The 144,179-nt window shown below is 39.3% G+C and overlaps 4 protein-coding genes, 1 long non-coding RNA gene and 2 pseudogenes across 8 annotated transcripts; 3 read left to right on the top strand and 4 right to left on the bottom strand.

Moving 5' to 3' along the window:
* Nucleotides 1-30,728: 30,728 nt before the first annotated feature.
* On the bottom strand, nt 30,729-38,470 carry LOC148374419 (uncharacterized). The gene is made up of 11 exons (XM_088336193.1): nt 38,313-38,470; nt 37,477-37,532; nt 37,287-37,363; nt 37,130-37,224; nt 36,453-36,606; nt 35,378-35,421; nt 35,239-35,305; nt 34,756-35,154; nt 32,901-33,314; nt 32,662-32,717; nt 30,729-31,166 (listed from the first exon to the last, which is right to left on the bottom strand). The coding sequence occupies exons 1-11, from the start codon at nt 38,415-38,417 to the stop codon at nt 31,158-31,160; spliced, it is 1,476 nt and encodes a 491-aa protein (XP_088192319.1). The 5' UTR covers nt 38,418-38,470; the 3' UTR covers nt 30,729-31,157.
* Nucleotides 38,471-39,387: 917 nt separating this feature from the next.
* On the top strand, nt 39,388-66,728 carry LOC148374418 (arylsulfatase I-like). Of its 2 annotated transcripts, none has more exons than XM_088336174.1 (11): nt 39,388-39,590; nt 48,264-48,495; nt 48,584-48,723; nt 48,794-48,943; nt 49,017-49,091; nt 50,347-50,521; nt 53,598-53,834; nt 55,046-55,192; nt 60,639-60,774; nt 61,759-62,204; nt 65,849-66,728. In XM_088336174.1, the coding sequence occupies exons 2-11, from the start codon at nt 48,328-48,330 to the stop codon at nt 66,260-66,262; spliced, it is 2,088 nt and encodes a 695-aa protein (XP_088192300.1). In that variant the 5' UTR covers nt 39,388-39,590; nt 48,264-48,327; the 3' UTR covers nt 66,263-66,728. The 2 variants fall into 2 exon arrangements, with proteins under 2 accessions (XP_088192300.1, XP_088192290.1); XM_088336164.1 differs by having other exon boundaries at nt 39,393-39,590; nt 48,323-48,495; nt 65,849-66,726.
* Nucleotides 66,729-67,856: 1,128 nt separating this feature from the next.
* On the bottom strand, nt 67,857-107,050 carry epc1b (enhancer of polycomb 1b). Of its 3 annotated transcripts, XM_088336143.1 has the most exons (15): nt 106,756-107,050; nt 102,387-102,500; nt 79,036-79,195; nt 76,736-76,881; nt 76,444-76,650; nt 76,213-76,361; nt 75,381-75,516; nt 75,138-75,296; nt 74,943-75,032; nt 74,711-74,859; nt 71,418-71,782; nt 70,314-70,438; nt 70,102-70,240; nt 68,825-69,182; nt 67,857-68,754 (listed from the first exon to the last, which is right to left on the bottom strand). In XM_088336143.1, exons 1-15 carry the CDS (start codon nt 106,765-106,767, stop codon nt 68,679-68,681), a joined length of 2,385 nt encoding a protein of 794 aa, XP_088192269.1. In that variant the 5' UTR covers nt 106,768-107,050; the 3' UTR covers nt 67,857-68,678. The 3 variants fall into 3 exon arrangements, with proteins under 3 accessions (XP_088192269.1, XP_088192277.1, XP_088192260.1); XM_088336151.1 differs by lacking the exon at nt 102,387-102,500; XM_088336134.1 differs by lacking the exons at nt 102,387-102,500; nt 106,756-107,050 and adding an exon at nt 99,945-100,480.
* On the bottom strand, nt 103,471-103,608 carry LOC148374417 (U2 spliceosomal RNA; annotated as a pseudogene).
* Nucleotides 106,339-107,032, top strand: LOC148374416 (uncharacterized). The gene is made up of 2 exons (XR_015850506.1): nt 106,339-106,914; nt 107,003-107,032. It is a non-coding gene; the product is annotated as an uncharacterized LOC148374416 (long non-coding RNA).
* A 346-nt stretch (nt 107,051-107,396) lies between the features above and the next one.
* Nucleotides 107,397-107,561, top strand: LOC148374414 (U2 spliceosomal RNA; annotated as a pseudogene).
* Nucleotides 107,562-109,454: 1,893 nt separating this feature from the next.
* Nucleotides 109,455-142,993, bottom strand: LOC148374413 (integrin beta-1-like). The gene is made up of 15 exons (XM_088336122.1): nt 142,642-142,993; nt 127,518-127,592; nt 126,349-126,434; nt 120,232-120,454; nt 119,984-120,154; nt 119,084-119,478; nt 118,419-118,514; nt 117,926-118,015; nt 117,710-117,850; nt 117,219-117,421; nt 116,123-116,361; nt 115,021-115,243; nt 112,923-113,155; nt 112,134-112,300; nt 109,455-111,130 (listed from the first exon to the last, which is right to left on the bottom strand). Exons 1-15 carry the CDS (start codon nt 142,676-142,678, stop codon nt 111,065-111,067), a joined length of 2,445 nt encoding a protein of 814 aa, XP_088192248.1. The 5' UTR covers nt 142,679-142,993; the 3' UTR covers nt 109,455-111,064.
* Between the last annotated feature and the right edge of the window lie 1,186 nt (nt 142,994-144,179).

The raw sequence follows: 144,179 nt of genomic DNA, 5'->3' as shown, positions 1-144,179 counted from the left end.
TTGCGATTGTGTTTTGCTCATGGCATCTTCTTACAAGCACACGGCACGCCTGTTGGAATAATCAACATGTGTGCGCACTTGGCCTGCATACGTGTTGTGTAGCAAATGTAATCCCCTTTCCTGGCAGAAAATCCTCTTGTTTTGACGCATATCCAAAAGAGCGACTAGAGTCTCCGTTTTTTTCCCTTTATTCAATCAATTCAAGCATGCCTGTGCTGTGAATGCTCAAAGAGGTTTAGTTCTTTTAAATCTTCTTTTCCCTCCAACCGAAAACGCATTGAGATACGGAAAATCTGGAATCACAATTTGCAAAGGAAATAAGGTGTTAAGAGTTGTTTGCAACACAACCATTTTGGACACAAGTTTTAGATTAAACATTTGTTAAAATGAAGTCTAAAGTATTGGGATGCGAAGAGGGAGTTAAACTATGTCAAGTAGTTGGGATGCCGACATGAGAATTTCCTTTCATCCATCCATGATCTGCACTGCTTATTCTCAAAGGGGTTGCATGGGTTCTGAAGCCCATCCCAGCTATCTTTAGGCAGTGGGCAGGGGACACCCTGAACTGGTTGCCAGCCAACCGCAGGGCACACAGAGACAGACAACTCACTCGCTCGTTCACACCTAGGGACAATTTGGACCGGCCAATTAACCTGACATGCATGTTTTTGGAATGTGGGAGGAAACCGGAATGCTCAGAGGAAGCCCTTGCAAGCACTGGGAGAACATTCAAACTCCGCACAGGAAGGTTCGATCTCATGACTTCAGATTTGTACCGCCGACGCGCTGACTACTCAACCGCCGTGCTGCCTTACATGAGAAGTTATTAACACAAATTAGAATTAACAATGTCATCAAAAGATAAATAACGAAAAGGAGACTGAGAGAAGAGCATGACATTTCGAGACATATCAAGTCAAGTCATGTTTATTTGTGACGCCCTTAATCAAAAGGAGTCTCAAAGGGCTGCACAGACCACAGATCAGATTATTGCAAACCACAGACTATTGTTCCACAAGTTTTATTGTTTAGCATGTGGAGAAGTCTAACTTTGTTGCAATAGAAAGAAGCGTCCTCTCTCTTTGGGTGCTTTTGTGGGTCCAAAATGTATTCTTGATATGATGGCTTTAAGAAAAGCTGGAAATTCAAAAAGATTCGTGCATATGTCATGTAGGTTCGTTGAGCTGTTCTGAATTGAATTGTTTTATTGTATTTGATATCAATGTTGTGAAAACATTGTATGCTACAAGATTAAACATGGCATTCCTGTGTTAACTGTAATAAAGAGAAAGAAATCAAATTTCAGAACCAGCACAGACAGTTGACCTAAACGCGTGACATTTTACACCAAGCTTTATTAAGGAAGCGGAGAAGTCACGCGCCGGAAAACAGTCGCCAGCGATCCGGTGCTCGCTGGGAAGGATAAGCAGGAAGCCCACGAGATCGGAGCGTGGTCGGAGGACGGGAACGAGTCAAACAGCCGGAACGGGAGATTGGAGCGTGGTCGGAGGACGGAAACAAAGTCGGGCAGCTGGGACGGGAGATCGGAGCGTGGTCGGAGGAAGGAATTGAGTCAGGTAGCCGGAGACGATCAGAAAGCCAGGATCGGACGAGCAGGATACAGGACAGTATGGGACAGACGGGAGCCAGAGTCAAAAAGTGCTTGCCTTGCATGTGCGGGGGTTCGCTGATGGACTGACAAGGAGTGAATGAGAGTGTTGAGTTTAAATAGGAGGGGAACCAATCAGGGAACGAGCAGCAGCTGAAGCCAAACGAGCGGGCACAGGTAAGGGCAATGGGCAAATTATGACATCAAAGACTGTCAGAATAAATAGGCAAAAAAATAGTTATGATGTAGTGCTTAGAGACTGGTCTGAGTTATGATAATAGTGTAATGTTTTTAATTAAAAAAGAAAAGTGCATTGTAAAAATAGTGCAATGAGAAGAAGTCCAATAACATGTAGCAGCAACAACAAAAAAAAACAAGTCACAATGCATCTTTGTTGCAGTTTTCTACATTAACATTAAGCAGTGACAAAAAAAAACGTGTTGCCTTCTTCCTGGTTTCTGTGTTTTTTTCCATATTGATTACTTACAAATGTTTTAAATCATCAAACCAATTGACATGCCATGATCCAAAGAAATTCCAGAAAAAAATAGAAAAAAGGGTTGAAATCTTTCACAAAGCCATTTTCAAGGCTGTAGGGCTCCAGCAACCCACTGTCGGAACCTTTATCCACATATTAAAAAAACTGGGAGCACTGGCAAACTTTGCCAGGATTGGTTGACCAACAAAGATTACTACATCCAGGAGGGGATAAAAGAACCTCAAAAACATCACAGGAACTGCAGGCCTCACTGGCCTCAATTAGAACAGAGTTCACAACTCCACTATAAGAAAAACACTAGCCAAAAAAGGCATCCATAGTAGAGGTCCCAGGCAAAAACCACTGTTGTCACAAAAGAACACAGAGTCATCACACATTTGCCAAAAAGAAACTTAATTATCTTCACGAATTTTGGAGAAACGTTCCGTAGACTGATGAGTCAAAATTTAATTTTTGAAATGTGTGTAGCCCAATACATCTGGCTGAAATTGCACAGCATTTGACAAAAAGAACATAATGCCAACATGTGATGGTCTGGGGCTGCTTTGTTGCCTCAGGACCAGGACAACCTGCTATGGCGGATGGAATAATAAATTTTGGTGTTTACCAGAAGATCTTGAAGGAGAACATCAATGCGTGCCCTCAAACTCAAGCGCTCTTGGATCATTCAGTAGGACAACGATCCGAAACACACCAGCAAGTAGACGTCTTAATGGATCCCTCCCAAAAAAATGAAGGGTCTGGAGTGGCCAAGTCCCGATTTAAATCCAATTGAAAAGCTGTGGTGTGACCTTAAACAGGCAGTTTATGCTAGAAAACTCTCAATATGGCAGATTTGAAACAATTTTGCAAACGAGTGGGGCAAATCTTCCTCAACCTTGTGAAAGAATTATAACTAATTATTGTAAAAGTTTAATTTCGATTATCTCTGCCCAAGGTGGCCTAGCTATTATGTTCAGTGGCAATTAGCTTTTCACATGGCGCCAAATAGGTTTTATTTTTTGTGCCTTTATAAATGGAATCAACATTTCAAAACTGCATTTTGTATTTATTTTTGTTGTTTCTTTTTCACATAGAGCCAGATAGGCCTAGATTTTTTTCTGCCTTAATTAATAGAAATAATTTTTTTAAACTGTATTTTATAATGTGTTGGGTTAATGTGTTGAAATTGGTTTTGCTGACCTGAGAACTTTGTCGGTGGTGATAAATATGCAAAAAAATACAGATATCAGGAAGGGGGCAAATACTTTTTCATGGCACTGTACAAGTACAATTTAGACCACAACGTTATTGACGCACAGGCAGACACAGGCAGAGAAGGGGTGGGGTGACAATTCAGTTTCGCCAATCAGAACACATAACAAAATGCAAAATGGAAATCCGCCAAGTAGCGAAACAGTGAAAAGTAAATCGTGATACAAGAATGTTTGCTGTATTTTTTCTTGACCTGCTGGAGCTTTACTTTGCAGCTTATTTTACATGTCGTTCCATTTTCCGCGAGTTGAATATTTCCATAATAACAAAAACGCCAAAGAAGATTCAAGCAACAAAAGTACATTTTCACTCAAAGGGGTTGACATTAAACAAAAAGTCTGACGTTGAGATGAACGCTATCCGAGATGTTTTCCATATCATCGGCTGCAGCTTCCATTAAGAAGCCGAAAAACGATTGCGTTGTTTGGCGGCTATTCCGGCTCATTATTTCCTGCGATTGCAATTGCAACGCGGCAACAAGTGTCACCAGAAGGCTGCCAAAGGAAAAAGGAGTCGCGGTGCGCAGCTGTGCCACTTGAGCACAAAAGCGACACGACGGCAACAAAGGAGACGTCCTCTTCGCATTTTTTGTTTCTATGACTCACAGCAAAGCCTTTAAAGTCTCAACTGACTGTAGAGTGCTGCTGTGAGGATAACGGCAACAAAAGTCGACATAGCGAGGAGTTCTCCTCTGATCACACTTGAACGCGGTCTTAGTTCACGCCCAGTTTTCTCATGAAAACCATTTTGAAAAGTTAAAAATCCTGTCAAAGACCCTCAGATAGTTATATGAACACTAAAGTATGCACACACCTCCACCTCCACACCCTAAACTGGTTGCCAGCCTGTCGCAGGGCACACAGAGACAAGACAACTCACTCGCTCATTCACACCTAGGGGACAATTTGGTCCATACAATTAACCTGATATGCATGTTTTTGGGAATGTGGGAGGAAACCCACACAGGCACGGGGAGAACATGCAACGGGGAGAGGCTGCGGCAGCTGGACTTGAACCCTGAGCCTCTGCATCGTGGGGATGCGCTTTAACCACCCATCCGCTGTGCCGCCCATCATGTTAGTACTTTCTCGTTTAACTTTATTATTTTTGGACTTTTCTTGTTTAAAATCAGTGAGTTTTTCTATGATATTATAAAGATTGTTAATACAATTAGTATGTAATGTTTTACTGTGCTGAGAGTCAGCAGATGTAGAGTGAGGCACGAAACTCTCTTGCCTCATGGCAGAGGGTGATACTGAGACTAATGATTTTGATTTAGCACTTCACCCCTAAACAATACAATTAGTGATAGTATTAAGAAACAGTCATTTAAGCCATCCAGTAATTTCTTTTTTATTGCATAGACTTTTTCTAATAATAGAGGATCACATATCCACTGATGCTTTGATACAAAAAGGAGCAGTGCGTATACTTCATTTATAGGGTAAGGGAGACAATAAGCTATAAGACAAAGTAAATAAGACAAAAAGCTATCTATGGCGACTGCGCATGGATACATGCTTGCGGCTCGTAGCTCTCCAGCTAACCTTCTATTTATTGCTGTTCTCTTGTCTTTTTTGCTTTCACTTTTGGACACATGTGTGGCTAAAACCACTTACAGTAGGGACGAACTTATTCGGTTGGGTGAGCGTCTAAATTTCGACTTTTCGGGCACTTTTTATACCGCTCATGATATACCGAGCGAACTTCAAAGAGACCCGGCTTCGTTGTGGACATCCATCCCTCTTAATAAGCGGCGACGGCGGAGACGCCGTTCGGAAAGGAAACGCGGCTGCCGTGCAGGTAGATGTGTGAAGCGTGTGAAGTCTAAGCAGCAAGATGGACACGAGGATGGACGCGAGGATGTAACTAATTCCACCATTCATTCCTCGCCGGACAACCGAAGCTTTAAACTCAGCGCTCACGAACGGCCACAACGCCGGGAGCTTTTGAAGATCTCGACAAAGACTACAAAGAGTTCAGCTAAGTCAAATGATTCAGCAAAGCTAAAATTTGGTCTTTTGAATGTTAGATCCCTCGCCCCTAAAGCTTTACTTGTAGATAATATTATTCGTGATTATAAACTGAATTGTATGGGTCTTTGTGAAACGTGGTTACGCCCGGATGAGTACTTAGCGCTTAATTATGCTTCTCCCCCAGACTACCAGAGTAGTCATACAGCACGCACGCTGAAAAGGGGTGGTGGTGTTGCGCTAATCTCCGAAAAATCGCTTAAATTTAATCCACGGACCGCTAATAATTACAAAACGTTTGAGGCTCTTGTGACGCGGTCCCCTCAATTGTCAATTGATGTAATAACTATCTATCGTGCTCCTGGGCCATACACAACTTTCTTAGACGAATTCGCTGAACTTTTGTCTGAACTAGTAACCTATGCAGACAAAATTATAATTATGGGAGACTTTAATATTCATATGAATGACCCACACAGTTCACTCACTATTGCGTTTAGTTCTTTACTTGATGGATTTGGTTTTACTCAACTAGTTGATTTGCCAACCCATAAAAATGGGAACACGCTAGACTTGATTCTGACTCGAGGAGTTTTAACCTCAAACATTATGGTGCTACCGTGTACTACCGTTATCTCCGATCATTATTTAGTGACATTTGAGGTGCTAACTAAATGTAGTGTTAAAAAAGCTGAAGGATTTAGCGGACGCAATATAAGCACTGGCACAGTTTCTGAGCTCCTTGAACTCCTTCCTGAAGCAGTTGCGTCCTTTCCTAAATACACTGGCTCGATTGACTCACTCACGAATGAGTTCAATACCACCCTGACTAGTGTGATGGATACCATAGCGCCCTTAAAACTAAAATCACGTCCTAAAAGACGCACACCTTGGTTTACTGATGAAACTAGAACCCTTAAAAAAGAATGCAGGAAATGGGAGAGAAAATGGCGCGCTACCAAGCTTGAGGTTTTCCATCAAACCTGGTGTGATAGCTTGTTAAAGTATAAAGCGGCCCTTGCCTCTGCAAAATCGGCCTACCTTTCGAAGGTGATTGCGTCTCAAAAGAACAACCCCAAAGCCCTTTTTGACACTGTAGCATCGCTTACAAGGCAACAGACCACCGCTGATAGTTCGACACACTCTGCTCAGGACTTAATGGTCTTCTTCACTAAAAAGATTCAATGCATACAGGAAGAAATTGCTAAAGATACTATTAGTACCACTCATATTAAAGAACTGAAACTTACAGATGCACGACAGGGTGGCTGCCCAGGGAAAATGGCCGGTTTTAGTGAACTGTCACTTGATGATCTCAAACAAGTGGTGACTGCGGCCAAACCGACAACTTGCCAGTTCGACCCGCTCCCAGGTTCACTTATTAAAAGTCTTTTTAGCGTCATTGGGCCTTCAGTTCTAAATATTATAAATACATCACTCTCCTCAGGTGTAGTTCCAGCAGCTTTTAAGTCCGCCGTTATTAAACCCACACTAAAACGACCCAACCTTGATCCAGAAATCTTAAGTAATTACAGACCTGTGTCAAACCTACCTTTCCTCTCTAAAGTACTCGAAAGAGTAGTGGCACAGCAGCTGAATGCTTTCATATCTGAGAACAACCTTTTTGAATCGATGCAATCAGGATTCAGGGCTAACCACTCTACTGAGACAGCGCTGATCAAGGTAACAAATGATCTCCTAATGTCAATGGATTCTGGCGCTTCATCACTTTTGCTGCTGCTGGATCTTAGTGCTGCTTTTGACACAGTGCGCCACAATATCCTACTAGAACGGTTGGAAAAATGGATTGGTCTCTCAGGAACCGTCCTCTCGTGGTTCAGATCCTACCTCTCAGATAGGACGCACTGTGTGAAATATGGTGAAACGACATCTGAGCCCTTTAATGTTACCTGCGGTGTTCCGCAGGGTTCTGTGCTCGGCCCCCTACTTTTCAACATTTACATGCTTCCATTAGGTGATATTATCCGCAAGTACAATATCAGCTTCCACTGCTACGCAGACGACACTCAACTATATCTTCCGTTGGAGGAATCTTCCACACTAAACTGTGGAAATTTGGAGGCCTGTCTCACTGAGATAAAAGAGTGGATGTCACTCAATTTCTTGCGTCTTAACCCTGAAAAGACCGAAATGTTAGTCATTGGTCCTTCTAAATGCCGTGACTTCTTCTCAAAAACTGCTGTGAACCTTGACAAATGTCACATCACACAGAGTGACTCAGTTAAAAATTTAGGTGTCATATTTGACCCTGATCTATCATTTGAGATGCATGTAAAGCAAATTACTAGAACTGCCTTCTTCCATCTTCGCAACATTGCTAAAATCCGTTCAATACTGTCTCAGTCTGATGCGGAAACAATAATTCATGCATTTGTTACCTCCCGTCTCGACTACTGTAATGCACTACTTTCCGGTCTCCCGAAGTCCAGAATCAAGTCTCTTCAGCTAGTACAAAATGCCGCAGCGAGGCTTTTAACTAGGACAAAAAAGTACGATCACATAACACCGATTTTGGCTAACCTGCATTGGCTCCCAGTTAGCCAAAGATGTGACTTCAAAGTTCTCTTAGTACTGTACAAAATCATACATGGACTTGCTCCCTCTTATCTTTCAGATCTGATCTGCCGCTATGTCCCGGTCCGAAGCCTGCGATCTGAGAGTGCCGGTCTTCTGGTGATCCCGAGAGCAAAGAAGTCTTCTGCTGGTTCGAGAGCGTTCACCATCCGGGCACCGGTGCTGTGGAATGCTCTTCCCCCTGAGATCCGATCTGCAACCTCAGTGGAAATGTTTAAATCTAAACTTAAAACTCACCTCTACTCTATTGCATACGAATAACCTACTCCTCTTGTCGGTTGACAATAGTCTGTGTAATATAGTGTAACAATCTGTGAAGCCCTTTGAGACTCTTCGTGATTTAGGGCTATACAAAAATAAATGACTTGACTTGACTTGACTTGACAATAACACTTATATTTTATGCTACAGCGTATATAATGCCTTCTCGTTCTGACAATCAAACAGCGGTGGGCATGAGGGCCTTCTCTGCTGGCCTAAAAAATATCTGCGCTCGGCGGGGATGGCCGGCACCAACATATCAAACCACATCCGGCCCGGCGTGAGGGAATGGCCAATGTCAGCTCTCTTTCACCAAGAGTCCTCAAATAAAATTGGGAAATTTCACTTCCGAGAGGCGGCTCATGAAGTTGGTTCGTTGGCGAAAGACACATCACTATTTCAGACTGGAGTTGAAGGCCTAGGTGTAAAATTCACAACTATCCACTCTAATCAAATCATGAATAAGCTGTAGGTTCATCTATTTGTGAATCTGACTGTGCCTCACCTTACAAAACCTCTGTCACTGGCAGTGTTCCCTCTAAGCTGCGCGCGTGCGCACTGCTCACACATTCTCACAAGAAAATCTAGCCAGCGCACAAAAATGAGGGCTCAAAATTACTAATTAAGAAGCGACTCAAGTCAAAGTTACAGTGCATGAAGGTAAAAATACACGGGTTCCCCTGACGTTGTGTCCTAAATGCGGTATTTTGAAGTCGAGTCGAAGGAAAACGAAGTTGAGTAAAGTTAGTAGAGTTTGTCGGGGAACCGGCTTCTTCGGCTCAGCTCACTAAAAGGAACCGGCTCTTTCGGGTCCTAAAAGGCTCTTCCGGTTGTTTTTGCTTCTTTAATCCCAACATGACCAAATATTATGTAAAATTATGCACAAAATGACTTAAAGGAAGGGGGGAATAGAACAGAAAAGAAACAAATACCAAAATGAAAAAGTAGTTAAAAGCTGAGAAAAAAAGAAACAAAAGGAAGAGCAAATAGAAGGAAAAATGTAGAAAAAAGCCAGAAAAAAAGAAAATAAAGAAATTTAGGAAAAATGTAAATAGAGAACAAAAAGAAAGAAAGAAACAGCTCAGAAAAATATAAACACAATGAGATTTTTTTCAAAGCAATTTTTTAAAAAGTAAAAAAAAAAACACAGAAAAAAGAAGAAAAAGTTTGTGTTGCATTCAAATAATTTTCAATTATATCAAGTGAATCTTGTTGCCAACATTGTACTTCCACTAAAAAATGTGATTAAGTACAGTTCTGTAGCTTACAACCGACTAAATAAGCCCCCAAAAATGTTAATATTATGCGACAGAATATATCAGGAAAAAAAAAAGAAATGGATATCTTGTGAAAGAATTGTAAGAACAAACGACGTTTGTAGGCCGTACAACCTTTGCAATAGTACATGAGTCTATTCATTTAAAAGAGAAAAATAATTTTGCATTGCTGGAAACTCAGCAAATTGTAACTTGATGTCAAGTTTTGGACATGTTTGATAATTAATTATCTTGCCACACTTGGGATTATGGTTGCTCACTGTTGTTTCAAGCGCTGCTCACCGACTTTGTGTGAACGCTCAGACCCGTGGAATATTAGAGGGAACATTGGTCACTGGTATAAATATGTGTCCGGTTGATTTGAGCACCAGATTTCTCTTCTAGCAGTGCGTCCAAAGGGCAACGCATTCACACACGAGCATTTCTGAGTAAGCGATGAAGGAAACACACACGCACACAAAGGTCACACTATTCCTAGGTTTTGTTGCCTGAACGGAAATAGATTTGCTGGCTAAATGTCAACTATTATGTTGCTCTTAATCCTGTGCATTACAAAAAAAAAGGTCAATTCATGGTTCATTTTCCTTCTATGTGCTACAGGTTTTTCTTAAAGTGCAACATGATTGAGACTACCTGCAGTCAGGGAGGCAGGTGAGACTGTGCCTCACCTGTCATCCACAAAGGGTTCGCCCAAGCAAACTGCGTACACAGATTTACGAGAGTCCCACAGAATGCGCAAGTCCTCCTCTTCAAGGGATACTTCTATGAAAACTGCCAAAACCAAACCCTTTGCCGCCCCAGGGGCATCATGTTTCAAGGTTTTGGTTGAAACATTGCAACCTCATCCAGTATTGACGAGAAAAACATTGTGGACAAGAATACAGCTCTTGAATTGACCTTGATTATTTTCACCTATTTGTAAATATAATGTCAAGTCAAGTTATGTTTATTTGTATAGCCCTTTATCACAAAGTGTCTCAAAGGGCTGCACAGACCACAGATTATTGCAAACTACAGACTATTATTACACCATCCCTGATCTAAAACTTACATGAGGGCAAGAAAAAACTCAAAAACCTCAACATGAGGAAAATGAAGAAACCTAGAGAAGGGACTGCACGTAAGGTAATCACCCATCCAGGATGACCAGGACAAAATGGATGTTGTAACACACAAATATCGTCACCATGAAATATAGGTCCTTCATAAGCTATAGAATAGAAGTTTGTTTTAAGTCTAGATTTAAACAGTTCCACTAAGATTGCAGATTGAATTTCAGGGGGCAGAGCATTCCATAGCACCGGGGCCCAAATGGAGAACCCTCAGCTTTTTTATTTGACTCTTGGCTTTTGTTCTGAAATATTTCTATTTTTTTATACAGTTAAATTTTGAATTGTACCCATTCCAATAAGAGAAACATTTCTTGTGCCTAAAATCATAGAACTTTTTCATTCAATAAATAATTACAATTCAAACCTCAAAAGTATAAGAAGAAGAAAAAATAGAAATATTTTTTTTACAACTGTTTAAGAACAAAAACCAAGAGTGTCAAATAAAAAAGGCAGCATTGTAACAAAAATCTAAATGTAACAATGTCTGTAACAATATTTAGCTTCTATTAAGGACATTTGTACACTGATTGGCCCTATCTTCTGCCTGGCAGGCAAGATGCAGGATAAGGCAAGGCAGGGATTGGTGCTAAAACGTATCTGTCAGTCACATAAACTGTCATAAACTTAAGAGAGTGGCCGAGGGTGCCAAGTGAGAGACAGAAGGACTGTGTTAACTACATAGAGAAGCAGCGCTTTGAGGAGATTGGTGGAGAGGTGAAGTATCAATCCCAGGACAGTCGTATAAATCTGATCCAAGTATGTGCTTAGTATTGATAATATCTATATTTGGATCGATCTGCCTACCCTTTCTTTGGGAACAGCAAGAAGAGGCAAATCTCCAGACCTAAGAAAGCTGCAAACAAAAGCAACCAGTTGAATTTGAACATCAAAGTGAAGGATCATAAGAACCAGGGAAATTAAATTTAGGACTAGAGTAATGTGTTAAAATGTACACGATCCAGTTATGAGGATAGCTATGCGTGAGTCCGATTGCAGTGCATCTTAACGAGTGGAATTAAATGCAGGAATTACAATTTCTAAATGTGCTTGAATTGAAAAAGTGGGCAACACTTAGAAAAGGGGGATTCAATGTTAAGTTTTTGTTGTAAGTAGCACTTTTTCTGTTTTCAGGTGTCTAATATTAGTGACATGCAGTCAGGTGATGCAGTTGAGATTGTGCCTGACTTTACATCGTGGAAATGTGAAATATTTCATGGTTATTTTTATTCATGGTTTAAGTTTATTTAACTTTACTATTTTGGGGGTTTTCAAAATAAGAATTTCCGTATTGTACTATAAATATTAATAATACAGTTTGTATCTACTGATTACTGTGCTAAGCGTGAGCAGATACAGGGTGAGGCATGCAATTATCTTGCCTCATGGCAGAGGGCGATAGTGAGACCAAGGATTTCAATTTGAAGCACACTTCAGTGATAGTATTGGCAAGCTAATAGCTCATCAAACCATCCAGTATTTTTTTTACTTTTTACTTGGACTTTCTGTTTTTATTGGAGGATGACCTTTCTATGGATGCCTATTTTTTTAAAACGCAGCGCATAGACTTCATTTCTAAGTCAAGGCAGGCATGTCAAACATACAGCCTGCGGGCCAGATCCAGCCTGTTGGATGATTAAATCCTTCTCGCCATAAATGTGTGAGTATCTCAAAAAAGAAAAGTATCTTTAAGTCATCTGTATCAAAAGTTATGTATTTTCAAACAAATGCAAACTAAATGCTCTCTCTGGCCGCTAGAGGGCAGTGTTGAGTTTGAATAGCGCTGTGAATAGCGGGTGGTTGGGGGGCGCTATGACTTCACTGAGGACCCAAGGGGGCGCCAGCCTGCAAAAGTTTGAGAACCATTGGTTTAAAACCTGAGGTGGACGAAGTTTTAAAGAAAACAGAAATCTAATGTGACCTTTGGACGTGTTTAGATTTAGTCTCGCTTCAAAATAAAGCAACCGTGGACCAAAATTACAGTCTCGAATTTTAGTCGCGAGATTTTTTTTGTTGTTATTTAACTTTGAAAAAGCAATTTTTTTAAATTGGCAGGTGTTTTTAAGGACGTAAAGCGCTAGTCTAATGTGTAAAGCTGTACTGTTGGCAGGTATGTAAATGTGTTGTGTTTAGAAAAGATCCCTTGTCATCTATAATTATAATATTTAAGGTACGTTACGATTGTTGGCTTAATGATAAAGCATAATACTAAAAAGCGAAAATCTTTGAGTTGACATTCTTTTACTCATCCGGCTCGGCTGAGAACAGAAAGTCTGGATGGTGCCCCGAGCCAAACTTCTCTGAGTTAAGGTAAGCCAATAAAAAAAAAATTCTACGCTACAGTTTACATAGTGCTTTCTTGCTCTTGCAAACAAATTATGACTAAGGTGTATGTTCACTTATTTGTAAATCTGACTGTGTCTCACCAGACACCAACCTCACTGCAGTCCCTGGTTCTCATAATCAAAATACTTCCTTGCCTTGAATACTTCTGCGATCACCTGCTTACATTCATACATCAGCTGTCAGTGAAATGATTATTTGTACAAACTGGGTTTTAGCGCACAAAAAATGCGTGTATTCAAGGAATTTCAACTCCTTGCCCTGAAGAATTCTCGTGCCGGCGTGATGAAGGGGCCTATCGTGGAAGAAGAGCCGGAGCTAGCGAAGCGGCTAGCGGCGTTATAAGTCTTTGGTACCATCCGTAATCATGGTAAATGCGAACTCACGACCAAATAAGATCATCGAGTGCTGGTGGAAAACATCGAAGCGCACAGGGAGCGCAGTTGCTGTGTTTTGCGGGAACGTAGCTCACGTTTAGCATTCCGGACGCTAACGTGTAGCCACCCGGAGCTATTCCGGCTTCAACGCCGCTAAACAGAGACACGAAAGCCAGGGGGAATCGGAGAGGAGGCGGACTTGCTAACACGAGGTGGTGTATCCCTGGATTTTTACAAAGAAAAGTTTTCCATCTGCCGCAGGAATGGCGAAATTTTGGACTGGCGTGACGTCATCTACTCCGCTACAAGCACCCCTAGTGCATCATGTTAATCTGTTAATAAACAACGGGGTAGACTGCTGGAAGTGTGAATTTCCCTACGGGGATGAATAAAGTATCTATCTATCTATCTATCTATCTATCTATGTCAAATCACATTTATTTGTATAGTCCTTAATCACAAAATGTCTCAAAGGACTGCATAGGCCACAAATTCAACATCCCCTGATCTTGAACAAACATGCAGACAAGGAAAAACTCAAAACCTCAGCATGTAGGTTTTGAGATGTAGTTGGAAGACCATGCAACCAGTCATGCGCGCAACCCATTTGAAAGCGAATCGCAGCAGCGATCTAACTTAATAAATGGTCTTGGGGGACAAGCTGCATGACGGATGGGCGACTCCCACTGGCAGCATATTTTTTTGGGACAAGTCGATGGGACTGCGGTCATAAAGTGAAAAATAACATCTGCCCGCCAGGTGGGGAAAGCGTCTGGTGTGTCGTGGAGCGTGGAGTCAGGAAATAGGATTGTTATTCCCGCATCTGTTCCTTTTTCTTTTTTAAAACTTTCTTCCGTCACTTTGTTAGCGCTCACGCAAATTAGTAACACAAGTCACGCCATGACCTTTACGCTTAAGTTACAATAAATCTCTTAGCATAGAAAAGTCTTTCATTGTTTAGGTCCTTAGGAATGAAAATAGAGCCCTGTCTTGCACAAACCTACCAGGTCTCTCTGGGGCGACCCAGGTCGTGCTGGAGAGATGATGTTTTTGCACAAGCCTGGGGTTGCTTTGAGATCCTGTTGGATGAGCTGGAAAAAGTGACTAGGGAATGGGAGGTCTCCCTGCTAATGATGCTGCCTCTGCGACCCCACTCCAAATAAGTTGTGGGGATTTTGTGGAGCCAAACACTGAGAAGCAGGGAACAAGGCAAGGTGCTCACAAATTATGGTATTTAATCACAAAATAATGAACAAAGTAACACACAGATGCTCAAAAACAATAAAATTGTCTGAACCATAAGACAAAAGACAAACCTCCCAAACACGGATAATCTGGATAAAGGTGATGGTGATATTGATGGTGAAAAATGTTGAAAACGGATCATGAAACAACAACAGACTCTGTCCAAAATGTCCTCATGAAGGCTCAGACACAGGTGTGTGGCGATTGGACACACCTGTCCCAATTCCAAGCCTATAAGCCGCCCTCCTGGGGCGCACCAGACATCAACATAAGTGGATGATGCTAGATGAATGGGTGTAGCACAAACTATTTGCCAAAATGCACAAAGTAAATTCAAAAAAGAAAAATAAGTAAAATAATTGTCCTTCCGAGTAAAATGTTTGAGGTGTCCATAAAAACATTGTAAATTAAATTCTTTCTCTATTAAGTACAATATGTATTAACAATGCCTAACTGAGTTGAAGGAGCTCTTATGAGTTATTTTTCAACGCACCTATCTGCTTTTATCTGACTTTTAGAAAAGCTGTTCTAGGCATCTAGATTAGGTAGGAGGAATGGGGTTGGAGTAGTGCTGGAGAGGGAGGTCATGCTTATATTCTTTTGTTTCTATTTGTTAATGTACAATAAAAATGGTGCAAGTAAGAAGATAACTTCTTCAAGTAGAGTCCAAACACCAACCCAAACCCCAAGAAAGATGATGAGGTTTTTTTTCCGAACGTGCCTATTTGCTCATGCATCATAGAGGAGCTGACATAGGCTGCAATAAGGACACAAGCCTTTAGATGGCGGCCGTGAGTAAAAATGTTCCAAATTGCATAAAATAAGCATTTAAAATAAGCATAGTTACTGTATGTCATACATACGTTACTATATTTGTCACTGCTTTTGAACTAAATCATTAAGGATAAAAAAAACACTTAAAACAAAAGGATGCATTCAAAAATCACAAAGTTTCAGTTTAAAAAAAAAAACCTTTGTATTCATATATTTTCAATGCACGTAAAAAATTGAATTAACTAGTTTAAGACCAAAAGGCTACATTTTTGTTCTTAAAAAAACCTTGAAAATATAATATAATTTATGATATTTTAGGGGTTGGAATTTTAGCTTATTATAAGTAGGGTTCTTTTCTGTTGGATTCCTTTGTGTAACCTCATTCGCTTTTTCTTATCAGATCTTGACTATTGATTCTATTCACAACAAAGGGACAATACACATATATGCACCTTCACCAGGCACAATGGAGGAGAGACCAGCTTGCAGATTGGAACAAACTACTTCAATGAGAAGACATTGTCCACACTGACCTCGAAGATGCTTATACTTCATACTTGAGCCTTTCTGCTGACAAAAATACACTAGTCTCAGCCGAACACACGACAAAAGAGAAATGTAATCATTACCAGATTTAGGCTTGGGTATCTGTTTGTATAAACCACCAATTTAGGAAATATGAGGTCAAATTGAGATGACTGACGTTAGAATGCGAACATGAAATGGCTGCTGGAACCAAAATGGGCTAGAATAAAATACAGTGAAAGTCAGTATGGCTCCGGGGCCGGATCCAGACTTTCTTTTCTGACGAAGGCATACCCTCACATATTATAATCATGGATGACAGGCAGATTTTCCTAACACAACATTTTTTCACAAACAATGAGGAAAAATAATTTAATGTTTGAATGAATGTGTGAACTGGTATCTTTTAACAGTCCAGTAAATACAGTTTTACACTTGAACCGACTCACCACGCTATACAAACTCAATCTTGCCCCTTAGCGGTCTGAAAGCATTTGGTTTGCAATTATTAAAACTTGTTACTTTTGATAGAAATGATCGAGAGACTCACTTATTAAATCATCCAACAGGCCGGATCTGGCCTGCAGGTATATTTGACATGCCTGGTGTAATTTATTGAAATTGAAAAGTGTCAAATGCATGATTAAATTAAAAAGTGCTATCCTGATGGTGCACAATAGTTTAGAATGAGATACAAGTAGAGTTTATCAGTTCTAAGATAATGTTGGAGACTGGTTGGTGAGTTTGACTGACATTTTGGTTACTTGGTTTGTTCCTTATCTGAATCATGGGTTGGATTATTGATGAAATTTTTGGTTAACTGCTTAATTTCAAGTGTTGAAACATTGAAATATGTCACTGGCTACACTTAGACATGATTGTATAATTTCTTCATTAATAATAGATTAACTTATTCACTCGTAATTATTGTTGAAGGACAGTAGATGTCTTCTCTTGTCCTTTGCATGTTCATTAAACTTTTGGTCATAAGTAAGTTGGTAGAATCAGATGAACTGCTCCTCGAGAAGTTTTCAATTCGCAGAAAATTGTAGACCATTTTATGATGTAGAAAAGGGCTACTTTCTTGCAATTGTGTCCAAATTGCGCATGAATCAACCTTTTTTTTACATTTTCTGAAATTTTTCAAAACTGCTGTTGATGTTCTGGGTTGCTTTTCAAGAGCTCACCCCTGTGCCGCTGTGGTCTTTCTGTTGTTGGACTTGTTAACTTAAGGTACTCTTGCAGTTGTGAAAATATAGCTCAAGTGGACACACTTTTTAGTTTAGTAAAGTTTTCAATGTGTAACTTTAGTTGTCTTTTATTACGTTGTCAAAAGTGGCCTTGAGCGTCAATGTAACCTTTATCACCTTACTCCTTTGAGTGATATACACAATGAGAGAAAGGAAACATCAAGTTCTGCTCATGAGGCGATTTAATCAGCTTAAGAATGCCAGCACGGAAGAAAACTGTCATGGTTGCCATGGCGCCCACTTGGCCGCGCCTGTGCGTGTCATGGTTGCCATGGCGCTCAATTGGCTGCGCCTGTGTGTCACGGTTGCCATGGTGTCCGAACAGCCCCGCCCATGTGTGTAACGGTTGCCATGGTGCCCAATCGGCCCCGCCGATGTGGCGCAGCTGCGGCTCGTTGAGAGATTGACTTTCTGTGTATATAAAGCTCAGCGCTCTGTTGCTTCAGGGTCAGCCCCTCAACGGACTTCTGCCCCACAAGACGTGTGTTCCGTCCTGTTTTCCTGTCAACGAATTTCTGCCCCACAAGACGTGGGTTCTGTCCTGTTTTCCTGTCCGTGAAATCTGCAGTTCGGTATTGCTCCAGTTTATTTTTGTACTGTTTAATTTCGGGTTCCAGTTTTGTTTTCCGTCTATTCTTGTCCTGTTGGTTAGTTTCTCTACTTTTGGTTCCCTGTTTATTTTCGTTACCCTGATTTGTTATCGATTTTGTCAGTCTCTGGTGTCCTGTCCTTCCACGCCCGACCGGCTTCCTAACGTGCATGACTCCCATTTCCCAGAAAATTAAAAGCTTGTGTGAGAACGTCACACGATTGGGTCCTATATCTGTTCTGGTTCTGACAAAAACATTAACATTTTCTCTGTTGATAAAATACAATTGATTTCGTCCGGCCAAAGTTGAGTAGTTTAAGCAAAGTTTTCCCGAGGGGGATGAGGCTATATTTTGCTCTCCACTGTGCACTAAACAACCTGTAGAGACAAGGGAGCTATGTTAGAATGCTCTTTTTAGACTACAGCTCAGCGTTCAACTCTATTATACCAGAAATCCTTGCCAGCCCGGGAACTTTTTTATCAACCAACCCCAGCATCTGCCCGCACCCACACCACTAGCTTGTTGCAAGGCTGTGTACTGAGCCCACTCCTGTACTCCCTATACACGTAGAGTGCTACTGGAGCCCCACCCACCCAGAAAACATCATCGTCAAATTTGCTGATGACACAACGGTGGTGGGGGGATAACAGCTAAAAATGAGGAGGCCTACAGGGATGAGGTCCTGAACCTAGAGATGTGGTGTGTAACCAACAACTTAACACAGAACATCTCCAAGATGAAGGAACTCATCCTGGACTTCGGGAGAAACCGCTACCTCTGCCCCCTGTACATCAACGGTGATTGTGTGGAGCGAGTGCAATTATTCAAATTCCTGGTAGCTCATATCTCTGCGGACTTATCCTGGACAACCAACACGTCAGCCCTGGTCAAAAAGGCCCAGCAGCGCCTACACTTCCTGAGTCGGCTCAAAAAAGAACAACTGATCACAAGTTCTGCTGGTCACCTTCTACTGCCCCACCATAGAGAGCCTGCTGACCAGCGCTGTGTCAGTGTGGCACTCCAGCTTCACAGTTGCAGACAGGAAGAGTCTGCAGAGGGTGATAAAAACAGCACAAAAGATCATTGGCAACCCATACCAGCTCAGTAGCCTAGATGGTAGTGTGCCCGCTTTGAGACTGGGAGGTCGCTGGTTCGCGCCTCGGCCTAGACATACCTAATTGGTATAATGGCGGCGCCCTCTGTTGGCTGCGGCTGCATCGACTCGCTACAACGGGTCAGGTGTATCGACATTTCGTTCTGTGTACATTGTTACAAAGAATGACAATACAAAGGAAATTATTATTATTATTGCCTTTCTTGACTGACATTTACAATTCCAGATGTCTGAACAGAGCAAAAGACATCATAAAGGACATTACTCACCCCGGCTGCCATCTGTTCAACTTGCTCCCAGCTATAAAGCTCCATTCGAGCCAGAGCGAATAGTCTCAGGGACAACTTCTTCCCTAGAACTGTCGATATAACTTCACTCAGCACTGAACTGACATACTTTGCACCGGGTGTCCTTTGCACCTCTTTTTCATATAAGGTAACCCTTATTTGCACTGTAAATAACCAATAATCTGTAAATAACCAATTTTTATTATAGATCGCTGCTATTACTCCAATCACTGCAGTTTTAAACCCTAACACAGGATAAAAACCCTAATGGAAATACAAAAAATATTTTCTAAAATGAACATTTTTTTTTCTTTCTCACACAGAAATGAAAAGCTTGCATCCTAATTTTATTTCAGATTTTTATGTTCTAAAGCCTGTAGGAGTTGCCAATCCTCCGCGTGCATTCCTTCTTTGACACGGAATAAATGAAAACGTGTTATGTACCTAAATGTAAACATCAAGTCCTTAATATGAGCTAGGGCTCAGGGGTTCCGACTCAACTCATCACGGTGGCCAAATAGTGAAAAAAAAAGTTTTTTTCTTCTTGTACCCCTTCAATCAGAACCTTAAGTATGGCTTGACACCTTATTCCTGATCATAAATTAAATTGATTTGTGTAACTCTAAAGTATTTTGTCCCCATAGCATTTGAGTGACCTCTACAGGAGTCACTTATTTGACTGCTTTACTCCACTTTTAATTTTAAACATAGCCCTAACCTCGAAGCTAATGTGTGAAAACATAAATTGAACAGAAAACCAAATATAATTTAATCAGATTAGTTTAATAGAAAAACAGAACACTCCCGTTTTGATTTACTTGGTAAATTAGAGTTAAAAACGATTCTATGGCCCTCTCTCATATCCTTCAATATTTTTCTGTGAGCCCTTGAAAAAAGGTTTGGACACCTATTTCTTAATCCATATCTTGCACCTTAAACTTTATCTGACTTCAAAATCCTATCCCACTTTTTTACACTTGGAACCCTAACACTAATTATGGTTTTAAGCTCATTTTAGGATTCCAATTTGAGATTAAAAGCCAAGGTCAGTTTAGAGTATCAGAGCCAATCATCAGTAAAGTTTTACAAAGAATTTTTGGATGCTAAATTAGGGATTCAGGGTAGGGTTTCAAAAAAAGCCTTTACAGTCAAGTATCAAGCGACTCTTTTGAGCAAGGTTAGGGTTTAAAGTAACAGACTTATAATTACACAGACTTGTATTTCCAGTATTTTTGTTTCAATGGACTTTGCCGATACGATGATCTGATTGAATGGTTGTTTAATTCTTTATTTTTTTTAGATCAATAAATACAATTATGCAACAGTTACTCAGTACTTGAGTTCTTTATTCACCAAGTCCTTTTTTCCTTTTACTCAAGTTATTATATGAATGACAACTGATTACTTTTACTTGAGTCATACTATTGTAATTTAACAGTACTTTTACTTCAATACATTTTTAAACCAGTTCAGTGGTTAGGGTGATAGACTGAGGGGACGCTGGTTCAAGCCTCAGTCGAGTCACAGCATTAGGGGTTGAAATTGGGGGCTTTGGGCACACATCGATTGGGTTGGGGCTGGGAATCCCCTCCTCTGTATCAACCTACCAAAAAGAGTGATAGGGCAAGAATGTGAATGTGTTCTTGACTCTAGCCACCTCCCACTAGGGGCTGCGGTATATACATACGTACAATGTTTTTGGGCTACTCTACCCACTTTTAAAAGAAAACATGCCAAAGCAAAACACTTTAACCTTCTCGCACATTTTGAAACCATCAATACAAACAACAGCCACCTTTTAGGAGCAAGCTGCACATTTAGTTCACAGTTTTGTTGTTGAATGTTAAATTAGAAGCATGTCCAGGGTGCACAGATGCTACATAAGTAAACAATTAAGCTGCAGTAGGAAGATAAAGACGGGTTTATTTGTAGACGGCTTTGACCTTGTCAGCTCCTTTATGCTGAATTTTCCTTGGCGGTTCGCACGTCTCTTTTTAGAAAATCCCTCCCCTGATTGTGTGTGCTGAATATCAACTACACTTGACTTTCAACAATATTCCCATGATTGTTTTCCGACTCTATAAATATAGCGAGTTCAAAAATAAAATTGAGGCACCAAGCGGCGACTGACAACACCGTATTTGACATGCAATTAAAAAGTGGCACAAGCAGTAGCTTGTAAGAGAATCTTTGCAGCCGCCGCGATGGGGGATTTCATCAGCATGGAGATAAAAAGAAAAAACAAAAGGCATGTTCTTGACACGGGTCAGGGTGCGAGCTTGATTGGAATAGAAAAAGAAATATGTGGAAGCTCCGCTAGAAAAGAAGCTACCCGTGAAAGGTGAGGAGCCCTCAATTTGTGAATTGTTTTTTTCTCATGTATTAATTACATAACGTGTGCCCCGCACGCACCCTGAAAAAAATAAAAACAGGCTTCTTCATTAAATAGTTTTGCTCTGGTTGGCTGCTTCATTTGTGAGTGATTAAACTTTAGTGATTAGTTCTTTGATTAGGTGGCTATTAAGAAGTGTTAATAATTTTTAGCTCGGTCATTTACTATTTAATTGGTAGGTAGTTAGTTGGTTATTTAGTTGGATACTGGCCATTCTGTGTTTATTTAGTAGCCTATTTATTCATATGGTTGTAATTGACAGATATTAAAGCCCCAGATGTGTAACATTTGCCCACTAGATGGCACTGTGTTGTTGTTGGTGTGCGCGAGGGCCAGTGCCACAGAGCACAGCGTAGAGGCTGGATGCTGGGAAAACATGGCGGTGACCTAAGTATCGATTCCACTGTGTCAAAAAATGCAAATATCTCGACCGATGATTTTTTTTAATAAGAACTAACATTGGCATGACAGTTCATGTATTTTTGCCTAGTTTTTGAATCAATGTTTTTTTAACGGAATAAAATGTTTTTTTATACCACTAGGAGGCACTAAATATTTCCCGTTAACTAAATATGTAATTACATTCACCAATTTTATTGACGGAAAAAGCAAGTTGATTGCTTGGTAATGGCTGTCTTTGTTAGTGTGCCAAATCGTTTGTTGAATTAGTTCTGCATCTAAGAAAATGGATAGGATTTTTAGTTATTAAAATTGAGTACATTAGCTCTCGGTTGTTTTATTTAGTTAGCCACAATGTTGTTGTTTATCAGCTAATATAGTAATGGGCATCTTTTTTGCTAGCTGTTGTAAGCTAGCTAGGTAATGGCTAAGGGTTGAGGTTAGTTGGTTGTGCTGATGAGTTTGCTAAATAATCACCTCTTTATATGTTTACTTAAAGAGACATTGTGTATTATTGAGAAACTCATCATGGTTAAAAAACGTTATTCATGAGCAAAACATATTGATTTGAACAATAAGCAAAAATAAATGAACAATGGCATACACGTTCATTTTATTAAATACTTGACCTTGAGAAATTTGTATCCATGTGATGAGGCTTATTTAGAGAGAGCTGACATGGTTGTGTTCCTCGTGTGACCCCAAAATTTAAAAATCTTGTGAAAGGCTGGGAAAAAAGATTAGAAGAAAAATAGTGCCGTTTGGTCGGTTGAAATCTCAGAAGTTTGTATTTTTCTTTGTGTTTTGTTGCACTCGATTTCGGTTTCAAGACGCAATACAGTGGCATCTAATGGTCAAGTTTTACACAGTGTCTTTTTAACTAGCTGAATGACTTCTTTAATAGGGTATGTGGCTTGCTAATTATACAGCTTACTAACTGCTTTAGTTAGTTATCTGTCTAATTGACCAGTTGGTTGAAAGGGGAATGTACACTGTGCACGAGGGGTGGACGAAACATAGATACATTTTTAAGCTAGTAAAAAAATCTATTTGTATTGGATAACTACATTGCAAACTTTAAAACTATTCAAAAAGTAAATAGGGATATTATAATACAAGCGTTCTTAACTTTTACGGACAGAATTTCTAGGCGCAGCCTTGGTGGGGATGGAGTCCGCTTTGGGGGGCTCAGCATTGCATCACTGCTTTTTGCAGATGATGTGGTGCTGTTGGCTGGAGCGATTCGCAGCCGAGTCTTAAGCGGCCGGAATGAGCATCATCACCTCCAAGTCCGAGAACATGGTACTCAGCCGGAAAAGGGTGGCATGCTCCTTACGGGTTGGGGATGAGATCTTGCCCCAAGTGGAGGAGTTCAAGTATCTATTAAAGGAATATGGAAGTTTGAATTTGGGTTTGTCTGTTGGACTCTTTGTGTTTTGTGCCAAAGTTTCCTGGAGTAAATTTTGACGTGGGGCAGCTCTCAGGCAAAGGGAGGTGACGAGCTGTCTGGGGGCCGACGCGGAGGAGTCATCGCGCCTTTCTCCCGGGAACGGGAGACCAATGAGAGCGGGCCGCGTCGCAACCAGGCAGAGTCTACGCGCCATTCTTCCTGGACGGGAGACCAATGGGATCCAGCGATGGGGCGGAGGAGATGCTTTGCTGAGCAACTCGGAAGAGGAGAAGAGTCGGTGAGAACGCCTCAGCATTCCGTCGGAAGAGCTGGAGACAGTGGCTGGGGATAGGGACGTCTGGGCTTCCCTGTTTAGGTTGCTGCCCCCGCGACCCCACCGCGGATAAGCGGAAGTCAATGGATGGATGGATGGTTCGATGGATGGATGGATGGATATTACGACTGTTTCCAAACATAAGCCAAGAGTCAAAACACAAAAAGCAGCAATGTAAAGAAAATATAAATACTGTATATCAATGTCGACTAAACAACTAAAGTACCTTTTGTTGTATATATTTTGAAAATAAATCAGTAATGCAAAAAAAAGTATCAACTGTCTCTCATTTGCTCTGTTATCATAGTGAGAACAGATTTACAGGATTTTGTTCAGGAACAGTAACATTTTTGGTTGCAACTTCTTGTTCTTTTTTGTGTGTTTATGTCAATTGATGGTGCTGCCACAATAACAGGCCGTTTTCCCACAGAAATTACACCGGGCATTGCCTTTTTCTGTAGTGTAATAAAAGTCCATGCTACGCAGTGCTTCTTATTTGCCCGTGTCATTAGAGCTTCTGGCAGAGGTGGGTCCAGATTTGGCCCTTCTTGTGCCCGGCAGGCAGCTTACAGCAGCATGACAGGTAGGAAGAGGTTATAAAAGTGCGCCTGTCAGCCCACAAACAGGCATAAACTTAGAGCGTGGCTGAGAGCGCTGGGTGAGAGAAGGGCATAGAGAAGTGCTGCTCTGAGGAAAGTGGTGGGGGAGCGAAGTTTCGATGGGCTTTAAGTACTTGCTCGATATTGATAATATCAATATTTGGATCAAGATTAAAAGAAGGTATAAATTTGAGAAGCTCAGTCATCCGGGTGGGACTCTGTGTAGAGCCACTGCTCCTCCGCATTGAGAGGAGCCAGTTGAGGTGGCTCGGGCATCTGATGAGGATGCCTCCTGGACGCCTCTCTCGGGAGGTGTTCCGGGCATGCGCCACCGGCAGGAGGCCCCGGGGCGACCCAGGACACGCTGGAGAGACTATGTCACTCGGCTGGCTTGGGAACGCCTCGGGATCCAGTCGGATGAGCTGGAGGAGGTGGCTGAGGACGTCTGGGATTCCCTTTTAAGGCTGCTGCCCCCGCGACCCGACCTCGGATAAGCGGAAGATAATGGATGGATGGATTTGTGAAACCAGGAGACTGTTTAGGTTATTTTGCAGCCTTGGTGGAGGTCAGTGCTGCACAAAGCTAAATTACATCTGAGGTTAGGTCCATGTATTGTGTCCAGGAGGCTTCAAAGTGAAGGGCCCGTGCAGTCTCTGTGAGTCCCAAATCCCATTTTCTACTCAGGGGCACGCCGTTTGTACACCCCCGTGCCGGCGCTTGATAACATTTAGACAGAGCGTGGCAGGTGGCGAAGCGTGTCCCTTCGACAGGGACGCTCGGGCGCCATTTCAGTCTGACTCCTCAAAGAGCAGCTGGGGCTCAGCAGATAACACATTTTAGCACTTTTTTAGCACAATGAAAAAGTAGAGTGCCTCGTGATCCATTTAGGACAGGTAGCAGGTATTTGCTTTTGACTTGTTTTCTGTGTTCTTAGCGCTTTTTCCCCCGGCGCTTATGACTTTTCAGCGTTTTATTATTTTATTTTGTTCAAGAATTCAAGAGAGCACGCTCTTTTCACAAGTTTTTAAGTGTACTGATTGTGAGGATTGTTTTGGACCGTTTAGAAAAATGCAAATTTGGAATAGTTCATTTATCAAAAGTGATTGATATTTTATTTTTGCAACTCTGTGGTTTGAGTTATCCTAATTTAGATATTTTATCGTGTTTTCCACTTCATATCTGCACATTATTTTTTTTATCAGTTTTACCTCATCATGGTAATTTGATCATGCTGCTAATCAGCAAGTTATTACAAATGTGGTACATAATTATGTTGCAAATCTCTTTCTAAATAGTCATTGGTCATCCAAAGAAAGTAAAATTAAAATTATACACAGTGCTAAAACGGTCATACTTTTAGCATGTGGAATGACAAGATTTGTGTTTTTGCATTAAGAAAATATTTTTTCTGGGTTTTCTTCACCTTTTGACCATTCCTGACTTTTATTGTATTTGTATATGGGTCATTTCTGTCTGATTCCAATTTTCAATCAATGGGAAAGAACTTCTTGACGTAACCAAAACACATACGGTCATTGAAACCTTCATGCGGAAAGTATGGAGGATGGATTTGTTCACAAATAAAAATGATTTTTGGTGTGTAAAATGTGGTTATATTCCTAAATAATCTCACAATATAATAAGGTTAATATTGATTCTTTATTTCTAAATATATGTCACACGTGTAGCTGCTGTAAATGTTTTATAGGCGAAGAATATTTATAGAGGTTTGGTGATTCACCCGTTGGAAGGCCTAGGTGCGAAATGCACGGCCCGCCACTGATCCAATTATTTAATGCAAATAGATTTTAGGAAAAGGGATTAAAAATTCAAGACATTTTCTTACCTGCTTTCTTTCAATGATTATTTCTTTCACAACCATGCTTCCTGCAATGTTTCCCTCTGCATTTATGCAACTTTTCTACAAAGATTTTCTTTGTGGTTGAATACTTTGTGACGCTACTTTTGAATTTATGTTGGTTTTTAAATGTTTTGGATTCAGGAGCGCTCTATTTTTGTCCTTGTCAAATCCGACAATGGGCCGACTGCGCCACACATCTGCCATCTGCGTATGATTGCGACTTACGATTTCCCGCCTGTTTTGTGTAACCTTGACGTCTGCGCGGAAGCTTAGCTACAAAGCTCGCTGTTCTTTATTTTGTTCCATTGTGCCGCCACAATCCTTGCCAAATAGAGTGGAGAGTGCTGAGAGGCGAGCGGTTGATTAGCCGCTGAGACGGGCTCATCCGTAAAAGAAAGAAAATACAAACAGCATCCATATTGACTGCGGTCCCGGTCCAACTGTAAGTGAAATGTCTGCCGGACACTGATAAAAGCCAATAAAACACATTCGCAGTCCATAAATATTCTCAGCATGTGTTGGCCGGCCCGGGCAAAGCATGCTAATCTGCTACGGTGGCTACCTCTATGGCAGCTCTGCTGTTTATCTCATTGAAAACATCAAGTTGTGAGTCACTTTTTGCCAGGATAAATATATAAACACATCATGGGAAAATGTTAGGACTACTGCAAATAGTGTAACAAAAGCTGCGTCTAAAACTAAAAGTCACATTGTTTTTGTAAATGGGCAACGACTCATTTTTTACTTCCTCCTTGTGCCCCATGACTTTTGTCCAAAAATCAAGATTTACACATTTCTATGTTTCGCAAGGACGTAAATACATTTAAAAAGACATTACCAGATTTCAATAACTTTTGTCCACGTATTAATTTATTTTGACCAGCAGTCAGGCTCATATTGTAATTTTTACTCGAACTTCCTTTCTATGTTTCAGTACATTATTTTTGTCTTAGCTCCATTAACATTAAATACATCATCAGGTCAGAAACTACACTTCCCCCTACTCCTAGTGTCCAAATAGATTTGAGCAAATCTCATGTGATTTGCTGATTTTTTTGGTGTTCTACAATGTTTGAGTCATTTGTATATTGTAACAATGAGACAATAGTCAAAATAGTTTTCCATAGTTATTTAGGATCTAGTATCAGTATTGTCACAGGCCTTTACCTGTCAGTGGCGAGGTCCGGCTCATCTCTGAAGAGCAGGAAGATGCTTTACACAGGAAAACAAAAGTGACCAGTTGATGTAGGTGCTGTATCTTAGTCAGTTTAGGAGGCTTCTCCTGCTACTGGTAATCATGGAATCCGGTACTGCCTGTTTCAACCCCTATCAAAAAAACAGCCTGGAAAGGGATGGGTGCCTCCAGGCTGTGCCCAAGACACACCACAGGTAGTGGTGCCCCGATGACCCATTTGATTGAGAGATCCGTGAACCATGAGGGTAGTAATACTGAAGCATACACGCCATCCTTATGATTTCAAAGATCATATGGTCAGGGCGGCATTAGCTCAGGAGATAGAGCGCTCGTCTTGGGATCAAAAGGTTCGATTCCCGGCCCCTCTGTGTTATAAGTGTCCTCGGGCAAGACACTGAATCCCTAATGCCCCCAATAAGCAGGTAGGCGCCTTGACTCCCCATTGGTGGATGAGTGTGCTTGAATGTGTGAAGCAAATTGTAAAGCGCTTTGAAAAGCGCTATCTACGTAAATGCAGACCATTTACCATTACAACAGGCTCTATCATTGCGCGTGAAACACAATCAGATCAAAACATTTAAAAATGTGCTTGTTTAAAACCATGAGTGGCAAACATAGCAAAATGTAAATTTAATGCGATCGTTGGAGATGATTATTCACGCAAAAAGACTTAAAGCAACCGTAGACTAAAATACTAGTCTTGAGTCCAGATTTTGTTGTTGTTTAAAGTTAGACTAGATTTCTAAAAAGGCTGTAGGTGTTTTTAAGGGAAGAAAAGAGATAGTTTAAACTCATTGAGCTTGGGGCGGCATGCTTGAAAAAACTTTCTAACAGGGGCTGGACTAGTAAATCAATGGGATCAAAACTGTGCCTTAGCTGGAGGGCTGTGGGTCTTTTTGGAGGCTTACATTTAAATAATGATGATTCGGGAAGGTAAGATTTGATTTGATATAAAACAACTATTGGGGATTATTCTCAGTATTTTTCCCTAACTATTAGAAAATCTCTTTTAGGGTTTATTAACTGTGCATTTGTTTAAAAAAGCAAAACAACAATTAAATTCATTTCCAATACTTTTATTTAACGTGGGGGATCTCAGGCAGACTGGGAGGTGACAAAATAGCACACAGACTCATTTAAAGGACAGTGAGTAATTTTTATTGCCTCCTAGTGGTACAAAGAACATCATTCCGTTAAAAAAAACATTGATTTGAATAATGGGCAAAAACACATGAACTATTTGACCAATTTTAGTCTTTATAAATGTTCATAAATCGAAAAATTTGCATTTCTTTTACATATCTGAATCCATACCTCGTGGTCGCCGCCCTGTTTGTCTGGCATATTGCTGCTATGCTGTGCTCATTTGGCAATTGGTTCTGTTCACATTAGACAATACAGTGCTATACCTGTATAGTGGTCAAATATTATGCAATGAACCTTTAATGATTTAAAGGTTTTTTCTTTCTATTCATTTATAATTAGAATGTTAGCTGGCACTTTACTACTACGGAAGCCCGAATGACCATTTTAAAAAGGCAGCTTGTTCTGGTGGTGCTCTGAGGACTTAACGACCACTTAACACACAAAGCTGAAGTCGGCATCCTCAACTTTTTTCCAAATGTTTTCTCTAGCCGCTCATTTTAGCAACTTGGCTGCAGTCTATCGCCCACCACTATTGTTATTGTTAGCTTCTCCTACTTTGTTTTTTAGTGCAGCTCGCCCTCACAGCTGAACGTCCCCAAGCTCTGTGATTCAGGGTCGTGCGACCCTCTAAGACTTTTTGTGATTAAGGGCTATACAAACAAACATGACAGGATTTGATTTGAATATAGGAACTTCGCTGTTAGATTACATATCTGTTATCGAAAGAAGCCAATGCTTCTTTAAACTTCTAAGAATGTGCTATTTTGTTGAATTTTGTATTATTTGTATTGCCTTAAACAGCCATCCATGATTGATATTTTAAGGAAAATAACAACGGGATGGGTCGCCTCGATGTTTTGATTGACACCCGTGGTCTAATGCATAAAACAGTAGTGTTGGTGAGTATGCTGAGGTCATAAATTAAGAGTATCATCATCTTAATTGTAGTTTCCCAGTGTCTTCAAACGTGTCCTAAAAGTTTTGGCTCAATTTTTATTTGTTGTTAAAATTTTTAATCATCTTTATTAAATTTGCTTTGCCATGACAGCATGAATTTGACCTTTGATCGCTCTTAAGCTAAATATTCTGCGCCTTTTCCCCCCTCCTGTGTCGCGATCCCTCATCAATGTTACATTACTGCCCCCTGCCGGATGTTACTATCTTGTTAATAATTGAGACTTTGTTTATCCTGTACGTGGTTCTGGTGTTTATTTACTTCAGTCCACAATTTCTTCTTCCACATGTGAAAAAATATTTGTTCAAATTCCTTTGCTTTGAGTGCCTATATGCTTTATGTCCACCACACAAAAAGATCAAATCAAAGGTGTGGTGTCCTTCACTTTTATTGTTTCTTTTCTACCAAGTCGGAAAGAAAAACAAAGATAAACCTGATGTCCTTCTTCCATTATTACACGTAAAAGCGCTAGAGTGAGGCTTGGATCGATGAACCACTTGCACTTCACATTTACTTGGTTTCCGCTCAAGTTTTTTAAATGTCAGCCGCCGTTCAGTCCTCACTCGCAAAAAGAAACCTTTTCAGTTGTTGTCAGCTCTTAAAACAAACCATTTATGGTGCCTTTCCTGCACTCAAAGGAGGCGACCGATAATCACCCAATTCTCCACATCTGCGCAGGACTTAATGAACGCCTTGATCAATTTGAACACAAAAATTGTAAAGAAAAAAAGTCTAAAAATGTTTAAAAGATGGAATCCAAAAAGGACACGCGTCGACTATTTGTAAAATTTCAGTAATTACTTATGTTCATTGTTGATGTTGACTATGACTACTACATCCATTGCAGCCTTGTCACCCTGGAAGGGGAAATAACTCATGTGTGGCCCCTTCTCAAGTTTTTTTACTTCCCTGATACTAGGCGTTTTCAGTTTTTCCTTGCCCACATGCGGGTATGAGAACAGGGAATGTTGTATTTGTGGCCTGTAAAGCCCTTCAAGACTCTGTGAGTAAGGACTAAACAAATACATTTTCAATGGGAATGTGATTTTAGCAATTCTATCTTGTACCAGTAGATGCCCAGCCCTATTTCCTGAATCATGGAAAGAGACCAAACGCAGGGACAAAGAAGATATTTGGGAGCCTCAACTTCTCCAAATAAGATTGGTTCATTCAAACAGAAAGGTATTTTTTTTTTTTGCACCACTGTGCAGAAAATATGTAAATATTGATTTTAAAGCTTGAAAATGCCATTATTTATAACAATGAGTCATAAGAAACTAAACTATTATGTGATAATGATCGGCCCATCATTTTGTTAAAGGTGGGGTGCGTCATTTGCAAAAAACTTAAGCCTGAAATTATGAATTTAAGCCAGTAGGTGGTAGCAGAGTTTATTTCTTAGACACGCTCATATAAACTCTTTTTCATCTTGTTAGGGGGTTGTTCTGCCCCGAACAGGCCTGATAAAAGTGAGAGAAAAGCAGATAGGCGCAATGGAAACTAAAGCATAAGGGCTCTTTGAACTCAGTTGGGCATTGCTAACACATCCTTAAAATAAAAAATAACTTTCAACACTTCAATGACACCTCAAACTACCTACCTCACCTTTAAAGTGGAGGCTAACGGAATGCTTTTCTATCTTCAGGACACAAACATGGAAAAGGTGCTGGGTGAGGCTAACTGTACACGTGCAAAGAAAGGTTACGTGACAAGTTCAACATCATTTAAGATAGTTACGTTTCAAAAGAAGCTCGGGGAACGACAGCAGGTGACCATTAGGAGTTTTCAAAGTCCAACTTTGTCTTCACACAAACTGAAAAAAAAAGTACATTGAAACACAAAATCAAGATTGACCTTTGTATTTGATTTTTTCCCGTATAATTGAATAATTTATTCTGTTTTAAATAGCAGATACTTTCAAGAAATTTGCTGAGGAAGCCAGGGCCTTTTGTTATTTTCTTTATCATTATTGCGCATTTTTTTTGGCTCACTGTTTATCGTTTTGACTCTTATTTCGCACTGTGGTTTGTTATTTTTGATTATTATGTGCTATTTAACATAATTTCCAAAATTGGCCAATTAATGTATGTTGCGGTTCTTTGATTTCCACATCCATTAGGGATGATCTGTTTTTGTAACCTTGAAGGGCTCAGAGGAAGGGCTTTAAAACATGTTGGACTTTCTTATTGCAAGGGTTCTCTCCCTGTTCTTTTGCAAGTTTCAAATTTGTTGACGTCCTCTCTCCTTATTTTGAGTGTATACCAGAGCTTAATCTTAACACTTTCCAAGAATATAGTGCCTTTAATGAACTTTCTTTTTGTAAAACAGTTTTGTTTTTTGTTTTGTACAAATGCTTTTTCCATGTACAGTGGGACCTCGGTTATCGCGGTTAATGGGGACCAAAACCACCCGCGATAAGTGAAAATCCGCGAAGTAGCGGCGCACCTAAAAAAAATAATAATAATATATTATTTTATTCTATTATTATTATTATTTTTTAGACATACGAAGCTCTGAACCCGCGAACATGGAACCGCGAAGTAGCGACGCCCATTCAAAAATGCTTAAAAAAAAAATATATATATATATATATATATATATATATATATATATTTATTTATTTTTTTTTATTATTATTTTATTCTATTAATATTATTTTTTAGACCTGCGAAGCTCTGAACCCGCGAACGTGGAACCACAAAGTAGCAACACCCCTTCAAAAATGCTTAAAAATAAAAAAAATCATTTGTTTATTTATTATTTTTTTAAATTATTTTATTTTATTATTATTCTTTTTTAGACCTGAGAAGCTCTGAACCCGCGAACACGGAACCACGAAGTAGGACGCCCCTTCAAAAATGCTTAAATAATAAAAATAAAATTAATTATTTTATTTTATTTTTTTTTTAGGCCCGCAAAGCTCTGAAAACGCGAACGTCGAAGCGCGAAGTCCCACTGTATATCAATTTTTCTAAGGATAAAGTTGTCTTTTTAGAAGACCAAAGTTACCGGTAACTGAAAATGACCAAAAATCAGTGGCAAGTTGTATTTTTTTATTAATAATAAAGACTTACCTTCCTAAGGATGTCCAAAGAAAGCCCCTTTTCACCATTACTCATGGTGTTTGTTTTCAGAACCGGCAACATTTTGAAACAAATTTGAAAAGCGTTTGAAAAGGACGACTACTGTCCTAACATAAAGACTCGTCCAATGAGATCATGAGCTTGTTTCCGTGTCCTTCACGGCCACGAGGGCTACCTTTCATGTTAGCTAAAAATGTTGCATGGAAATGCAGTGTTGCATCGTACCGTGATGTTAGTGTCTTCATCAGCCGCCATTTTGCTCTTTACCACCTTCTTTTTTTCTGTAACAACAACAGGAAGTGATTCATTAGGCAAGGGATTCATCGAGATTTCTTAGGGCAGCCTGGACGGACAACATAAACATTTCATGTCGGGGCAGTGGACACGTATCACTGTTGTGTTTTATATGCAAAATGATTCTTCATGAATCAAACAATAGATGTTATTAAGTACTGAACTCCTACTTTTATTCTTGGCAGGTGCGTTGCTGCTGAGAAGAGTTTGATGATCTTCTTCTTCATCTCTTTTTGGCACTGTCTCAATTGTTTCCTCATTTGCTGCTCTCTTCTTTCTCCTTCCCCTCTTCCTTTTCTTCTTCTTGCTCAAAACTTTTGATTTGTCGTCAGCATCTTCTACCTCATTGTCTGCCTTCTTCTTTTCATTTGTATTGGTTCGAACAGGGGACAGGTTTTCTTCTGCCATCGTCATCTTCTTTTTTGTGATCACATCTGAAACTGGGCCATCCGCATCACGTTTGGAAGGTCTCGCCAGTGGAGTCGATTCTTCTTTACCAACATCGGGCTGCTGTTGTAGCATCTTTGCTCGCTTTTTCCGTTTACGCTGCTTGTGGCCAGAGAGGGAAGGGCTGATGGCGCTATCTTAACGAGACGAGAGGGAACAACAAAAGACACGGAAATTTGGTGACTACAAAAAATGTATAAACGCACGATATTTTTCTCCAGGTTTCACACAATTCTTTTACCATGTCAGGTCATTTCAAAGAATAATTACCATCAACGCAATTGTCTTTTTTGTCACAAAATTAGTCTATATCCGTTTGAAAGAAAAATGCCAACAATGATTGTAATTAAAGGTTCTGTACAGAATTAGGAACTTTTGTATTTGCTACCGCCATCTCCTGGTCTGTGTCATCATTGCAACCTCTGTCAGTTGGTTCATGATGAGCAGGGCATGTCCCTGACGCGCTCAAATAAACTCCATACATGCCGACATTTTGACATTGAGTATGAAACTCATCTTTTTTGGTTTTTCTTGGGTCTTTTGATTGGCGTTTGGACCTGACACGAAGAAGGCCTCTTATTACTTTCACCATTTTCATGCATCACTGACTATACTTGCCAGCACTACTGCTTTATGCGTTAGACTACTGCTTTTTGCCACTTCAGATTTTAAACAAGTGCCTGTTGTTGTCATTTTTGTAATATTCTGGAGGCAAATTGTGTTTCACACTTAAAAATAGACAAGAAATAGCAAGAAATCTACTGCTTTTAATGTCAAAAAGTATGCACTAACAAATACATACAAAGCTGAAAAGAAAACACAGGGACAAGCATGGCTTCACTCTCGAGCACTCATTTCCCCTACCTAATATGTTCTGCCCCAAACAGTTATGTTAAAAGTAAGATAATACCATATAGGCACAGTAGAAAATAAAACACAAGGGCTCTTTGAACTCAGTTGGGCATTGTTAACTTTTCAATGTTTTAAGGACAACTTAAACAATGCGATTTTCTCCATTCGGGCCCTTGTGTTGTGGAATACTCTGCCCCCTGAGATTCGATTTGCAACCTCAGTGGAACTGTTTAAATCTAGGCTTAAATCACACTTCTATTTCAAGCATATGAATAACCTTATATTTTATGTTGACAATATCTGTGTATTATTTAGTATTGCAACATCCATTGCAGCCTGGTCATACTGGAAGGGGGATTACCTCATGTGCGGTGCCTTCTCAAGGTTTCTTCATTTTCCTCATGTTTAGGTTTTTCCCTGCCCTCATGTAGGTTTTAGATTAGAGGATGATGTAATAATGGTCTGTGGTCTGCACAGCCCTTTGACACTCCTTGTGATTAAGGGCTATCCAAATATACATGACTTGACTTGCCCCCACCTATAAAACGGTAAATGGACTTTGGGTATTTTTAGCAAGAGAGGCACCAACTTGTTTTTAGTAATTCAGTCTTTATAAAGAAAACACACACACACAAACCATATAAACTAATTTTTTGTCATATCATGTTCTCATTTCAGTGTTACTCTGTTTACTCTTTACAATTTGTCAGCTTTTGATTTGCATACCTTCAACCTTCAGCTTCTTTCGTGGCTCCTCGTCGCCTCCTGTTGCTCCTTCACAGCACTGCAACTCCTTCTCCTCACCGTCCTTTTCCTGTTCTTTCTTCCGTTTCTTCCTCTTTTTCTCAACTGATGGAGCCACGCCTTCCTCCACCGCCTGCTGCTCCTTGTCCTCGTGTTCTTCCTTCTTCCCCTTCCCCCTGCCCTTCTTGCTTTTCTTCTTCTTTTCTGATAAATCAACCTGCTCCATCTCCTGATTCTCCTCAGGAGCTGCCTTGCTATTCTTCTTTTTCTTCTTGTTTGGAGTTGCTGCTTCCTCAGCGACGCAAACGTCCAATTTGCCAACATCGATGTTGAGAGTGATGGCCACATCCAAGTGCTCTCGCGCCTTTGCCGCCATCTTGCCTAAAAGAGGGCATAAGTTCAAAATAAAATGGTGTAAATGGTGCAACATTTTCATTATATGCCTATGACAAAATTGTTTACAACCATCATCGAGAGACACCATTGCCCCCATCGGATTGTCCTCCTGCTCCGCGACATCGCAGACCTGCATCTTTTGACACGAGTCAAGTCACCACAATGGCCTAAGATCTTTCAAAGTTGTGTTTGAGGCGTGTTTGCTTACCTTTGAAACCTCTTCATCATCCTGCTTAGTCATGATGTCGGCATCTAAAATGATTCCCGTGTAAATTAAAACAATCATGCCACGTTTTTTCCAAATGGAAGTACGAGAATAAGATAGCAGTCGATTCCAGGAAAGGTGATTGCACGAATTATGTTACTTCTAAGAAAAGTCACTGAATTTTCACCAAAAGAACATAAAGCAATGGCAGGTGGATTCAAAAAATATATACATCTTGCAATAAGCCATAACGTCGACGGAGAAGAAAGGTCTCAAAAGAATTAAGCTTTACTTTTTGGAATTTTTGGGTAGAAAATCTAATTTTTCACGATTTAAGGAACATATTTGGGGAATAAAATATTTGACTATTTGAAATTTAGGTCTTACATTGTAGAGGGCTTGAATAAATAATTATGCATGCATTCTCATTGGAGAACGGTTTATGTAGTCTTAAAGAATAAAGTTACTGTTTTGATTTTAAGAAAAAAACACAACATTGTGAGGCCAAAGTCATAATCTTACAGGTGAAAGTGAAAGATGGATATGACATATACCGAGGGTCAGGAAGCTTTTTTAAGGTGAGAGTTATTTTTTTTACCGATTGGCAGGGAGCGGTACCAGTTCGATATGCATTCCTAAAATGATAAGTTATGTTATTACAGTACTATGTTGTTACTGTGTTATTACCAGGTTGTGATCATTAGAAGTTGAGTCAAAATAGGCTCGGTATACCACTAAAATGTCATATTAGTGAGAAATTAAATTTCCTGGGACGTCACAATGACCCACCACTAGGAACCTATTTACGGAACTTGTCCTCGAGCTACTCAGGTGTTCTTAGGGCACCACGTTGGAGACCCCTGGCGTATACTGTTCTCTATATGCAATGACTTTTTTGTTTAAGAATAGCATTGTATTTTACAAACAAAATGGAATAAATATAAGTGCAAAAATGTTTCCAGAGTACATTTTAAAATGAGACACCGTCACAGCCACATGCGAGTCTCGACACCTAACTGACAAACTGGAGGACTTGGTGTGCTTTTTATTTTGCCTTGCTCCAATTGGCCAGTCATACCTGCAGGAAGCGGGAGCTCATTGGTGCTGATATTTTCTTGCTTCTCTATCAAGACAATTCCAATTTCTTCAACTTCTGCATCGTTGTCATTGTCAGAACAATCTTTGGTCCCTTCTGTCGGTGTGGACATGGCCTCCATGTCTACTCTCGTCTGCTGTAAAAACACATACACACAAAAACATTTAACCTTCAATGCTCATTGATAGCTTTCTGTTTAGACATAGCAGATGTGAAGAGCAGTGAAGCCTGAAAATCAAACTGGTTGGTGGCGCCTGCAGTGAGGTGACAACTGATGGCAATAATCTGTACAGACACAAAGGAGATCATCTGCAGTGGAAACAGGCGAGTCAGAATGTGAGTTTGACGGCAACACACACAAGCACACACAAGTCATTATTACGGCCAATGGAGTGCAGTTATGCGTGTGCAAGTGCAACCAATTGGAACATCAAACTTTAGGGCTCGACAGCTTCCGCTTGATGGAGTCAAATTTTTTGAGCATTTGTCGATGTTCAGCTTCCACTTTTGGAACTTTTTTACAATCCAATATAAAGTCACTTCGATTAGATATATATCCTTCCGAAATAGCAACAGCGATGTATAAAAAAAATAATGAAAATAATCTGTGAGACACTGATTTTTATTGCATTTAATTGTAACACTACTTTATTTGGTACCTCTTGTTGAATTTGTGGTTCTTCCTTAGGTTGAAGTGAGTGCCAGCCATTCTGGTCGTGTCTGTTGCTACATTCCACAACTTCTCCGCTAGAGGCTAAATCAAATGGAAACCTTTACAAATCAAAGCCCCCCAAAATTAAAAAAAGATATCCCTACCAGGTGGAGCGTGACCATCTGTATGGTTGTCTTCAAAGGAAATGTCATCAGCTCCTCTATTAGGTTCAGCGTTGATCCTGGAGCACAGACATGTTGGAATTGGAGCACTTTTCACACTTTATGAAGCAAAAGACTACAATCTTTGCTGTATATTACGGCAGCAGGCGATTGCGTTTGGCAGATTGCTTACTTCAGCCATCCTTTGTAGATGTCTTGTAGGTTCAAACTGGCCTCCGGCAACTCTACCTGTACAAAAACAGTTGTATATAATCGTACAGCTTTGCAAAATATAAATGAACAAGAGTGTGGTAAGGAGATGGGACAGATGCATGATTTGTACACCAAATAATGTGTAAAAACTCATATTATACTTTATGTTATGTCTTTTTTATTACTAAGCATATCAGAAAAACCTACTAAAGTTGGTGTATTGTGCATAGCTTAAAATAAAATCTAAAACAAAAAAACTGTGACGAAATGACTAAAAATCAGGGACAATTTAGTGGCTCCAAACATACTTTTTTTTCATGTCCAATATGGCTCTTTCGACATTTTGGGTCGCCAACCCATGCACTACACCATATTGCGATATCTTGAGGTCAAATAATACACAATGCTCAATAAGTGAGTATACTGTACTTAAAATATCACTTGAAATTGATTACTTGATCATGCTTCATTAAAATGAGTGGGCTTCCATTATGTTACATAAAGTATATATTTGAGGTAGTAACATCGACCTTGTCCTGGGAAAGTTTAGAATTGCTAGCATCAACTTGAAAAGGTTCAGTGAAAATTATCACACATCTGCTTTTGTACATCATGTTCTATTCTGTCCCATAAGACGGAATAAATAACTAAGGCCGGTTTTACACTCAAAACTCTCATCAATAAACATCTTTTTTGTTCTTGTTTTTCCCGACAGAGGGTCAGCCATTTAATAAAATGGGAACAAATGGCACGACCTCAAACGGATATTAAAAATGTCAAATACTTCCCCCCCATAATTGTGTGCAGTCTCAATACCTGGCAAACATGTTCTTCCAACGTTTGAGCAGCAACAAGCAAGCCTTTCATCTTTAAATGTTCAACTATGAGAAAAAGCAGCGAGGAATCCTCCTGGTCCGACATAACGAATGGATCATCAAAATGAAAATGACTGTGTCTGGTTCACTTTACATTTAAACACACTTCATTTCACTTCGCTACCATAAAGCATCATGGGAGTTGAAGTCTTATTTAAACAAGTGATCTATCAGCCAAAGGTAACCTTCGGATGGGTCAAAAAGGCTGCTCTGCCATATCTTATTCCAAATACATTAATATTAGCATTGTCTCGTAATAAAGACGATTAACAAAAAGATTAAACATTACATTGACATTAAGTACAGGAAATTTCAAATTGTTTTACGTATTTTTATTTTTAAACTACTCAATCATTGATCATAAACACTTAAAGTTGTGGCAAAATTCAATTTTGAATATATCAGTCATTCATTGTTTCTGTACAGTAACATGTTTTGGAAACAAGGGACATGATGTTTAGTTTTGGACACTTCACAGCATCTGAGGAAAAACTTCCTATAGAATGTATTTTTTAAACGTGTTTGACAATACTTTGGTCAAAGCGTGCTGTTTTAAAAGTACTGTGCAAAGACATTTGCTTTGGGTTAGACCGAAATTATCACGCATCATACATTATTCATCTATTTGCCAGATGTCCGGTTTCCTGTTTTCATGTGTGCATTTGCTTTTGTCGGGAACAAATTAATACAACACTCTAACATGGATTATAGGTAGTAGTTCATATTTGACAGAATAAAAGTGATATGTTTGGACAAAACGGCAGGAAGATAACATTACAAGCTCCACTCATCAATGTTTCTCCCTCGGTATCAGATGCGCAAAGCCGGTACACCGGAAGCAGTTTATTTGCGCTTTTTCAAAGTAAAAGTAAACACATTTTCGGTATGACTGTGTAACTACCACGAAGGTCTGCAGCTATAGCAACTTTTTGTTTTTGACAACTCGTGTCGTTATTAATACCGAAACGCTTGAAATGAAAGCTATTATCTGGCCGCTTTGGCATCCTCGCATGACTCAAATTTTGACGGACCAAGTTTGAATTCCTGTTAAAGAGCATTTGTAACTTAACTTTTTTTTTCCTTCCAGTGGGAGTGTGAAGAAAGTTTTCTGGAGGAAGGGAAATTTCTTGTCGAAAGTGAAGGATGTGTGGCTGCGTCCTCAGCATATTTTATCCAGAAAAAATCAGAATGAAGTGACTGAGATTGGACGCACACTGAGGTATTATTGTTTGATTAATAAATTGGCTGACTGATAATTGACCGATTGATTGGCTGATGGATGATTTTCATTGATAGTTGATTGATTGACAAATGGCTGCAACCCATTCCGTTGCTGCAGCAGGCTATATTAGGTTTTGTGTTGCCGTGTTTTATTTCATTAATACCCAGTTGTTAACAAAATCTTTATGAGTTTTTGGTTTGATTCACGACTGTGCTGAGTTTGCATGTTTTCACTTTTATTTTTGTGGTGAGGCGGTTTTCCTCTCACATTCCGCAACATGCATATTTGCTTCATGGAAAAATACTTTGTGTGCTGACTTCGTGCTGTGATTGTCTGCGAACAGCCTTTTTTTTCGGGTGAGATTGGTTGACAACAGTGTTGAGCGCGTTAGTGGGGAAAAAAAAGGAATTAGTTAATTGGTTAAGGAATTGGATTGCCCCCCAGATTACTGACACGCAAAAGTAATGTGTTAGTTTGACATTAACTATCTGTTTTTAATTTACTGCAGCCCATAGACTCACATTGAAGCCTTCCACCTAAAATGCTATAAAATAGCCACATAATAAAACAAATAGAAGGAAAAGGGTTTGCTAACCTGTGGAAGGATTGAAACCTTCATATTTCTTGGCACGCAGAATCTTGAGAGCTTGTAAAGGAGCACTTAGCCAAGACACTCCATATCCATTTTGCCCTTTGTCTTCAAACTACTCGAAGATTTCCTTCTTCGTTTCTGGTTAATGTTCAAGGTGTTTTTTGTTTTTCTCCGGGTATTGCAAAGAAAATTTTGCAAAAGAAAAAAAAACATTTTGCACATTTTTACCGTAATTTCTCTGCTCACGTTTGCCTCATTGATTTTGTTGTTCCTGTATAACCCACGCCCCGTCTCCATGTATCTGCTACTCATGACACCAATTATCCACATATAAACTGATCCCTTTAGAATTGTAAATATGGCTTAGATGCAGGGGCGATTTTTCTTTTTCACCAGGCAGTGGCTTGGGGCCCCCACCAGGTGGCGACATAGTCAAAATTTGCATTCCAGTTGATGGAGAAGTTGAGTGAAGAATTGCGTTTTGAGACGTTCATTAAGAAGAGAAACTATCCTTCTGGGAATGAAAAAAGAAAGAAGAAAAAATGAGAAGAGAAAGAAAGCAAGATGGTGGCAAACCAGTAGCAATATAGTAATGAACAGAGATCAATAGTAATTTTCCTCTGCTGTTGATAATGAATGATGTAGTGCAAATGGTTCTAGTTTGACTCACACTAGCAATAGCATGACCATACTTTATGTTGTTTTTTAACGTCAAAAGCTATTGCTATATTATTAAGTAGTCTACAATACATAGGCTATCTTTCTACCCTGGTCATATCCTCAAGAGCGGTGACCGACAGCAAGATAGACACATACAAAAATTAGGCAAATAAAAAGGGAAAAAGTAGCAAAAACATTTTTGGACCATGGCCAACCCAAATGCCCAAACACCCAAACAAGTTAGGCACCTCGGCACCTAAGTTGGTCATGCTTTCGTCCCTCCAGATGAAATGGGACACAAGAAAGCGGCCATGTCACTCTGGTCAGGGTGACACAACACACTCTTCTGTTCAACAGCAGGGCCCGACAGCTTTCTTTGGTTTACCCCTGCCGCATCATACGGGTGCCCTGCCCATCCCTTATAACTTGTCCAAACATCCCACTATCCTTTTACAACACCTCTCCACTCATTCCGATCACCAACAAGATCCCTAGCTTCCACTATATTTAGACCTCTTTCCTGCAGTGCACTCATAGCACCATACATCCACGTCAATCACAGCCTTCCTCTTGGTCTCCTTCCATCTACTTCTACTCTGTAGATCCTCTTCAACATTTGCTCCTCATCCATCCTCTCCATGTATCCAAGCCAACCAAGTACTGTTTTATCCAGACGCTTGCTCAATTCCACTACTTACTCCAGTTCTGTCTCTCACAATTTAATTTCTCAATCTATCCAATCTTTTCACTCCAAACGTACTACTCAAACAGTTCATCTCCAAAACATTTAATTTCCCTCTCAAATCTGCGTTCGGGCTCCAAGTCTCTGCACCATACAACACAGTCGGCACAACCAGACTCTCTTGACACCCATACTCATACTCTTGTTGTTCATCACTCTCCTCAGAGCACCCAAAACCCAGTCAACATAGGGAACCACTCACTTGTCTCACTCCCTAATCTTACACATGCTTTGCTGTTCACATAAAAACTCTTCAATGCTTCCAACAACTTTCCACCCACTCCATACATTACCATCACTTGCCACAACGCCTCTCTATCAACTCTGTCATACGCCTTTTCCAAGTCCATGAAAGCCAAATAAACATCCTTACCTTTTGCAAAATATTTCTCACACACCTGTCATACTGCAAACACCTGATCCACACATCATCTTCCTTTCCTGAAACCACTCTCCTCCTCCATCACCACCATTACAATAGTCATTTTAATTTTAAAAAGCCCATTAAGGGTAATACAAAATTACACAAAGTCTTGTGGTTTTATGATTGCCATTTAGAACCAATAATATAGTCGAACCAGAAAATGAAATTATTGTTTTTATGGAAAGGTGAAAGCTTTCATCAGCAAATTTGTGACAGTAAGGCCACTAGTCTGTATTTATTATTTTACAGCTGCAACTGCATTTCAAGCTATGCATATGTTCATAAATCGTCAACCTGTGCAGATTTTGTAGTATCAAATCGTTTGTGTAAACTTCATAAATGGCTTTGTCTACAATAAACTTTGAAGTGTCTTTTTCAAGAACTGTTACAAAATGTGGAAACATTAAACCCATGTATTGGATGAAACTAAAATAGACTATTTACCATTCATAGCCTATTATGGCCTATATACATTTCTTTTAGGATTATTCCTTAGGTTTTTTACCATAGTGCCTAAAGAAACCAAAAGCAATGATGTTCCATCTTTGCCAGCTGATGAGTTATGCAGCATCTACCTCGACTACACAGTCGAGACCTTCCTCCTGTGATGACCCCCCCATTATTTACGTCCACTGTACAGCCAAGACCTGATTAAGAGACAACATGTAGTTCATAGTTGAGACCTCCCTCCTGTGGAACAACAGACAGCCTTGCTCCTTCCAGTCCTGACCAGAGTGCACCAATCCCACAGACCGTTCACACAGCCGAATAAGCAAGCTGGTACAGAGCCCCTGTGTTTCTCTGGAAATGCTAAAAAGAGAAACCACCTCTGTCTGATAGATTTTGGAAAACCAGAGAAAAGGGGCTACTTGCATCCAAGACGGATGGCAGGGAAACAGCTGAGGCACTTAAAAATTGAGAGGATCGAGGCAATTCACATACAAGGGTCAGGAAGAAACTCAGTCTTCTCCTGAAGAAAACTTCAAGAGACAATTCTTTCTGCCCCTTGTTGACACCAGCCTCATTGATCGTGTTAACAAGCTGGAGAACGTTTATGACTTAACGATTTTATTGTCTCGAAATAGGATATTCATCAAGCAATACAAAATGGCACACTTCGGCAGATGTGTAGGACATTGGAGAGAAATATGAAGGACCTGGATGTTAACGATTTACATCTGGAGGTCAGCACTGCATACCATGCATTTCCAGATGACGTATCCTCCCCAAGATTACATCTACAAGCAAGACCTTTTAGATTTGTGTGGCAACCTGAGTATTGCCCCCCGCCTACTATTAACCCTACCCGTTACAGTAGCTTCAAAAGCTGATCAAAACATATATCCGGTCAACTATGTCCCAAGACCGACTTTTTGGTCTTGCACTCATCTCTATTGAGTACAGGGTGCGAAGGTCTTTGATTATTGAGGACATGGTCACCGCTTTTGCTCAAGCCAAGGCCCGAAGGGACAATTTGAACTGACCAATTGACCTGACATGCATGTTTTTGGAATGTGGGAGGAAACCAGGGTGACTGGAGAACATGCAAACTCCACACGGGGAGGCTGTGGTAGCTGGACTTGAACCCTGGACCGCCGCACCGCGGAACTGCGCGCTAACCACCCAGCCGCTGTGCCGCCCTCATCATAACTGTATTTAGTTGTATTTTGTAGGCAGTTATAAACACCCATATGACTTGTCAAATCCAGTGTTGGGTTGCTAGCAGACTGGGAAAGGTATGAACATTTAAAGTACAGAAGACATTGAAAATCATTGTCCGTTTTAAAAAAGTTGAGGAGTAACACAGTTGAGTTACAAAGTTTTATAAATAATGTGTAACAGTACTCATTACCCAGGAAAGTACTTGCGTTCCATGAACAAGTTCCTTGTGACGCGTTACTCCCATCACTGATGGCGGCCAGTCATTGGCTTTTCAAAATGTATCTTGTCATTGGTTGGCAACTGTTCTATTAGTCTGCTTGTGCCGTGCATATTTTCTATCCCATGAGATGAGAGAGAGGGGCTTCATACTGGGGATCTTAAAAATAAAAACTAATTTTTGGAACAAAGGAATAGGGGGATTAACTTGGTCCATTCCGAAGGATCTGTTTGCCCCTCCCAGCTCCGGTGTAGCGCCATCCTTGCGCTAATGCTTGAGGATGGCAACATAATGAAGACTAGTTGCTATGTGCATGCACACGCCCAACAAATAATTCGTAAATCTCCTGACATCACCCATTTTACCGATACCAGATGGAGAAAAGGCTTGGAACTTCTCAAACAACTGGACATGCCAAAGAACAGGAGTAGCCCAAATCTATTTGACAGGGTTCACCAGTGTACTGTATGGTTGCTGTCATGTTAAGAAGCATCTCGGTTTTTGTCTTTTTTTACTTTTTAGCTTTAAGAAATGTTTACAATACAGTGGAAATGTTTAAATCTAAGCTTAAAACACACGTAGGCGCCTTGCATGGCTGCATGGCCGCTATTGGTGTGCGAGTGTGTGTGTGTGAATGGGTAAGTGTGAAGCACATTGTAAAGCGCTTTGGGAGGTCTTCATTGCCTTGAAAAGCGCTATATAAATGCAGACCATTCACCATTTAAAATGTTCAGGGTCTGATTTAGGCTCAGAGTTGGACTCCAGGCTTTGAACTTTCAACACACTGCAATTATTGTAAACTGTAGGCTTTACAATATAAACATTCCATAACATACCTGTCTACCTCAGACAAATATTCTCCTTTTTAATAACTTTCATTATGCGATAATAAACCTTACAAATAAAACACGGCACCTATTTACTCACAGAAAGACTGGAGAATAAAAATAACTTCTGCAAACAGGTTTCTTTTGTTCACCAAATAAACAACACAAACAATTATTTCAGCATATTTCTTAGTTCTTTCCCCACTCGCAGTAAATGAACTGTTTCTCGTTACATGGAGCAGTGCAGGATTTTTTTAGACTTCTTTTTCATTAGAAATCTACAGTGATCGAGACAATCCGGATTACAGCCAAAAAGACAAGACCATTATTTTTGTATTTATTTTTTCCAGTCCAAAATTGTTATACGGCATACACAATTTGAAACGATTCCATAACGTAAAAAAATGCGGGGAAAATATATAAGTTCACAGGTATGCATAAAGACAAAAAGGTGAGGAAAGGAAAAAAAATGAAATGCATTTTCCTCCATGACAGTGACAATATACTGTATAACAGTATTGTAAAACAGTTGTGATCCGTTTAGAATACATACACATTATGGAAAAAATGGAAAAGTACATTAAAAATGAATAGGAAGAAATATAACTTCAAGCACTTTGGTCAAATGGATACTGTAACCCATATATGATGAAGTCACATTTGGCCCCTGAGATGATCTTGATTCATTATTGTATCATACACCAAGAATTGTTTTGTTATTTAAATAGTAGATATCTCCTTCAAGAAAAGGTTGTGTTTGGTTAGGAGATGTTTGCTATTATTTGTATTTCAAACCGATTTTTTTTTTCTAAAAAAAAAAAAAAAGATTTAAATTGAGTGAATAGAAAATTGCTGTTATTGTTTTTTTACTTTGAAGTCAATTCGTCCAACTTTTTTTAATTACAGTATAGCAGCTTCTGGCATTTCGGGTTTATGTTATATGGGTTTCTATTTCCAGGAAATGTTCATTTTTGCCTGTTTAATATTAAAAGGATACCTACTGGAGGCATAAAAACCATAACTTATCTGATCATATTGGAATATATTTCTTACATTTTCGGTCAGTTCAATTATGTTCATCAATCAATAAATCCGGCCCTCGACTTGCAGCTAATTTGTTTTCGGCCCTCCATCCATTTCACCTTGACACCCTTGATGTAACCCTTCCAAGAACAATTGAAATTAAAACAACACTGACAATTTTTAGAAAATGTAAACATATAACAATCTCACATTATTTTCACCCAAAATAAGAGTATAAGTGGTTTTCTGCTTCTCCCTGATATTCGATCTGCAAACTAAGTGGAACTGTTTTAAATCTAGGCTTAAAACACACTAATATTCTATAGCTTATGAATGACCTATATTTCATGTTAGCAATATCTATTTACTGTTTGTTACTGCAACATCCATTGCAGCCTGGTCATCCTGGAAGGGGGGATTACCTCATGGTTTCTTCATTTTCCTCATGTTGAGGTTTTTAAGTTTTTCCTTGCCCTCATATAAGTTTTTGATCATAATAGTCTGTGGTTTGCAATAATAAGTGGTCTGTGCAGCCCTTATAGACTCTTTGTGATTAAGGGCTATACAATTAGACATGACTTGACTTGACTTGACCAAGCAAGTGCTATCAACATGCAATTTTTCATCTTAAAAAAAACTAAGCACAACCTTTAGAGAATAAAGTATCGTGCAAACTCCTACTAACGTCAATCTTTCCTTAATAAACCCCCCTCGTTTTTTTGCGGGGGGGTTGCGTTCCTAAAAGTAAAAATATGTATTTATTTAATAAATACTTTATTATACATTGAAATCAAAGAACAAACCTAGTTTACAGGCTCAAGCATTTGTCTAACAAATAAAAACACTGTACTTTATGAACATTTCTTCTATAAATTACTTCAGTACTGTCATATTATCATTTCAAAAATACGCTTGCTGCATGTATTGCACTTCGGGGCAGAATTCATTTCAGGACACTTTCTTTTTACTTGACATGATACTCTGTAACCTTCATGTGGGCGTTATGGAAAATCCTTTTGCGCAGGGGTCACCAAACTACAGCAATGGATTTAATCCGACCAGAGAGAGAATGTGAGGAGCATAAAAAAAAACAAGATACTTCCAGTCAAACAATGACCTGCAGATTTTAACATGATAACCGGATGTCGCAAAACCATGCGCCACTTAACCTATTTTAGCTGTATATGCTGACTTGGTTGGTTGGTTGAATCCCTTAACGACTAGGTTCCTAAGGGAACCATTTCTTGTGGTGTGTCTTGGGCAAGTACAGCCCTGTGGCGCACATGCCCCTCCAGGCCAACATATGTTTCCAATTGGTCTTGGACCAGGGACCTTTCGCGTGTTAGGTGATTGTGCTGACCACTGCACGAAAGAAACATACAATTCATCAAACTGAGACTTTTGTGCAAACGCCCATTCAGATGTAATCTGATTTAAAATATAAGTATTTTTTGTACTCACCTGGATCTCTTAGCCTGTATCCCTTTGTTCGGTTCACGGTTCACCGATCTCTTAACCACAAGGGTCGTCGGGGCACCATTTTCTATAGTGTTGCTTGTGCAAGTACAGCCTGATGGTACCCATCCCTCTCCAAGCTGTTATTTTAGGTAGGGCTTTGCTCCCCTAAACAAAACACATAGTACTGGTTTCCATGTTTACCAGTAGCAGGAGAGGCCTCGTGATCTGGCTCAGATAGAGCACCTTCATCATCTGGTCAACGTGGTTTTTGAGTATAAAGCCTCATCCCACTGAACCGAACTTCCGCATTGACAGATTGCGATGTGTATTAATATTGATATTGGGGATTAAATCACTGGGGAAACCTATCATATCACACAATACGCATGGCATGACTGTGAACCCCCATAAAAAATTGTTTTCATTTAACTCATGGCCAACATTCAAACCGTCGGCTATATTTTTCTGTAAATACTTTTTTTTAAATAGATAATACATTTCATGAAGTAAAACACATTTTGTGCAGGTAAATTTAAACGTGAAAAAATGGATTGTCTTATTTATTTTCCTCGTTTATTGACAAGGTATTGTATTAAAGACTCTCTATCTGCATGGACAAACATTTTGAATACATTAATCAGCTATTTATTTTCTCTGTCACGTCCCCGTGGCAATATTTTTCAAACCATTGTGGCCCTCAACTCAAAAGGTTTGGAGTCGACAAGTCCAAATTTTTCAAAAATAAAAAAGCATCTTCTCCGGCTTTTGTTGTTTTTGTGGGTCTATACTGTTTTGTTGTCATGATGGCTTATAGAGAAAATGGAAATTGAAAAAGATTTGTGCGTATGTAATGTAGGTTCCTCAAGCTGTTTTACGTAGGTGCACAACGTTGTTGACGCACATGCAGACACTGGTAGAAAGGGGGTTGGCCAAATATTTAGCCAATCAGAATGCAGAACACAATGCACGGTGAAAATCCACAAAGTAGCAAAACCGCAATATAGAAAAGGGGATTACTGCTTCAACACCAGCTCAGTGTTTTCGATTTTATTTTTGTTTATTTAGGTCTGCCCCCGTTGGTCATTTGTCTTAACAATCGACGTGTGTAATTGTGGCCACTGCAGTAAAAATGTGGGCAATCACCTCCACATGGATGTTCCTGTTGTTTTGTGTTGGCCGTCTGCCCCGCGGATTCTGCGATCCTCGGCAGGAACGAAAGCATGACGATCACGTTGACCATGTATCCGCGGGCAACAGGAAGCAGCCGCACATCATCTTTATCCTCATCGATGATCAGGTGCGAGTTGAATCGCCGCTTCGGAACAGCCAGTCCTGTCTGCTGATTATGATGAAAATGTTGACGATGAAGACTTTTCTGTTGCCAGGGCTTCAACGACATCGGCTATCACAACCCAAGCATCAAGACTCCCACACTGGACAAGTTAGCGTCAGAAGGCGTTAAGCTGGAGAACTACTACGTGCAGCCCATCTGCACACCCTCGCGTAGCCAGCTGCTCACCGGCAGGTACTCCTGCACCGCCCTCGGACGTTCTACCCATGCGGCTGTCCCTCGAAGGTGGCTTTGTTCCACGCAGGTACCAGATCCACACGGGGCTCCAGCACTCTATCATCAGGCCCAGCCAACCCAGCTGCCTCCCCACCAACATGGACACGCTCCCTCAGAGACTGCGCCAGGCCGGCTACGCCACGCACATGGTTGGGAAGTGGCATCTGGGATTCTACACGTGAGTGACCACATCCCTACTCCGCGTAATTCAATCGGCACCCGCCATGGCTTATCCGGCTTCTCACACCTAGAAAGGCGTGCCTGCCCACCAGGAAAGGCTTTGACTCCTTTTTCGGCTCCTTAACCGGAAGCGTAGACTACTACAGGTAACCACCACTTGCTTGTAGGATTTCCTGTATTTCAGCCCAAGTGGCGACCAGTGTTCGGCACGTTACTAAAAAATTAAGTAGTTACACTTAACAGTCAAATCATTGAAAAAGTAACTTGCCAGATTAGACACCCAAAAATAGTGCATTACTCTACAAGTAATTAGTTACAAATTACTGTATTAACTCGTGTTTTAGCCGACCCCCCCAAACTGCTTTAATACGGCACTGTGTATAGCCATACAATTGTAGACCAAAATGTGTACACCAACCTGTGGAAGCAGTGAAGCCTTCATATTTCTTGTGCATTCTTCGGAGCTTGCAATACAGAAAGTTGAGTCATTCCATATCGATTTGGTCTTTTGTTATCAAACCACCTGAAGATTTCCTTTTCCATTTCTGGGTACTGTCCAAGACTTTTTTGTTTTTCTCCAGGCACAGTCAAAGTAAGTCAACTTTATAATTATTTATGCAGCATAAACAGAAAATTGAAATCAGGTTACTCTCAACCCAAAGTGTCTAAAAGATAAAAAAAACAAAAAAAACACTATGCTAGGACACACTAAACTATGACACACAAGTAGGCAGTACGACACACACATAAATCATAAAGGGTGTTGCAAAATAGTTTTACAAACAAAAAGACCATTTAGCACACTTTTTCTGTAAAATCTGTTCTTACAATTGCCCCACTGATTTTGCTGTTCCTGTATAGGCCATGTCCCTTCCCCGTGTGCTGCCTACCATTCGCTACACACAACCAAATATCCGCTTGTAAACTGACCCAGGGATTTCAGTGATTTGTTTTATAGGTGTAAATACGGCCTTGATGTGGGAATATGCAGTAGGGAAAATATCAGTATCTGTATCATTATCTTGTATTTTATCCTGTATTCAGTTGTATTTTGTAGGTACATATAAACACGCCCACCTTTCATGTATCTTGTATTCAGCATTGTGTTTCTGGCGAATTGAGAGATATACAGTACCTAATGAGCAAAGGAGAAACCATCAAAAAACAGAAGACAATGTAATTCTTTTAGAAAAAAACCTAGTAACTCACAATGTTGTACACCAATTGAGTTACAAAATGTTATCAATAACGTGTTGCGGTACTCGTTAACGAGCAAAGTCATTTGGTTTTCGGAACACATTTCTTAGTCACACATTACAGTACTCGTAACTGAGAATCGTTACTGAGTTCCTTTGTAACACGTTACTCCGGACACTGGTGGTGACATTGGCGCATTTGCAGTTACGGCTCATGCGACGGGCCCGGCTTGTGTGGTTACGACCTGCACGACAACGAGAGCGTGGCCTGGGGTCACGAAGGCAAATACTCCACTACGCTCTTCACGCAGCGAGCTCGCAAGATACTCCAGAGTCACAATCCCGCTCAAAAACCCATCTTCCTGCTACTTTCCTTGCAGGTAGGTCAAAAAGAAAGCGAAAACCAAGCAAGTGAAGTCACATTCAGTTTTGTATAGCAAAAGTCTCATGGTTGATCAATCAAATTCTGTTAACATGTCGACAAATTCTTTATAACAGAAAAGATGGTGCCTTGAATAGAAAAACATATATTGTGTAGTTTAAAAATGGTACTTTGGTATGTAAATATATAGTGCATCCGGAAAGTATTCACAGCGCTTCACTTTTTCCACGTTTTGTTATGTTACAGCCTCATTCCAAATTGTATTAATTTAATCTCTTATCTCAAAATTCTACACAAACTACTCCATTATGACAATGTGAAAAAATTTGTTTTTTACTTTTTTATTTATTTAATAAAAATAGAAAACTAAGAAATCACATTTACATAAGTATTCACAGCCTTTGCCATGAAGCTCAAAATTTAGCTCAGGTGCATCTTTTTTCCACTGATCATCCTTGAGATCTTTCTACAGTTAATTGGAGTCCACCTGCAGTAAATTTAGTTGATTGGACATGATTTGGAAAGGCACACACCTGTCTATATAAGGTCCCACAATTGAGTGTGCATGTCAGAGCACAAACACCAAGCATGAAGTCAAAAGAACTGTCTAAAGACCTGCGAGACAGGATTGTCTTGAGGCACAAATCTGGGGAAGGATACAGAAAAATGTATGCTCCTTTGGAGGTCCCAATGAGCACAGTGGCCTCCATTATTTGTACATAGAAGACATTTGGAACCACCAGGACTCTTCCTAGAGCTGGCTGGCCTTCTAAACTGAGCGATCGGGGAAGAAGGGCCTTGGTCAGGGAGGTGACCAAGAACCCGATGGTCACTCTGTCAGAGGTCCAGCGTTCCTCTGTGGAGAGAGGAGAGCCTTCCAGAAGGACAACCATCTCTGCAGCAATCCACCAATCAGGCCTGTATGGTAGAGTGGCCAGACGAAAGCCACGCCTAAGTAAAAGTAACATGGAAGCCCATCTGGAATTTGCCAAAAAGCACCTGAATGACTCTCAGACCACGAGAAACAAAATTCTCTGGTCTGATGAGACAAAGATTGAACTCTTTGGTGTGAATGCCAGGTGCCATGTTTGGAGGAAACCAGTCACCGCTCATCACCAATACCATCCCTACAGTGAAGCATGGTGGTGGCAGCATCATGCTGTTGGGATGTTTTTCAGCAGCAGGAACTGGCAGACTAGTCAGGATAGAAGGAAAAATGAATGCAGCAATATATAGAGATATCCTGGATGAAAACCTGCTCCAAAACGCTCTTGACCTCAGGCTGGGGCGAAGGTTCATTTTTCAGCAGGACATCGACCCAAAGCACACAGCCAAGATCTCAAAAGATTGGCTTCAGAACCACTCCGTGTATGTCGTGGAGTGGCTCAGCCAGAGTCCAGACTTGAATCCGATCGAACATCTCTGGAGGGATCTGAAAATGGCTGCGCACAAACGTCTCCCATCCAACCTGATTGAGCTTGAGACTTATTGCAAAGAAGAATGGGCAAAACTGCCTAAAGATAGGTGTGCTAAACTTGTGGGATCATATTCAAAAAGACTTGAGGCTGTATTTGCTGCCAAAAGGTGGATCAACAAAGTATTAAGCAAAGGCTGTGAATACTTATGTAAATGTGATTTCTTAGTTTTCTATTTTTAATAAATTCAAAAAAAGTAAAAAAAATACTTTTTCACATTGTCATAATGGAGTATTTTGTGTAGAATTTTGAGATAAGAGATTAAATAAAAACAATTTGGAATGAGGCTGTAACATAACAAAATGTGGAAAAAGTGAAGCGCTGTGAATACCGTACTTTCCGGATGCACTGTATATGTGTGTATATATATATATGTGTGTGTGTGTGTGTGTGTGTGTGTGTGTGTGTGTGTGTGTGTGTGTGTGTGTGTGTGTGTGTGTGTGTGTGTGTGTGTATGGGACAGTGTGTATTATGTAACCATTATATGTTACATTATGGTGTAGTACAACTGAAAACAAGTGCTACGAGGAAAAATACAAACTACAGAGACTCAAACGAACCAAAACGCACCATTTTACTTTAAAACAATTTTGTGCAGCCTTTTTTCTAGTTTTTGGGGTACCTGTAGCAGCAAGAATGTGGACAAAAATGTCAGCTTTGTATAGGTGAGGCTCATGTTATGTAAACAAAATGTTTATCACTATAGAGTATTTTTAAAAATGCATGTTTATTTGATCATCTATTTTTGCTCGTTTTAAATCTGCATTTTTTTAAAAATTAAGCATTTTTTACCGCAAGGGTGTGCTAAACAATACACACTGTCCCATTAAAAAAAAGAAAAAACATCTGAACACCTGCTTCCTTCCGACTGAAAAGGCGCAACCTTCCAAAGATAACGTCTTCGAAGTTAACTTAATAGGAACAATAGTTTGCATTGTTTGGGTTAGGGTAACAAAAACCTGTTGCCTGCTCCAAAGGGTCGTAGCATATTTATCAAATCCTCTCATTATCTTTGATAAATATAACTTTACCTTATTTCGTGGAAAAAATAAACAATATCATCTAAATGTTTACCTCCTTTCAATACACTTAAAATGTCACCTTTTTGACCAGAATAATCTTTTACCACATTAATCACTCAATTTTGTCAGGCAGTCTCAGATATGTCTTGTTCCTTGCCACTGTGCCTTGAAAGCCAGCATCTCTGAGTCACCTCTACCCTGTAGATTTTGACACTGGTGTTTTGCGGCGATATTTGACCAAGCTGCTGCGCTAACATCATTGCACCAGGGTTTTCTAATCATCCATTAGCCTTCTAACACAATCGGCAAACGCAATGTTCTATTAGAAGTTAGACAGGAGTGCTGGTTGCTGGAAACGGGCTTCTATACACCAATGTAGATATTGCATTAAGAAAACAGACATTTGTATCGACAATAGTCATTTACCACGTTAACGATGCAGGTGTATTTCTGATGAGTAGAATATTATCTTCATTGAAAAATGAGTGCTTTTTCTTCAAAAATAAGGACATTTCTAAGCGACCCCGAACTTTTGAATAGCAGAGTAACTCTTTCCCCCCATTTTTATTGTTTGCAGGCAGTGCACACACCACTCCAGCCACCTAAGTCGTACATTTACCCGTATAGAGGAATGGCCGACGTGGCTCGAAGGAAGTTCGCCGCCATGGTGTCGACGGTGGACGAGGCCGTTCGTAACGTCACGTACGCGCTGCGCAAATCTGGCTTGTACCGCAACAGCGTCATTGTCTACTCGACTGATAACGGGGCACAGCCCTTCACCGGTGGCAGCAACTGGCCTCTCCGGGGGCGGAAGGTACTGAAAAAAACTCACCTCAACAAACTGTCTTTTTTCACTCCCAATTTCCCTGAACGTAAGTCTTGCTAAACAACACTAGTTGAAACTATCCCTTTAAGAATGAGCACCCCTGATTGTTTATGGCAATGACAAAATTTAATTGAAATTCATTTGTATGCGATGCCATGTTGATGAACAATTGTACGTCTTCTGTGAATCAGTGAATTCATGACACACCAATAATTTTTCTGTTTCTTTTTCTTTATTATGCCAGTTTATGGCGAATTAGGAAATATGCATTTTCTATGAAAAATACGAAAACTGGAAAAAAAATACAATTATCATGTTTTTATTGACAATTTCATTGATCTCTGGTTATTAATGGTAATTAGTGCCATCTGATGGACTCTCGCAGTAACAGCAGGTTTGATGTGTGATTTCCTAATATTATAAGAACCACTTTTGACTTAATAATAATAATAATAATAATTTCCTTTGTATTGTCATTCTTTGTAACAATGTACACAGAACGAAATGTCGATACACCTGACCCGTTGTAGCGAGCCGATGCAGCCGCAGCCAACAGAGGGCGCCGCCATTTTACCAATGTTATAAGTCTTAGGTATGACTCGGCCGAGGCGCGAACCAGCGACCTCCCAGTCTCAAAGCGGGCGCCCTACCATCTAGGCTACTGAGCTGGTAAATAGCGCTTTTTAAATGCTACTGCGGAAAAAGTTTGAAAATTATTTTCATCCATTCTGAAACAGGATTTTTTTAAAAACAGCCATTTTAAAACCATATTTCAGAAAAATACACCTACAAACTATTTTTTTCTAATGATATAAGGGTTACAATGGGGGACTTACATCATCATCATCTTAGGGGGGGTCACAAATGGCTCGTGAGCTGCAAATTTAGGACCCCTGCTTTAGATTGCTTTTGATTACGAGTCTGAAAAAACAAAAAAACCCATCTGAAAATCAGAAGGAGAATTTGAGTCACCATAGTATGTATTCCTGCTTGTGTTTTGTAGCCCTTGTTTCCGATTGCACTTAGCAATACAGTGACATCTTGGGGTCTATCATTACACATTCTCCCTTTAAAATTGCAAACTTTTAATCATTTTAGTGTGTTAAAAATGACATTCCTGCCTTTTTTTACTTGGAAAAAGATTTTCGCCTCCATATGAAGTTCTTGTGGTTGAGGTGAGGTGCTGTGCTTATTTTTAGGGCACTTATTGGGAAGGCGGAGTCCGCGGCGTTGCGTTCGTGCACAGTCCGTTGCTGCGGCGTCGGAGACGCGTTTCCAATGCTCTCATTCACATCACCGACTGGTTTCCCACCCTGATTGGACTCGCTGGAGGAAACGTCAGCCAGGTCGGCAAAACTACTTTGACAGCATGTTCGTTAGACCGTTTATTGTGCCGTGAAACCTTGTCTAGTGTGCCACATAACATTTCGCGATTTCATTTTTGCAAAAAAATAAATAAAAAATTCAGTATACAGTGGTACCTCTTCATGCGAGTATTAAAGGACACAGTAATCACAGGGCGGTTTTACTACTCTGCGGATTTTTATCGTGCATTGTGTTCTCCATTCTGACTGGCTAAACAGTTGCCCCGGCACCTTTTCTGCTTGTCTGCCTGCGCGTATATGGCGTTGCGGTCTGAGATGTAGTCGGATGTAAAGCAGCTTGAGGAACATACATTATGTCAGTGTCTGAAATAATGTCTGCCCGGACGCCCGGGGCGTGCATCTTTTACGTCGGGTGCACAACTTACCAAACGTCTCCGCCCGGGTGGCCGACAACTTTTTCAAGGGAAAAAAAGAAAACCTAACCGATTTTTCTTTCAAATCAAACGTTTGCTTTGTTCCAATTTCGAAATCTTCGTTCGGGTTGGAAATCTCGGAATTTCGTTTCGTTTAGCAATTTGCATACTCGGCAGCCGATCAGAAGACTGCACCGAATAACTTTGTGCTTCCAGGTGTTATAAGGTCGCGTATTTGAATATCATTTTCCAAAGTAGATGCAAAGAGAACACAGGAAAAATTGATAAGTGGTTAGGAATCAAGCCAAAACCTCAGCCCCAGAAGAAAGATTCGAAAGAAGCTAACAAAATTGATGACGCTACAAAACGTAAACGTACGTCAAAAGCATCGTGGAAAGAGGAGTTCCCATGGCTTGTAGCAGACGACGCAACGCAAACATTGCATGAATGAAGATGAGTAAATACACGTACATACTGATGTCAGATGGAAAACAGCGATGTCATAAATGTTATAAGTAGATTTATAATAAACTTAATTTTAAAGTGTTGGTCTGTTATATCATCTGATTATCGATCCTTAATACTTTGCAACAATGTTGTTGTTTTTTGCGATGAGTCGTCTTATTGTGTTTCAAGTTGGGAAAAAATGGGGCAGGCAACTTTATAGCCGGGCAGTTAACTTTTCAGAGTTGTCTGCCCTGGTGTCCAATAACTTTTTCGCATGAGTTTCAGACACTGATAATGTATGTGCAAATCTTTTTAATTTTCCATTGATTAAAAGCCACTGTGTCAACGAAATGCTCTAGACCCACAAAAGCACCAAAAGGCAGAGAAAGATGCTTTCTATCGGAAACAAACTTGAACTTCGACCCACTAGTCTTTCTATAGACATGAGAATTTCCTTTTCTGTGTACATCAGCATGAAGGTCTCCAAAAGTTCCTGAGACAGTGAGCTTCTTAGCATGATTTTTACACATTTTAAAGCAGAAAAGCTCCACTCTCATGCAACCAGTAACTTAAAAACAGAAGAAAAAAATAAAAAATAAGGCCAAAAATAGAGAAAAAAAGAAGAAACTGTAATAAAGGAAGAAAAAATAAGTAAAAGGTTATAAGAATCAAAAGAAATGAAGGTAAATGAGAGGGAAAAAAGGAAACAAATAAGTAAAAGAGGAAAAATGCTTGGAAAAAAAAGCTTGGGCCCATTCAAAGGTTTGTCATTCTCCTCATGCTGAGGTTTTTGACTTTGTCCTTGCCCTTATGTAGGTTTAAAATCAGGGGATGCTCTAATAGTAGACTGTAGTCTGTACAGCCCTTTGCGACCTTTGTATACATTTTTTGACTTGTTTTGACTCTAGAGCCAAGTCAAGTCATTTTTATTTGTATAGCCCTAAATCTCGTAGAGTCTCAAAGGGCTTCACAGATTATTACACTATATTACACAGACTATTTTTCAGAATATTATTATACATTCCCTGCGCCGACAAGAAGAGTAAGTTATTCATATGCTATAGAGTAGAAGTGAGTTTTAAGCTTAGATTTAAAATTTTCCACTGAGGTTGCAGATCAGATCTCAGGGGGAAGAGCATTCCACAGCACCGGTGCCCGGATGGAGCCTTTGGCGCTAATATTGGCGCTTTTTAAAAATGTTTGATATGAAAAGATATATGGTTTTCTATAGGAAAAGGGACACATTTTTAACGTTTTCCAAAGAATATAAATAGGTACATTAAGTGTTTCCTTTCATATGAGGCTTTTATTTTTGCTGCAGCTCCAGAATTTATTTATCTACCGCTAATTGCTCCCCTTATTAATGATCGCAAATCCTCCTTATTAAGTGACAAAAAACCTTAAAAAACGCTATGCAGCACCTATTTACTCACAGCAAGACAGACTGTTTAAAATACCGTGACAATATTGGCAATTTATGCTGACGTTGTCGTCAGCTAATAGTGACCGAGGCGATCTGGATTTGAGCTGACATGGGGAAGACTTGATTGGTCTTTTTAAAAGAATTTTCTTTTTATTCCCGTTCAAAAATTGTTATACGGCGTACACGCGAAACATGTATAAGTTGACAGCATGGGCGTAACCAGCCTGTTTGAGGGGTGCTCAAGCACTCCCAAATTCAACCCAAGCATCCCCAAAAAGAGCATTTAAAAAGCACTATTTTCCCTAATAAATGACATAACAGGATAAGCCTAAATATGATGTCTACCACTAGTAAATTACCATCCATCCATCCATTATCTGCACTGCTTATTGGACCGGCCAATTAACCTTTTGGGATGTGGGAGGAAACCGGAGTGCCCGGATGAAAGCCACGCTAACACGGGGAGAACAAACTGCACACAGGAAGCTTTGATCTCATGACCTTAGAACTGTGCTGCACACACGCTTACCACTGCGCCGCCGTGCTGCCCAAGTAAATTACCATTAACATTATATATAATATTGCTGTCAACATGTTTTGATGTTTAATGAGAGTTGGAGTTTGGTGTTTTTTGTCAATAAACAGGTGCTGACAGTTGTCGCTCTCAAAGAAGCCGTACATGTTCTCTGGGTATTTTTCTACACTGAGGAGCAATCAAAACCCCTGTTTTAAATTACATGCTACACCCGTAGCAGCAAGATGACGGACATTCATGTCGGCTCCCTATAGGTGAGGCTCATGTTATGTAAAATAGATGCTAATTCATTTACCTTTATGGATTCATGTATTTATGCTTATAAATGAATTAATTATATAAGAATGAGAATAAGAATAAGAATAATAGCAACAATGTCCACTCATGTAGTGTACTCAAATATACTAACCAAGACTAAATGTTCAACTTTTTACCATTAAAAGTCTCATTTAAGAAACAAAACAAAAATAAATGAAACAATTGCTCCTGAAAGCTTTCTGGAATTGTAAAAACGTTTGTAAGTTAAAGTGCTCTCGGCGAGGAGCACTAACTTTTGATTGTGGGGGTGTGCAAGTCATGCCGAAGCGTTTGCAAGTTTTCCCTGGCCATAAAACTGAAAAGCACATTTGACATTAAACGGAGATTAACGTGCTCTTCGGTTGTCAGCGACGCACAAAATGTAGACTTCACGGATGCTTTTTGGAAGACTTCAAACATAAATCTTCAGCTTTTATAGGCGCATCCCGCAGACCAAAGTTGGCTTGCACCTCACAAAAACCTTCTATAAAGTCAGGCAGTGCTCGCTGGCTGCAAAAAGAAAACTTGTGTTTGTAAAAAATTGGGCTACCTAAAGTATATGTGCCGTATTTTCTGGACATAAAATACCAAATTGGCCCAAAATTTTGAAAGTGCATCTTTTAATCCAGTGCGCCTTTATATATTATACAAATTGGATGAATTGGAAATTCACTCTTATAATTGAATGATACCACATACTGTATCTGTTCTGCCGTTGAGAAACATGTATAGTGGTCTTCGAGTGCCCTCTTGTGGTTAACACGTTGTTTGTTGCTTAACTAAAAGAAGAGGGTCATAGTTGCGGCCATTTTTCGAATAAACAGCCACTAAAGAAGAGAAGTCTGGTTATTTGGTACATTGTTCAACAGCTTTTTAGCTGAGGACAGCACAGTAACCATTTATGAATGAATTATTCAGTTTTAATGGTGAACCCAGATGTCATGCTATTTTTGTACTATGAAATAAATTATCTTAATCTAAATATATGTATTCGTTTTTTATGCAACCCTAGTGCTTACTTTAGTTTTAATTTCAGGCACCTTATAGTCCAATGCGCTTTATTTATAAAAAATATATCACAAAAGAGGGCTGCACGGCAGCTGAGTGGCCCGTCCGCAGCATAATTTTGTGCAGAGTTTGCATGTTCTCCCGGTGCTTGCGTGGGTTTCCTCCTACATTCCAAAAACAAACATGTCAGGTCGATTGACTGGTCCAAATTGTCCCTAGGCATGAGTGGTCGTGCCTTGTCTGTGTGCCCTAAGACTGGCAGGACCGGTGTGTCCCCTGCCCACTGCCCGAAGACAGCTGGGATGGGCTCCAGCACCCCTGTGATCCTACTGAGGATAAACGGTGAAAATAATGGATGGATGGATATCACAAAAGACTATTTTGTGGGTCTGCATCTTATAATCCAGTGCGGACAATACGTTACTAAAAAAAAAAGGGAACACAAGGCCTTGCACTAAAATATTTACATGTTTACATAGGTCTGCTGGAAGTGACGATACATTTTGTGTATTTGGATGGCTCCTTTGTAGACTTTTACTTGACTAAGGAATTAATAACCTTTTTATCTTCCGCAATCAATGCTGTTTTATAGTTCAAGGGTTTATCAGTTAGAAAAACTTCTAACGTGGGGGGGTCAGCAACAAACAGCAGTGGTGCCGCATTCCGCTCTTTGATGCTCCAATAGGTTCCCTGACGCTTTTTCAAAAAGGTTTGTTGAAAAATTCTATTGTTTCTGTTGGAGGTAAAACATGACACAAACATTCTTATCATTGTCCAATCAATAGACTTTGAACCATGATATACAGTATGTCTTGGCTTCCTTACAAGGCTTACGTAAAGCTTTTAATTTTTGGCATCGCCAACCAAATGTTATTGTTTTCTTTTGTTCCAATATGGCTCTTTTGAAATGTTGGGTTGCCAACCTCTGTTCTATGTAAACAACATTGCTTAGAAAGACATTTTTAAAATTTGTACTTTTTATGATTACATTTTTATTATTTATATATTGTGTGATATTTGCAGTGCAACATCTATATTTAACAACTGTAAATATATTCACTCCGCCCGTCTTTAGTATGGCCCTGTGTTCCTGACTGACAAGCAAACTTCCCTTCATGACGAAAAATTGCTAAATTATCTCAATGTAAAAGGGAGAGAAATTGGTAATCAGTTCGAGATCCTGCGGTCTATGGAATATTTTGCAACATATTTGCATAGTTTTGGAGAGTAACACTACTCGATCTGCACATAACGGAAAAAAGAAATCTGTTTGGGAATACCTTTAAGAAAAAAAAACGTATTTAATGCATCCTTTTTTATACTGCGTGCGTTTTCCTTGCACAGAGCCAAGGCCTGGACGGATTTAATGTGTGGGCCGCCATTAGCGAAGGCAAAGCGTCTCCTCGCCAGGAAATCCTGCACAACATCGACCCCCTGCACAAAGCTCCTGCGCCAGCCCGCACCCGGGACAAAGCCGCTGGTACGAAAAACAACGATTTTGGTCGAAAGATGGAAACAGATTAAAGGTTCCTTAAAAAAGGCTCCAAGTTTATTCTTATGAAGTTTGGATTTTTCCACAAGACTAAATTTGAAACTTAACTTGAATACATAAGTACCATTCATGTAACAGGAAAAAGATGGATAACCCAAATAAACCCTACCAAATACTTAATCTGGCGTAGTATACTACGGAACATTTAATTTTGAATTATGAAATACCCATTTTTGATGAATAGAACAAAAAAATAAATGAAAATACTTGCGATCGCCATCTCCTAGCTTGTATCATCATTGCAGCCTCTGTCAGCTTCCACATGATGCACGTGCAAGTACGTACATTTCTTACACGTGCTCAAATAAATTCTTTTTTTGTTTTTGGTGGGAATTGTACAGGGGTTTTCACTTGACCTGAAGTAGGCCACTTCTTACTTTCACCATTTTCACGCTACACTCACAAATAGAAACAAACACACAAACAAAGACAGGCATGAGCTTGAAGTCATTCAGCTTGAAGACGGAACCATGATAAGATTCTTTTTTCCCCGTAAGCCGTTTTGTTCTCTTTTGATTTTTCCTAATATGCAGTCAACTTCATCTATAAGGTATTTGACTCTGAACTTATTGTAAGATTAAATAAAACAAAATACGCCAACAATTTGAACATTTTACATTTAAATATGATTGTATTTTTTCCCCTTCACCAATGTATAATCTGCCCATTGCCCAGCCCTTCCCTTCCTGGTTTCAAGAGCCTATGCTCCATTTCTCCTACCTGATGTCTTCTACCCAAACAGTTTTGATAAAAGTAAGATAAGAGTGAAAAATAAGGCATAGATGCTCTTTGAACTGAGCTGGGCATTGTTAATACCGAATAGAGAAAATATTTCACCTTCGACTTTTTAAGGACACCTCAAGCGATGCACCCCACTTTTAAAGTCTTATGATTTTTGTTTCTATTGGACAGGAAAGCCACTCTTAAAAGGCTTCAAGAAGCCCAACAAAAAGAAGATGCAGAAAAAGAATCTTCTGAGGCAGCGACCCAAACAAAAATCTGCTTTTAAGTTGTCAAAGTCCAAAGCAAGGAAGCATGTGTACTCTGAGCTTAAAGGTCGCTCCATCACTCGCCAGCCTAAAGACGAGGCTTCTGAGTCCAAGTCCAGGAGGACGGCTTCTCCAGAGTACAACCTGTCTTGGACCAAGAGCAAGGGGCATTTACGTCTTAAGGCCAAACGTTCTACGTTCCTTTACCCGTCTCTCACTCGGCCGACTGAAAATGCGACCTTGCCCAACATCGCCAACGAGCTCCTGGAATCACCCGTGTGGGACATGTCGGTCCAGGCGGCCATTAGGGTCGGAGACTGGAAACTGCTCACTGGAGACCCTGGACATGGCGAGTGGGTCCCTCCGCAGGTATGTGCTACTTAATATTCTTTTAAAGTATTTTGGGTGGATAAAATGTGGTCTTAAACTCCCCCGGAGAAAAAACACTTGGGCACACAAAGAACAGTCAAGGAAAAAGGAAGAATACAAACTACCGAGACTCAAAGCAGAGGTAAGATAAGGCCTTAAAAGTCCAGCCCGCGGGTATTAAAGCCCAACCAATTAACTTCATTCGCGGGCCAAGCCTGAAGCGAACACGAAATCTTACATTTTGTTTAGGAGAACTCGGGAGGAGGAGAGGGGATTTATGAAAACCTATTAAGGCCTGTCTGTAAATAAATCCAAGTTAAACAAGTCTGTATAAAGCTGAACATCTTTTGTCTGTGTTTGCAGCGGTTACATTAGCCAATTCTCCTACAATGACGCATTTTTTAAGATTTGACAGGGAATTTAAGGACGTCCGTCATTTCGATGGGTTGAATATTGGGCCCTAAACCAGAGCAGTGGTACGTTTTCAAGAATATAGCATAGCACTTTAAAAGAGAAAAAGAGAGAGAGAGGCAGAAACAAAGAACAATGATGGGTGGATAATAGACACAGATAGGAAGGAGTTATTTGAAAGTATTCTCACTTTGTTTTATTATACATTTTAATAAACATTTATTTTTAAACGTCAGCGAGAGAGAAGTCCGCCCCGACCTAAACGTAATGATTGACATTTAGGGCCCGACGCAAAATAAAATTTGGATCGGGCCTTAAGATGTTACCTCTGACTCAACATGACCATTCAAACTTTTTCTGGGTCATTTGTCCTCAGTAGGGTCATGAGGGTGCTGGAGCCCATCCCAGCAATCTTGGGGCAGGAGACACCCCTAACTGGTTGCCAGACAGTTGCAGGGGACACAGAGACGGACAACTCACACGCTTATTCACACCTATAGGGACAATTTGGACCGGCCAATTAACCTGACATTCATGTTTTTGGAATGTGGGAGGAAACCGGAGTGCCCTGCGAAAACCCAAGCAGGCACAGGGAGAACATCCAAACTCCACACAGGGAGGCTGCAGTTTCTGAAATTGAATCCTGTACCTGCGCTCTGACGCAAAATGCCTAATCGGCAGCATTTTTCTTCTTATTTGCCCACGTCTTCACATGGTTCTTGTTTTTAGGTGTACCCTTATCAGGAAGATTGTGGACAATCATTTCAGCTCCCTCTAGGTGAGCTGCGTGTCATGTCAAATAAAAATTTATTGACAAACACTTTAAAAGAAGACACAGCAAAATTATTGGCCAATAGTGACAATGATGTAAACAGTGCATAGTAGTCAACAAATTGATCGGTGGATGGATCCATCAACCACTAGGGTCGTAGGGGCACCATTTCCTGTGGTCTTGGGCAAGTATAGCCTGGTGGTGCCCATCCCTCTCTAGTCCAATAAATGTTTCAACCTGCTCTCAGTGAAGAATAATAGTCACAAATTAGTACCCAATGTATTCTTAGCAGGTGTCCAATATTAAACGGAAACAAGCTAAATAAACTTCTCACCATCCAAAGTGTAGGCCAGGGTTCTACAAAATGGTGCCCGTTAACTCAACAACTACGATGTCATCATACTTTGACAGAAAGTTTAAACATCTGGAGATGTACAAATTAAGTTGATTGTTCTGCTTATTTTCCTGGAAGCAATCATTTGAATGAGGTATTAAAACTCAAACGTAAGATCTTAAGTCCAAGCCTGAGTCTGGCCCGATATTCAGGTCAGGTTTAAAATGTTAATCATTGGGTTAGACTCATTGGGCACTCCGGTCCTGGAGGGCCGCACGTCCTGCCAGATTTTGAAGTTTGCTCTTCTTTAACTCAGGTGATACAAATTATAACCTCGTTAGCAAGCTAGCAAGTGCTCGTTAACGATACTGGTGATTGGAAACACCCGTATTGGATCAGAGAAACCTCAAAAATCATGCAGAACATGCGGCCCTCCAGGACCGGAGTGCCCAGGTCTGGGTTAGAGTCAAGCGGGCTTCTCTTTCGCTGCTTTTTTTTTCTCCTTATTGTCTTTGTTCTAGTCTCTCAGCCTCTCTTCCTCTCAAAGTGTGACGCTCCAATTTAAAGTGCGTTCTGGTGCTGTGGTTTTTGGCCCAATTTTTATCTCTTCAAAAAGGACGGATTCAATGATGGAAAATTGGCAGTCAGCGTAACCCTGAGATGTCAAAATCAGTTTGGCTCTCGGGCCTGATCCAGACCGTCTGTTCTGGGGCGGATCTGTAAAAGGGTGTCAACGCCACAGTTTTACCTTTGTTTTTCAGTATTATGCTTTTTTTAATCCGCCTATAGAAGTAACCTTCTCTACTTATAATGACAAGAAATGTTTTCTAAACACATTCATTCACAATCAATGGGGAAACAAGATTTTCATGTTAGGCATTGAATGTGTTAACTGGTTTAGTTGAACAGTTTTATACCTGACCTAACTCCACGTTATACAAACCGATACACTACTATCGGCTGGAAAATGCATTTGGTTAGTACTTGTTCAGATAATCACAACTAATTATACAAATGACCTACAGACTCGCTTTTTTTTTTACATTTAAAATTTATAACTGGGCCGATATATTCATCAAAAAGGTTGTACAGTGGAACCTCGGTTCACGACCATAATCCATTCCAGAACCCTGTTCGAAAACCGATTTGTTCGATCACCGAAAATCGTTTTTCCCATTAAAAGTAATGTATAATCGTTTTAATCCGTTCAAATACCCTGTGAATGCTTACCATGAACGTAAACATGAAGCTAACCTAGGCTAATCATACGTTAGCGTAATCTTCCGTACAATAGATTACGCCAACATGAAGGTGTACAACTAAAACATCATTTAGCACCCGGGTCTCCACAAAAAGTGGTGAGCGGTTAAAGGATAAAGAAAAGAATTATGAATAGGATTTCTTACCTTTGTGAAGGTCTGCAGAAGCCATGCTCTATTCCCTCGAAAGAAGGGAAACTCGCACAGCTTCTTCAATTTTGCTATTATTGCTTTCTTAAATGCAATAGTTGTACGCACTACCCTGCTTTTTTCACCTGTAGCAACTTTGCACCGACCTTCTTCGGAGGCATATTTAGGGGCTAAAACACCCCGTTCACCGATATCTAAAGCGAAAGCAAAAAGAAGTCCGCGCGCACGTCATAACAGTTCTTCACGAGGGGTGGGGGCAATCTACACCCATACGCCGCTCAGCATCGCACCCTAGCGTACCGGCGTTCGAACTTCGATTTTTTTGAACGAAAAGCGAAGCAAGAATTTTTTTCGAAATTTTTGGTCAAGAACCGATTTGTTCGAAAACCGAGGTTCCACTGTATATATTTGGACTGACAACAGTAGAGTTGACATGATTGGTCTACCTTCTGCAGACACAAAAATATATTTATAGTCTTGGATATTGTTACAAAAGACATACTTTAATTTATCATAAATGACTTCTCCTCCTCTCGACTCCTCAGGAAATCTGCTTTTAGTTCAACAAACCAAGTTAGGCTCAGACTGGGTCAGGCTTCAATATCCACAAGCCTAGGCCAGGTCGGGCAGGCGGATTTTAGGACTGATCTTACCTCTCACATAAAAAAAATATTGACTTCTGCTTTAATATATTATGGTTTACCCATTTATGTGGCAGGTCTTGCCAACGTTGACGGGTCGCTGGTGGAACCTGGAGCGGCCGTTCCCTTCGCTCCGCAGCCAAAATGGCGGTGAGGCCGCCAAAAACATTTGGTTGTTTAACATCAGCGCCGACCCGTATGAGCGCAGAGACCTTTCTCATCAGCGCCCCGAGGTGGTCAGCCGCCTGTTGGCCCGCCTCGCCCACTACAACCACACGGCTGTGCCCGTCCACTTCCCACCAGACGACCCCCGCGCCCATCCAGACCGGCACGGCGGTGCTTGGGTGCCTTGGATCGACCAGGACCCAGATCAGGGACCAAGTAAAACACATTACCAGAAGGCTCAGCAGAAGAAGAACAAATGCAGACTATGCAAACTCAAGGCCTTCTTCCATAAACTCAACACCGGAATCATGTCCAGTCGCATATGAGCAGTGTTACTGAAAGAGAGGAATCAGTTACAACTTACTTTTTTAAAGAGATAAGAAGTAACTTTTAGATCATTGACAGCCACAAGTAGCACATTACTGTGAATGCAACAACTGTATCTAGTCACATATTATAGTGGATACATTAAAGTGGACCCCCTAAAACTGCTTTCAAACAGCCACGTAAAAGAAAATGTTTACACCAACATCTCTAAGCAGTGAGCACTTAATATTTCTCGTCTTGTGCAATATTGAGTTTTCAAACCAACACACCAGAGACCTTTTATCCATTTTGTTATTTGTATTCAGACCCAAGAATTACTACTTTTCTGGATAATGTTCAGGACGATTTTCCCCAGGAATCATGGTGGATTAAATAAAATTATTTAACAAATTAAGTAATTCAATACAGCTCACATGTGCATATATACGGTTGGGAGAATATCAGAAGGGGGGAAAATAACGCGAGCCATGAGGTGAACTAAATGCCAGTTTTTAAATTCGATTTTATAATAGAAAAATACAAATTCAACTTTTTACTTGGAAAATGTTTCATATCGATTCGTTATTTGAGGGTACTTTATTGCGTCACAAACGTTAAAGCATTACAATAAAATAAAACCCTCTTAAGTACCAGTCATTACACCCACTTTGAGTCTTAAAAAGTTACTGTATTCAAGTCCTTATTTTTCCGACTTTGACAAAAGGACCACTAGCGACGCCAGGTGGAAGAGTAACGTCAATGCAACCTATGACCAGATCATTCTTTTTAAACCTTAACCATAAATGTTAATGTAGTGATGTACAGGATGGCACAAGTCTTCCATTTAAAAATAAATCACTTTTATTTGTATCACCCTAAATCACAGTCTCCAAGGGCTGCACAAGCCTAATTTACAGATGGAAACACTCCCTGAGCTTAAAACCTCCTCGGGGCAAGCTAAATTGTTAATTAGAATAAAAATAAAATGAAACCGCATGAGGAATAATAAGCCTCGACTGCACAAGTTATCTTGCTACTAGGAAAAACAGGCTGCAATCGATGGTGATACTAGTTACTGGAATAGTTGCATTTTTTTTTATTAAAACAGGACAATGCTGGTGAACAGAATCACACAAAGGAAACATTCGCATATTTTAAAATTTTCATCACGGGATATTTGCCACTTATATGTTTAAGGCACTGACAATTTGAGGATCGCTGCAACTCACAAATTGGCTCAATGTCACAATAATGATTAACAGCCCGCAAGTGATGGATGTAATGCTTTACAAAAAAACATTAACCTGTAAAAACTTCAGGGAAATAATCTACATACAATTCAGTATTTATAGCACTCAAAATTAGAACTGAAGGTTTAGCTTGAATTATAACCTGTTGTTGAAAGAAAATCATTTAATAGTTGCCCCTTATCTGTTAAAAAATAAAAAAAAAATAAGCAGGAATCTCAGCTGACATTGTGTAAACAACTTTTGCAAGAAGAAATTATATTACAGTAAATCAAAAGCGCTAATTTTAAGTAGATGGCCAAGCCATGGTCTATTGTGAATACCATTCAGGAAACAGGACAAAATAATACAAGAGCAAGAGGCGTGATAATGCCCTGGATGTTTATTTCATTGACACTGTTTTGACTATTTCCATCCATCCACCTTGCCGCACAATGGAGCCTCGCTGTCATACGTGCACACAAGGAGAAAAAAAAGTTTTTGAAAAACAGCCGCGTTTGGTACCAAACTCTTCACAGAAGAGAATACCAGCACATCAATGACCACTACGTCTTATCAGTTAATAGTTGATTTTCATCTGGAAGTGGAATGATCGGTCTTTTTCTGACCACATGCCGGCACAAGGAACAAACTTAATGAGGTTTCTTTTTTCAAAGTCAAATTATAAATCAAGAAAAGTAAAAAAAAAAATGTAGTTTAGAAAAGATGTGAAATGGCGGGAGGGGTTTAGATTAAGAATGAGCGGTCGTAATTGAGGATTGGACGTAAACGCGGTACAATAAATAGATGAGGTGGGTGGGCAGCATTTGGGGTGCATTGAGACTGGTCACAGCAGCGGCGTTTGTCCTTTCTGTCTTAATCCCACCCCCCAAACCTGTCGAGTGCAAAACATCACAAATGAACAGTTGTGTATTCAAGTCATGTTATGTTATGTACAAGAGGGGCAGGTAGGTGGGGTCTACAAATATTCAGTACTGTACATTTAATAATTGCCATATTAACAATTTACAACAATCTCTTATTAACAGTAACAAATATGGTGGAGCTTTGTGTGTGTAAATATACGAATGATTGCCCCGCAGAGGGGCGGCCGCACAGTCAAGTCCAGTCAGTCCGCTCACGTTCAAGCCTTACGGACGATGCATAGCACCTTAAAACAAACGCCATTTGGGGTCCCGCATACAACAGGCTACGTCACTTCCATTGCCATTGTGTTCTCGGACAAACTGCTGAGTGGAGCTGCTTTGTCTTGCTCGTGGTTCTCCCTGTGCAATGCAAAAACTTCAGTAATAGTCGGGTGCATCTCTTTCTTGAAAACCAATTTGTTTTTCTTACCTGGGTACGATGTCTAGCGGTGAAGCTGCAGAGACCGTGGGGACCTTGGACTTCTGACAGTTGGCGGCAGCATGCGCTAGCTTTAAGGCAGACGCCGACATGGCGCTGCTTAGCGTTCGTGGGGCGTGAACCCGTTTGCCGGTGGGCACAGCCAAGCGGAGGCTGTTGCCGAGCGGGACCTGAGTGGCGTTAGTGGTTGCTATGTGGTGGGTAGTGCCATTGTTGCTATTGCAAGCGGGTGCGGCGCTTGTGGCACTGCCAGGGTGCATGGAGGCGGCGCTGGACAAGGTGGCAGGCGGGGCTGGTGCAGCCAGAGAGGGAGACGCTGTGCTGGAGAGGTGCAAGCCCTTGTATATTCCTAAAAAAAAAAAAAACAGCACAAATCATGACATCTTTGCTATTGATAACTAAAGAAACTTTTGTTGTTTGCTTTCACACCAACAAAAGTGAGGTGCATGGCTTGAGGTGTCATCATTAGGCTAAAATGTTGATAATAGCCAACTGTAATCAAACAGCTTTTATGCTTTATTTTCTACTATGCCCATCTTTTTTAGCAAGGCTGTTTGGTGCAGAAAACATTAGTTAGGAAAATTGGCAATGGGTGTTAAAGAGTAATGTCATTCTTCCTGCAAGTTTTTGTTGTTTCTATTTTTTGTGTGTCATGAAATTGGTGAAAGTAAACAGGCCTTTATGTATACTCCAAATGCCAACCCAACCTCCAAGAAAGATGGAAAAAAAGTTTAAGCAAGCCAGTCTAATTAATGCGCGCACTTACACTTTCATCATGAAAAAGCTGGTAAGAGGCTGTAATGATGACAGTCTAGGAGATGTATTTATAACTAAAATATCCCCAACAGAAAACAAAAATATATTTTTACATTATGGAACCAACATTGACTAAACATTATCCTTGGAGTAAATATGGTGCCAAAAACAAAGCTGGAACGCATTTATATCAGAAGCGTAACACATTCATGCTCGGTTGGGCAACTTCAAATAGTTAAGAGCAAAAAATAGAACTGAAGGAAAAATGGTGAGCCTAATTGTTGTTGGCATTTTAAGCAAGTAGGAAGAGGAAAACAAATCAACACGCATGTTCTGCAGTCTGTTTTTACTTTCAAATTTTATATGTTAATTTTGGCTGATGTGGCCGTGTAGCAGTAATGTTCGTCATCATCTAGATTTGGGCTCATTTAGTACTAAAAGGCATAAACTATTTACCTAATTTACAAGTGTGTTATTTGTTTTAAGACACTGGGTTGACTGAAAAGACATACCTGAGGGGGAAAGGATACCATTAACACTGCCACCTAGGTTAAGCTCGTCCTTTGTTTTCAGAGCCAGGATTTGCTCAGTGGTGACAAGGGCCGAGGCAGCAAACTGAGCGCTGGCTTGGTCCATTGTGTTGGCAGACATCTTGCAGGGGTGAGAAGACAACATTTTTAATACGGTAGCAAGAATCAGGTAAATTTGTCAAAACAGTGATTACCTGCGTCGTAGTTGTGCTGTGGGCAGTTGTGGCTCTGTTGGCTTGAAGTTGCTGCTGCTCCAGCTGCTCCTTCTGCAACTGTGCCAACTGGTCTTGGTGATGCTGGAACTGCTCAGGTGTCAGAACTGGCACACAAAAACATAGCTTTTTAAAAACAAAAAATAAAAACAACCACCAACTTGTGAGAGCATTAGACGCAATTTGACAAAAGTGTGCACGAAGCGTCGGAAACACAAGGAAGATGGAGCGAATGCAAAATTCATAATCACCATTATAATGTTTCTATGAGATCAGCGGTCTTCAGACACTATCACCGGTATCTACATTGTGAGCTAATGACATTTGCGTACATTTCTAAACACTTTTACAACACAATCCGTGCACACCTTTTAAATCAACAACGGAATGAAGGAATACAAATCTGATTTTCTGCAAAACTAGGTTAAAAAAAAAAGGGAAAAGATACAAAAATGTTCATAAATAATCCAAATAAATACAATAACTTAATCTGTCCAAAAAGGTGAAACACTATTCAATTGTAATTTTTGGCCAAAGGTGGTTCTTCTTCTCAAAGCCACACCCCCGCCACATCTTTCGCGACAAGTTTGGGTGTGTAAGCCAGATGATTACTTTAGTGGAGTACTCTACAGTAACATTTTGTTTAGAGTGCTGGGCATACTTTATTTCAAACTAAGCAAAACTCAATCCAATTCTGGTGTTAATTATGAGTAATCTATATCAAAATACTAAATTGTAATTTTAAAATGTCAGGCTGGGTTTCCAAAATTATAAAACTAGACGATGAGAATTAAAATAAGAACTACATTTCTGCAACATCGATTAAGATTTTTAAGTAGGTGTTGCTCAACTTTATTAACAGCATTAATCAAACCCGATATGATTTCAAGACAATTGTTTTAGGTAAACAAAAAGAAAAGTCAGCTTATGACGTTGATGAAGAAATTACTTTTTAGCAGTTTGATTAACTCTGAACAACTTTAAAACATTAGTTTAACCCATCTGTTGGTTCCAGATAAAAACCAATGTGTTGAGTTAGTGGTTTGTCCCAAAACATTTTCTCTATGTTGATGTATGGGAACTTACCAACGTGGGGCTGGGGTGACGGTCCAAGCCGTAAACCTCTATGGGCGGACGGCCCGATATTGGTGAGAGGCCGCTTGATCAAGCGACTCAGCCTACGGAATATTGGGTGGGCATTGTCCAACTGATGCAGCGGTAGCGTCCGAGGTTTAAAGTGGCGCCACCGGCACGCCTTTATGCTTAAAAGAATCTGACTGAGGTCCGAGGGTGGCGAAGAGGAACTTTTGTCTGAGGTATTGCATGGTGAGGTACTGGCACACTTGATGGTGTCCGATAAGCCCGATCGAGGCCGTGCGCAATCCAGCGTCTTCGGATCCAGTTCGTGGAAAACATTGGCGTAGTCTGAATGTGCTCGGTCCAGTAAGACCCTGAAGGGCAAAAGCGGGGTGGGGATAAATGAGATTTTATTGACTGATTGCAGACTTAGCATTTATAAACGGCACTTTAAATGGCAATGGTTGCCTAAAATTTGCTTTACAAATATTTAATTTGAATGGAATAGTCACCACATCAGGAAAAATCTGAATAAGACACACTTTGCTTTATTGAGTAGTACAATGAAGGCTCAACTGACGACCCAAGTTACATTAAATTACATTAGAAATATTAAAAAATACTCACTTAAAAAAAAATGTGTATTTTGCATTTTTGAAGTGTGTAAGGACAACACAAAAACCTAAAACGTACCCTAACCTTTATGTAGATCATTGTAACTTGGCCATTTTTATGTATCTCACATGCGTTGAAAATTTCATACTCCCTCATGTCAAGCGGTTTTGTCAGGACATACATCCATCCATTTACTAAACCACTTATCCTCAATAGGATTGCGGAGAGTGCTGGAACTAGGGCTGCAACTAAGAATTAATTTCAAAATCGATCGATTATTTTTACTAATTATCGAATCGGATTTCTAATTTACCCCCTATTCATTCAAATATTGAGGTTTTGTACAGGTAAACGATACAAAATATTCTATGATATAAAACAATAAAAATCACAAGTGTTTTGTCTATTAACTTGACAATAAAAAAATGCATATAAATGTATGCTATACACCTGCAAATATGCAAGATAATCTTATCCCACAGACCATATTAAGTCCACAAAAAATGTAAACAAACCCACAAATTTGTTTTGGGGGGTTAAATTTTGGAATATGATAAACATTGCCGATATGAAAATGATATATGCTCAAGAAGTTGCCCCTTGGGTAGAGTAAAACATATCATTCATCCTTCCATCATCTGCACCGCGTATCTTTAGTAGGGTCGCATGGAGGCTGGAGCCCATCCCAGCTATCTTTGGGCAGTGGGCAGGGGACACTGGTTGCCAGCCAGTCGCAGGGGCACACAGGGACAGACAACTCACTCGCTCATTCACACCTGGGGACAACTTGGACCGGGATGCCGAGAAATGCATCCCTGCCGAGATTTGCATCCCCTAGCTACTATAAGATAGATACTTTATTCATCCCCGAAGGGAAATTCAAAAGTTATTTGTATACGGTAATGCACACCGTATACAAATCACTTTTGAGCAGGTAACATGCTTATTTTGCCCTTTTCTATTCAAATCGCTCGTATTGAAACTGTTATGCACTCTACCATAAAACTTATTTCAGCATAATAAGCTTTACGGTAGAGTGCATAACAGTTCTCAAAAGTGATTTATATACGGTTTGCATTACCTTTCGATTACATTAACAACAAATACAAAGACGGAATGGTTTAAGTTGTATTTCATTCCCAACAAATGCAAGACGAAGTGGTTTTTGTTATATGTTCGCAATTACATTCCCGAAAAGTGATATAAAAGTGAGATAAAACGAGGTAAAAGTGCTTATGGTAGCTAGGGAATGCAAATCTCGGCAGGGATGCATTTCTCGGCATAACACCGGCCAATTAACCTGACTTGCACGTTTTTGGAATGTGGAAGGAAACTGGAGTGCCCGGAGAAAACCCACACAAGCACAGAGAGAACATGCAAACTCTACACAGGGAGGCTTGATCAAATGGCCTGAGAACTAAGCCGCACACGCGCTAACCACTGCGCTGCCATGCTTCCCTGTTAAACATGTCATTATTACTATTTTTGTTTTTTTACTTTATTTTATACTTATTTTCTGATTGTTTTTCTCTGTATTTCTGTCTGTTCCCTTGAAAATTGTTAACTTTGTTTCATGATGAATTGGTCAAACACTACAAAGTTGAAACGTTCGTGTCAATTTTGTTTATAAATTATGCAATTTTCAAAATGTAGGATATAAAAAATGTAACATTAGCTTTTTTATAAAAACTGTCTTGGCACCCACTGCTGGACCAAAGCGGTACTGCAATTCTCAGTGTCACAATAAAATAGTGTGCACTCTTAAATTGCAGTGATAGAACGTTCTTGGTGGCTCATAAATCACGTAATACAACGAATCAATGATCTATTTGCCAACTCTTTTAATAGTCGATTTTGTTGATTCGTTGTTGCAGCATTCGCTGGAACCCATCCCAGCTATTTTAAGGCAGTGGGCAGAGGACACCCTGAATTGGTGGCCAGTCAGTCGGAAAGCACACAGAGACATACAACTAACTTGCGCATTCACGCCCCGGGACAATTTGGACCGGCCAATTAACCTGACATGCATATTTTCGAAATGTGGCCGGAAACCGTAGTGCCCGGAGGCCACCTGCGCATGCACGGAGAGAACATGCAAACTCCTTGACCTGTGGACCATGGGGCTGCGCTCATAATACATAAGTGAAAGCACAGATCAAATTTCAAATTAAAATGAAAGGCTAATAACAGCAGCACATATCCAAAAAATATGGTAATCTCAATAGGTCAGCCACATTATTGGGATTATTTTGCATCTGGCTCATACATGATCGAACCATCAAGTGAAACGCGACAAATCTCATAACTTATCAAGAGCATAGATCCCCGCAGTGTTGAAGAATCAATTTCCGACTTAGCAGCACAATGCACGTCGAAATTATCTATTTGATTTCTGCCATTGTTATTCTTAGAGTCAAGCAAAATTTCTAGATATGTTGCTCACCAGGAACTTGCTATGGAAAAAATATTTTTGTAAATTATAATATATAATTTACACATTTTTCAATTGGTATATATTTTTATACAACGACAGCCTTCAACTTAAAGCAAAGAAAGAAAAAAAGTTAAAGTGGGGGAATACATTTTGGGATTCTTCCACTAAAATGTGGTTTCGTGTAGGTATAGTTGGAACAATTTGTTTCCCCTCAGTTATGAATATTAGCTGCTCCACCCTCAACCAGCATTACCTGCCCCCTCGTCCCAGGCGACGCCTAGCCAGGCCTTGGCATTGTCGTGGGACAGTCAATGAGGTCAGACTGTATCGATACCGAGAGTGTGCAAGGCCACCCTCTGAGCTCGGGCACCACGGCCATGCTCCAACACGATCTTGGCGAGCCTGGAAAAGGGGGATATCAGTGCACATCAACACACAAGTCTCATAAAACATTCAAAAATGGCGACAATAAGTGTGACCCTTACAGCGTAATACTGGCAGCCAGCCTTCCTTCGAAAAGCGTAGGCGCCATCGGGGTCATTTTCCTCCTCGGCTTCTGAAGAGCCTGAGTGCAGCTGTGGACACCAGTTTAAAGATCTAAATGACTTCTGCTTTTTTTTTGCTGTGATTTCTACACAGCCTCTAGGTGGCAGGAAAGATCACCATTGGCAAACTAGTACCTGAGGATCTTCATCTGAGCTTGGGAAGTCGTACTGGTTAAGGTCCTTAACATTGAAGATTGCCGGACCGTGGTGATGCGCGGCTCCAGCTGAAAGCGGAAGAGCTTTCTGTTTCTTTTCATATTTCCTCTTCTGCCGAGGGACTTCTGTCTTTTCAGCCTTGAGAGTAGATGGTAAGATACAGGTTCAACTTGTGACTACAAACGCGGCCTTCAATTAGAATTTTATTGACCATGTCCTCACCTTGGATTTGTAATCTTTGTGGTCCATGTGGTATTGGTTGGTGAGTGGCACTAGTGGGATTATCTGAGGCCTCACCAATGCGCGCTCTGCCATGACTTCAGCCAACACCTCACCACCATAGTCTGACATAACGTTCCTAGAGAGTGAGATGGAAAGAAAAGAAATAAGCAAGAAAATAATGTGTTCATATGCATTACACTAAGGATGTAAACATACATTTCAAAATGCTGCTACTTTTTAAGACGCTTTACACACAATTTCATCATTTCAATATTGTGAGACACTTCTAAACATATTTAGGTTTCCAGTGCTTAAATGGACAGCGTGTAATATTTAGTGCTTCCTAGTGGTACAAAGAAATCTTTCATTCAGTAAAAAGAATGATTTGAATAATAGATGAACTATCATACAATTTTAATTTTTCATCAATATTCATAGGTCAAGAAATTAGTATTGCCATGTTGGTCTGGGATCTCGTTGCTACAGTGTGTTCATTTGACAGTTTATTATTGGCATTAGAAAATACAGTGCCATTTGGTGGTAAAATATTACAGTGTACCTTTTGTATTGATCAAATTCATATTTTTATAAAACTCTTACAAAGTGAAAAGTTTAAATAAGTTTTAAAATGTATGGTTGGCTCAAATGGCACTTTAAAATGTTTTATAAACACTTTTTTTGTATGTGGAACACCAATGGAAAATTGTCAAATTCGGACCATAGAAAGAAACGATCAAGTTGTGATTGGGAGACATTGACCAACTCTAGTGAATTGAAAGTGATTAGTTACAGTAGCAGTACTTGGATTCCTGAATGGCTTTTGATTACTTACCGCTTCTCGAAGATCTCCAGCGTGAGATGAAGAAGCTCTCTTTTGCTCTTTTCCCTCCTTTTGATCATTTCTAAAATAGTGACAGCCCGGCTCAGATCCCTGCGAAGTTTCAGCATCTTCTCATAGGAGGCCTCATCATTTTTGCGGTTCTGTTGGAAATACACATTTAGGATTCATTGATGTATTGTCAAAAAGGAAAAAAAAGTTATGAGCAGGAACACCCAAACCCACCTTTCTGGTTTGCATCTTCTCTGTGCGCCTCCGGAAAGCCACATACGGGTCGCTGGTGCTGGAGCCATCACGCTTCTCCTGCTTGATGATATTTATGAGCGAATATGCCTTGCTGTTTTTCCTCTTGCGACTCCAGTAGTCAAAAACTTCTTTGATGAGCTCGTCATCCTCCTTGAGCAGCAACTTGGCCTCGGGAAGACTCACCAGCTTTAGGGCAAACAAAGTGTTTTTCCCCCTTAGCCACTTCAGCATCGGTATGAGTACAAAAGCAAAAGTGTTTCAAATTACCAACCTGCTGCCCGCTGCCTTTCTCTAGCCGGTCAATCATTTCCTCAAACTGCAACAGGCTAATTTCCATCTTCTTTTTCAACTTGGAAACAAAGGCATCATCGTCCGAGTCCAGGTCGTAGTCTGGCTGCTCCGTGTCAAGGCTGAAAGCTTTAAAAGGAGAACAGCAATTGAAAATCAACAAGTACAGCAGTTTCATATTCCTCCTGAAATTCTTAATATTGAAGTGTCCTTCTGTTGATCTTTTTGACAGCAACTTTATGACAGAATGAAGATGGTAAGTATTCACCGTGGCCACAATTATAGTACGCAAGAAGGTTTTTAATGAAGCCTCAGACATTTGTTTATTTTGGGGCAGACCAGATGCACTTTAATTCCAGGTAATGAGACTGGCTATTTTGTCCTTTGTTTTGAGACTAATGGGATGCGGTTCAAATGCATGAAAAAAGAGCCATTTAGCAAAAATAGTAATAGGTCGGCAGTTTTGGCCTCCAGGTCAGCTCTACGGCAATTTTCGACCCAGATACGACATCTCTCCGGGTCTCTCGGAAAGCGAAAAAAGCCAAGTCCGACTGCGCACTTTTACGCGTACAGTTCGGGACCGCGCAAAAATTCGGCATGTTTCAAGCTAACTCGTTAGCGTTTAGCTCCTCAGTGGCTTTGCTTTGCCATTGCATTTTTGCTTGCATTAGTTTGGTCTAGATCAGGGGATGGTGTCATAAGAGACGGCTCAGCTAAAAAGTCTCTGTAGTGCGAAGTGGAAGGAGAAGAGGACGACGAGGTGAGCGGAGAAGATGAGGTAAAATTTTGGACTATTTGATAAAGTTTCAGGAGCGAGCAGAGAGAGTGGGAAAGGTGAGATGGCACAACATTCATTTGGACAGGTAACTTAAAATTAGTTTTACCTGGTTATATCAGTATCAGAAATTATTTTCCCCCCATTTTATTAACACTCCACTTATTGAAACATAAATATTTTGCTTGCTTGTTGTACATGATTCAATTGTTTGTTTGTTTGTACATGATTCAGATTGAATCGTTTCTTGTACATGATTCAATTGTTTGTTTGTTTGTACATGATTCAAATTGAATCGTTTCTCCGGCGCCGTCACGAATGGCAGCCACTCCAGCAGCTCCCGTGTTATTTTCGATTGTTCTCAGTTATTTTCGATTGTTCTCAGCTTAGGGATGCTGCTGGAAAAGTGAATTTCCCTTCGGGGATGAATAAAGTATCTATCTATCTATCTATCTATCTAATATTAATTTGAAAAAATACTTGCAAATGTGCTGTCAGAAAAATGTATTTGATAACATGATGCTTCCATTAAGCCAAACTAAAAGAATGAAAATGCATGCATACGTTGACACCAGAACGTGTAGGGTTCTATTACTCTTGCTTGCTAGTCAGTTCCAAAGTCAATATTTGCATTCATAAAACCTGCATATGTTTCAAGGGGAGCTGCAGTTGTTTTGTGTTTGAATTGCGCACAGTGGCCAAAGTTAGTTACATACGAGTAAATAGTATGAGTGGAGGACGATGGCATGCCATCATATGACAAGTGAGGAGGCACATATGCAATTTTAGGCAGTTTAAAAGCCCTTTGAACCCATTTCAGTTGATACAAACAAGCTGTAAGCCTTTTTTACTTTTACTCTTGCAGCAAGTATTGAAAATGACAGGACAAGTTCAGATTTTTTTTATCAACAATATTGGTAACTATGAGTTGCCACATTGAAAAAGTAGCAAATACACAAGGCATCTTCACAGATAAATTTCCTTTGCAGCAACAGACACAGCTGTGCTGTCATTTTACACAAACGCTATAAATGTCGTCTACAACAGAATTAGTAGCAAAAAAACAATTCGGAAAGGTGAGACAATGCTCGTAAAATACAGTATACAGCTAAACGTTTATTTGCCTAATGATGCCTTCATGTCAAAAACACACATCTTCATAAGAAAAAATTGCATTAAAGAATGTTTACGGTAAAAAAAAATGCAGAAATGCAAAAGTATTTTTAATTCTAAATGGATACAAATAATTTCTTACATGACAGTAACGATAGGCAATGTAATTGCACTGTGAAAAAACATGTTTACACAACATGGTTATGATGTATTTTATTGAAATACAAAGTGAAAGGATGAGTTGTGACTTTGGGTCATAAGTAGGTCATTTTCCAATTTCATTTTGACCTATTGCAGTACAAATGTACAATGAAATAATATGTAGCTGTGTAAACCGTGCCGTCTCTACATGTATGATTAATCAGTCCCCTTTCACACCAGCTTACACTACTTACGCTGTAAGTGAATGAGCTGCTTTGGCATCTTGTAATCTCCGGGGTATAATGACTCATAGTAGGTAATGTTGCTCTCTGCCTCTGGGACAGGGATGACCATATTATCCCTCTTTTCGCCATAGACCTGCTGTGCCGAGATGGCCCGTTGGAGGTGGTGTTCCTAAATACAGAAAAGTAGGCTTGTGTTAACATCAAAACACATCTCCACTACGCTAAGCCTGCAAGAGCAACGGACAGCCTGCTTTTTTTTCCGAGAACACAACAGTCTCCAAAAGTGGGCAGGATCATATTTACTTTAGTTTAGATTCTATAACATTCAAATCAAATGAATACAAACAGGAGCCCTGTGGAACAGATCTTGATCGAGAATTTTCCTATTCGCTTTACATTAAACAAAGAGATATATTTATTCAATAATCGCCATTTAAGAGGGAAATACAGGGGAGTGCTGAGGCGAGCACTAACCCACGAGGGAAAGGAGGCATGTCGATTACACTTTTATTCTGCATGATTCCTTCAAGTTTCTGCTGATTTTTATCCTCCTCAAAATGTTAAAAAAAACATACAAAAACAATCCAAAAAAGCCAAAAATGTATGACTTCACTGGGGAATAATATCGCCGTTTGCCAACGCACCGCAATTGCTGAATACAAAACTTGCCTTGACTTCTTGCACCCTAATAAAACGATTCAAACATCCAATAAAAAAATGAAGGAACTCGGCCGAGCATTTTGAAAGCAAAAATCACAAGACATGGCTACCTAGGAGCTGCAGCGGAACTTTATGAGATGGTTCGAGAGGGCAATTCCTTAGAACCCTTCAGTGCCCAAAAAGTAAAATGGAAAACACTGTATCAAAGTCGTAGAATGACTTGTCAGTTAGGCTTCGTTACATCAAGTACATTCCACAGAATCCAAGCGTGTAAAATACACAGACAATAATGCCGACAGATAAATAGAAATCCGCCTTAAACAGATCTGCTTTTTTGGACGTTGCTTTTTGTAATCCCTTCGTTTCGCCACACTTATTCTGTTTACAAATAATCAGACTATTCCCAATATGGTAGTTAGCGCTCCCCATTCGATTGACACGTTTTCCATGATGACGGTTTGTTAATGCTAGTTTTATTCATGCAAAGCGCAAAATTACATTTAACTTCCTCGTGTCTCACTTTTACGTTCACCTTATACTTTTTTATTGCCTTTTGAAATCAAATTGAAGACCAAGTCGACAAAAGATACCCCACAACTGAAACAAAAACAATATCTGACACAAAACATCATGCCTTGTACTCATTACAAGGCAAGGCTTTTAGCCACGACCATTTATTAACTTTGCACTTTCCCATTGTCCAAAGTAAATGTTTCCCTCCAAAGTTGCTAAGTGTACTATGGGTAGTTCTAAATGATGCGTCTGCTCTGAAAAGCCCGACTGAAACCACATCACCGTTTTAATAGCACTGGTTATTGTGGTCACGCGATGTTGCCAAACAAATATAAATCTGATTGATGTATTAACATTTTTTGGGGGATATAAGACATTTTAATGCCAATCAAGGCCTTATTTCTAGGATAATGAACCCAATGCCTTTTAAGACGTTTGAGAAATCTTCGGGAACCCGGGTTACAGTGGGGCCAGTTTTTAACTTAACAAAAACAGAACTTGTAACTGAAATGTTGGTGATTTAGGGTGGAGAAACATTTGATTTTTAGTTGCACCACTATCGGAGAGGAATAAATCCGAACAGATTCATTAACATCCTGATTACTTACTGATTACTAAGTACTTATGTAAAGTTGACAAGCAATATGTCGTGGTCAGGGGTGCAGCTAACATTTATATAAAAGTGGAGTGTCTTTTGAGGTGCCTTAGGGGTATATGGTGTAGTTATTTGAGTGATGGTGTGTTTGGCCAACCCAAATTTTTACAGTTTGGGGTTTAACGGCGCTGGCAAATAAAGGTGAGGCAAAGTTTGCAAGCAGCACGCTATGCCACACTAACTGAGGCGAAGAGAAAGCAAAAGTGAGGCTGCAGTTCCAGCCACTGCTACAGCTAGTCTAACAACTCACAAGCCACTCCTAATCACCTGGCAGGTAGGGCTGAACGATTAACCGAAATCTAATCGACATTGCGATGTGATGTAGTGCAATCTTGCGACGCTTCGTTTTATTCCCAAAGATTTATACACACAACTATAACAAAGCTCCCCAGAAAAGGGCGTTGTTTACTTACGTTTAACTCCTTAACAATCCTGTAAAATTCACATAAAATCTCAATCCAAGCAGTACACGAAGTAAATTGATTGCTGTTCATAAACCGTTAGGTGAATCTGGACGGATTTGGTCTCCTTTGAAAGGAAACACTCTCAAGTTTTGTCCCCAACTGAAATAGTTACAGCAAGTGCTATGAACATTGAGTAATCTAATTTAACACACACAGAAAAAGTAACTTTTTATTCTTGGCTGAATTTGTTTGTTTTGTAATCACATGCAAGATGAGTGTAGCATAGGCATCTTAGTTGAAAAATGGCTGTAACATGTCATGAACCCTAACTTGGTCTCAGGTCAAAGTTAATCACCATCTGAAAAACTAAAGTAAACATTAGTATTTTATACATTTTCCGAGAGTATGTCATGGCGTGACTGGTGACATCATACAGACACGTCTTTGCTTCTCAAAAGTCTTATGGTCCTGTCACAAGTATTACCCATGACTTAATAAGTGGGATAAAAAAAAAGACGCCACGGGATGTTATTATTTAAAAGCTTTAAAAATAAAAACAGTTGTCATACTGTCACATTCCAGGTATTCCTCATAAAACATGTTTATGACATGATGCCTTTAGTATTTTAATTTTTTTGCCAATTGCTAATTACCGACACCACTCATGGAAGAATGTATGTACCGGTAGGTCATGCATCCAAGGGTTAAGTACTTACAAAAATAACACATTTGGAACAGAAAATGCACCTTTCTTTTAAAATTGAAATTGCAATGCTGGTCTGAAAAAAATTGCAATTAGTTTTTTTTTCTAAATAATGCAGCCCTACTGGCTAGTCACCAACACCAGATCCATTACCCATTAAACTGATGACCTGGAGCAACAACTAGTGGAAAAACGCTGCATTCTTGACTCTTGTTATTTAATCATTGCAGAGACCTAGCGGTTACCTGATGCTAGAGTCCAGCTAGCCAGCCACTTTCTATATCAGTTTCTTACTCTGAAAGAAGCCCTCCCATTTATTTGTAATTTTGTGTAAATACAATTAAAACTATTTATTCAACTGCAATTCTTTATTCTGTTTTTATTTGTAGATCTAAAGTTGTTATTCTGTAATTCACATACTCTCAGTCGGTAATGACGTCATCTTGAGGTACGTCTGACCAACCCTCGTACCTACTAGGCACTTACATCAATTAAGGAACCACAATATAATGGCCAGCAGACAGCAACCCTAACAAAGCTCCCCAGAAGAGGGCACTGTTAAAGGTTAAAGCAAATCACTATGATTAAGTACTCCCGAAAACAAAACTATCACAGAAAATATTTTCTTTTAAAATCAAAAATTGCATATAAATTGCAAAACTAGTCTGAAAAATTACATTTTCACCAAAATTGCGTAGCTACTCAACGTTATATTAATAAAAATAAGGGAAATGGACCCAACTAGAATCACTCAATGGGGTGTGATATATAAAGCAAGAGTTTGAACAAGCTTTAGCCTAATTCTATAATACACACTGCACCTTAAAGACTTGAATATAGACAACAACATATAGTCAACAACTAATCCATAAAGTGCAAATACCTTTGGAAAAAGTGGTAGGACAAGAGTATCTTACATATTTGCAGGTGTATAGCATACATTTCTCTGTTGTTTTAATTGACTAACACTTGTACTTTTTATTGTTTTACATTACAGAATATTCTTTTGTTCTGTGCACTATTTTTATATCCTTACAAAAGTTTTTATTTATTTATTTAACAAGGCTAGAAATTATGTCTTTTGCAACTGAGACACTTTCCCTTGCTCCTATTTAGTTCATATAGAAAGTTTCAGGGTGCTATTCAAGTCGTATGCATCTTTTTATAAGAGTTATTGCGTTGCACAATTTTATTTTCTTCACTGTATGTTTTTGATTTAAGTGAAAGATTAGTCATGTTACTAGTGTTGGGATTCGAATTTAATTTACTGTAAAAAGGTTTCAGAGAGCTATTGAAGTTGTATTTGATTGTATAACAAATATTTGTGGGGTTTTTTTTTTTTGCATTATTAAAATTTTCTTCCGCCAATACTAAGCCTTTACAGCAAATGAATATCGGTTCCAAATATCGGTTATCGGGCTCCTCTCAATACTAATCATCTATTCATGTCCTGGAAAACCCATATATCAGTCAATCTAATATAAACCGAGAAACATTTTAATAAGAAATAAAAAGAAACAAGACACCTTTAAGCTTCAAATACTGAAGTAGTTATTTTGGACGTGGGTGCCATTTTCTGAGTTACAATAAACTGAAGTTCAATCTAAATATTTAGGAGAAAAAAAACACTCCAATAATCATTTAAAATAATTGTACCCCCCGAATGGAAATCGCGCTGTGGCGTGGAACGCCAACATCAAGGTGATGTGAGGCAGTTGTCCAGGCCTTTTTGCACGATGAACGAGAATGTTTGAAAACATTTTCACTGCTAGACCCAAGGTAGGTTTTCGGCACGAGTTCACGTTTTCTCACATGACATAGTTGGATGCTTTTGCAGTACTTTCCATCGTGACAGTTGAATTATCTGACAGACAATTGCCCCCACCCGTGCAAACCACACAGACTTTATATAAAAACGCACCGCCCCAAACGCCCAGTGTGCATTTGGTGAGGGTGTATTGGTGTCAATAAGATAAAACAAAGAAATCATGAACTTCTCTTTCTGCGCGGTCAGAAACAAAACAAGTTATGTTCGCGGCACGGGTGTTAGAAACATAACCGGGTAAGGTGAGGTTAATTTTAAAGTCAATTTTAAATCAGGTGCTTGGGTAAATTGATTTAGTAGGTGCCCATATAGTTTTTATATTTGTAAAAAGATATGGTTTTAGAGTGTCCTCTTTTTGTCTTCTTTTTTTTTTAACTCATCCTAGGCATGTTAAGAGCCATTAAGCAATCCCTGGACTAAACACATGTATGAAATTCTGGATCCTGTTAGCTGGATGGAGCTATGGCCGTAAGAGTTGCAGCTGCAAGTCTAACATAATTAAAAACGATAAGATTGAAGTTCAGTTTTTCTACAGAAACTAGTGAAGCGACAATAGCCACTTGTCATACAGACCCCTCTATGTCAGTTACAAACAATTCAAAACGAATAGCACAATAATATCCAAATAAGTGGAAATAGGAACACAGCAAATTTCTGGCACCAGAAATATCAAATCTTTGGCCGGAAAAGAAATAAAACTGGAAAAAAAGGCTTCCGACAAAGGATTTGATATTTCAAATTAAACTTCCGGCAAGCCATGCAAAGCAAGAGGTTGTTAAAAACACAACTGCATTGTTTTCATTTTGCAGAAGAGAAAGAGCACCACCAAAAGAAGAGCAATGCCAAGCTTCTCCCAGCAAGACCTTTTGTACATTTGTTCTTTTGCGCCCACATTTTTTTGGTTGCAGCTGGACGGTCTTTGACTAATCTTTACACTCCAATACCATGGAGCTAACTTAATAAAGTCCAGCACTCCTTCACATTGCATGTGAATATATTGCATTGAATTGTCTTTGTCAGTGATATCAACGTTGTGAATCATTGTATGCAACAAGCTTTGACAAAGTACTCCTAACATGAACATAAAATCAACATTTCAAAGAGAAAAAAAGATAAAGACTCAGGATAAAAGGCAGAAAGAATAAAACATTTACAACGTAGTGCTTGGGGACTGGCCCAAGTTATAATCTCATCTCATCATCAGCCGTACCGCTTATCCTCATTAGGGTCGCTGGAGCCCATCCCAGCCATCTGCGGGCAGTGGGCAGGGGACACCCTGAACTGGTTGCCAGCCAATTGCAGGGCACACAGGGACAGACAACTCATTCGCTCATTCACACCTAGGGACAATTTGGACCGGCCAATTCACCTGAAATGCATGTTTTCTTTTGGAACGTGGGAGGAAACCGGAGTGCCCGGAGGAAACCCACGCAAGCACGGGGAGAACATACAAACTCCGCACAGGAAGTCTGGAGCTGGATTTGAACCCGGGACAGGTTCCCATGACATGAACTGTGCCGCACAAGCGCTAACCACTGCGCCGCTGTGCTGCCCCCAAGTTATAATAATAGTGCAATATTTGTGAGTGGGAAAGAATAAAGCTTTACAGCTATAGTTTAATGAAAGTTAAATAACACAGCAGCAAAAAAAAGGAAGATAGTAGGGCTGCAACAAACTTTTAAACTGATAAATCAAAAAATTAATCAACCAACTTATCAATGACTCAGATTTCAAAAAGGCATTTTTAATTTCCTTCCATTTATTCAAATATTGAAGTTTTGGATGGGTAGAAAAATAGTGCACAAACGAATACAGTATACAGGGATCAGAATTTTCCGCGGATCCGCGGATTTCCGCTGTTTTTGAACCCCAAAGGCATTCCGACGTTTTCACTTTTTCTTTTGCGTAGCAAACAAATTCAAAATCCGACTGTCTCACTCTTTCCTTTATTGCTCTGGCGCACCCTGGCGGCCGTTAGAAAAATTGGCCGCATTGTCGCACAAGCTGCAGGGACTGAACTGCATTTGAATTTATCTTGCAGTATTTACAAAAAAAACAGTTATGTGGGCAAATTATTTTAATCTTCTAAAAATGTTACTTAAATGATAAATATAAGCATGGTTTTGGACAAGTAAATTGCCTAAAACCCAGGTTTGGGGGGGGGGGTGTGTTGTCGGTGGGTTGGTTTATTCCTGGACGCTGGCTATTTCAGCTGAAAATGAAAATCTCCATTCTGATCCCGGAGTATAGTGTAATATAAACAATATAAAAATCCAAGTGGCTGTCAATTAACTTTACAATAAAGAAAAAAATGAAAAAAGTTAAAACTTTCATGCCAATTCCGTTTGTAATGATGCAATGTTTAATAAAATAAAAAATATTTTTAAAAAAAGGTCTATGAGCGAAACAACGAATAGAGGATCTTATTATTTGCCAAAGCTTTTAATGATCCATTAAATTTTGCAGCACTAGAAGTCGGTAAAAAGTACACAAGGTATTTACATTTTCACACTTTTGGTCACTTGTTTAGTGTGGTGATGGCCCCGGGGAAGAAGCCGTCTCTGAGCCTGTTTGTCATTGTTTTGAAAGACCTGCAGTGGCTCCCAGATGGTAACAGGTCAAAGAGGTGGTGGTCGGGGTGGGAAGTGTCTTATAATGGTGATGGTGCTGCTGCAGTTCCCCAAGCCGACAACGCCTTTAGGACTGGGCAGAGAGCAACCGATTTTTGGGCAGTGTTGATTACATTCGGATTTCGTGTCTGCTGCAGTGCTCCCAGCCTACCACACAGTAGACCGTATGCCACAATGCTCTCCACTGTGGCTTTGTAGAAGGAAACCAGCGGAATGTGTGTTTTAGTGAGGAATTAAAATATTAATATGTCCAAAATGATTCAGCTGATTGTATTTGAACGCATATGAACAATACAAGAGCTACCTTAGAGAGATTTGGCTCAAACTTCCTAGTTGTATGCAATTATAGGTTATTGTTTTTCTCTTAACTGTTTAATCTCAACTCCGCATTATAATTTGTTTTGCAGGGCTAATTAACAAATTATCTTCATTACTTTCAAACCACGCATAGAGACCCATTAAAACCCCTTTACGGTGCTCAAGATTGATTTGTCAAAACTTAAACCACCATTTTTTTTGCTAAACAGCTAAACAGACAGCTAGCAACAAGCAATGTCCATTGATGCAGAGATGCTTTTTTGAGTAAATATTTGACACTGTTGGAAACAATGTTTCATCTGGAGGGACGAAAGCATGACCGACTTGGGTGCCGAGGAGCTTAACTTGTTTGGGTGTTTGGGTATTTGGGTAGGACATGGTCCAAAAATTTCTTTTGTGTGCGTGTGTTTTTTAATGCGTTTGTCTTGCTGTCGGTCACCCCTCTCGAGGGATATGACCAGGGCAGATAGGATTCACTACATCTGCCAGAGTGTAGTGAATCCTTAGTTACTATCATCATCGAATTCTTATGGCTGCAAGACAGCATCTTTGGTAAGCTACCTCCTTTTTTGTTGAAATAGTTTTCAGGTATCTTGTCTCAGACCGATAGGGATGTTTCTGTACATTTTTAAATGCATCTCTTGAATCCCAAGAGTATGAGCTTTCCAATGATATGTGGCATGACGCCATTATTGATGCAATATGATTTTTAGCCATATCAATAAATATTTACGCATCAATATTTTGAAGCTACCTCTAACAATTAAGAAATAAAAAATGTAGCAGAATATGAAATAACAATGGCCTGAAACTGAGCAACTTGCGCATTTCTTCAGTGGATGTGACTCATCCAAACCAAAGGCCCTTGATCACAATACCATTAACATGATAATGGCATACTCCTACTGGGAAACATGCAGTTTCCAGACTACAAATTCAATGAGGATTATGAAACACAAGTTTATTGAGGGCAACTGACAGTTACGGCATACTGAGGAGGATAGGAAAAAAAAATCACCAGAAATGTTTTCTGTTGAGTGTTTCAGACACGTGACGACCATTTGATTTCTTCACACTTGGCTTTAAAGTACAAACAAAGATTTTATTCCCGCTCAATTTTTTTTGAACAATTAAATGCTTGGACATCTTATCTGAAAAACATGTATGACAATAGCTTGAAGCCTTGACTAGTACTTTGTCAAATTTGATCACAATTTGAAAGTCTAAACATTGTTTTTTTTATCCATTTTTTTTCTAATGGTAGGTCGAGGCCATATGGATACCACCAGTTAACAGACCTAAAAACTTTACATTCATGTATTTTACTTTGTCCAATTTTGGACATTGTGAAAGAGTTGTCAGTCACTGATGTGCACACTTGTGCATAATAATCGCACGTTAAATTGCATCTTAGGTTGCATTTGTGCTGGGCTGCAGTCTAAGTGTGGCAAGGAAGCCTCCAGCCCTGCGTTTTCATATTCTTAACTATTCACTAAGGTCATTCTCACCAGCAATGCTAACCATATCAAAAAAGTCCCAGCAAGTGGCAAAACGTCTACATCCCTAAGAGGGCAAAAACGGGTTGATTTTCTTCCTCAACATTCCTGTAAAATTCGCCTGAAATCGAAGAATGGCTAACCAATGTCAATTATCACTTGAATCCGTCACCATTGGCCTAAGTTGTTCGGAGGTAAAGGAGTCGGGTCCTTTTAGGCAATGCGGGTTGTGGACCATAAAACAAAGCCTGGAATCAGGCGTAAAATATGTCAATCAGAAGTTTGAAGGATAACAACCTATAAAATAATTTTACTAGTCTGTTTATTTGCAAACTGTAATTATGAGGCTAAACAGACGACGAGCAACAAGGAAGGTCTATTGATGCAGAGATGCTTGAATTGCGTTTTTTTTTAATCCGTCAGCATGGCATTGTCATGTGTTTTGGAATAACTATTTTACACCGTTGGATTAACTAGACTCGCGCAGATATAAGTAGGCCATAGTTGCGTACTAACATCGAATGTGACGGTTGCAACACAACGTTTACCGTGAGCTTTTTTTTGGCGTGGGGTGGCGGGAGGGCTGATTGTAATGTTTTGGTGAGGAGTACATTTTTAAATTGTCAGTATAGCTGGAATCCAAAGAGGTTAAGATTTCCAGTCACATGTGGCATGACTTATTTCAGTGACTGGTGACATTGTTATTGACACCCATTTGCTTCTCAACAGTTCAGTGGTTAACTCATATTGTGATCGTCTCAAGTTAGGTGGTGATGGTTTTACCCCAGGGTGCCACTGTGACTTTGTCCAAGTATCCTTGAGCAAGGTACTTAACTCAAAAATTTACTGTATTTTGGTGCTTTGAAGAATCCTCTCGGACAAAAAAGTTCAACAGACGAAGTTAAACTATTGAGATATAAAATGCAAATAACACGAGAAAGATGATTCTGTTTTAGTACTTTGGGTAAGGTAACCAGTGTTTCCCATAGAATTGTGAGACCCTGGTCTCAGGCATGGGTCTCAAACCTAAGACCCGGGGGCAAATTGCGGCCCATGTGATGATAGTTTGAGGCCCCCACCTTAATATGCAAGTTTAAAAGAATGGTGGTATTATTTAGCGCATCTTTGAGGGTGAAAAGTTATTCATTAAAAAGAACAGTATTGATTAAAAAAAAAAATCCACGTTACAAGAGCTACCATATAATTTTCGAGTCAAGAGTCTGCCAAAATCAGCCTTTAAGCTCTTTTAACATGACATCAACTTGAACATGAACCACTACATTTAAAATTGTGGTGGGTCATAAAACTTACGAAACTTGTATTGTGAATGCTGGTTCGTCAGTCGTATAGAACGGCAGCATTTCAGTGGCAATTTACTGTCAGTAGTATCAGTAAGTGTGCTCTATTTTACACCGTCTTGTTTGTATGTTCTGACCCGTGTGTAAACCTCACGTTAATCAATTGGCTGCAACCCCTGGATTGTTTGCCCTTCTTCCTTTGCCGACATGGTGCCCGATGACATAATTTCCTCAACATTTCTGTCGAGGGTAGTCACAAAAAGGGTGGACAGAACCAAAAGGACAGTAATCGGGGATGTGGGAAATATTCGCAAGATAGAATCTGGTGCACTCCATGCCTCAATCTCAGTTCAATTCCCGCTGCATCCAATGTTATGAAGTTGGATCAGTGATATATTCCTACTCACTAATCAATGTGCAAAACAGGACTTTTTTGTTTTGTTTTTAGGTCAACCCCTACCCTAAGAGTACTTTTAATAACATTAACTTTATAATCTACCCTATATATAAATGTATATAAATACATATTACATAAATCTCTCTTACACACACGCACACACACGAGTATGTATATGTGTATATCTATATACAATCAAATAATATTTTGATTTGGGGGAGGGGGGGGGGGGGGTTTGGTTGGGTTGGTTTTGCTGTAGTCTGAAAAATATGATACATGAAAACCATGTGCCTGCCAGGCCACGTACGAGCAAAACTTGCAAACACACTCAGTCAGTACAGCAAAAGAGTCCCCTTTAAAATCACTGAGAAATACTAAGAATAGCTATGTGTTCAGGGATCAGAATGGAGATTTTCATTTTCAGCTGAAATAGCCAGGGTCCAGGAATAAAGCAGGGCGGAGCCCAAAAAGATGAAAAAAGATTGGACCAAACCAAGATAAATTATATTTTTTGAAATTCTATTTATTGTTTTATCATTTGCAAGATGCTGGCATTAAACATATCTTCTTTTGGTGTCCCGGTCATCAAGCACATGAAGCATGTAGGCGACATCAGACAGTGGTAGAAGATTAGCATAGCACAAAAGAAGTAAATTATTTTGACAGAGGAGACAAACCAAAGTTATGGGCTTGAAATAAGGAGACAGATCTTACAAGCAGAGGGCAGTCCATATACAGACGCTCCCCTACTTACGACCGGCTTACGAAAAACGGTAGATACGAACATTTTCTTCTGGATGTCGGAAAATATCCGGACATTGCTGTATGTTAGGGGCACACAATACAAAATCTTTTTCTGAATACAGGACATGACTGCAGTGCTACTTTCCGCCGTGTGGTGCTGTGAGGTCACACAGCATCCACCCGAAAGTAAAAAAATCCGCTTCCTCTTCCTAATTCATGTGTAAATATCTTTCCTTTACCTGCTCGTAATCCCACCGCTGCCACCAATGTACCATGTCGTTTTGTGGTGGTAATGGATTGCTCCTCAATCATAAAAAATACTCTAACACTTACGGTCTTTTTGGAGGGAGACCACCGTCAGCACACGTTTATTGTAAATACACAGAACTCTCCTAAACTAAACGCTCACGCTCCCCTACACTCTCGCACCAACTCTCGTGACATTAGTCACCCTACCGACATCATTCATGCGCACCTTACATACAACACAGACACTATATCCAGCGTGCTAAGATCTTTGACATCTTTATTGTTTAATATCTTGTGCATCCATTCAATATGGTTAATGTAAAGTGTAGCGCATCCCCCAAAAGTTAAACTAAACTTTATTTATCTCTAAGAGTATATCATTTTATAAAACATTTATTTTTATTAAAAAAAAACAAAAACAAAAAAAAAAAACAAATTCAACTCACAAACGATCGTCCAGAATCTTCTTTGTAAGTAGGACATCTAACTGATTGTATTACGCGATACATTGCTACAGAAATGCTGCCATCTAATACACAATTTTACGCGCTAAAATCAAAAGGCCACTTTTGGAAATGCCTAAACATACCTTTGGAAAAATGTATAAAATAAAATATTTACTATTTCAGATTGTAATCAAATTTGACATGTTACCAGGTATGGCTTCAAGCTATTGTCTCACCTGCTTTCCAAAACAGGCCCTTTGTTGAGGGAAAAATTCAGGCAAGAATGAAGACCTTTTCCTGTGTGTTGAACTCTGATGAATCAATTTTAGTAGAACGTGCAGTGATTATTTCAGTCTGGGACAAAATTTACTTAGGGGATGTCTTGGATTTGAGGCAACATTTTCCAGATTAAGGGGTTAAATTGTTCGTTTTTGAAGTGAAACGATGGAATTGATAGCTTTCACATTGGTTACCTAACTTGACCGTGTTGAACCTGTTATTTCTAGGAAAGGCTTCGTTTTCGTATTTGTAATTAACTGCCATCCAGATTGTAGCATTCTTGTGAGATCTGAAAATATTGTAGCTTTTTTTTTTTTCAACCATAGATCATACCATTGCAGATAGGTGTCAAAACTCTTTACAGGGGAATGAAGCCTATACTAAAAAGATACTAGCTCCTGGAAAAAGTTATACTCTTAACCGATTTTTACAAAACAGACGCCGCCCCGCTTACGAACAAGATAAGTTCCGGACGATCGTACGTAAGTTGAATTTGTTCGTATGTTGCTTCAGTGCTATATTTTGTATGGAATGTATATTTAAGGTTCATACAAGTATGTTCAGGGATGTGATTTGACCAAAGTGAAATTATCTGAAAATTAGGCGGGGGTCTGGGGGCCGCGGGCACCCAGCTAGGTCCAGGGCAGTGCCCTGGTGGGGGGACAGGTGGGGCGAAGCCCCCCGGAGCTCATGGGATTTCCGTGTTTTTAAGTACTTTCAATGCACTCAGATGACAAAGAAATAGACAAAACAACAGCATAAATTTTCAATGTATTTTGAACTATCCCATATAAAATTACAGTTTAAGTCAACTCAAAATCAGTCACATTAAAAAACATTGGACTGCCTTTGCTTTTAAAAACTATCACTGAGAATATCATCATATCTAACTCATGTGATTACTAAGTTAACACATAAATCATGTTGAAGAGTTCAAATTTCATGAACAAATAATTGTATCATGACCAAATGAAAAGTAACTCATATTAGAACATGCCACAAATGTCTTTGTTATAGCAGAAGATGTTATCTATAAATGAAAGTACTGTAGTGGGTTGTACATAATTCACCCACAGAACCATTGTTTAGTTAGCGAGTTCCTAGGGGGACTCTTAATTCTGCCGGTTCTAGCCACTCTCGTGTTTGTTTTGTTATTGCCAGTTTAAATGTCATTAAAGCAGCTTTCGTTGGCACCTTTGTTTGACACTCCGCCTACGACTCCCGTCTCTGCTCGCTACATTGGATCACGTCGGGGTCACCAACATTTGTAGATAATTCCTTCTCTAACCGGTCCGATCGAAACTTGTTTTTTACGATCTTAGCAATTTCTTTAACTCGCGGAGCATCTTTGCGTTCGATCTCGGACAGCTTTCTTTAAACACTCGGCAAAAACGTGTGAGAAATGAACAATGGCATACTCCTACGCCTTTATAACAAGCGCGTTTATTGGTCAACACGGAGACTTCAACCAATCGCAAGTACGTTTCATTTCAGTTACGGAAACACTAAAATGGAATGCTGTCGAGACGAAATCGTTTTTTTTTACCAATTAAAAAATCGGAAATTTTAAAATGTTATTTTTGGAGATGGAAAAAGCGGAATTCCGCGAATTAGCGGAAAAATCACATCCCTGTATGTTTAAGGCTTGCATAAGTAACCTGGATCGTTTTGAAAGTGAAAAATAAACTAATGAAATAATATGCTCTGTAGCGTTACAAAGCAGGCTGAATGATAAAGCATAGTACTTAAAAACAAAGCTACACATAAGGCGTTGACAAGCTGTGGTCTGTGAAGCCCTTTGAGACTCCTTGTGATTAAGGGTTATACAAATAAACATGACTTGATTTAAAATGTAGGGAAGGGCCATTGTACACAGCTTCACCGGAAGTGATGTTCTTCACTTCTGGTTTCTGGTAAACGAAGCAGATTATTTGCATAGCATGTCGCCATGGGAACACAATTGTTCTACTTTAACCGGAGGTGGCGTGACAATCTCGCACCAGGATACAGCCCTAAAACTAACATTCAATTAATAAAAACAAAAAAAAGTGTCCCTAGTTGTCAATAGGAGGACAATATGTCAATATGGCCAAGTGTAACGTACAGTAAGATTTGCGCTTGCTTTGCAGAGTCCATGGCGATCGACGGAAAAGCTATGGAAAACCTTAAAGCCCCCGAAGTGTACCAGTTTCTTCGCAGCAGCAAAGCCGGATGTGTGCTAGTACACAGACACCTTGCTTTGTGTATATGAAAGCTAACATCAAGCCTAGCCAGTGTTTGAACAATTCTCAGCATAGTGGCTGGGTTTTGCTCAACTAAGATGGAGATGTGCAGACCACTGTTTGCAGGTGTGTTGCTGGACTGGGACAATCATGCTGTCATGCAGCTGCGATAATGTGGAAGGTAAGCATACGTTTAGCATTGCGTGCAAAAACATAGTAGTAGAAAACAGCAGATAGGTGTTCAGGCTAGGAGTATGCTATTGTGAACAATAGTCTTTCGAGCCTTGATTGCAAAGATTAGTCAGAGATTTCTGGCTTGAAATAGCATTAAATGTACTGTAATATGTCTTTGAGAGCAGAAAAAACTAATTCGATTTTAATTCCGACATGATTTTCACTAATCTTGTGAGCTGTAAGTGAACAGGCAAATTATGATGTAGAGGTACTAAATTATGGGACTCTGTGAACTGATTTTTTGTGTACCCTGTGATCTTCATACTTTTTAGGTGGAAAATGCTGTGAGGCAGGGGAAAACACGACTTGATTGCACAGACAGATAGAATATGTGGAATGCTGGTTCTAGAAGAAACGCAAGTCAAAGGAAGATGAAAGATGTCCAATTCAGATGGCACTACAGAAAGAAAATCCATCAGCCATCAATTTCATAGTCATCTTCAGCATCCTCTGCCACTCCACGTCCAAGACAAGACGCCAGACTCTTTGGGACTGATGAAGAGTGTACTAGCTTCACCAATGGCAGGACTTTTTACATGCCCGGGTACTAGCCTCCTGCAGCCTAGCCTTAATACTGATCCCTCTTCCTCCACCCTTGCATCAACTGTCCCACAATGACCACCTCACACCACTGTTGTGTGCTAAATGTCGAATATTCCATGTCAACAACATAAAGATATCCAAGGCCCAGATGGAGAAAATTGAAAAGCTTACAAAAGCACAAAGCAAAGTACAGGTATGTTGGATCAATAAGATACATTGATTTTGTCCTCACACATATTTCACAATTTCAAAAAGCACCTACATAGCAAGAAAACTTTTCCAACGGTGTGCAGGTGTATACATATCATATAAATTATATTTATTTTTATGTATATGTGTATAAAAAAACAAGTGACAATGTAACAGCTTAGTGACTGATCCTTTTTTGATCCCTTACAGATCTGGCATGATATGCTTACAGTGCGACTTAAAGCACAGCCAAAAAGGTGCCAGTTATCTCAACCACCAGACCAGACAAGTTCCTTTCCAAGCATCTGTACCCAACTTTGGTCAGACATTAAGACATCACTGAACTCTTACATAAGTTATGAAATCTACACTTTGTGTACCTACTAAAGCTTTCTATTGCAATACTTGTAGAATCGCAATTAACGAGAATCATGATATAAATCGAAATAGCACTTTACTATTGTGGTACAATCGAATCGTGAGCAAAGAATATAAACACACCCCTAGAACTTGGAAACTGAGCTAGACATGACCAAAACTGTCTGTTAACTTTGTTGCAGACTCGTACCAGTCATTAGTATATTCAAATTACTTTCCAAGATAATTTAACAGTCTTTGACTTCCTGAGCTCATGATCATGTGAAGCAGACCAGCACCCGAGCAAGCCAGTCACCATATTGGATTATACGTTAAACTAGTCAAAAAGGGTGAGTGTTATATGGCAAGTTTATAGTTTTTGCGGGGAATGCCTAGGCATTGTGTCGCAGGCAGGTGCAGCAATGGTAAAACAAAAAAGTGAACAGCTTAAATGGCGCGAACTAGCAAAAACAAAAAACAGACCGCTAACAGGGGCTAAACCAGGCAGAACAGGGCAGGCTAGCTGGCTAATAAAAATGGCTAACCGGGACCAATCGTCGGAAAAACAGGAGACTGGCTTACTGGAAACATGCCGTAAGCAGCCAGGATGACCGAGATCCAGTGAAAAAAAAAGGTTACGGCAAAAAAAAAATGAACCCAGCCAGCTCGCCAACTGCTAACAGGGCTAACCTAGAAAAAACAAAACTAGTCTTCGAGAGCCGGCACGCTAACAGGGAGCTGGCTATGTGGACGATATTATATTAATTGCAACAACAAAAAGAATAGTCACAATCACATACCCGAAAGTGGGTGAACTCAAAAAAGGAACCCACGTTATACACGACTGCAGGTAAACTTACAGCACAAAGCTTGAGATGATCAAAGCATGCGACTCAGACAAAACAATCAGAGTCCGCCAGTGACACAGTAAGCAAAGTTCCGATTACCCCGATGTGGTAATGGGTGCTATGCGTCTGTGTTTACTACAAACGCCTTTTGTTTTTCAATAGGGCGCGCTTTTTTGGTTCTCGTTGTCATCTGGTGACGTCACACGTTTAAGGGATATGGGATCCAACTGTCTACTTTGAAAATTCCTTGAGATCCATGGCGCATTGGACTATTTTGAAACATCTGCACGATTGTAGGGAGAAACACTACAAATTCTGTGCCTATTGAAAAAAAGGGTCTTTTGTAGTCCCTTTAAAGCATCACCACAGACATTGATGATTTTCTGCAGCACGGGGTTTTGAAAATAAAAATGAATATGAAAGATCTTGATTTGAATTTGACAGGATAAATATTTTTACAGTTGTTTTTCTTTTAGCGACTCCGTTTTACAGTGTTAACTGCAAATAGTGGCATTAAAGGACCACATCTGTTATGTTGACATTTCAGTCAATGATATTTTGTGGCTGTAAACCTCCAGGCTGTACATGCCTCAGGCAAACAGCAGGAAATTGTGCCCCTACGACTAAAGTGAAATAGGGGAGAAACCTGTTGCAAAAAGTACAAATTAAGTTCTCATTGTTTCAATTGAATTAAATGTCATCTTCCGGACTAACCGACACAGACTGAGGTGCATTGTTTGAACATCACTTATGGCTTATTGTCCCAGAAGCGGACGATTTAAATTGCTTAATTTTTAGGAAAGAAAATTAAATCAAAATCAATTATAGAGAATCGAAATACTTGTAGAATTGCAATTATCGAATTGGCACCTTACTATTGTGGTACAATCAAATCGGGACCAAAGCTAATCGTCCAACCACTATTCCGTAGAACCACCCTTAAAGAGACATTTACCCACATTTTTTGCACTATGCAGTAGCATCAGCATACCATGCATATATTTTACAAGCAAAACCAAAAGTGCCCACCTGCCTTGTACTGAACCCTGCACAGATTGACAGCAACAGTAGGACTTTTCCAATCCACATAACTTAAGATTGGTATTTGAGAAGCACAAATGATTTGGCGACAAGGAAGCTGGGCCCAATTCATAGCAGTTAACAAGCTTATGAAACGTGTTACTTATGTGATAAGCAAGGTTAGTCACACACATCTGCGAGAACTACACAGACTTTTTCAGCATGCACAAATGACCACGTCAATCAAACTTTAGGCCCTCAGAGAATTTTATCACTATGTGATTAAGCCTAAGTGGGCAGTTCCAGTGAAGTGGTTGTACTTGTGTCACTTGTATGAAAATGATGTTTATGAAGAACTTAGCTTCCCCAAATGGGAATATTTTTGCCGTTTGTATTTTAATCTTTATTCAATTTATCCAAAACTCACATATAATTTCATGATATACACCAAACTACATGAAAAAGATACCAAAATTTATAAATATTAACATACTACACACCGTGTAAAAATACACTACATTTTAACATTCAGGATATGCAAATTTTTTAACTTTTTTCCTAAATGCACTGCAGACAGTTTTGGACTCTTGGCAGAAAACTTGAACGAAAAAATCTGCTCAAAACGCCCCTTTTATTTTTACGCCATTATGTGACTGCTTTTCATTCATCAGAAATGTTAAATAATAAAATCTTAGTTAATTAGTGTTAAGATGACACTACTTCTTAGGTATTGTTTGCTCTTTTCATTAAATTAATTTACGATATACTTTAAATTTTCCTCGCAGCTAGCCATTGTTCATTTTTAACTAATAAAGAGGAAGCTAAGTCACTGTTTTGTTATGCATTCTAGGACATAGACAAAGCAATGAAATGAAACTTTCATTCCAAAATGATGAGTGGGCACAACTTGAAGTTGTGATTAAGGGCTATACAATAAACATGACTTGACTATCAGTACAGTACACCAGGCAGTTAGCAGACACTCAAGAGTGAATTGATAGAGGGAATTTTTAATAGATCTGACAGATAGCACTGAGCCACACCCACCATGGTTATGGTCTTCATGTATCACATGTGGAGCATATAGGGCGATGGAAACAAAAGCGAGCGAATCTTAAGCCACTGTTCCTGATTGAATAATAAGGAATAAATGATACAACTATGCTAACTTATCTCACAAGACATTAGAAATGTGCTTCAATTATATACAAAGTTATATTCATGGGATCAACGTGTCCAACGTTGCTAATAAACTTGTGAAGTTGGCAATCTTTGAGATCAGCACCGTACCAACTTCACATGGAAATTGTTTCAGATTTGTCAGCTCTGACTGACTCTTATTGCAAATGTAAAGCAGGGTATGCAAACTTTAAATGTTTTCACTTCTAACAGACCTCATTTCTTGACACATCTAATGCTATAAAAGAAGCTATTTTTTTCTTTAGGCTTCCTTTGCAGATACTTTTATAAGTTCATAGCCTATAACAAAACAAGTCATTCCGGAATTGTTTAAGACGTGTCCAAAGATACCATTTGATAGTAATATACCAAACTAAAGAGGCAGGAATGAGCTGCACGTAATGCTGTGCCACTGATCGAGTGCTATGTTATAACCCACCGAACATCAATTTGAAAAAAATAAAAATAAAACAATTACTGTACAAGAAAAAAACTCAGTTCCGGTTTCCATCAATCATCTTCACGTCGAGTTGAACATGAGTGTGACAGCATGACTTTATCCACCTCAAACACTTCTCCAAATTATTTTTTGGCTGAGGAAAAGGGACAAACCTCATCCCTGGTAATCATTACAGATAACTCTAAAAAGTGTTGCAAGTGCTTCAGACAAACCGTTGAACAATTTTTATAGAAAACACTACTTTAAAATGTTTCAGGTTACAAAGCTACTCGCAGAACTAAATAACTTGTAAGTTGAGGTACCACTGTACAAGCGTGTGGATCACATGTGATACAAAGATGGACAGCCTAAATCGGCAACCCTCACCGGCTGTTGTCATCCTCACGTTCTGATTGGCTGAGAACAAGTGCCGTCGGAGCTATTAATTATCTAAGTGCACACAAACTGGAAGAAAATAAATTAGTGAGTCAAATTAAGATGAACTAGCAAAAAAAATAATATACAATTCAGAAGATGATCTAATATTGTTAATAAGGGTGTACAAAATTAACTTGGTTAAGGTGAATATTTTTGTCTGTCAACTTGACCTAAAACAAATCTAAAAGGATCTGCCCAAGTCAGCAAAAAACATACATGTAAACGCCGACAAGTCATATGGATGAGAGCAAACTGGAAAAAAATGCTCCAAGCATGCTTATTTCAGTAATGTAAAAATATTTGAAAACCACAGATTGAAGGGGAAACGGCATTAAAGCTACCATGGGCTGCAGCCAAGAACACTGCCGGTGTGATCAGTTTCTACGATATATTCTCAGGTATGTGCAGCAGCTAACAGTCATCCGTTCTTCAAAAGCGAGGCATGCGTGTCGTGTTGACATACCCCTCGGGCGCCCTCTAGCGCACTTCCCTAACCACTACGCCAACATAAGGCCACAAGACAAAATGTCCGCCGCGCCGAAGTCACATGATCCCTTTGTACTAGGAAGATAGTCTCACGTTCAAATCACAACCGGAAAGTCGGCATTTCGATCCAAAATCGTAAAAGCTCATCACAATATAGCCAAAAATATAACGCAAGGGTGGAACAGACGCCGTTTAATGATTAAATTCGTCGTGTTTAGGTCGGAGGGGAAAAAACGGCGGCCATTTTGTGAGGGCTTGCGCAGGACATAAAAGAAACCAACTGTGATGTGTAAGATACCACAGAAACGCTCATTTCAGGAGGACAGTTTAATAAACAAAAGCCTACCGATTCTTCCTCCTTCTCCATACCCGTTGGCATCTGCGGCACAGCCCTGTTAATGGACGCATACTCGTGCAAGTCGGGTAAATCCTCACAGCGGAAGACGGGCATCGGCTTGGTGGCGTCCAGCGCCCGCGCCCGAAACGACAGTTTACTCATATTTCCTCCTTTTGGGCCCCCTCTCACAAACAGTGTCTATCCAAGCTCCTAATATTCCCCGCGGTGACGAGTGAAGCGTTCATGGATGATTCTGGGCGGCTAACTCTGACGTTTCTTTTTTCTTTTTTGTAAGCTTGTCAAGCGCTAGGGTAGGGCGTCGCCAGCCGGGAGCCGCCGTATGGTGTGTGGTGGGGGTGGAGGCCCGGATGTCGGTCGCGGTGTCTCGGCCTGCGTTTTCCCGGCGCTCCGCGTCCCCTCCGCGTTAGCGGCTCAGTGCACCATGGGCAACATGGCGGACATTTAAAAGTGTTTTGGCGTGTTTTTGCTCGGCTCTGTACAGCCCTCCTACCCCTCACTACACTCCTTATACTCCCCCCCACCTCTTGCTCTGTGAACGGCATTCCCTCCCCCCTACAAACACACACACAAACCCGCCCAGCCAGCCAGCCGACCATTCCCGCGCGGTCCAGAGCGCGTGCGCGTTGCGGTCACAGGAAGTAGTGCGTGCCGTGGAAGTGAATGAAATGTAGGTTAACATAAGTATTTCATTAAAAAAAAAAAAAGAGTACAAACTTCAAACTAACATTTTGCTTCTGGTTTCTGTTCAGGTTCGTCAGACGTTTGACAATTCACAATTGGGATTATTTAATGGAAGATCAATTCACAATAATATAAGGCTTACACTACCTTATCCAGAAATCATATTACAATAGAACCAATTCAAACAAGAACAGTTAAAGTGCAATAAATCTCATTAGCAAATTTGTTTGTATCAACAAAATATCATTAAAAATATAAAGCCAAATTTCAGTATTTTGTTTGTCTCTTTTGTTAAAGCATTCATCATAATAAACATTCCCAGTGCGCTGATCTTATAAAATATGCTTAAGACTATGCCCCTTGTGTTGAATTAAACTTGTCACAATTGTTAGTTTTCTTTTTATTTTATTTATTTTTCCTTGAAAATTGTTACTGGTTCATGTCACTTTCTTTGTAATGATGAAATGTTAAAAACAAAACGCACTTTATATATTTGCTTATGTGCGACTGGAATGATGTGTAATTTGTTTGGAGATTATGGGAAAGATGACAAAAAGTATATTAAAACTTACACCTCAATAACATCCGATATGAGTTCATTGAAACATAATTTTGATTTGGAAGAAATTAAAAATAACAAGGATTATAAAAAGGGAAAAAAAGTACTGAAATGAAAAATAAGAATTTGGGGAAAAAATTGTATTCATACATAATGCAAAGTTCAGATTTAAGTGAATGAATAAGGATTTTGAATGATTCACAGCACTATGGCGTGGTAACAAACACCATTACAGTATATTGACAAATGTCATACATGGAATTGAGGAGTTTATTCAAATGTTTCGCTTCTTTGAAAGTGGGGTGTGCAGTTTGTGGTGTCCTTAAAAAGTTGAAAGTGGAATATTTACTCTATTGTATGTTATTATATGTATATTTTTCCACAGCGCCTATCTGCTTTTATATTACTTTTAGAAAACCCGTTCAGGATGCGCAACACATTGGGTGGGTGGAAAGCGTGACAAGGGGTTGTAGAATACTTAATGCTCGTCATCGCAGTTTTTATTAGTGTAGCATGGAAAATGGTATCGTGAGAAAAGGACTGTTTCAAATACAGTCCAAACGCCAACCCGAAACCTCAAAAAGATGAAAAACAAAAGTTCATTCAAGTGTGTATAAGAAAGGCATGTACTTGCACGCGCAACAAAATTATCGACAGAGGCTGCAATAATGACAGAAGCCAGAAGATGGCTTCAGCGAGTAAAAAAAGTTCCAAATTCAGTACAGCACCTTTTCAAAAATGTAAGAATTAGCTTTCATATTTTATAAAGATTAATTCAGAGGTTTTGTAACTTGTTTAGAACGTTTTGAATCGCGGTAAACAGTTTATTCACCTGCATTTGTGATTGATTAAATACATTACAAACACACAGCAATAAGTATCAATAAAAAATGAAAGACAAAAAAAAACTTTTTTGAAATTACACATGACAAGAAGATATCGAAACACCGTTGTAACTGGTCATAAATACCAACAAAGTTACAACATAATAGAAAATTATACCTTGTTGTCATAAATATACTTGATGCTGATAGAGAATTACTTACCTGTGTATAGTGACTAACACAGGTCACATGTATTTACCAAATAATTTGACAACTGACACCATTAAAATGCCAAGTTCCACGACCAAGGAAAATGCCTTATGAGAGCCAATACAAAAGAAAAACATGTCTTGAAGTTCAACTTACCAACTCTAGCAGCCAAAATATGTATCCAGGATCACACACAGATAGTTCCAGTTCTTTTGTAAAATTCCCAAAATACAATAAGCCGATAAATCCTTTTATATCCATGGTGATTACCTGCAAGAACACCAATCATTTCAGACATGATAAAACCGTGTTTAATTATCCTAGTAATTACCCTTAAACTGGCTATGACTGCCAATGTCAACTACTGCCACAAACAACAAAATATTCGTTAAGAATGGTAAAAATGAAAACATTATTTGTTCAATAATTAGATCATAGAAGTAATTTTTTTGTTCCCAAAAGTCCTCCATAGAGCCTAATTTGACAGATTTGCAGAAAAATAATCCATCAGACTCTTAACATATAAGCGTGTTATTCAAAAAAGTAGTACTTCATGTACAGTGATGAAAATAAGTATTTGAACACCCTGCTATTTTGCTATTTCTCCCACTTCGATGGAGCAGTCAGAAATTTTCATCGTAGGTGCATGTCCACCGTGAGAGAGATAAACTAAAAAGAAGAATCCAGAAATCACAATGCATGATTTTTTAACAATTTATTTGTGTGATATAGCTGCAAATAAGTATTTGAACACCTGATAAAAATGAATGTTAATATTTGGTACAGTAGCCTTTGTTTGCTATTACAGTGTTCAAAAGTTTCCTGTAGTCTTTCACTGCAGGAGGGATCTTGGCCCACTCCTCCACACAGATCTTCTCTAGATCAGTCAGGTTAAGATAAGATAATATATAAAATAATCCTTTATTTGTCCCACAACGGGGAAACTTATTTTGTTACAGCAGTAAGACAAAGAATAATGAATAACAGCTAAGAATATCAACAGTGTAAACAAGTATTTTCAAATATAATAAAAAAGATAAAAAACAGAATATTTCCAATGGAAGGTGTGCAAAATGGGGTTTTGGGGTTTTTAAGGGTTATTGATCTATCTTCGTTATTCATTATCCATTATCCGTTATCGGTCAGTTCATAATACGCTACAAAGCCTAGGAGCCGGGACACTTACTCTCAGCCAAAAGGCCAAGCTAAGGTCCTAGTCCTAAAGCCATGCTGCGATCATTGCGAATGCACCGTTCCCGGAGGTACTGCAATACCGGGCCGATGCGTGGAGTGGACAGAGCAAGCTCATATTCCATCTCCGAAATGCAAAAATCAAAGAAAGTAAAGTGGCCACTAATGTGCAAATATGCAAAGTCACAGACGGTGTGCAGTCTATCAAGCGCACTGCTTATTATATAGTCTGACGGGTGCTGAAAGGAAGGACCTGCAGAACCGCACTTTCACACACTTGGGGTGAGGCAGCCTGTCACTGAAAAGATCTTCAGAGCAGATATGGTGTCCTGCATGGGATGGGAGATGTTCCTAGTCATGGATGACAGCTTAGCCATTATCCTCCTCTCCCCTGCCACCTCCACTGAGTCGAGGGAGCATCCCAGGACACAGCTAGCCTTCTTGATCAGACTACAGTCTTTTCGTGTCAGTTCAAGTCATGTTTATTTGTATAGCCATTAATCAAAAGGAGTCTCAAGTTTCAGACATCGAAATGCTGCTTCCACAGCAAATCACTCCATTGGCGATGGGTGATTCCACCATGGTGTCATAGAAGTTCTTCAGGAATGCCCCCTACACTTCAAAAGACCTCAGCCTCCTAAGCAGATGGAGTCTGCGCTGCCCTTCCTGGGCTGTCGCTGAGAAACATGGAGTTTGAGCTCCCTCCAAAGATTTTCGATTGGGTTTAAGTCTGGAGACTGGCTAGGCCATGCTGGAACCTTGATATGCTTCTTACGGAGCCACTACTTGGCTTTCCTGGCTGTGTGCTTCGGGTCGTTGTCGTGTTGGAAGACCCAGCCACGACCAGTCTTCAGTGCTCTAACTGAGGGAAGGAGGTCGTTCCCCAAAAGCTCACAATATACGGCCCCAGTCATCCTCTTTTTAATGCAGTGCACTCGTCCTGTCCAATGTGCAGAAAAACACCCCCAAAGCATGATGGTACCACCCCCATGATGCACAGTAGGGAGGGTGTTCTTCAGATTGTACTCTTCATTCTTCTTCCTTCAAACACGCTTAATGGAAATATGACCATTTTTGTCTCATCTGACCACAAAACTTTCTCCCATTACTCCTATGTATTATCCAAATGGTCTTATGCCATCTTAAGACGGGTGCTAGTTTAAGCAGGGGAACCTTTGGTGCCATACATGATTTTAAACCATAACGCCTTAGTGCATTACCAACAATAACCTTGGAATCGGTGGTCCCAGCTCTTTTCAGGTCATTGACCAACTCTTGTCGTGTAGTTCCGGGCTGATCCTCACATTTCTTAGAATAATTTAGACCCCACGAGGTGATGCACTCCGATTGAAATTGACCGCCATTTTTAGGTTCTTCCATTTTCTAATGATTGCTCCAACAGTGGACCTTTTTTCACCAAGCTGCTTGGCAATTGCTCCTTAGCCCTTTTTGGCCTTGTGGAGGTGTACAGTTTATGCTCTGGTGTCTATGGACAGCTCTCTAGTCTCCGCAATGTTACATGTTAAAGTCTTACTGGTTGTATGGGGTGGAGAGGTGTCTTTATGCAGCTAACAACCTCAAACAGGTGCATCTGATTCAGGATGATACATGGAGTGCAGGTGGACTTCTAATGGGCGGACTAACAGGTCTTTCAGGGTCAGAATTCTAGAAGATACACAGGTGTTCAAATACTTATTGCCGCTGTATCACACAAATAAATCGTTAAATAAACATGCATTGTGATTTCTGGATTTTTCTTTTTAGTTTATCTCTATCACAGTGGACATGCACTTACGATGAAAATTTCTGACCCCTGCATGATTTCCAAGTGGGAGAAATAGCAAAATAGCAGGGTGTTCAAATAGTCATTTTCTTTACTGTATCTAAATTAGCATCTAGTATATACATATAAGTGCATTAGCACAAAAAAGCTAACACAAAGTAGTTTACAATTCTAAGAGTAATTATTTTAAAAAATTTAGCTGAAAAGAGTATCCCGATAAGTACGGTTTCAGAAGTAAATTATTTGCATCAATTTACTTGTTTATTCAAAGCCCTGTGGTTAAATGGTTGAATTGTGTTGTTTTTTTGTTATACAAGTTATGCGATACACAACTATATATATTTTAAAAAAGATTAAATAAAGAGGTGTTTTGCCAAGCATCGTAAACAAAGTGCTAAGTTAGTCCATGCATTTTGTCTCTTCTTTCTTTTTCTTCTAAATCATAAACAGACTTTATATACAGGACTGTTTCTGAAAATTAGAATATTGTGATATTTATTTTCAGTAATTTAACAAAAAAACCATGTCATAGTTTCTGGATTCATTACAAACCAACTTTAGTATTAGTATATTTAACTGGTTTAATATTGCTTGTTTTAAGATTTTTATACTTTTAATAAGAGGTGTTTTAGAGACACTTGGGAACTCTTAAAATCAAAAGCAATACATGTCTCCTTTAAAGCGAAACTTTGTAATGTTTGAACACTAGATATCACTGTTTTATGTTGTGCAAGTGAAAATGTGTGCTTTGAAGCACAAGGAAATGATACAAACTACAGAAATCCATATTTTTCTTCTCGTCTTTTTACACATCCTCTCACAAGGTTTTTGTTTTATAGCGGTACCCTTAACAAGAAGATGGCAGACAATCATGTCAGCTCCCTCTAGGTAGGAGTCAATTTTCTCGACCAACGAGTATTAAAAATGCACATTTATATGATAGGGTGTTTTTTTGCTTATGATTTTGTTTTACAACTAGTAAGCGCTAAACAATACACAATGTCCCTTTAAATGTCACCTCGGCCGTGCAGTCCTCAAACTACCTCTACGGGGCTTCCTGGCGCTGTTGAGCTTCACGCCCCTTACCAAAAAAAAAAAAAAGAAAAAAGAAAAAAAAAGAAAAGAAAAAAAAAAACTGCCAGCCGAATATTTCCAGCTACAAAATAATGCAGAATGATTGGCAAAAATAATCTTAATGCCACCGAAAATGTGAGTGGGTGAAGGTAAAGACAGAGTTTGGGTAGCCAGCGAGGACTTTTTAACAATCGAACACGGAGCAAGCAAATCTCACTACATGACGTTTGCGACCTTCTGTTTTTGTCAGTCATGTGAAGAAAAAATGTCAACTTCATGTTGTCGACACCACAAATTCTTATACGTTATCGTCCAAAATGACAAATATCAACGCGACTTTCTGGGGTAAAGGGGAGAGGGGGTCGACATCCCGAGCTTTAATTTCGATTGCGATGTAATGAAATCATCAGCAAAAATACCCTATCAAGAGAAGAGTAGCCCATATTCCCCACAGGAACAATACGATAACATACTTACAATGTGCGACATTTTCCATCTGGTGACTTTTAATGATCCCAAAGAGAGCGAATGGTTTAGATAATTTTTAAGCAGAGGAAAAAAACGACGTAGCTAATACTAGCCCCAATCACGAAGGCTAGAGAAGAGCTTCTCCTTCGTTCTTCTCACTGAGCTGAGGTAGGAAAACATCTCGGTGGCGTCCATTATCTTCGATAAAATGTATCTTTATCGAGTGAAAGTGTCAATTTCCTTGTCGATGCTGCAGCAGGTTGCAACTAGCGGTGGACACCAAAAAGTGCTACTGTTGGGGGTTAACAACTTTGCTGTGAGAGAAGCTCTCTGATTGGATCACGCCGAACACCAATCATCAGGTGAGCCTGAATCTGGGGCGGGATTGTGACGTATGGCATCACGGGGCAATTGGGTAGTTAATTCTTGAGGATTTTTTTCTCAAAGGATGAAGTCGATTGAGTGTTGTATGCTTAATCCGTTTTCTTTCAAATAGGACAATATCAAATGAATAATAGCTGTGTTGTATCTATATAAATCCATCGCTTATCCTCAGTAGCAGTGGCAGAGGACACCTTTAAATAGTTTCCAGTCAGTTGCAGGGTACAGAGGCAGACAACTAGCTCAATCATACATTTGGCGATGCCAGGACCTTAGCTTGGCCTTGATGCTAAGTCCTTAGCATGGCCTTTTGTGTATTTCCTATGAAGTCACTATCTTTGATTGTTGCATTTCGGAGATGGATTATGAGCCTGCTCTGTCCACTCCACGCATCGGCCCGGTATTGCAGTACCACCGGGAACGGTGCATTCGCAATGATCGCAGCAAGGCTTTAGGGCTAGGACCTTGGCTTGGCCTTTTGGCTGAGAGTAAGTGTCCCGGCTCCTAGGCTTTATAGCGTATTATGTACTGACCGATAACGGATAATGTATAATGAATAACGAAGATAGATCAATAACCCTTAAAAACCCCATATGATAACATAAGGTAATGGTTGTACACAATTGCCGATAAAGGTACCGACTAATCTCATATTATTAGTATATGATATCATGAAATTATGTATTTAATTGCTGATAAAAATGTCGAAAAAACTGATACAACGTCATATTGTCAGATATAACGAAATAATGAATATGCTTAATTACTGTTAAAATTTATCAAGAAAAAATGTTCAAACCTCACATTGTTTATTTGCTGTTAGTAGTGTCAGTAAAATTGTTCAAATCAAAAAAATTCGGACCAGCCAATTAACCTATCATGCATGTTTTTGGAATGTGAGAAGAAACTAGTAAGACTGACAGAAAGCCGTGCAAACACAGGGAGAACATGCAAAGTCCACACTGGAATGCTGGTAAATGGATTTAAATTTATGACGTCACAAATGTGCCTCGGACGCGCTAACAACTCAGCTGCCGTGCTGCTTTATAAGAGTCTGAATTTTGTGATGTTTTACGTTTTGTCAATGAAATAATAATTCAAAATTGTCTGCTTCTTTTTATTGCTTTCCCTCTGGTTGCATTACTTTATATCTAAGCACTTAAACAAATCAAATTTCAGCCATTACTTGTCGCCAGGGTCAGAAATCTAGCCAAAGGCCTTAACGGTCAGTTCTTCTGGCCCTAACGTATTAAAAAAGTGACGATCAAGCTGTTGATTTAGCGGCTAAATCAACAAATTCACTAAATTTTAGCCAATCAGATTCTGAGTTGGCATCTGAGCACCTGCTAATAGGTCTTGGGAAATATTCACACAATTTTCAGCCCTAATCCAAACAAAAACTTATGCCAGAATATGACAGGACAGGCTCGACCTTGAGCATTAGCTTTGATGGCGATAGAAAATATCTTTTTAATAAAAACAAATGCATGGAAATTTGGTACAACGGCGTAATTGAAGCCTTTATGAGGAAAGAATGGATTTTGTGCACAAATAAAAATGTGTTTTGGTGACTAAAATATGGCCATAATCCTAGATAATATTGCAATTTTATGAGGTTAGCATTGATGCATTTTCATGTGTTGCAGCTGTAGCTGCAGTTAATGTATATTTATCGGCATAAAAACCTTATTGGGGGTTGGATTGATCCATCATATCTAAGTGAGAAATGCATGGCCGATTACTGGTACTGGGTCATTTTATTTGAAATATCACTAATAGAGCAATATCAATACACACATATTTAACTATTTTGTGTGGGGATTGCATCATTTTTCTTTATAATCCGTCTCAGATAAATATGTTGGGCAACAACGTAAATTTAGGACTATTCATTTTGCAGTGTTGAGCAAAGATTGATTGAATTTAGTTTAATGATTTTGTTGAGCGGGCAGCACGGCAGCGTAGTGGTTACCGTGTGTGCGGCACAGTTCTGAGGTCATGAGATCAAACCTTGATGTGTGGAGTGTGCATGTTCTCCCCGTGCTTGCGTGGGTTCCCTCCCATATTCCAAAAACATGCATGTCAGGTAAATTGGCTGGTCCAAATTGTCCCTTGGTGTGAATGAGCGAGTGAGTTGTCTGTCTCTATGTGCCCTGCGACTGGCTGGCAACTGGTTTAGGGTGTCACCTGCCCACTGCCCCAAGAGAGCTGGGATGGGCTCCAGCACACCCGCGACCCTACTGAGGATAAGCGGTGCATATAATGGATGGATTTTGTTGAGCCTTTTATACATTTAAAAAAGTTTTATCAAACAGCAGAACATTAAATTACACCACAAGACTTCATTTTAATGTAAAAAAAAAAAAAACATGAAGCAACTTTAATACGCAAAGCAAAAACAGGAGAACAATTACTTTATAACCCAAATCAGTTTTTGTTGGCCCAATAATTGTCTTTTCAGATTGACGTTAAGTATTTGTTACAACATTAATAACAAAAACCAACAGAGTATTTTAATTATGACGGTCCAATAGAAGAATGAAGCACAATACAACAACATGTCAAAGCAATTTTTTCTTTCAATAAATAATTTATGAAATTATGAAATGCACAAAAGAGAAATTGTGACTAGCATTTGATACTTTATAAAGGCTCAAAGGCAACAACAAGAATGATCAAGTAAAATCATTTGATCTGAACAAATGTTTTTTTTTTTAAAGCCAAACATTATCTTACAATTAACTGTTTTTCTTTTAGAAAAAAAAATCATTGGGTGAAAACAAAAACAAAACTTGTTATTTCCTATGTATTTGGCATTGCTGTGAAGTCAAGAACCTGAGTTGGCTTTACAAATAAAACAAGTTATAAATTCTGTACAATGATTAATGTTTTTCCCCGTTTAAGCTGATTGTTTCCATCACTCATGTTCTATGAATATGGCTTTTTCCACAGAACCCAAACATACTTGTTTACCGAAGTGTATTGCTGCCGTACAACGGAAAGAAAGTCGCAAACATGTAACGCAATACATCTTAAATTTCAAAGTGAAATGCTTCACTTAGATAGGTTTCACATTAAAAATTGGACTTGTGCGTTCAGCAAGACCAAACGGAAAAAATTATCATGTGAATCTACCTTACTGCTGACGTAACGAGGCTATTCTTGTGGAATGAAGAAAAGTCCGCTCGAGTTTTAAAAAAAAATGAAACATTTCAAGTGATAAAGGGAGACTCTGAAACAAATTGTTTAGTTTTGTTTTGCCAACTGCGGATGTTAAACTCAATTAAAACGAAATATATGCTACTTCTTAACTCAGATTGTCATAATGAAATTTTTGTATATATTTTTTTTTCATTTTCTGGTGTGGCAGCAATAGACTTCTACAGGATTCACAACCTCCATTAAGACAAACAAATTATTTTGCACTGCATTGTACATTGCACACTTTTTCTGTATCAAAAGGAGTAAAACACTGATGGCTTGAAGCGGTTTTAAAAAAATGAAAAATAAAAAGGCACAAGTTCAATAAATCAGTACAAGTGAAAGATTCATGTCTCAGTAAAGACTGGCATAAGTTTGCCTGAGTCACAAGCGTTTGTTCGTTTACGAGCAGGTCACAGCCCGAGAATTGAGGCGAAACACTTGTGGCTAAAGCCAAAGTATGGTAGGGATTGCGTTTTCTGGACCTAGATAATCTACCGCTGACAATCACATATCAAGTTCGATACAGAATAAAGAGTTTGCAGATCCGTACCACTGTCTCGCATAAAAGAACATAAATGGAAGCCTGTTTTGTTTTCTTGAACAAAAAAAACTGTACAAAAAAGGCTTAGTGGCACAAGATAAAAGTGTGACAACATAAAAATCCCACCCCAACCCCCACAAGAACGTTTTTTTTTTCATACAGTGTTTGCTTGGGTCCAAAACGCTTGCTCCATCATTTACCTTCGTATTTTGGATTTACAACAGTGGTAACAGCACTCTTGTAGATGGGATTCTCACCCTGTTGGGGGAGGGGACATAATATTAGGCAAATAAGTGAAAAATACAAGAAAAAAAAAAATATATCATAGATAGATAGATTTTAGATATTTCTATACCCTTTTCCTGAGAGTAATATAAAAATAAATATTTTTTAACATTTCAAGAATTAAGTTGTAGCCGTTCTTTGTTTCAAATTAACATTCGCAACATTTTAGGAAATAATTCGGAAAAAGAAAATGGTCGATATTAAAATCGAGACTATAGAACAACCGTATTGAATGTAAAAAATATCAGAAGTGTTTAACTACCAGCACAAGGGTATTGAGAACTGATGTATAAAAAGGTCAAGTTACATCTATTTGTATAGCCCTTAATAACAAAAAGTTTAGTTTCATTTAATTTATTTTCCAGGTAATAGATCCCAACATTAAGAGTAATTGCCAGAAATATATAAACAAATACAAAGAAAAGAGTGACAACGTAAAAAGAATAAAGTCAGCATTTATATGACTATATTAAGGTTAGAAACATATTTAATAAAGTTTGTGAAGATAGCTGTAGATAAAAGTACTACTTTTAATGTTATTTATTCCTGAATGGTTCCAACCTTTCATGTATGACTCCATTTTGTTATGAAAAATCATTCTTCACCTCCTGATATTGAGGAAATATTTATTCTTTGCTTTAATATATGTCTGTTCAAAGTATATTCAGGGAATATTTAAGCTCCATAAACAAATATTTTAATTTATTATTAAACAAAATTACTTAATTACTCAATAGATAAGGTATTGTTTTCTAAACTAAATTGCTCCTACTAACAGAGTTTTCTGCGTTTAATATAAACATTACCTCAAAAAATAGTCAAATTAAATTTATTTAGCTGCATAAAAAAGAAAGGGACAATGTGACATAAATTGCAGTTTCCTCAAGCTTTCATAGTATTTTTTCAAATGTATGTTTTTAAAGAGAATAATGGTTTTGACTGTTACGTTTGTAAAAAAAAAATGCAAGCAACTGACCGTGTCCCACTTAGCGTTCATTTTCTCCTTCTCAAACTTGGCAAACTCTCGGCGATCATGAATAATCATGAGCAACTTGAGAATAAGCAGAAGTGCCAGGCCAATCAACACGATACCGGCAACCACACCGGCCACAATCGGGATAATATCAGGACCTGCTGGGCATTCTGTTTACAAAAATAAACATGCAAAATATCAAGGATCAGAAACAAAAAAAAATGCTCTACGACCATCTAAAGTCCTTGTGATGTCGCCACAGAGCGACACAAGTGATGTTTCTTTTGCCAGTTTTGCAGAACAAGGGGAAAAATAATGTACTTTTCAACCAATATCATCAATAACGCAATTTGTAGAAAGTTCCAAAATTCTAAAGTTGTTATAATACTGTGTTAAAATTTTAAGTGAGAATAAACACCTATCGCATATCATTCATTTCTGTTTGTTTTTCCAATATTTTCAGTCACATTCTGTGGTATATAAGGCATACTATTTTATTAGGCGCATTTTCAATTTTCTAGCTAAATTGGGGTTTTTAAGTGTGCCTTATAGTGCAGAAACGGTACATATATCTGTAGTTGTAATTACAAATAAACTTTTACCTGAGATAAAACAACGTTTCCACCACTACATGGAAATCTATTAAAAACCACGATTGCTTACTTGCGGATTTTAACTTATAATGACATTGTTTGTATATCCAGTAGTTTATATTGTGTCCAAAAAGTTTACGATGCTTGGCAAAAATCTGGTCAAAATTGTCAGAGATCTTTTTAGAATTGTTTTTAGTACCCAGCATCTCGACGACATAGACCTCCTTGGTTTCGTTTCTAATGGCGAATGTGTAGTAGAACCAGCAGTCGTTGGCGTCTCTCTCCTTGCAGTGCGTGAGGGGAAAGCTCTGATCGGTAGGTTGAGGAAGCTTGTCGCGATCCTTCACCTTTATTAGCACAAAGTCGCTGCAGTCACGCTCGCATGTGTCTTTCTTCTCACCAGCCTGGAACGCTCGGCACTGCACACACTCCCTAACGACAAACACAAAGTTCAGTTGTAGTATTAAAAAAAAAAAAAGGCTATCACTTCTGAACGGTTTAAAATGAAAACATCTTGTGTTTGTAACCATGAAGAAAATTACCCGTGTGCTCTACAGCAGTGGTCAGCAACTCTTCTGTACCACGGACCAGTTTAACGTCCGACAACATTGTCGCAGCCTGGCCCAACAACATTAGTAATTACAATGATAATAATAATAATAATAATAATTATTATAAAAAAGCGTTATCATTAGAGCACTAGGGATCTTGAATGGCATAGGAAAAGGCATTGGATTTGATCTCATAGTTACATTTGTACTTACGGCACCACATTGTACAATGTTGTTTTGGCTGAACTCTTTCCCTCAAAGTTCAATTAAAATGCCTTTTCCTACGTTATCTATGTTCCTAGTAACCCACTGTTTGGGATTCGGCGTTCTCACTGCAGTTATTACTTTTTCCCATCGGACCACATAGGCCTAGATTTTCGTGCCTTAATAAACGGTATCAACATTTCAAAACTGCATTTTGTATTTCCTTCGGTTGTCTCTGTGTGATATTAAAATTGGTTTGATGATCTTAAACCTTTGTCACTAATAAATATGCAAAAAAAACCTCAAATTGAGGATGGGGCCAAATGCTTTTTCACGACACTGTACTACTGAAAAACAACGGTACAATGTGGACCCATAATTTGAAATTGCCTTGGGTCAAAAAATGCCTGTATGGTACTGAATAAGCAAAAAAAATAGGCACATTTTTCTTCTTTGCAGCCCGATACCAAATGACCATCTGTAAACGGCCCAGTGGTTGCCGACCATTGATTTTCAAAGATCACACACGAACACAGCAAAAGATTCTGATTCGTTTTTTACTGCCACAAAAAAAAAATATCAATAATACAGCTTGGTGGCCTTGGGGGTATGGCGCCCACCCAGAGACTGGGAGGTTGTTGTTCAAGCCTCGGCCGAGTCATACCTAAGACTTAAACATTGGTACCCGTTGCCTCCCTGCTTGGCGTTCAGCATTAGGGGTTGGAATTGGGGGTCTTTTGTCACCTAATGACTCCCAACACCTCAGTTAGGTTGAGCGATGGGGCTGGGAATCCCCTCCTCTAAATCAATCTCCCAAAAAGAGTCAGAAATTACTCTAGCCACCTTCCACTAGGGGGATATGGCTGTGGTATATATATATCAATAATACAAGGAGACATTTACAAAAAAGCATAATGATAAATTTTATTTGCTCGGTAATTAAGCTTTAATTGTATGATAATTAAAAAAATGTCTTAAGGAATTGAAATATGCTGGTACAGAATATCTTCGAAGAAAAGAGTAAAATAATCATATGTGACGTTTTTTCTCGTTATCATACTTAGGTTACATATTTAGAAATGGTATTTTTTTCAACAGGTGAGTACTGGTATCAACATTGATTGAGCAGAGTTCTTTTGAATCATTTAAAAGCATTTTTATGATTAATTTTACAATTGAAATCTCACTTTCTAAAATAACATGACATTTTCAAATTTTGTGAAAACATATTTTATATGAAAATAAATGGAAAATCAGACTTAAATATTACAGAAAGTTTGACGAGACTGAAATCAACAAAATTGTCTTAACTTATTACCGGTATTATCAGATTTTACTATGCAAAATCATACAATTTCAAGCCCCTATACGACCACAAATTATGTTGGGGAAAATATTTTTGCAATACTGAAATAATGGTCACTCCAAAAGCTAAAAATGTCAGGCAAACAATTGTAATCCAACAACACCAAAGTTATGTGAAATTTCCCCCTTTCTCAAATTGTTATGTTAATTCCGCTTTGGATTGTACTTTGTACTGACTTGTGCTCAGCGCAGACTCCGGGACAGGTAGGGCAGATCTCGCATGTCGGTCCCTGAAACTTTGGGTTGGTGCATTTGCAGACACCGCAGTCGCAAGTTCCCCGGCCGTTGCAGATCTGCCCGTTCTTGGCCAAGCATGTGGACGTATCCAGGGAGCAATCGCACGCGCTTCCCGTGTAGTTGTTGTCACAGACACACACGCGACATTCACAACGGCCGTGTCCTTACAAAAATACACACAAGAACGAAAACAATCATGCACACTGACCACACATGCAGTACTCAAGGAGAATTATTGTCTTTTGTTTAAAAGTAATCACAAATTCTTAAACTGACAATGTGAGGAAATTCTACATATTGTTTGCATAAAATTGATATATATATATAACAGGCATATTCAAATTATTTTCTGAGACAATGCATTTTGAAGACAGCATGTCTTGTTTTTGTAATCGTGCACTGTGCTGGAGAAACATCAGCACCCTAGCGAGCCAGTCGTCATATTGTTTTTAGTGTTAATCTAAGAGGTCATGAGTGTTTTAAGCCAAGTTTTGGTAGTTTTTCTTGAGAATGCCTTGGTGTAGCGTTGCAGATGGATGCAGTAATAGTACAACAAAGAGCCAGCAACCAAAAAAGGGGTAACTGGCAAAAAACAAATGGAGAGAAGCTAACAACCCCAGCGCCAACAGGGAGCTAGTCGGACAAAATTAAAGTAACCGCGACACATGGGGTGAAAAAGACAAACGAAAAGCCACAAGCGGTGTGCAATCGCTGTACACTACAATCACCGTCTGTTGTATTGAACAAATTCGGCATTTTTAAAGTGTTGTCCTCCTTCAATTATGTCACAGCAATACAGCAAACAAGCCGGATAAATCAACTTTAAGACTAAATGTCTTGAGTACCCAGGCACCGAGTATTTTGCAATATATTTATATAATTGTGGGGAGGAAAACTACTCATTCTGTGCCTAACTGAAAAAAAATGTTTCGGAATACATTTAAAGAAAGAAATATATAATAAACATTACAGCTCAGCAAAAATGAAATTTAAAATACCCTATTTTTTTGTAATTCATGAAACAGTAGCTACTCATGACTACCTCCACATAGCTTGTTGTTGGAGCGGTCGCAGTTAAAGTTGTCACACTCGCAATATTTTCCGCTGTAGATCTCAGCAGGATTCTCCCTTTTCTTGCACTCGCAGGTTCCGCAGACACAGTCGCCATTGTTGCTGCAGATGTCCGTGCCATTGTCCTTGCGACAGTTTGCGTCTAAATCCTCTGTCCGAACTTCATCTGTGCTGCACTCACACAAACGCCCGATGCGACCATCGTTGCACCTGACAAAACAACAATATCTCAAAGTGTTTTCACAGGTATTCATTGCCAGTTTTGAAATTGACCGTGGCAGTCCTATGAAGAACATTTATGAAATGGCTTTTCCAGTAAGAAGTAATGACAATCACAGCTCTTCATGAATTTGTTTTACCTGGTGCTCCTTGGCCTAGAACACGTTTTCCAAATCTAGAGTGCAATTTAGTCGCCCAACCAAAGACAAAAATCTTAAGTTCCAGCTAAATTTGTCAAAACATTTTTATTGCACTTTTGTTACAAAGCAATTTTTCATAGCACGATTGTTTGCACGCAAATACAACTTTGGTCTGTCTCCAAATATTACCTTGTAAATATGTTTGTCTATCCTGTCATTCTCTCGATAGTTTTTTCTATTTGAAGTCTTTTTTATGTGTTTATCTTGGAGTGCCGTTCTTGTTCTAAACAATGTTCACGTTGTGATCAACAATGACAATAAAGACAATTTTAATAATATACAATACTTTTGTTATAATCTATATATACACATCCATTGTCTGCGCCACTTATCCTCACTAGGGTTATGCGGTTGTTCCAGCCCATCCCAGCCACCTTCGGGCAGTAGACACCCTTAACTTACAGTTACAGGGCAGACATACTACTCACTCGCTTATTCATGCCTAGGGACAATTCGAACAGGTCAACTAACCTGACATACATATTTTTGGAATGTGGGAGGAAACCGGCGTGCCCGATGGAAACCCATGTAGGGAGAACATAGCTGGATTTGAACTCTGGATCTCCGCACCGTGGGGCTGCACACTGACCACTCAGCTGCTGTGCGGCTATAATCTATTTTTTCTTTCAAAAACAATCTGCCACTTACTTGCAGGCACCACACTCGAAGGTGCCATGGCCAGCATCACACTTGTTACTGTTGGGCTCTCCCCGTGCTGAGCACTGACACTCGCAAATAAAGTTTAGGACGACTTCCACCTCCTCTGTGAAACCTAGCGGTTTGATCTTGATGCTTTCCGTCTTCCCTTGTGATGGGCACTTCTCTGACTCGATGGATATCTTGAATAATACCTGTAAAACACACATATCATCACCATATTTATATCACAGTCAGAATGTGTGGAATGTAGATCAAACCATAAACGTCCTTCATTCAGTGAATACTGAATTGTGACTTTCTTAATCTGATTTAAAGCTTTAGTTCTGACAGCACTTTATTGTCAGTATTTTGAACGGATTCAAGTACAGAAACAGAGGAGGATATAACTGTTAGTTTACGTCAATTAATACATTGGTATGGTAAGAATTAAAATAATAATGGTATTCTGTAGTTAATAATGATGCTATTTCCCCATGTACCTCATCTCCAATAGAGATGTTGGAGCATTTTCTGCCGTTCTCACCGGTCCCTTCCACTCCATTCTTACAGATGGACTTGTAGGTGATAGAAACTCCTTCTGGAAGCCTACCATTTTCCAGAATTACCTCAGATGACAAAGACTGCACAAGATTCAAAATCATTATCAAACAAAATCTGAATATTGTTGTAATTCTAAACTCAATATGTTTACTTACATTGTAGGCGTCGATGATGAGTTTGATAACGTTGCTCGAGTTCGAGGACAGCATGCCTACGGCCGATTTGGGAATAAGATTTTTCAGTTCCTGCACACAATTAAGACTTGAACATTTACAACTAGGGACGGGTAGGAATTATATTCATCTTGTACGTGAGAGGCACTTGTGTGGCTTTTTCCTGAACCAAAATAGTTTAATGTGTTCATTTTAAATATAGTATGTGGTATAGTAAATGTCTATTTGTATCGCATGATGATTTTTGCACTCTATGTACACATTTAATGTCGGTGTAGTTTAGCAGCTGCTCGGCCATTTAAGCTTCCCCTACTTGGAATTAAAAAACACATTAATATTTCACAAAATCAATCAATGTACAATGCCACATGAGCAATAAGATCAGCAGAATGTCAGCAGCAAACATGGGAAAATGTGCCACTCATGTAAAAATAACAATAAGATGAATACCACATATCATGTTTTTGAATGGTACCTTATAAACAGGTTGGAATTCTTCTGTGACTGCGAAGATTGTCTGGATGTTGTGGTCACTTAGTTTCTGCACCAAATGGGCGATGGAAGGATAGTCCTGACATACAGACAATGAACAATTTTAGCAAATGGGCTGGGTAGCTATCGTCATTTTTCAAGTATTTAAAAAAATAATTCACCTGAATGCGATACAAAATTGTACCAATCCAATAATGTTAGTTATATAAGAGGTACAAAAATGATGAGTCAATGCAACCAACTGATCCAAGCTGATCCTGACCTACATGGCATTATTGCCACAGTTGCATAAATGCCTGAAAACTCTACCTTGGTTCATATGAACACTACTTCTCTTTTTTTAATTGTACTATAATACTTAGTGTATTTATCTGCTGCTAACAAATATGTTGGTTTTTCAATTAAAATAGAACTAACAGTTGCAATATTATCAAATAACTATTAATTAATTGCCTTCTTTGTTATTTAGTAATGATACAACTCACGTCTGGTGACTATGAAATTAATTAGCTTCCAACCACACAGTGTGGCGTGTATCTACTGTATTAGCCAAAAATAATCGGTGCAAGGCTTACTTTTAACATAATATTTGGAATAGTTTAAGATTTTAAAAAAAGCGCTATTAAAACATAATAAGTGATGTCTTACATAGTAGTGACTCATTGTGTACATGTTGTTTTCCAGGTGACATTTCCCATCATTAGGGAGAACGATACCACCCAGTTTTCCATCTCCAGCAAAATGGAACCCGGCGTCCGTAGAAAAGACAAGAAGGCGAGTGACATTCCTCCACCCGATCTGTTCCTCGCAAACAGCTACTTGCATGATGGCGTCAAAGCCTCCCTCCGGAGAGTCAAGGTTTCCAGAGATCTGCTGCTGGCTAACCAGCTGGTTGAACTGGTCTCCCTTGTTGGTCAATTTCAGGACGTTCTTGTAGCTGAAGGGACTGGTGCAATTCTGATTGCCTGTGCATGGGTTCTTGTAGCGCGCCGGAGTAGTGCTGATGTACGGCATCACTGTCTTCTCCACGAATGAGCCGAACCCTGCAAGGAGAAAAGCTACTACTAATTCCTGGTAATATAGATGGTTGCTGCAATTAAAGCTTAACTTAAAGCTGAATTTAATCACTAAAATCCTTTACTGTTCCTGAAGTTAATAAGTATTTCCATCTGAATGATTTAGTTGTTGGTCACAGAAACACTCAGGGGGATAGAATTAGCCTTAGATACTTGTTAAAAAATAAAAAAGACAGCTGTTACACTAGAAATTCCATGAGGTTTCAGTTGTTGGAACCCAAAACATTTTAAATGTGCATTGATTCGCCATCAAAATTGTACTTATTAGTTCCTAGTATGAAATGTGTTAGAGCTGTAGGTTCATGGATCTCTTAAAATGACTACCCTGCTTAAAGATCTTATTTTGGTCCTAAAAAATGCCACTAAGAATAATCGCAGACAATAATTTATTTCCAATGAACCAAAAAAAGAATGGTCCTTCATAGAAGGCCAATTTACATGGTAATGCATCATTAGTAGACATTTCCCTCACCAATCCTGAAGTCTGAAGTAATGGTCTGCATTTCCCTCATGAGGTCTGTGCCCAGGTTCTTGACGTTGTCAAGATCGTCCTTCATGGAAAAGGACAGGTCCATCAGGTAGTACAGGTCTATAGGATAATCCTCTGCTCGCTTGAACTTCAGATCAAAAGTCTGTGGCTCGCCTGCGTTATAGATGAACCACTAAGTCAGCACTTGGAAATTACCTTTTGTCAAAATACCTATACTAAAATGGATATACCAGATCTTAGGGTGAGGGTAAGCTTCTGTGGCTGGATTTGCGTGATCTGCTCAGGTTTGGGTTTGTCAGTATCGTCTTTCCTACGGTTGGTGACTGGTTTGTTCTTGTTGATAACAATGCTGCCGCGAGGATTTTCGATTTTGGCTACGTTGCAATTTCTGGTCTTCAGGGACTCTAGGTCATCACAGCGCGCAGACTTTGACTCACCCACTGATAGGAAGTCCTGAACAAATCACAGAAGATTACATTTTACAAATATGTTTGACCAAAACAAGAATACACCTGGGCTTTTAGCGTTTAAATTCAGATTTTTTTATCATTAGTCTTTAAAAAGAAATACAAAACCACATTTACAGTTTGTCATAAAAGTAGGTACACCCCTAACATTTATGCAGATATTTCATTATAATGTTAAATAGAATATCACAGAAGAAACATCACCATGGCTTACTGAAAAGATATCTTCTGGTCTGATGAGACATAGATCAATTTATTTGGCTCAGATGGTGTGAAGCATGTGTGGCAGAAACGAGGTGAGGAGTACAAAAATATTTGTATCTTGCCTAAAGTCAAGCATGGTGTTGGAAATGTCCTTGATCGGGGGTTCCAAGAATGAAACTAGGGTTTGGGAATGTCATTTCATATAGGAAAACATGAACTCAAGTAAGCATGTACTGTACTGTGAAATACTGGAGAAGAGAATGATCCCCTCCCTTTAGAAACTGGGCCACAGGACAATGTTCTAGCCTGGAAATGACCCCAAATACACTTCTAAGATGATCAATGCTTTCCTAAAGAGGCTAAGGTTAAAGGGGATGGAATGGCCAAGCATGTCTCCAGAACTTAACCCAATATAACATCTTTGGGGTATCCTCAAGCGAAAGGTGGAGGAGCACAAGATATTGAATATCCCCAAGCTCCGTCATGGAGGAGTGGAAGAGCATTCCTGTGGTAATTTGTGAGGCTCTGGTGAAATCCATGGCAAGGAGGATTGGGGTGGTTCTAGAAAATTATGCTGGCCACACAAAATATTGAACTTCAGGAACTTTTATTTAGGGTTTACTCACTTTTGTTACCTGGGGTTTAGCTACTAATGAATACATTGAGTTTTTTGAGAGGAAAAAAAATTTTACATTGTTAGATCATCTTAACACAAACTTATTTTTATTCTGTCAAAGTGAGGTTTCTGCAGTGTTGTTTAATTCAACATTATGACAAAATCTCTGCAGAAATGTGAGGGGTGTACTCACTTTTGTGACATATTGTATGCAGCGAAAACCTAAATTTAAATGTAATGCTTCTTTTAAAAGCTTTTGAATTAAATGACTTCTACCAGACATGCAGAAGACCAGTAAACTTTAGTGATGATTCAATGTATATTTCCAATTTCCCAACTTTAACCAACGTAAAGAATCAAAACCCTTTTTTTCCCACACAAAAACAAGTTGATATATCGCCAATTTGGTCTTTATTTTTACCAATGATTCTCATTAATTATAACATTGGTAAAATGGCGGCGCCCTCTGTTGGCTGCGGCTGCATCGGCTCGCTACAACGGGTCAGGTGTATCGACATTTCGTTCTGTGTACATTGTTACAAAGAATGACAATACAAAGGAAATTATTATTATTATTATTATTATAATATGACAAACACCAACAGTATGTTGCTTTTTATCCAAAACATTTGTTACAGTTTACAACTAAAAAATACATAAAACTTACTTTCTGAAAACACATTTAGACTGACACATAGTTGTTACTTTTCTGGCATAGTAAAAGCACAGCAACGTAAATAAACCTGGGTACTGGCTTTGTATAGTAAAATATTAACTTACAGATAAAGTCAATATGAAATGTGGCCTGATAGAAAACTCAGCTCATGTATGAAGTTTAATGTCAGCAACTTTCCTGCACCCCGTTTTTCAAATGTACAAAGAACAACAACAATATATTTGCAAAATGTAGTCATTGCAAGAAAAGTGATTTTTTTCTCCAAACATAGTCTGATTGGTCAATGCAGGAATATAAACCTCAACAACTTTAAAGTAGTTGGATAAAAGTTGCTGGAATTTGTCTTGTTCCGAGTTGCAAGACAAAACTTGTATGAAGAATTTGCCAAACTGGCAACCGTGTTATAACAACAACAGAAGAAACCCCCTAAAGTTTAGTTTAGAGAAATCTTTATAACACTTAACGAAAAAAATTAAAGCTAAATCATATTTCAATGAATATTAATGGTCTGTTTAGTTCGCTAAGTAAGCACAAACTTAGACCTGCACACTAGACCTGTGTCAAACCTACCTTTCCTCTCTAAAGTACTTGAAAAAGTAGTGGCACAGCAGCTGAATGATTTCATGTCCGAGAACAATCTCTTTGAATCAATGCAATCAGGATTCAGGGCTAACCACTCTACTGAGACAGCTCTTATTAAGGTAACCAATGATCTCCTACGGGCAATGGACTCTGGCGCATCATCACTTTTGCTGCTGCTGGACCTTAGTGCTGCATTTGACACAGTGGACCATAATATCTTGCTAGAACGGTTGGAAAAATGAATTGGTCTCTCAGGAAACGTCCTCTTATGGTTCAGATCCTACCTCTCAGATAGGACACACTGCGTTAAATATGGCGAATTTACATCTGAGCCATTTAGTGTTACTTGTGGTGTTCCGCAGGGTTCAGTGCTTGGCCCCCTTCTCTTCAGCATTTATATGCTTCCACTAGGTGATATTATTCGCAAGTATAATATCAGTTTCCATTGCTACGCAGATGACACTCAACTCTATCTCCCGATGGAGGAATCTGCCACACTAAACTGTGGAAATTTGGAGGCCTGCCTCACTGAGATAAAAGAGTGGATGTCACTCAATTTCCTGTGTCTTAACTCTAATAAAGACTGAAATGTTAGTTATTGGTCCATCTAAGTCCCGTGACTTACTCTCTAAAACCGCTGTGAACATAGACAATTGCCACATCACACAGAGCGACTCACTTAAAAATGTAGGTGTCATTTTCGACCCCGATCTGTCCTTTCAAACACATGTGAAGAAAATTACTAGAACCACTTTCTTCCATCTCCGTAACATTGCTAAAATTCGTCCTATACTTTCTCAGTCGGATGCGGAAATCATAATTCACGCGTTTGTTACCTCCCGTCTCGATTACTGTAATGCACTACTTTCCGGTCTTCCGATGACCAGACTCAAGAGTCTTCAGCTGGTACAAAATGCTGCAGCAAGGCTTTTAACAAGGACAAAAAAGTACGATCACATCACCCCAATTTTGGCTAACGTGCATTGGCTCCCTGTTAGCCTAAGATGCGATTTTAAGGTTCTCCTATTACTATACAAAATCATACATGGACTTTCCCCCTCATATCTTTCAGATCTGATTTTCCCCTATGTCCCGGCCCGAAGCCTTCGTTCCGAGAGCGCCGGTCTCCTGGTGATCCCAAAAGCCAAGAAGTGTTCCGCTGGTTCGAGAGCGTTCTCCATCCGGGCACCGGTGTTGTGGAATGCTCTTCCCCCTGAGATCCGATCTGCAACCTCAGTGGAAATGTTTAAATCTAAGCTTAAAACTCACTTCTACTCTATAGCATACGAATAACCTAAACTTCTTATATGTAATAACTTGTGAAGCCCTTTGAGACTATTTGTGATTAAGGGCTATACAAATAAAAATGACTTGACTTGACTTGGCAGTAAACTCACCAAAAAACACAAGCAGCTAAAATTTTCCAGATGCAAACAACTCACATGAGACGTCAACAAAGTACATCATGTACACGAAATGATAATCACAGAGAGCCTCTGCAAACTTGGTAATAAAACATAATTGGAAACATCTTAACATCTTGGATGAAACAAGTTACTTATATGTGGCTGTGTAAATTGCATTATTTGAAACCAAATGGGGACACGCCACATTTAGACACACATTTAGAGTCAGATCAGGAGGCTTCTCCTGCCATTTGTTAACCATGGAAACCAGTACTATCTGTTTCATGTGGGGAGCAGACCCCTTCCCCAAAAAACAACATGAAATGAAATGAAATGATCTGCATTTATATAGCGCTTTTCAAGTCAATGACTTCCCAAAGCGCTTCACATTGTGCTTCACATTTCCCAATAGCGGCCGTGATCTGTGCAGCCATGTAAGGCGCTAACCTGCTTATTGGGGGTATTGGGGTTTCAGTGTCTTACCCATGGACACTTCAGCATGTAACAAGGACAAGCCGGGATTCGAACTGGGATCCCTTAATCCTAAAACGATCGCTCTACCTTCTGAGCTACTGCCGCCCCAACATGAAGCGGGATGGGCGCTGCCAAGCTGTAGTCACCCAGGACACATCACAGGAAGTGGTGCCCCTACGACCCTAGTCTTGGAAGTCTGTATGATTTATTTTTTAGAAGGATTAACTGATAATACAGTGGATTACTAACTTCCTCAGTCAATATGAGTAGCTTGACTGCAGAGCAGGAGTCAATAAAAGAGAGGACCAAAACATTTTGGATAGGTTTACACTGCAAAGCTGAATGCTCAATTAAGATTCTTTTGAGTGAAATCTGATGTTTTTGTGAAATATTTCACATTTCCAAGTAAATGCAACTTGTATACGACTTGATGCCTTGTGTGAATGCCACAAGTGTCCCGCATGCGCAGAACAGGACACGTGAAGTCACACGCTGTGCACAATTTTTTTTGCGGAGGTACTCATGGATGTTAACGGCGTAGCGCTGTCCTCCCAAATATAAATAAACCCGAAACCTCAGTTTCCCTCCATTGAATACTGTCCGTGTGGTGTGATCTGAATGTAAACATTGCTAACCACCACTAGAGGATACGATCACATTATCAATGAGTGCAACTGCAGTGAAGTCGAGCGACATCCTGTGAATCCAGTTGTATATGTTGCAACGTCGGCTGTTCTATGAGTTACAAAATAAATAAGTATTCATCTTTCATGAATGTGTAAATTAATGACACGATTTTCGTCCGCCATGGTTGTAGATTTGTCCACTTCCTCCCACCTCGTTGAACACAGAAAAGTGACACCTGCCACCTGTCGATGACGTACAGATCGCATTAATACGTCTTGACCATTCCAAACAGAAGTTGCGTTTCAAAAGATCGGATTTAGGATCACGTATAAAAGTGGCCTGGGTCTGGTGTGAAGAAAAAAAAAAAAAATCGGACATGTGCCATTCAGGCAGAATAACTGATCAGATAAAGGTCACTTTTGTGCAAAAAAAAAAAAAAAAAAAAAAAAAAAAGCTTTCTCTGCAGAGTGAACCTAGCCTTTGACTCCACCCAGCAAAAAATGCTGGTTTAAAAATAATTGATCGGTTTGGTGGAGTACCACATAATCCCTGCTGAGGGTGCAGTTACAGAAAGATGTATTTAAGGCCCGGTCACACAGCCTTTTGCGTCTGTATCGCGGGTAAAATTTTGCGATTTTTTTTTTTGCCCGTGGTTGCCCGCGGTGGAAAATGTGCAAAATTGGCTGGCGACTGTTCCGCGTCCTTCCGGCGACTGTTCCGCGTCCTTAACGCTGGTAACCGCGGCTGCATCGCTGTGCCGCCTGCGGTTACCCGTGGTCTAAAGTTTTGAGCAGCGCAAAACTTTTTCGCGCGGCCAACCGCAAGTGAATTTCTTACCGCGTGTAAAGCACGGCTGTATCGCAATCTCAAAAGCGTCCAACAGCGTCTGCTTCTCGGGCAGAAATTTCTGGCCGTGATTCAGCCTCGATACGCCCGTGAAAGGCTGTGTGGTATGGTCAAGGTCAGTTTGTAGCTTCCCATGTTAAATGAAGAGATACAACAAAAAACTTTTCCATCTTAACATTGTATTATTAGAGGTGTCAATAAAAAAAAAATTATAACGCTTCTACGTGCCAATCTGCGTAGCCAAGGTCAAACAATTCAGTCCACCCGATGTTGATGCACTGTAATTTTTCTCATTAAAAATGTCAGATTCAATTTCTTTCTATTCATGTTAGTGAGATTAGATGTCACAAAGTTAACAGTAACAAAACCTCAATATTTCCAGACCTGAGCGTTTTATAGAGGATAATGCAACAGTATGTTGCCGCACTTCTTTCAATCAAGTTACTGACCTCATCTGTGCACCATCCACATGACTCAGCCACTTGGATGCACTGACCACATGACTGAGCGTTGGCCTTGAGGCATACGCTTCCCTCTGAAAAGTGAAAACATTTATGTAACAAGCAGTCTTTAACACGGTCTTTATTTTGATCAGTGTTGGGAAAAACGCATTACAAAGGAACACAATTAGTTTTCTCAGAAACATTTACTGTAACTCGTTATTAATACAATTTTGTAACTCATCATCATACTCCGCTACTTTTTATAAGCAGACCGCAAATTTAAATGTCTTGTGTTTTTTTCGACGGTTTCTTTTTTGCTCTCGACGTAATGTACAACATTCAATCCGCCGGCCACACAATGCTGAATACAACAATAAAAAAAAAAAAAAAGAGTGTGCATGTTTATATGTACAGTACCTACAACATACAACTGAATACAGTTACAGTAGCGTCGTCTCAAGCACAGAGTACAAGGACGGGTAATTTCTCCCTACTGATACTGTGATATTCTCCCTACCATATATACTCACGTCTAAGTAATATGTACAACTTTAAAATAAATACTCAAATCAATAAGTTTTATGCGCATACTTGGTAGTGTGTCACCAGTAGCAAATGGTAAGCAGCGTATGGGGAGGTGCCTATGCTTCTACAGGAACAACAAAATCCATGAAGAAAATAGGAGTACAGAATGTATGGTTAAAGAGTGCTGAATTTAAGGTCTTTATTGGTGAAATTATTTTGGCAAAACACCATGCCCGCATAAAAAAAAAAACATCTTGGACATAATCCAGAAATGAAGAAGAAATCTCACAAGAAAAGCTTAATTGCACAAACCAAAAAAGTGAAGGCTTCACCACTTCCACAGGTTGGTGTACACGTTTTTCTACTATTCCTTTCACTAGGTGGCTATTTAAGCCATTTTAAGAGGCCGGCCTCAATGTAAATATATACAGTAATTTGTAACTAGATAGTTACTTTTGGAGTTACGTGCTCATTTTCAGTTTTGGCAATCTTAGAGGGTAACACAATTATTATTTTAATGATGTTAGTAGGTACTGTTTTTTTCAGTAGCACACCCAACATTGATTTTTATGCAGTTTGGATGAATTCAAATATTGCATTTCATGCATTAAGGAGTGGGGCTATAACCCAAATGTGTTACAGATTCTTACCTTGCTGTGCGTGGATACAGTTCAGAAATGCGAACATCCACGCTAGTGTGATAAGCCTTGGACCCATCAGTGGATCTAAGCATGAAAATAAAGTTAAGTTACTGTACATTCAAATATTTCATATAAAGGACAGTAATGCTCCTAAGGAAAGTTAAAAAAACACAAGACTAGTAGATATTTTATGCATAAATAACACTGTGAAAGGCGAATGTGCTCATCCAACAAAATATTGCATTAAGAGGTAGAAATAAATGCAAGCAAATGTATTGTGATGCATTCAAAGAGTGTAAAGATAAAGTTGGAGGAACATTTTAGAACAACAATTGCAAATACAAATTAAGATATTGTGGGCAAAACATGTCAATTACAGTTGAAATAACCATTTTTAAAAAATGGATGAATAAGCAGCAACTCGAACCCCATGTTAACATGACACTTACTGACAATATGTTCAGTAGGTGTAAAAGTACAAAAGGTGTACATTAAGTAATGGATCATTGTGCTCTATTAGGAAGGGAGGTCAAACATGACCAAATAAGGAGGAAGCACGAATAGTCTGGAGTTAGTCATCGTCTACCAGCTCATCAGATCCATAACAAAACTAGTGTGTGTGTGTCTGCGTTCAGTCTCAGCTCTAAAGTACATTCATCCCGGATTAGTCAACATAAAATAAAGAGGGAAGAAGTCAGTGTGCCTAATGCCTATGTTTGGTCAGACTGTATCTTAGCCATCCCAGTAACACACATACACACAACAAAATGGCATTTTCTGCAGAGCATGAGGCTAACAGCTGCAAGCTAAAACAGAAGGTTGGATGTTCCCACAATGTTTAAATGAAAAATCATTAGTGCAGATACACAAAAAATGGTGTCACACTTGGTGAGCTGTTCTAACCATACACATCCTGTCAAAGCTGTTCAAGGGACCAAATCATAAAATAACTGTCTCACTGACAACATGACTAGAATATAGGCAAAAATGACAAAGACGATTAATTACTGTATTTTCCGCACTATAAGGCGCACCGCACCAGGTTATAGGGCCCACCCCCAAAAAATAGTTTTTGGTCCTATATTTTCCATACATAAGGGCCTTATGATAAGGCGCACCCGATTATAAGGCGCTACAATGGGAACGTCGACAAACAGTCAGATAGTTCAGTCAAACTTATTACCCCCTTAACATTCCGAAAGCTCGCAAAGAAGCAAATACGTGTCTCAGACATGTACGGAAACAGTGTCTGTACGATTTCACCAATCATTCAAATGCATCGTTCCAAATATCATTCGGAAGGTTAAAGTCTTGGGATTCAAGAAATGCCAAATATTTCTTAGTTTCCATTTTATTTTTTGCTGGCAACTGTGAGGACAGCAAAGTAATAACTTTATTGTGCAGGGAAACGGGGTTCTTTACTGTGCATATGACAAACACTTTGAACTGAATTTAGTTTAAAAATAGACTCATCACAGAAACATCAAGATCGTTCTAAAACAAGATACCGGGAAAATATAAAGCCGCATAGCTCACCTAAGTTCTCTTGCAGCCATCACGTTCAATAATGATACGTAACCATGGTCTTTTTACAACCGTGAGTGTAGGAAATCCAGGAGAGTAAAATATTTGCAAATACAGAATAGTAAAAAATGTTTTCTCTATGCCGTAGTGCATCCCAACGTGTGATTCACATTCATCTTTTTCGGCCAATTGCAGGCTTTGTTTCGCCCCTTTAGCCTATGAGAGCCTGTAAATGATAAAAAGGATCCGCCCCCTTTACCTCCGAATAACTTTAGTCAATAGTGACTGATTCAAATGATGATTGACACATTGGTTAGGAAATGAAACGCCGGTATATAAATCCCAGCATACACCGCAGACTACTTCGCCTTCGGGGGAAAATCTAGTCGGCGGCTGCTTGCATTAGTTGCAAAACTTTGCGACTTAATATTGATCCATATATAGGGCACACTGTATTATAAGGCGCATGGTCAGCTTTTGAAAAAAATAAAGGCTTTTAGGTGCGCCTTATAGTGCGGAAAATACAGTAAATAGAACTTTATTGTCATTGATATCAACATTGTGATAACGGGAACAGACATGGCAGTCCAGTGTAAACATGCAATAAAGGCTTTAAACAGAAATATAAGCTATAAGACTGTCAGTATAGATACAGATATGTACGCTACAACGTAGTGCTTAGGGACTGGCTTAAAAAAATAATAATGCAATGAAAGAAAAGTGCAAATTTTATCAATAGTGCAATGGAATGTATAGCAATATGTTTAGTGGCAACAAAAATTCTGAAAATAATTAGCATATATTTTCGCAGTTTAGCGTGCTTGATTAGGATGGTGATGGCCCGGTGGAAGTAACTGTTTGAGCCCGTTTGTCCCTGTTTTAAGCAACCTATAGCGCCAAGCTAAGGGCAACAGGTCAAACAGGTGGTGGCCTTTATAATGTTCATGACTCTACTGCAGTATTGAATGCCAGCAATTTCCTCCAGACTGGGCAGAGAGCGGCCAAGTATCTAATGGGCTTTGTTGATTACTATGTATGTTTTTCCGGTTCGCTGTTGTGCTCTAGTATACAACACAAGGACCTCATATGCCAGACTGCTCTATTAGGATGGTAATGACATGATTTATTGCCATCAACATTATGGACATGTGTTTTATAATCAACAGTGGATAATTTGTCTCCACTCTTTAGAAGAAAAATCACAATACAATTGCATTTAATTTACAAATTTTGATAGCGCAACATAAAAATAATAACATTTACATCATTTAAAAGAGTAATTTTAAGAAATTATCCTGCAGAAGAAGAAAAGTAAAAGTTGTAAGATTTGTACAAATACAATAGGGGCATTGCAATGTTTACTGTTCAGGTAGCAATAAGTCAAATGTGGGTACATTTTCGGTGCTCCATTACTGCTGTGTTAAACCTGGAAATATTTTATACAAACTATCTATCTATCTAGCTATCTACCTTGGACAAGAGGGGTGACCGACTTGCTGGTACTAAAAATATTAAAGATGGTACAATAAATAAAAGGCATATAAAATTAGTCAAAAATTGACGAAAAGGCTGAATAATATTACTTGATTTATTTGAGTGCAACACAGTCCCTCCCCCTAAAACAGAACTCAAGTTTATGTGCGCGTAATTCAATAGATTTTACTGTAGTATATTACCGTATTTCTAGCAATGATTGATCAGTCAAAAAATATTGCTGACCTCAATCACAAAACATCGGAGGCCACAGGGATCGTACCCGCTTCGCGGCAGTGAGAGCGCCGAATCCTAACCATTATCAATATCATCTCATTAGCTGCACCGCTTATCCTCAGTAGGGTCGCGGGGGTGCTGGTGCCCATCCCAGTAATCATCGGGCAGTGGGCAGGGGACACCCTGAACTGGTTGCCAGCCAATCGCAGGGCACACAGGGACAGACAACTCGCTCGCTCATTCATATATAGGGACATTTTGGACTGGCCAATCCACCTGAAATGCATGTCTTTGGAATGTAGGAGGAAACCGGAGTGCCCGGAGGAAACCCACGCAAGCACGGGGAGAACATACAAACTCCGCACAGGAAGGCCGGTAGATGGATTTGAACCCAGGAGGTTCCCATGATCTCAGAACTGTGCCGCACATGCGCTAACCACTGCGCCGCCGAGCTGCCCTATCAATATCATAATATACTTAATTACGGTACCAGAGACAAATGTTAGGGAATAGAGAAAACAGTTAGGGTGTATTGTTCTTTACTACTTTGAGTCCACATATCTTCAAATGGGTATACATGCATGAGTAATAAGAAAATGAAATGGCTGACCTAATCAATTTAATCAGACTTCTAATGATCAAACTATGACCATAATCAGACCAGAGTGCAAATGTACATGGTTTTATATAACTGGATCGAAATTGGCCGATGGCCTGCATGTAATCGAAGTTACGGATAGCAGTTGAAGATAATTTGGTTTTGCATCTATTAGAGTAATGTAATGCTAAAATACAATCTGCATGTTTTGGGGATTATGCAGTGAGAGTCCTCACGTTCAAATGTAATATTCAACTACAGTGGAACCTCGGTTTTCGAACGCCTCTCAGTTCGAACAAATCGGTTCTCGACCAAAAATTGAGAAAATCTTGCTTCGCTTTTCCTTCAAAAAAATCGGAGTTCGAACGCCGGTACGCTAGGGTGCGATGCTGAGCGTTGTACGGGTGTAGATTGCCCCCACCCCTCGTGGAGAACTGTTATGACGTGCGCACGCACTTCTTTTCGCTTTAGATATCGGTGAACGGAGTGTTTTAGCCCCTAATTATGCCTCCGAAGAAGGTCGGTGCAAGCAGCAAAGTTGCTACAGGTGAAAAAAGAAGGGTAGTACATACAACTATTGCATTTAAGAAAGAAATAATACCAAAATATGAAGAAGGTGTGCGAGTTTCCCTTCTTTCGAGGGAATAGAGCATGGCTTCTGCAGACCACACAAAGGTAAGAAATCCTATTCATAATTCTTTTCTTTATCCTTTAACCGCTCACCACTATTTGTGGAGACCCGGGTGCTAAATGACGTGTAAACGACCTGATTTTTTTAGTTGTACACGTTCATGTTAGTGTAATCTTTCGTACAATTAGCCTGGGTTAGCTTCATGTTTACGTTCATGGTAAACATTCAGGGTGTTGGAATGGATTAAAACGATTTTACATTACCTTGAATGGTAAAAACGATTTTCGGTGATCGAACAAATCGGTTTTCGAACAGGGTTCTGGAACGGATTATGGTCGAGAACCGAGGTTCCACTGTACCTCCAAAGTTAGTTTAATCAAATTAGTTAAAATCACGTTTCACTATTCAGATCCCTTAACCACCACAGTTGTCGGGGCAACAATCCAAGTGATGTGTCCTTGGCAAGTACAGTCTGGCGGCGCCCATACCTTTTCCAGGCTGTTCTTTTAGGTAGGCGTTTGCTCCCTGAAATGAAGCAGTACTGGTTTCCATGGTTAAAATGGGAGGAGAAACCCTCTGATCTGACTCAGCTATGGCACCTTCATTCTCTGGTTGCCATTTTTTGGAGGTGTAAAGCACAACTCTGCCCTTTAAAAGATGAGCCGAACTTCAGCATTGATGGGCAACAGGGTGTGTCAATACTGATACTAGATCCTAATCACTGAGTAAAAACTGACACCCAAAAGTAGAGTGTTACTCTGAACTATCACGTAACAAATTACCATATGTACTGGAATTCATGCCGAACCCCTAAAACTGCTTTAAAATAGCCACATAATAAAAGAAATAGCTCTTGAAATCTTGAAAATTTACAAACGAACCCTTAGCTGAGACATTCCATATCAATTTACGATTTATGGGTCACTCAGAACGTTGCGGCATCTAACGTCGGACGCAGCGCGGGTCACCGAGCATAACAGAGCGAGGTGGAGTGCGAACTAAGGCGCTATTTTCAAAGGCTACAATCAATTCAACTCACGAAACATGACGGACACAGAGAATACAGTTCATCCTAAGTCTACAAACGTGTGGGAGCACCCCACAATTAAAATAAAACAAAAAAATGCATCACTTGCAAGCTTTGCAAAAGTGATATGCCACGGGAGCACCACGGTGCTGAGGCAGCAATCAAAGCCAAAACATGGAATCACCAACAAGGATGAAATTAACGCAGAAGAAGGGTAAGCCACTAAATTATTTGTCGTTATTCCTTTGTTATTTGCGTTTTTAAGGGTGGAAACGTAACCTTCATCTGTGGTAGCTAGCTGGTGTTAGCGTTTGTTTTTTAGCCGATTAATGACTGCGCCTGTGTGTCTGTTCATTCCAGTTATATCACCTTAAGCAGTGTTTATGTAATAAAAAACGCCACTTTCACACAATGCTGGTAAGATTGAGCATCAATTTTCTGGCAAAGTCCGAGCGATTAAGTGAGGAAACGTAAAGTTAGTCACTGGTTGCTTGCTTAATGCAAGCGTTTGCTTGTTAGTTTATTAAGGACCGCACGTGTGTGAGCAAGATACTTTTTGTTTTAGTTAAATGAATGAAAGAAGTTTATTTGGGCACAGCACAAAAACAGTATCAAACACTAATTAAAAAAGGGAACAACCATTTATTTGCACTAAACACACAAAAAAAATCAGCTGTACAATACAATATTAACATAAACATGTGCCAAAAGGAAGTAGGCTGAAGACGAGGCTTTTAAGTGCCCACCCTTATTACACTTATAATCTTAAGCAGTGTTTAATTGTACTTTATAAAAAAGCTCATCTTGCACTCAGAGGTGTTATTAGGTTTAAGATTAAGGATCAAGTTTTACTTTTCTGCCAAGTATATTCTTCAAAATCTTTGAAAATAAAAAAGTTGTAATATTGTATTATATTATATTCCAGGTATTCCTCATAAAACATGTGTATGACATGATGTCATTAGTATTTTCATTTTTCCCCACTAATTATCGACCCCACACATGGAAGAGTAAGTACCAGTAGGTTATGCATCCAAGCGTGCTCACAAAAAGATAGCACAGAGAAAAGCCTTAATTTGAGATTATATATGTGTGTATAATATGTTGAGGTTAACAAAAGTTTTTGTAGTTGAAATTCGGGTCTAAGGGAATCATTAAGCCTTAGTGTATTTACACCACTTCATTTTTCTAGGGCATTTCCTCTTGTATCAATTATTAACTGTTCTTTTTACATTTGGGAAAGAACACTCCTGTTGTCTGTGACTCGACTCACTTTTACACATTTATCTCACTTTGATTGGAGCTGAATTAACCATAAAAAAAGATCGTAATGTTTAATAAGAAAGCCCAAATTGTTGCCATTTTCATGCTTCAAAACACATCAACCAAAGTTTAAAGAAGGTACAAATGCAAGCTCTAAAACTTTAGGTGTAACATGTTTCCTTAAAGTCAAATATATGATATTAAACCACTTTGACAAATGTGACCATTTTTTATTACTACCGCTGTCAGAAATATTTCTGCTCTACTTTATATTAAAAAAATAAAATAAAATAAAAAAACACATTTTGACCCCTGCTGAGGAGGTCCAGTATAAGATTTAGGGGTCATGGGGTAGTTTCCAATTTATTCGTCCACCCATCCCCCTTTTGTCTTTTCGGACAGTCAGACGCTTTAGCGTACCAGCAGCTGCGCCTTGGGCTAGTCCAGCTTGTCTCTTCTAGAAAGACCCTCCACTGCCACACCCAGCCCTTCTTTCCCCTCCCGACACCAAACAAACACTCCCAGATTCAATCTACAATTATTGCCCCACATTAAAACCACACCTCAAACAGCTACAATTCCTCATACCACACTACAAGCAGGAGCATTTTAAGCTGCGTCAGCACAGGTTGTAGTCAACTCATGACGATCAGATAATTTAAAGAAAAAACACGTTTATCCAACACTTAAGGTTTTCTTTTATAATGGTATCTTACACTAACAGAGAAACTAGAGGGGAGCACGCAACTCAGACAAAACAGTCCCAGAGTAAGCAAAGTTCCAGATTTTCCAAGCAGAAAGCTGTATACAATCGGTGTTCACCAAATTGCTGTCTGGTTCAAAACCGCCTCAAAAGTTATGTTAATGGGATTCGTAATTTTGAAAATTTGGTGTTCCTCAGGGACGTCACTGCTTAAAGGAAACAAGCCACTTGGGTCAACTTTTAAAATAAATCTCTCCAGTCTCGTGCACGTGGAATATTTTCCAATATATATGCATAAGTGTGAGGGGGAACACTACACGTTTTGTGCGCAATTGAAAAACAAATTCTGTTTGGGAATACCTTTAAAGAAAAAAGACGTTCATCAAAGATTAAGGGGTTTTATGTAATGGTAATGTACGCTAACAAAGAAACCAGGGGGGAGCGAAACTTGCATTACCTAAAGAACAAAAAACATTTAACAAAAATTAACAAGAGGTTTATCTGTAAACTATTTTTTTTTAAAAACCACCACCAAATACAAGTTTCTAACAGGCTTAACCAAACTAGCTGAGAGGACATTTTGTAAGTGTGCAAGGCGGCAAGCTGTCAGGGTTTGTGGGTCACATGGAGGCGATCCCAAACCTCCAGACCCCTCTCAAGGATGAGCTCATACATTCCAACTAAACCACATCCATATGACAGATGCTGTGCTGGAATAATGACGTTTTTTTTTTTTTTTTTTTTTAGATTACGCGATTAAAAATAAGAATACATTAGGTTTGAATTAAAAGTGAACCATTCAAAATATTTACACCTCCAAAATTACGTGACGGACAACAAATGCATGCTCATTAGGCCTCTGTATCACCAAAAGGGTGACCTAATTTGAATAATTTCCTTTGAAGTAATTTGGGACGGACCAAAGTATTTCTTTATTGAAGTACAGTGGTACTTCTACTTACAAATGTCTACATAGATAAGTTTTAGGTTACAGAGTACCCGAACGGAAAACATTGCCTCTAGTTACAAAGGCGTTTCAGGATACAAAGTAAAAAAATACAGTACAATATGTGCTGCCATTTGCCGCCGCTCCCAGAGTTCTACCTGGCAATTCCGAGCATATGCGTGAACCCCGGCATGCTCTTTATGTCCCAAGTTAAAGTTAAAAGGGAAACGAATATTTGTATTATTTCCATTATTCTTTGTTTTTTTACATTACGTGCCACTTGTTTTATTTTTTATTGTGTTGTAATTTAGTTTTAACATTTGTTTCATGTTCTGATCCCCTTGTTGATTTATTGTAAAATATATACTTTTGCTGGGCTTTGAACGGATTAGTGCATTTACATTTAAAATACATCTACTTAAAAGCTACTCCCAGAACCAAATGTATTTGTAAGTGGAGGTACCACTGCATATATCAATCAAATAGTCATTGAACATTTCTACCAAACACTGCGGATATTTTTAAAAGCCAGCAACAACACATTTTTTAAATTTATCAGTTTACTCAACATAGGATGGATGTAGACTCATTGTGCTGGCACATACAGGACTGTCTCAGAAAATTAGAATATTGTGATAAAGTTCTTTATTTTCTGTAATGCAATTAAAAAAACAAAAATGTCATACATTCTGGATTCATTACACATCAACTGAACTATTTCAAGCCTTTTATTATTTGAATATTGCTGATTTTGGCTTACAGCTGAAAAAAACTCAAAAATCCTATCTCAAAATATTATAATACTTCCTCAGACCAAGTAAAAAAATAATTTTATAACAGCAAAACTAAATCAAACATTTGAAAATGTCCATTGATGCACTCAGTACTTGGTTGGGAATCCTTTTGCACGGATTACTGCATCAATCCGGCGTGGCATGGAGGCAATCAGCCTGTGGCATTGCTGAGGTGTTATTGATGCCCAGGATGCTTCGATAGCGGCCTTCAGCTCATTTGCATTTGTAGGTCTGGTGTCTTTCATCTTCTTCTTAACTATACCCCACAAATTCTCGATGGGGTTCAGGTCAGGGAAATTAGCAGGCCAATCAAGGACAGTGATGCCATGGTCAGTGCACCAGTTACTGGTGGTTTTGGCACTGTGGGCAGGTGCCAGATCATGCTGGAAAATGAAATCCTCATCTCCATAGAGCTTTTCAGCAGATGGAAGCATGTAGTGCTCTAAAATCTCTTGGTACACAGTTGCATTTACTCTGGACTTGATGAAACACAGTGGACCAACACCAGCAGCTGACATGGCTCCCCAAACCATTGCTGACTGTGGGAACTTCACACTGGATTTCAAGCAACTTGGATTTTGCTCCTCTCCAGCCTTTCTCCAGACTCTGGCGCCTTGACTTTCAAATGAAATGCAAAACTTGCTTTCGTCTGAAAAGAGGACTTTGGACCACTCTGCAACTGTCCAGTGCTTCTTCTCCATAGCCCAAGTCAGACGCTTCTTCCGTTGTCTTGAGTTCAGAAGTGGCTTGACCATGGGAATACGGCTATTGTAGCCCATTTCCCGGACACGTCTGTGAACTGTGGCTTTTGATACCTGGACTCCAGCTTCAGCCCACTGTCTTTGAAGCTCCCCCAAATTCTGGAAGCGGCTCTTCTTCACAATTTTGTTAAGGCTGCGGTCATCTCTCTTGGTTGTGCAGCGTTTCCGGCCACATTTTTCCCTTCCAACAGACTTTTTGTGGATATGCTTTGAAACTGCACTCTGTGAACAGCCTGCTCTTTGAGAAATTTCTTTTTGTGTCTTACCCTCCTGATGGAGGGTATCAATGATGGTCCTCTGGACAGCAGTCAGATCAGCAGTCTTCCCCATACTTGTGATTTAGTTTACTGAACCAAGCTGAGTGTTTTTAAGGCTCAGGAAACCCTCGCAAGGTGTTTCGAGTTAATTAGATGATTAGTTGAATAGCCTACTTGTATACTTTTTCATGATATTCTAATATTTTGAGATAGGATTTTTGAGTTTTCTTAAGCTGTAAGCCAAATTCAGCAATATTAAAATAATAAAAGGCTTGAAATAGTTCAGTTGATGTGTAATGAATCCAGAATGTATGACATTTTTGTTATTTTAATTGCATTACAGAAAATAAAGAACTTTATCACAATATTCTAATTTTCTGAGACAGTCCTGTACTTGACAGAGTGTGTGTTTTATGGTAGTGACTGGTGGAATGGAGGATGACCAAGTTGTAATTTGGACACATCATCAGTAGTGTCGCCCTGGGTCACTAGACGCTTCGGCCACAACATTAGACACTCTCACCAGCCCTGGGATGATCAGACCCAAGTTTGCCTCAGTACTAATCTTCATGAGAAAATTAATTTAGTAGTAGTATGTCCCAATCCAATAGTAGTAGCAAATATTGGTCTGATACCAACAAATCCTGTTGAAAAAAGCGTATCAGATTTGACCTTATTAAAATAAAATAACCCCCCCCCAAAAAAAATCGGACTTATTGGATTTCATCCAAAACACCTTTCACTGGTCCATTTATCGACACTCATTCACAAGCAGTCAATTCCAATGTCTACTCTTCAAACAAGCAGCATCTGGATTTACCATGCAGAAACAACATGATCAAAACAACTATTTTATGATGTAACCACCGTAAAATTCGGACTATAGAGTACACCCAGTATATTTCTAAAGTAAAAAAATGTTTTGTACATAATCACTATAAGCTGCCGGTGCCCACATTGAAACACAAGATATTTACAAAGAAAAACGGTACACCGAAAGAGTTTTAATAATATATGGTACCTTAACCCCTTAATGTTTCGATGGCCCGCCAAGCTTTTGATAACTAAATGTATGTACGATGTCACCACTCACTGAAATACGTCATGCCACATATCATTGGAAAGCTTAAACACTTGGGATTCAAAATATTCTATTTTTCAAAATACACTCACCAAAGAAACATCACAATCAATCTGAATCCAGATACCTGAAAACTATAAAGCCGTCATAACTCACAATTACGTCCCCAGGCCATCTTCAACTTCTTTGAATGTCATTTCTGCTTCGTTAAATGTTGCTACTTGTAATTGGTTCGTTTCACCACATGATTTCCGTTCGCAAATGAGCAGACTCGTAAAATTATTCCCTATATTGTACTTAGCCTTCTTTTGATTGACACCTTTTCATGCTCATTTTATTCATGCACAAAGAGCGAAATTACATTAAACTTGCATTTTCCTCGACACATGTATACCAACTGTCTTACTTTCACCTTAACGGCTCGGCCGTAACAAAAAAAGGCATAAATTAGCCGCATCATTGCATGGGCCGCAGAATTGAAAGCTTGGGAAAAAGTCGCAGCTTACGGTCCAAATTTTACGGAAAGGTTTTGCACTGCCTATGGATAACACTTAAAATTAAGTTTGATAATTCAATCGACTTAAACAAATGCTTAACTCTAAGAACAAGAGCCGGTAGGACTTCTGATGATATCGGATTGAATAACATCGTTTATCAGGCAACAAATTTGGATTCAATATTGGTATTCTATCGGAAGTTAATATTTAAAATAAATAAATAAATAAATAAAAGACTTGTATATGGACACTCATGAATTAAAGTTTTAAATGAGAAACTATGAATTACCTACTGACCATATTGCACAACTCTTTGAAAATCTCCCTGTGTTGCAACACAAGTTCTCAAGGGAGCACAAATCATCATCCATGACTCAAATATAATGATTAGGCAAGGGAGCAGAGGGTTTTAAAGGAGAAGGAAATGGTCCCAGATTGTACACACATAATAACCCAGCAGACTTCCTCTGGAAAAAGGGTCAAGTGTGTAGCTAAGGATCTGACTCACTGTCCCTTATGTCTCAAATCAACAGGGCGAATCCTTCATTTACTGTGATCTAACTTGTGAGATGTTTTTTGTCCAGTAGTTGCTAGACGACATCAATGATGAGTCAAACCAAAAAACAACACAGCTTTAGGCTACAATTCCTCAGCATGAAGCCAGCAACACAGCTCAACGAGTCCTGACTTGTGCAAGAAGGATACACAATCGACAGTTCTATCCGACCAGAAGATTTGGGTTAACCAGAAGACTGAGCCAAGAACTCTGTATGGACCACTGGACTTTAAACACACAATAAAACAGGACCACAATGTGGTGTTCCTGCAGATGAAGACAAGCGTAAAGTTATATCGACAAACTGCAGGCAGGCCAGACTAAATCGAGTCATATAAGTGCGTTTAATGTCAGGCACAGAAAGTAATCATTTCAAACTTGAATTTTGTGAAAATATGTCTTTTGTACGGGCAATGAGAGATATAAAAATAAATAATGGTGAACATTAGGTACAATCTTTCAACTAGTACCCACCAGAAATATTTTCAAGTTGAGATAAACAAACATTGAAGCAAATTGCACTTTGGAAGCACCTACAAGGCAAAAACCATTATGAAAATTATACAAATGTCGCGTTTATTTTGTAAAAACTTTAATGAAAACACAGCCAATGAAACACACTTATGAAGCCACCAGTTTTAGGTCATATGGTAAGTATAATTAATATAATTTCAATCATTGGCCAAACAAAAGGTATGGAAATGGCATTTATTGTTTACTCTCAATTGGGATGTTTAGATTGAGCGCAATGACCATGAAAACGGGAAAAACTGTCTGCTTAAACGAAAACAGTTAAATGAGTATGAAACCAGATTTATAAACTAAATATTGACTGCATTTATATACACATTTTCTTTAGTGTCTTACTTGATCAACCTAATTTCAAAATCACTATAAAATTACACAACAAATTCAATAAGAGTATTAAAACCCCATAAAAAAATCCAAAGGATACTCCAAATGTTCATTCTTAACTTGTCAACCAATAAAATGTGCCTTAAATCTTTGTACATATTTGTAAGTGAATTGTAATCCAACAGCAATTTGTCTAATACATATAAGTTTTCTAATCCTGAAAGGGGGATATCCTCATGCGCAGCTGCTTCACTGGATTTTCCAATTCCCTCATGCTGTGCTTTTTGAGTTTTTTCTTGCCCTCATGTAAGTTTTAGATCAGGGGATGGTGTAACAATTGTCTATACAGCCCTTTGAGACTTATAGTGTATGATGGCTATACAAATAAACAAGACTTCATTTAAAAATGAAAAGCGACGAAAATATTTAAATATATTTTAAATAGAAAAGGTACAGACAGATTTTAAATATTTTCTTCCGAAGCAAAATATTTTTAGAGAGGTCCTTCTAAAGACAACAACATTTGTACCCCATTTTCCTTTTTTAGCTGAGACAAAAAAAAAAATCATTTCTATTTGTGTTAACAACTCCAAGGTAAATATTAGTTGGATTGCTTAATAGATATTCATTTTATGATATGGGATGGGCTGCAGGGCCCCCTGACAAGGACAAACGGTTAAAAAAAATTGATATCTGAATTTAAAAAAAGAAGAGGAAAAGGTGTTGTGCATGTGTTGTAAAACATAGAATAACACAAACAATTCAAAGTCACGAGCGAAAGAGATCAGTTAGGTTTGGTATGCAATTCTAAAATCCAGATCAGGGGATGGTGTAATAATAGTCTGAAAAATTAGTCTGTGTAATAACCTGTGAAGCCCTTTGAGACTATTTGTGATTAAGGGCTGTACAAATAAAAATGACTTGACTTAAAATAGCTGATGTTATTCCTAAGTTTATACAAGGTTAACCATTGAAACTATGGTTAAAAAGACTCAGTCCAAAAAAAAACCAGCATCGTACTAGAAAATCACAATCACCCAGCAGTAATGACCTATTTTCAGAACAGGTCAGCTGGTACCTCAGCTGTCCTTAGGCACCACGTTGGAGACTTATGTTCCATTAGCACTTTCAACCCCAGAGATCCAAAGAGCTATTCCAAAACCATGACAGACTAAGGCAGTTTTCTACATCAAAATTAAAAAAATTCAGTATTTACTGATTATGCATGCGTGAAAAACGGCTGGAAATCCTGTACAAGTGTACATTTTGACGACATGTTTACAATAGCATATGACCAAAGAAAAAATAATTGAATGCCTTTTAAGACTAAGGATCTGCGGAAAAAAAACCTTTGAATGTTTTTTTTACCTGAACCAAGTCACTATATTATATAAACTGAGGTTTGTAATTGTTGGCTTTATTGTTGCACTGGTTTGAAATATAAAATAAAGATTTGAAAAGAACTTTTATAACGCCTTCACACCTCTAAGCCCTCAAGTGGCTGGAGGCAGCTTTTGGTTTGCATTTATTTGAAAAATCATAACATTTGATAGAAATGACCAAGTCTATTTTTTTTTCATAGACATTTATGGCGGGGCAGATTAAATTTGTTAAACGGGCCGGGTCCAGCCCACAGGCCGTTGATTTGACATACCATGTTTGTTTTCATGAACTAATTAAGGTTTGGAACGGTGGCTTACTTTCAATAAATACTTGCACACATTTCTCACTTATAGTAAAAAATGTACCCACGGGGTTTAAAATAACATATTCTCGTTTCGAAATGTTAACCAACACTGAAAATTCCACTCCATTTGTCTTCATGTCGAAATAGTCCCCCGAAGACACACATTCCATCTTTTGTCGTCGAACAATAGCAACACAAACTGAATAAAGTTCGTACAAGTAAATCAGTGGGAATCGGACTGACCTTGTTCGATCGGTTCACGTAAGAATCCCGATGGCATGAATTTCCTCTACAAACTTATGTACTCCCGAAAGAGGCCAAATGAAAAAAATGCAGCGGGGCGATGGCTAGGTTCGAAAAATGCCAGCCGTCTCTTGGTTTTCTTCTCTTACTGCGGAAACTTTTCAACAGCGTTGGGGAGAGTTTTAATGTTGTTTTCGTACTACATAATCGCCATGAGTTAAAAAAAAAGGTTATAAACCGAGAAGAGGCTTCTTCTGTTGGTGCCACACAGCTGCCCCTTGTCTTTTCCTGTGAACGACTTTGCTTTTTTTCATGAGTTGCCCCACCGATGAACTGAACAGTCTTCTTCTTCTTTAGCGGAGCATCCCGCCCCCATGGCTACGGCGGCGGCACATAGCGGTGATTGCAACAAACCCACCTGAGAGACTGAGGACCACATATACAATACGTCAAATTAGTAGCCATATTGCTGTAGGCCAAACTATCTGGTCAAGTATGAATACATGCAATTTTAATGTGTTGTAGATGCATAACTTACCTACAGGGACATTGAGTATTATTTAGCCCCTCCTAGTCTTAGCGGGATCATTAGTTATTAAAGAAAATTCGAATAATGAGCCAAAATACACAAACTATCATATACTTTAACCGCCGCAGCATGCAGTACACATTAAGTACGTTTTCATCCTTTTTGTATGTTAAATCAAAGAGAGCGAATTGTAAAGTAAACACTTGAGGGCTCAAATTCCCCCCGATGTTGTAGATGTTCAAAATAGCATAGTGCTGTGATTTAAATGTTATTGTATTTGAGAGCCAACCACATACTATACACAAAGCATGCTATGTACTATATTAATGCATAGAAATCCATCATAATGCATCTTTGATACCATAAATCTAGTCTATTTCAATGTGTTTCGCAGAAAAAAATAATTTCTTCAGTGCTGTGGAGTCAATTTTATGTGGAATAAAGCATTTTGCTGCATGTTTACGCCACTGTCCACCACCGGTTGAAAGTACATTTTTCTTCTCTATTAAATATGTGTTAACAATGCCCAACTGAGTTCAAAGAGCCTATATGCCTTTTTTTTTAACACTGCGCCTATCTGATTTGGTCTTACTTTTATCATCAGTGTTCAGGGGGTGCTGGGCTGTTTATTTCACTCACGTACTCAAGGGTTTTCTTTTATTGTAGGATGAAAATGGTGAAAGTAATGGGAGGATAGTTTTAAATAAAGTCCAAATGTCAACCCAAACCCCCAAAAAGATGAGACAAGGGAGAGTTTATGTTCACGTATTTTCAGGTGCAACACAATCAGTTTGACGGAAGCTGCAATGATGATTTCAGCAAGAAGATGACATCAGCAAGAAGAATATTTCAAAGTTACGGACACCACCTTTAAGTTCACATCCAAATAATGTACACCGACATGCATCGTGTCATAAAAATAAAACGCATACCATGAGGAATAAACATGCAGTTTTTAAATACTCATAGGTCAAAAAAATTGTATTTCTTTTACATATAATGAGGCTGG

This window comes from Urocampus carinirostris, chromosome 1 (assembly GCF_059441175.1).
Source record: "Urocampus carinirostris isolate Australia breed hairy pipefish chromosome 1, RoL_Ucar_1.0, whole genome shotgun sequence".
NCBI classification, from domain to species: domain Eukaryota; kingdom Metazoa; phylum Chordata; class Actinopteri; order Syngnathiformes; family Syngnathidae; genus Urocampus; species Urocampus carinirostris.
Note: the sequence above shows the minus strand (reverse complement) of the source record. Positions and strands in the feature narration are given on the sequence as shown.

Excerpts from the sequence above, each read along its gene's own strand:
- LOC148374419 (XM_088336193.1), bottom strand. The coding sequence starts at position 38,417 with ATGTCGGACCAGGAGGATTCCTCGCTGCTTTTTCTCATAGTTGAACAT. Across the intron at positions 36,607-37,129 it reads AACCACAAATTCAACAAGAG|CAGACGAGAGTAGACATGGA; the intron begins GTACCAAATAAA and ends GTGTTTTTACAG. Across the intron at positions 35,422-36,452 it reads TGAGCTCCCGCTTCCTGCAG|ATGCCGACATCATGACTAAG; the intron begins GTATGACTGGCC and ends GAATCATTTTAG.
- LOC148374418 (XM_088336174.1), top strand. The coding sequence starts at position 48,328 with ATGTGGGCAATCACCTCCACATGGATGTTCCTGTTGTTTTGTGTTGGC. Across the intron at positions 48,944-49,016 it reads TGGCATCTGGGATTCTACAC|AAAGGCGTGCCTGCCCACCA; the intron begins GTGAGTGACCAC and ends TCTCACACCTAG. Across the intron at positions 55,193-60,638 it reads CTGGAGGAAACGTCAGCCAG|AGCCAAGGCCTGGACGGATT; the intron begins GTCGGCAAAACT and ends TTCCTTGCACAG.
- epc1b (XM_088336134.1), bottom strand. The coding sequence starts at position 100,097 with ATGAGTAAACTGTCGTTTCGGGCGCGGGCGCTGGACGCCACCAAGCCG. Across the intron at positions 75,033-75,137 it reads GCTCAGATGAAGATCCTCAG|CTGCACTCAGGCTCTTCAGA; the intron begins GTACTAGTTTGC and ends TGGTGTCCACAG. Across the intron at positions 68,755-68,824 it reads CCGCTAGACATCGTACCCAG|GGAGAACCACGAGCAAGACA; the intron begins GTAAGAAAAACA and ends TGCATTGCACAG.
- LOC148374413 (XM_088336122.1), bottom strand. The coding sequence starts at position 142,678 with ATGCCATCGGGATTCTTACGTGAACCGATCGAACAAG. Across the intron at positions 120,155-120,231 it reads TACCCTCACCCTAAGATCTG|GCGAGCCACAGACTTTTGAT; the intron begins GTATATCCATTT and ends TCTATAACGCAG. Across the intron at positions 118,515-119,083 it reads ACACAATGAGTCACTACTAT|GACTATCCTTCCATCGCCCA; the intron begins GTAAGACATCAC and ends TCTGTATGTCAG.